The following is a 140327-nucleotide window of genomic DNA, read 5'->3' as shown; positions in this document are numbered from 1 at the left end:
GCAGGGCAGTGGTTGGCTTAATCCAGGTAAAGACTGATGGATAGGCCAGCATCATCTTGGTCCCACCTCCCAGTTGGGGACTCAAGGCCATATGCATGTGAGTGGATAAACAGCTGGGGTGTCTCAGGGAGGCGTTTCTGGGACTCCTTGACAGGAGAGCTCAATACACTGTGATTTCCACTGACAGATGAATGGATCAAGAGGAAGTGGTACATATCTACAATGGAGTATTACTCAGCCATAAAAAAGAATGAATTTGAGACAGTTTTAGTGAGGTGGATGAACCTAGAGTCTGTTATATAGAGTGAAGTAAATCAGAAAGAGGAAAACGAATATAGCATATTAACGCATATATATGGAATCTAGGACAACGGCTTTTAAAAAATTTCTGTGTAAAGTTTATTTATTTAAATTTATTTTTAATTGAAGGATAGTTGCTTTACAGTTTTGTGTTGGTTTCTGCTGAACATCAGCAGAAATGAGTCATAGATATACATGTGTCTCCTCCTTCTTGAACCTCCCTCCCACCTCTCACCCCATCCCACTGCTCTAGGTTGTCACAGAGCTCCAGTTTGAGTTCCCTAAGGCATACAACAAATTCCCACTGGCTCTCTATTTACATACGGTAGTGTACATGTTCCTAGGCTACTCTCTGCATTCGTCCCACACTCTCCTTCCCCACCCGCAGGATAATGTCTTTTAATAAACCAGTACATTTACACAGTACAAACAAATAACTGATTACACTATTTTTGCCAGGGTAGGGGGAGATGAAAGAAATAAACTCCAAATTTAGTTCAGCGTTTGTCTTTATACAGGTCGGTACTCAGCAGAGACACTTGCCGAACCAAGAGCTGACTTGCAGCTGCCAGTGCAAAAAATGAAAGTCCTCATTGCTAACATGTGTTGCTAGGGAATGAAGGTGTGAGTGCTGGGGGCAGGCAGGGCTGCTCCAAGGGTTATCACTCCAGGAACTGTGGGTTATCACTCCAGGCATTACCTGTGATACTGCCTAGGAGGAGTGCCTCTTGGAGGCAGAACAGAAGCCCTTTCTCTTCCTGAGACTGCTGCAGTTTCAACACCGACACCACCAAGAGTGGCCTGGCCAGGGCAAGAGCCAGTGTTTCAAAACTGTCATGGAGCTGGATCAGCAAACGGTAGCTTTTGCCCAGACGGAACTCTGGATATTTCTCAAAAACTCTCAGCACTCACAGCCTAGATGTCTCCTTATCAAAGTTGCTTGTCCACGTGTTCTTATCCATATAAGCCCCCGAGGGGCCCCTCAGAAGCTTGCTTATGAAAGACAATAGATGAGGTAGGGCCATCCTGACCCAAGGCACTTCATTCTTACATCAAAACAACTTTCTATTTTTTTAAAGTAATAAGTAAGAGTAAGACTTTATTTTTAAAACATTTTTATTGGAGTCTAGTGGCTTCACAACATTTTTTCTACTGGAGAGCAAAGTGAATCAGCTATATGTATACATTTATCCCCTGTTTTTTGGATTTCCTTCCCGTTTAAGTCACCACAGAGCATTGGGTAGAGTTCCCTGTGCAGTAGGTTCTCTTTAGTTATCTGTTTTACAGTCTGCCCTGGTGGCTCAGTGGTAAAGAAATTTCCCTGCTAATGCAGGAGACACAGTTTCGATTCCAGGGTTGGGAAGATCTTCTGGAGCAGGAAATGGCTATCCTCTCCAGTGTTCTTGCCTGGAGACTCCTATGGACAGAGGAGCCTGGAAGGTTACAGTCCATGGGGTCGCCAAAGAGTTGGACAGGACTTAGCGACTAATCAACAGCAACAAATAGTATCAATAATGTATATATGTTAAATCCCAATCTCCCAATTCATTGCCCCCCCAAGCAATTTTATTTCTAAAACAACCTTTTTATTAAAATCTTTACCCTGAACAAGTGGATTAAAACAGCTTCACTGACATAAATAAGCAGATCTGAAATCATATCAAACCAATACCCAATAGGATTTCCATCTGAAATGGAACCTGGGGAATAGAAAATGGAGACACACATGCATACTCAGGAGAAGGGAACTTAAAAACGAGAGACTAATTTCCATCAAATGCCTGACTTACGGAGACAAAGATTTATCTCCTGACCAATGAATGCCCCCAAGATTTTTTCCCCTTCCCAAGTCAATGAACCTACTGCTCGGACCCTGCCAATAAATCCAGCCCACCCCAAACCCTCAACCTGTAGCTTGCTGGAGATTGCATTTCCCAAATGGCGATTCTTTCACTGTTTCAGAATAAACTCAATTTCTGGTCATTGGAGCTTGCCTCAGTTTATCACCTTTGTTCAGATCAGCACTGACAAGGTCAAATGGCAGCCTGAAAAACTGAGTGGGCAGTGCCCTGGAAGGCCTTCTGTTCATACGATATGATGGTGAACTAGACCAATGGTCAATGACCAAAGGGAGCTGCAGGGATTGGCCAGTATCTTTGAACTCCTATTTTTCAGGCTACGTCTGTTACAAAGGGTATCACTTGGGAAGCGGTTTCTGACAACTGCCTCCTGCTGGGCCTTCAGACCTGGTGGTGTATGGCTCCCAACAGAATTATGGCTGTGCAATTATAAATCTTGATGATCAAATTCATAACAAGGCCCCTGATTAGAATTGACAAGATACAATGGCAGCGTGCATGCCCAATGTGCCATTCCCATTGGGTGCTGTGCACTAATACACATCACCCTTGTTTTGTGGATGGAAAGCTATTAAGCACAATAGGGAAGAACAATGAGTCCTGGATGGAATTAAAAGAGGGGGACATCATGTGGTGGACTTGAGTTCCTGGAGACTGGCCCTGCCCTGAGACGTGGGATACTGTGAGAGGCCCCCGGGGCACACTCAGACTAAACTACATCTAGGTGTGTGTACTCAGTCATGTCTGACTCTTTGCGACCCCATGGAGTGTGGCCCACCAGGCACGAATACTGGAGTAGGTTGCCATTTCCTTCTCCAGAGGGTCTTCCCAACCCAGGGATCAAACCCACCATCCCTTGCATCTCCTGCATTGGCAGGCAGGTTCTTTACCACTGAGCCACACTCACCTAACCCCTGTGTGGGGTACCCAATGTTTTTGGATGCAAAACATGTATCCTAACTGCATAGGGGTCATTAGTACCCAAAGGCAACAACATGTACAGTGGACTGGCCCAGAGGATGGGTAAAGGCCTTAGGGGACATAAGTGCTGGTCTAGGTGTCCTGGGACAAACTGGAGTTTGCTTTAATGAAGAATGACATTCAGAAGAAAAGATTTATTAATTACGCTAGGCAGAGCAAAGGTAGTTCTCAGGAGCAAAGCAAATGATATGAGTCAGCTTGGAAAAACAATGAGGCTTTAGCAAAGTGGGTCAGGCAAACTCAGCCAATAATGCTGCATAATGCTGGACCCAGCATTGGGAAAAGGCCTGTACCCTGGCTCAACAGACTGTCTTGACCATTTTTTTACAGATAGAGCTTGAAGTGGCCATGGGGCAGTGGCCCTCTATCTTAGCTGTTGAAGCCCAAAGGGCTCACCTGTGGGAATCATATGGCCCCACAAACTTATGGAAGTTCTTTAGGGGGTTGTCTCAACCCAGATTAAACCAAAATAAAACATATCCTATGGTGGTTCAGATAGTAAAGAGTCTACCTGGGTAGAGACCCCTGGGTTGGGAAGATCCCCTGGAGAAGAGAATGGCAACCCACTCTAGTATTCTTGCCTGGAGAATCCCATGGACAGGAGGAGTCTATAGTTCATGGGGTTGCAAAGAGTCAGACACAACTGACCGACTAAGCATGCATAGTATAGTTAGTATAGCTATTCCATAAACCTAAAAAAATCTGTCCTATAAATGCTATACTCAGTATAAATGCTCTGACAGATCTCATCAATTTGCTGTAAGGAGTCTGTTGGCCAGAATTCCTACTCAATATCATACAAGATATCATACGAGATAGCCAGTGTAATAGTGAAAGTCACTCAGTCATGTCTGACTCTTTGCGACCCCATGGACTATACAGTCCATGGAATTCTCCAGGCAAGAATACTGAAATGGGTAGCCTTTCCTTCTCCAGGGGATCTTCCAAACCCAGGGACTGAACCCAGGTCTCGCACATTGCAGGCAGATTCTTCACCAGCTGAGCCACAAGGGAAGCCCAGCCAGTGTAATAAGTGAAGAAAACAAATAAAAGGCATACAGATTAGAAAGAAAGAAAACTGTTTTTTTGAAGACAACATGACTGTTTATTAATCTACAAAAAACTTCCTAGAACTAAGAAGTGAGTTTAACAGGGTTGTAAGATACAAGGCCAATATACAAAAGTCAATCATATTTCCATATATCAGCAACACACAATTGACATTTGAAATTTTAAAAATACAATTTGTAGTAGCTTCCTCTCTCCATAAAGTACAGATCTTGCATACAAAACTTATGTGTAGGATCTGTATGCTGAAAACTACAAGCCACTGTTAAAAGAAATAAAAAAAGATGTAAATAAATGGAAAGATATGTTTATGGGTTGGAAAACTCAATATTGTAAAGATGTCAGTTCTCCCCAATTTGAATCATAGAGTAAATCATCTTCACTCAAAAATCACAGCAGGTTTTTTTTTCTTTTTTTTAAAAAGAAATTGGCAACTGGATTCTAAAATGTATGCGGAAAAGAAACTGAAAGGGACTAAAAAAAGAACAATAATTGGAGAAATTACATCACCCAATTTCAAGACTTAGGAAGCTACAGAAGTCAAGACTGTGATGGTAGCAAAAGGATAGGCACAGGCCGATGGGGCCAGCAAAGAGTCCAGAAATAAAGTGGCACAAATATTATCAACTGACCTGACAAAGAAACAAAGATAATTCAACTGAGAAAGAACAGTCTTTTTAACAAATGGTGCTGGAATAATTAGACATTTATATGCAAAGACCAAATACTTCAACACATACCTCATACTTACACACACACAAAAAGGCTCATAAGCATAAATTTAAAAAGTGAAACTGTAAAACATCTAGAAGAAATGTTTCCCTTTTATTTATTTATTCAGTTCAGTTCAGTCGATCAGTTGATCAGTCGTGTCCGACTCTACCACCCCATGGACTGCAGCACACCAGGCTTCCCTGTCCATCACCAACTCCCGGAGCTTGCTCACTCATGTCCATTGAGGCGGTGATGCCATCCAACCATCTCATCTTCTGTCGACCCCTTCTCCTCCTGCCTTCAATCTTTCCCAGCATCAGGGTCTTTTCCAATGAGTCAGTTTTTCACATCAGGTGGCCAAAGCATTGGAATTTCAGCTTCAGCATCAGTCCTTCCAATGATATTCAGGACTGATTTCCTTTAGGATTGACTGGTTGGATCTCCTTGCAGTCCAAGGGACTCTTAAGAGTCTTCTCCAACACCACAGTTCAAAAGCATCAGTTCTTCACTGCTCAGCTATCTTTATAGTTCAAGTCTCACATTCATGCATGGTTACTGGAAAAACTATAGCTTTGACTAGATGGACCTTTGTTGGCAAAATAATGTCTCTGCTTTTTAATATGCTGTCTAGGTTGGTCATAGCTTTTCTTCCAAGGAGCAAGTGTCTTATAATTTCATGGCTGCAGTCACCATCTGCAGTGATTTTGGAGCCCAAAACATAAAGTCTCTCACTATTTCCATTGTTTCCCCATATATTTGCCATGAAGAGAAGGGACCGGATTTATTCATTAAGTTTTTTTTTTAATTGGGTAACTTCTTTACAATGTTGTGTTGGCTTCTGTCATATAACAATGTGAATCAGCCATAAGTATATATATATATATATCCCCTCCCTCTTGAAACTTTCCTCCTCTCCTGGCACCATTTCTTAAAAAAAAGTTTCCTCCTTTTATTTTGTTAAAAAAAAAAATGTATAGTTTTTAAAAAATCTAAATACCCTGGAACAACGATTAAGGAATCATGCTGTCTGGCTCTAGGCTATGGCAAGAGCAGGAGGCTTTCATTCTCTGTCTAAAAATACAGCTCACATTATTTACTGCTCAAAAAAGGAAGTTGGATTTAATACTTTCAAGGTCAACCTTAAATAACCCATCCGCTGGGTTGGATCAGAAGACTCCTGGAGTGTGTGCCTTGGAGCTTCCCCACCTTGAAGGGCCCCAGCAACAGTCATAACATTAGACCCAGAGGGTGGCCTTTTATGGAAGGAGCAGTCAGCTGCAGCAGCTCCCCTCTCAATCTTTCCAGCTGAGACCGTTTCTACTGGGCAGCACGGTAGATAAATTCTGGGGCCCCAAACATTTACAAACAACAAGAGAGCCTGAGAAGATCTGGAGTTCTTTGGGGGAAGAAAAGAAAATACAAGCATATTTGGAGATGCTGTGGTTTGATACCAGACCACTGCAATAAAGCGAGTCACACGAATTTTAGGGGGTTTCTCGCTACATCTAAACGTTATGTGTACACTGTACTGCAGCCTATTAAGTGTGCAATAGCATTATGTCTAAAAACCAACGTACATGCCTTCATTTAAAAATACTTTATTGCTAAAAAATGCTAACCATCATCAATAACTCAGGGTTGTCACGATTTGTTTTAAAAAACCCACAATGTAGCGAGGTAAGCCTGCAAGACAAGAAGAAGTAAAGTAAAAGTCAGGATGCTTCTTCTGGTTGAAGGAGGCCGGCCTCCATCTCTTTATCAGCAGAATGTGAACTTGGCCTCTCAATTTATGTCTAAAGCATGGATCTTTCCCTTCACCCAACCTTGCCAAATACGGCCTTCTCTGGTGTTCCAGGGGCTATGACTCCATGCTTCCAATCAGGGTACAGGTTTGATCCCTGGTCGGGGAGGTTTGCTGTATGTCACACGGTGCGGCAAAACAGACAAAATAGAAAACCTTGCCAGACACTTTTGTACTTTGTTTTGAACCTGGGGGTTTGAGAGTCGGCTGAGGACTTCATGCCTGCGGGGTATAGAGGAGGTCTGATGATTTGAGAAAACCAGTCCATTTTATCTATTCAGAGAAATTCTCTTTTTTTACCCACCAGGACTCTAGAGCCAGTCTAACAGGGCCTATCCCAACCATGGGCAGCTAAACTGGGCAACTGACTTACCCTCTCTGGGCCTCAGTCTCCTCCTCATATGCTAAATGGGAATAGTCCTCATACCTGCCTCCTGAGGGTCTTGTGAGGGCTGCATAAGGTAGGGTTGCATGGCATTGAGAACACTGACTGCCACATTGTCAGAGATTGTTGGCCAATACTGTCTTCACCTGAATTCCATATACCAGCCTCTCGCACAAATATCTCGTGGGATTATAGCTGATAACATTTTATATTCCATAATTTTGACCTATGCCTTTGACATGGCCCCAATGAAATCGTGTTTCTCTATAAATCCCAAGGAAATCAATGGCCTAGGTCTCAATCTCCTCTTTATTTGTATGTGGGTACAGTTCATAAATATACTCACCAATTTTTTCCTCCCCATCCAAAACTCGCCCTTATACCTCGAACCCCACCCAAGCCCTTGGTTAGAGAGACTCGCTTTCCTGTCGAGGAGGGGAGGGTGGGTGGTCCTCCTTGTCACTCCGGCTTCTTGTTGGGTCTCTCTCCGTCCACTGAAGTGTGGGCCCTCAAAGGGCCTCTGAAGCTTGGGAATGTTGAGCACCATGACTCTGCCAGGGGGGTCCCAGTCTTTGAGTGACTGTGTGGCTGGCTCTGTTCCCTGCCAGGCCTGGGATTCAAATGCCTGGGGGCAGCGGTTAGGGTCACACGCACTGTCCATGCCTGAGGCCGAGCCGGTGCAGCCCCAGTGGGCAGGGAGTCTGCAGGGAAGTCCTGGGCCTGCTCAGGTGGCCTTGAGAGTCCTGCCGGGGCGCCGTTCCCAGCCAGCGCCGGCCCTGCTCTCAGAGAGGCAATGTCTGAGTCCTGGCCCCTCAGGGTCCAGCTCTTGGGGCCCTTCCCAGGCCCTCAGTCAGGCCTGTGCGGGGAGGGCTGCCTCCCTTCTCCTGGCTCCTCCAGACACCATCCAGCATGGCTGACGCTTTGGGTTCTTGGCCGTGTCAGAGGGCATAGCACCCCAGTGTCTCTGTCTCAGCCAGGTGCCAAGCCTTGCCATCCTCCTGGTAGGGCATGGAGAACCCAGGAGGGCGGGGGGCACCCTCTTCGGGGATGGGGTATGGAGGCTCTGGGGGAGCGGGGGGGTCTCCGGGGCCCCGGGCTCCCCCCAGGACCGGCCCGTTGTAGATGTAGATGTTGCCGGTGACCGTCATAGAGCCGCCGGTGACATGAATGCCGTTGGTGCCTGTGGGAAGGAAGGCAGAGTGAGGGGCCGAGGCGTCAAGGCTGAGGGGGGCCGCCGCGCGTTGCCAGCACGGGATTCCCCAGGGCCCCATCCACCATCTCCCCTTTCCTCCTTCTCCATGCTCTTTGGTTTCCTGAGCTGTGTTCATTCCGTTTTCTTGGTTTTCAGTCTCGTCCCTTCTCTGTAGTCAGGACACTGGCTGTTGCCATCTCCTCTTTTCTGCTCGGCTCACATGCTCTCCCCCTGCCCGCCCTCCCTCCCTGTCCCCCTTCTCACCGTGGGCCACCTGGCCTTGTTCTGGGGGTTCAACATCCAGGTCTCTGGCCTGGCTCAGGGGACTCTGCTGTTGGAGCACCTCTTCCTCCAAATTCGGGTTCGCTGGGACGCCGGCCGAGGCCAGGGTCAAGTCTCCAGGGGTGGGCAGAAGTGGCTTTACCAGGTCAGGAACATGTGTGTTGAACCTTGGGGGCTCCCAGTTTCCATCAGCAGGATTTGATTCCTCTCCCTGCAGGACAGAGGCCGAGAACCAGCCAAGGACGGGGGCCTCAGACTATCTTTCTTTAATTCCCATCCCCACCCTGTGCCTAGGCAGCTCCATACCCTCCTCAACAAGCTTCCTGCCTCAGGGCCTTTGCACTTGACATTCCTCTTCCTGGAGCACTTTCCCTGCTACATCCTGCTACAGTCGGGCCCTCTGTTTTCTTCAGCTCTCTGCTCAAATATCAGCTGATCACAGAGGCTCTCTCTGTCTACTCTAAGATAGTATACCCTCACTGCTTGCCACTGCCACTGTCCCCCCCGCCCCACCATGCTTTATTTAGCATTTAGGCTCAGTTGCTCAGTCGTGTCTGACTCTTTGCGACCCCATGGACTGTAGCCCGCCAGGTTCCTCTGTCCACGGGATTCTCCAAGCAAGAATACTGGAGTGGGTTGCCATTTCCTTCTCCATATTTAACAGTTGTCACCACCTAATACATAGTCGTCTAACTTTATCCTTGCTCCACTGGTATGAAACTCTGGGAGGGTAGAGACTTTGCTTTGCTCACTGCTATTTCCATAGTGCCTGGCACACCCCGGGCTCAATAAACTATTAGTTGAATGATTAAATGGATATCGAAGCTGCAGATTCTTTTCCTGCCTGCCCCCCACCCCTGTTCCTCTGTCTCCTGCCCCTCCTTGCTGCCTCCCTAGCCTCCCCATTACCTCTGGGTGCCTCTTGAGCAGGGATCCTGGAATAGAAAATGAAATGGTAGGCCTCAGACCCCCAGGCTTTCCCCTCCACACCCCACGCCACAGTATAGCACTGCCCACCCTGGGTTCCCAGAATGATCAGTCTGTCATTACCCTTATCTTCAGCCTCAGAGTGAAGGGGCTGGTTAGATGTGATGTCTGCGTTGGGGACAAGTGCTGGATGTCTTGAGGGTGTGAAGGGGCAGAAGTGTAGGCCCTGAAGGAGCTGAATATTCCCTCCAGCCCCCGGCCCCATCTGGATGCGCACAGACCCAGGCAGACATCCCTGCCGGCCTCTGAGTCTTTCCTACCCAGCTTTCTGCAGAGAGAGGGGTGGCTCTTCCAGGTGTAGATGAAGACGGTGGTGAGGAGCAGAAACAAGACCAGAGGCAGCACGATGGCCAGCATTAGCATCGTTCCTGGAGGACAGCAGACAGGACGAGGTGTGAGGACCCGAGGAGAGCAGTGGGTGGGTGGGGCAATTAGGGAGCAGCTCTCCAGTTCTCAGGCCACCCAGATGGAAAATGGGGAGCAGGCTTCCCCTCCTGCTACTGCCACTGCTCAGTCCTGTCTGACTCTTTTCAACCCAGGCTCCTCTGTCCATGGGATTTTCTAGGCAAGAATATTGGAGTGGGTTGCCATTCCCTACTCCAGGGGATCTTCCTGACCCAGGGATGGAGCCTCTTACGTCTCCTGCCTTGGCAGGCGGATTCTTTACCACTTGTGCCACCTGGGAAGTTCTTTCCCCTAGTAGACCCACTGCAGTTCCTAAAGGAGGAGTTGGAGAAACTTCCCTTGGGTTACAGAGACGGGGCACGGAGCCTGACCGGGGTGGGGGGTACACCCCTCACCGAGAACCAGGAGAATCAGGAGGCTCTGCCTCGGATGGAGATGTTTGGGGCGAGTGTGGTTGGCCACCGGCGCAGGGCAGCCCTGTGGGTGAGGACCGGCACTTGGGCTGGAAATGGGAGTGGGAGGCAGTAGGGGAGGGTGGGCTTGGGGTTGTGAGCAGACTCAGGCTGCAGGGTAAAGCCATGTTTCTGCAGATTTGACTGTCTGACAACAAGATATACAGCAGTAGGAGCTGAACCTGTCCTTCTGTAGCCATGGGAGTGTTTACAGGGGTGACAGAGTCGGTGTCCCAGCTGCTGAACTCTGCCTGTTTTGGCTGCCTGGATGAGGGGGGCTGCTGGATGTCCACTGGCTTGCTTGGGGCAGCTCCAAGGAGTGGGAGGGGAGGGGAGGCTGGGCTTCTCAGGCGTCCGTGTATAGCCATGGGCAACCGTTGTCTTCCTGTGGGCCTTGTGCTGCCATTGACAGCATGGGTCCACTGTGCCAGCCACTTTTTCTCTCACCTGCTCCTGCGGCAACGCAGGAGGACTTGGACACTGGGAGTTCACCCTTGGTGATCCATCTAATTCTGTGGCCTAAGTGAGTCCAGAATGGGAGGTGTGGGGAAGAATTAGACCGAGGGTCTTGGACACCTGGGTTCCTGCCCAGTTGTGTGTTTTTCATCTACAAAATGAGGAGATTAGCTTACGTACTCTCTGAAAGTCCAGCTCTAAATACCAATCTGAGAATTACAGAGCCAAGGACATGAAGACCTATTAGCATCAAAAGATGTGTGCTTCCAAAGAAGCATATATTCAGAAGTGTTGCATGGATATGCCAGCTGATGGGAAGGATGGGGGGAAGGGATAGTTCAGGACTTTGGAATGGACACGTACGCACGGTTATATTTAGAATGGATACCCACCAGGGACCTACTGTATAGCACAAGGAAATCTGCTCAATGTTCTGTGGCAGCCGGGATGGGAGGGGAGTTTAGGGGAGAATGGGTGTATATATATATGACTGAGTCCGTCTGCTGTGCTCCTGAAACTATCACAACATCACTAATCAGTTCTGGTGGTGGCGGTTTAGTCGCTCAGTCGTGTCTGACTCTTTAAGACCCCATGGACTGCAGCCCACTAGGCTCCTCTGTCCATGGGAATTCCTAGGCAAGAGTACTGGAATGGATTGCTATTTCATTCTCCAGGGAATCTTCCCAACCGAGGATTGAACCCAGGTCTCCTGCATTGCAGGCAGATTCTTTACCAATCCAGCCACCAGGGAAGCCCCGTTAATCAGCTATGGTGGTGGTTTAGTTGCTAAGTCATGTCCGACTTTTGCGACCCCATGGACTATAGCCTGTGAGTCTCCTCTGTCCATGGGCTTCTCCAGGCAAGAATATTGGAGTGGGTTGCCATTTCCTTCTCCAGGGGATCTTTCCAGCCCAGGGATTTAACCCAGGTCTCCTACATTGCAGGCAGATTCTTTGCCAACTAAGCTATGAGGGAAGCCCTAATCAGCAATACCCAATACAAAAGAAAAAAGAAAAAAAAAGCCAATCATTTTTGATACACAGTTAAAAATTAATAATAGAATGTAAAAAAGGTTATGATATAGTTGGATGAAAAATTAAGTTACAAACATTCAAATGACTCCACTTTTAGAAAAAATGTTTTTTTTTTCTATTGTGTGGAAAAATGTCAGGGAAGATATATTCAAAAGTGTTGCGTGGATATGCCAGCTGATGGTTCTGCAGGTGAGGTTTAGTTTTGTTTATCTGAATTTTCTAATCTTCTACAGTCTGCATGTATTATGGCATGGGTTTTGGAGTAAGAAAGACCTAGAACAGGTCTTCCTAATACCAACTACCACATGGGTGATCTTGGGCAAGTCACCTAACCTCTCTGGGCTTTGGTTTCCTCATCTGTCAGTAAGGATAACAATAGGACTATTTCACAGGATCGTTATGAGGTTTAAATGAGTTAGTGAAAGTCAAGTCCACAGAGTGTCTGACGCACTAGCTCTTATTAAATGGAAGCTATGATTATCAACGCTCAGCCATTTTTTAAAATTAGGGAAATAAACTTTCCCCTGATTGATAACAATGACAGTCATTAGAAACATCCTATAATTCTCTATAGGGCTTCCCCGGTAGTTCAACAGTAAAGAATCCGCCTGCAATGCAGGAGACGCAGGTTCTATCCCTTGGTTGGGAAGATCTCCTGGAGGAGGGCATGGCAACCGACTCCAGTACTCTTGCCTGAAGAATCCCATGGACAGAGAAGCCTGAGGGCTATGGTCCACTGGGACACAACGGTAGCGACTAAGCACGAGCATGCATAATCCTCTTTCAAGCAAGGAAAGCAATAATTCCACAGAAAAGACCAAGAAAGCATCAAATGTAGAATCTTCTCTCTAGTGATGGAAGGTGTAACCTACTATACTCAGTAACTGGGTTATGTGAGGGTGGCATGTCCAAAATGATGACAGTGATATCAGGTACAGTTATATCTATATCTATATATCTGTAGTTTATATCTATATCTATGTCTCTGTGTAAATGTAATATTGTATGTAACTTTTAAGTTATATGTAGAACATATAACTTTAAAAGTGCATGTATGTGTGTGTAAGTAACCTGGCCCAGGGATACGCCATTGTTTCTTTGAGGAGCTTCTTCTTGCAGCTCTGAGAGGAAAGGGTTCATCATTTCCCTGTTTTTTTTAGGTGGGTGGAATTAAGGCATGTTCCCAGATGCCCCTCCCCATGCCCCTGGGCCCTCACCTGGCACGTTGGGGGGCTCTTGTGGATTTCTGCAGCTGGTATCAGACTGGGCGGTGCCCGGGGCTTCCTCCACGAGGCCCTGGTCCTCACACCTGTGGAGGAAAGAGCCCAGCTCAGGGAGGCTCCCGGCTGGGAGTGGAGTTGGTCTGTGGAGCTGAGCATGAGGTGGACTGTCATCGGCTGGTGCTGGGAGGGCGGGAAGAATGCAAACCAGGCACGCTCACCTTGTGTGGGGCTGGCAGCGGGCGGTGGGAGAGGAGGCGTTCTGGAAGTGTCCAGCTTTACAGGGGACACAGTTGCTGTTAGCCTCCGTGACTTCATCTGGCAGGAGAGAAGCGCGGGGCAGCCAGGGTGAGTGGGCACAGGGGGCTTCTGTCCAGCCGTGGGCTTCTGTGACGCCTGCTGGACGGCCCCCTCCCCACCCACCCTCCCCAGTCTGTACTCCGCAGCATCTTTCCTTTTCTCCCCATTGCCCAGCTTCCTCTCAGTGCTGGGAGGACCTCGAACCCTGCACCATCCCAACTCCATTTCTCTGCAGGTTCCATCTGTGAGCCTTTCTCAGGGAGGGAGAAGCATTTTATTACACAGAGAACTAGCCATCTGGGGCGTCACCATGGACACAGCACCCTGCACCCATTCAAGAGCGCCCGCCCAGCCTCCTTCCCACCCTCTGCTGCCAGTGACCTCTGACCTTTGAGCTCGGCTTCGGTGCCAGGCGGGCAGTTGGAGAGTGGCTCGCAGTGCTCACACTCAGAGTTCCAAAAGACGCAGTACATCCCCGGCTGGCAGTGGCACTGGGTCTTGCGGTCGCTAGTGCAAGGCATGATCTCCACGAAGCCCAGCACTGCAGGGGTGATGAGGGGGGGTGCTCGGCCCAGTGGCTGCACTCCAGGACATCCCAGCCCCCCACCCCCACCCTGGAACACCCCACTCACTCTTGTCACAGGGGCGGCACAGCTGGCAGAAGGAGAGATGGTTCCAGTGCTCGTTGTACGAATTCTCGGGGCACGTGGCACAGATGGTGTTCTGGTGGCGGCTACATTCGGTGGAGACGTATGTGCCTAGGTTGTGAGCGGGGCAGGAGGACAGTCAGGGGACTGGGGTTCCCACGGTGCCCTCTGCTGCTCGCTACGTGACCCTGGGCCTGTCCCGGTGCCTACATAGGATGGCCGGCCAGTGTCTCTCGCTCTCTGTTTCTGCCAGCTGATTTCCCTGGGAGCTGGTGTCCGGTGTCTATCCGAGGCAGCCAGGCGGGCTGGAGCCCCCTGTACCCCGCCTCCCCATCCCAGACTTCCTCTGGCCCCGGCCTCTCACCTGGGGGGCAGCGGGAGCAGCAGAGGCGATGCTTGGACTCGTAGTATTCGTTTTCCTGGTCTCCGCAGCTTTGGTTCTCCGTGTGGTATGGGAGCCCCTTCAGGAGGAGATGGAATCAGGGGGGTGAATTATTCAGGGGTCAGCTGGGAGGAGCAGAGGGACATCAGAGAGGATGGCCCATACCCCCTCTCCCCTAGCCAAGCCCGCCCCCACCTACCTGCATGGGCGCCCCCCTCACCAGCTGGGGCTGGGATGCGGCCAGGAGACCCCAGACGCCCAGGATGAGTAGCCCCCAGGCCAGGCCGCGGTGGGAGGTGGCCCACGGCAGGCGCATGGCGGCCAGTCAGCCTGCCAGCCGAGCAGATGGATGGAGGCCTGGGAGGGAGGTGGAAGCCTGGACGTCCGGGCCAGTGGTGGCAGAGCCCGGAGGCTGGGACAGGACTTGACGGACGCACCCCGGGGGCCGGAGTGGCCGGGCCTGGCCTGGCCTCCAGGGCTCCAGCGCCAGCGCCGGGGCTCAGGAAGTGGGAGTGGAGGGCCGGCGCGGGGCGGGGACAGGGAGCCGCTGGAGCCCGGGCGGCCTCTGTCGCAATCGGGAAGAGGAACAGGCTTGGCTGGCCGACGATGCAGGGCGGGAGGGGCGGCCGGGAAAGCACGTGAGGGCAGCAGGGCCGGAACCGGGGCCTCCTCCCTTCTCCGCAGGCCTGACTGGAGAGGAGGACGCAGGCCAGGCTGGGCCGGCTGGTGGGAAAGGGGTGGCGGAACCAGCGGATGATCCTCGGATGGTCACTTGGGAGCCCGGCTGGGGCAGAGGGGACCCGGGAACAGATGGAGTTCCAGACAGAGCTGTGTCTGACCAGATCTGAAAAAATGGATGGGCTTGGGACTGTCAGACTTGGAGGGTGCAGAGACCCACAGGGAGCCACGGACAGCCAGCCAGACCAGCATCTGGGAACCAGAAGTCCCTCTTGGCAGACTTGCTGGACTCCTGGGTTCCCACCCTGTTGTATGAATTTTTAACATAAACTGCAAAAGAGTTGCCCCCCGCCCTTCCTCTGAGTCAACCCAACCCACAGAGCGGAGGGCACATGTCACCTAGGAGACACTCCAGAGGGTACAGCAGCCCCTGCCCTTCCCCCCGCTCCACCCCCATGTCCTCAGAGAACGCGGGGATGTGAAGACCGAGTTCCCATGGTCAGGGTGGCCAGGCCGGGGCTGGGCAACCACCCCCCTCAGCCCTGAGACCTCACCTTGGAGCCTTCGGATCCCTGAGCTGACAGCCTGCCTGTCCAGGCCTCTCACCTTAAGGATGAGGACCCTGAGGGCAGGATGCCATGTAAAAGAGACTAGGATTTCAGGAGGGCTTGGTCTGGCCCCTGCCCTGTTTCTTCCTACCATTTCCCTGCAATTCATTAAGGCATCCTCGCCCTCCCCCGCCCACGCCAGGGAGTCTGGTTTCCACGTTTCCGTGCTCCTGGCTAACTCCCACCTGTCACTGAGGCTCACCTGGGCTTGGGGAGGCACCCCACCCTGGGCTGCCCAGCCACTCTGCCCAGACCCCTCCCGTGGCCCGATGCTTATCATCCGCTGGCCACTGGCCTTTCGTGCTTGGCAACAGCCTGCCATGGAACTGCAAGTCTGGGTTCTGGGAGCTTTGCACGGAGTCCGGTATGGACCACGTGGCCAGGACATATTTATGGACTAATCTGATGATACCTTGCCCACGTCACATAGCCAGTCCATGGCAAAGTGAGCCTAGAGTCTGGGCTCCAGATGTCTGGGTCCTAGCTCAGTCCAGCAACTGCCTCCTCATGACTCAGGGGAGCCCCTTAAGGCATGAGTGGTTGACTCGCTGGGCACATATCCTTACCCTGGTTGGTCTGACTGGCTGGACAGGCTCCTTGTAGAGAAGCATGGGAGCCCTGGGCAGGGGTGCATCTATGGGGTCAGGGGAATCACAAAAGAGTGAACTGGCCTGCCTGAGTTCTAGATACCTCTCTTCTCTCCTGGTACAGGCCCAGGACTCGTATTCTTCCAGTGAATATTCTGGGCTGCCCCGGGGGGAAGAAGTGTCAGAACGGGCATGCACGGCTCAGGTCTAGGAAATGGAGACTGGGACTGGAGCAATTAAATGCAGAAAGATATGTGTGCATTTTGACTTTAGATACATTTTTCTGTTTTTTAAAGACATTTATAAAATTTGAAGTTTAGTTTATTTACAATATTGTATTAGTTTCAGGTGTTGTTTAGTTGCTAAGTCATTTTCAACTCTTTTGTGACTCCACAGACTGTAGCCTGTCAGGTTCCTCTGTCAGTAGGATTTCCCAGGTAGGAACACTGGAGTGGGTTGCCATATCCTTCTCCAGGGGATCTTCCCAACCCAGGGACTGAACCCAAGTCTCCTGCATTGGCAGGTGGATTTTTTGCTGCTGAGCCACCAAGGAAGCCCAGTTGCAGGTGTACCGCAAAGTTATTTTCCCAGATTCTTTCCCATTATAGGTTACTATAAGATAGTAATTATAATTCCCTGTGTTATACAGTAGGCCCTTGCTGTTTATCTATTTTATGTGTAGTAGTGGGTATCTGTTAATCCCATACCCCTAATTTATCACTCCCTGCTCTCTTTCCCTCTTGGCAACCATAAGTTTGTTTTCTATGCCTATGAGTTTGTTTCTATTTGTATATAGAATCATTTGTATTATTTTTTAGATTCCACATTAGTGATCTCAGATCATGAACTCCTTATTGCCAAGTTCAGACTTAAATTGAAGAAAGTAGGAAAATCACAAGACCATTCAGGTATGACCTAAGTCAAATCCCTTATGATTATACAGTGCAAGTGACGAATAGACTCAAGGGATTAGATCTGATAGAGAGAGTGCCTAAAGAACTATGGATGGAGGTTTGTGACATTGTACAGGAGGCAGGGATCAAGACCATCCCCAAGAAAAAGAAATGCAAAAAGGCAAAATGGTTGTCTAAGGAGGCCTTACAAATAGCTGTGAAAAGAAGAGAAGCAAAAGGCAAAGGAGAAAAGGAAAGATATACCGATTTGAATGCAGAGTTCCAAAGAAGAGCAAGGAGAGATAAGAAAGCCTTCCTCAGTGATCAATGCAAAGAAATAGAGGAAAACAACAGAATGGGAAAGACTAGAGATCTCTTCAAGAAAATTAGAGATACCAAGGGAACATTTCATGCAAAGAAGGGCACAATCAAGGATAGAAAATGGCATGGACCTAACAGAAGCAGAAGATATTAAGAAGAGGTGGCAAGAATACACAGAAGAACTATGCAAAAAAGGTCTTCATGACCCAGATAATCACGATGGTGTGATCACTCACCTGGAGCCAGACATCCTGGAGTGTGAAGTCAAGTGGGCCTTAGGAAGCATCACTACAAACAAAGCTAGTAGAGGTGATGCAATTCCAGTTGAGCTATTTCAAATCCTGAAAGATGATGCTGTGAAAGTGCTGCACTCAATATGCCAGCAAATTTGGGAAACTCAGCAGTGGCCACAGGACTGGAAAAGGTCAGTTTTCATTCCAATCCCTAAGAAAGGCATTGTCAAAGAATGTTCAGACTACCGCACAATTGTACTCATCTCACATGCTTGTAAAGTAATGCTCAAAATTCTCCAAGCCAGGCTTCAACAGTACATGAACTATGATCTTCCAGGTGTTCAAGCTGGATTTAGAAAAGGCAGAGGAACCAGAGGTCAAATTGCTAACATCTGTTGGATCATCAAAAAAGCAAGAGAGTTCCAGAAAAACATCTACTTCTGCTTTATTGACTATACCAAAGCCTTTGACTCTGTGGATCACAACAAACTGTGGAAAATTCTTAAAGAGATATGAATACCAGACCACCTGACCTGCCTCTTGAGAAACCTGTATGCAGGTCAGGAAACAACAGTTAGAACTGGACGTGGAACAACAGACTGGTTCCAAATCGGGAAAGGAGTACATCAAGGCTGTATATTGTCACCCTGCTTATTTAACTTCTATGCAGAGTACATCATGAGAAACGCTGGGCTGGATGAAGCACAAGCTGGAATCAAGATTGCCGGGAGAAATATCAATAACCTCAGATATGCAGATGACACCACCCTTATGGCAGAAAGTGAAGAACTAAAGACCCTCTTGATGAAAGTGAAAGAGGAGAGTGAAAAAGTTGGCTTAAAGCTCAACATTCAGAAAACTAAGATCATGGCATCCAATCCCATCAGTTCAGTTCAGTTCAGTTGCTCAGTTGTGTCCGACTCTTTGCGACCCATGAACTGCAGCACACCAGGCCTCCCTGTCTATCACCAACTCCCAGAGTTCACCCAAACCCATGTCCATCGAGTCGGTGATGCCATCCAACCATCTCATCCTCTGTCGTCCCCTTCTCCTCCTGCCCTCAAAATTTCCCAGCATCAGGGTCTTTTCAAATGAGTCAGCTCTTCGCATCAGGTGTCCAAAGTATCACTTCATGGCAAATAGATGGGGAGACAGTGGAAACAGTGACATACTTCATTTTTTTGGTCTCCAAAATCACTGCAGATGGTGAATGAAGCCATGAAATTAAAAGACGCTTGCTCCTTGGAAGAAGAGTTATGGCCAACCTAGACAGCGTATTTTAAAAGCAGAGACATTACTTTGCCAACAAAGGTCTGTCTAGTTAAAGCTATGGTTTTTCCAGTAGTCATGTATGGATATGAGAGTTGGACTATAAAGAAAACTGAGCAATGAAGAATTGATGCTTTTGAACTGTGGTGTTGGAGAAGACTCTTGAGAGTCCTTTGGACTGCAAGGAGATCCAACCAGTCCATCTTAAAGGATATCAGTCCTGAATATTCATTGGAAGGACTGATGCTGAAGCTGAAACTTCAATACTTTGGCCACCTGATGTGAAGAACGGACTGATTTGAAAAGACTCTGAATGCTGCAAAAGATTGAAGACAGGAGGACAAGAGGACGACAGAGGATGAAATGGTTGGATGGCATCACTGAATTGATGGACATGAGTTTGAGTAAACTCCGGGAGTTGGTGATGGACAGGGAGGCCTGGCGTGCTCCAATCCATGGGGTTGCAGAGTCAGACATGACTGAGTGATTGAACTGAACTGAACTGATATTATTTTCCTTTCTCTGTCTTATTTCACTTAGTATGATACCCTCTGTGTCCACCCAAGTTACTGCAAATGGCAGTATTCCATTCTTTTTTATGGCTGAGTAATATCCACATATGTATATATTTATATGTACACACACACACACGCGCGCGCGCGCGCACACACACACGCATACGCCGCATCTTATTAAACCAACTGTCTGTTGATGGGCACTTGGCTTGTTTCTGTGCCTTGCTTATTGTAAACAGAGCTGCTATGAACCCTGGGCTGCACGTATGTTTTCAAATTAGTTTTTGTCTTTACTGGATACATGCTCAGGAGTGGGATTGCTGGATCATATGGTATCTCTATTTTTAGGTTATTAAGGAACCTCCATCCTGGCTATATGCAGAGCCAGCTGGAAAGGACTTTGGCAACCACCTGGGCTGCCTTACACACTCCACCCTCCTGCTCTCTCCTTGAGGAGCCTGGGCCCCATAGTGGCAAAGTGTCATTTAAAAAGTAATTAATCAATTCATTTGGCTGCACTGGGTGTTCTGTACTTGGGATCTTTGACCTTCATTATGGCATTTGGGTTCTTTTTTCAGTTGCAGCATGTGAGATATTTAGTTGCGGCATGCAAACTCTTAGTTGTGGTGTGTGGGGTCGAACTTGGACCCTCTGCTTTGGGAGCTCAGAGTCAGGGAAGTCCTGAGTGTCATTTCTGAAGTCGCATAGTTTAAAAGTAAAAATGGAAATCATAGACTAATGCCTGTAACATGGTCCCATTTATGGAAAAGCTATATATTTTGTTTTTTAAAAATACATGGAAGTCTATAAAAACACCCAAAAGAGATACAGATGGACACAAATGACAGTGGCACCCAGAGTCGAGGGGTGGGAATGGAATGGGACTGAGAGGCTTTTATTGATCTGCAAACTTCTGTGTTATTGGAAAACTGTGTTGTGAGGAAAATGTGTTCAGGTTTTTTTTCCCCTGTGCCTTAAAGGATAATATTTAAAACGGAGCTATGACACAGGTGCAGGTCTCAGGTTGCCATTTTGTTTTCACCAGAACAAGCTTGCTCTGGCCCATTCCAGATCTGGAATGCTGCTGTCTCTAAGCTGCCACACCTCGGCAGGTGCTTCGGGGACACTGGGCTCGCTCCCCAGCTCAGCCCAGACTGGGCCTTGCGATCCTGCTCACTGAAGCTTTGAAGGTAAAACTATTTGTCTTGCAGCCTTGGGCCAGTGACTGGATTTCAGGCATCAACTGGCAAACGGACGTGGCAGGGATGTGTCTCTTTGAACCTCTGAGATGAGACAGGCAGGGTGCTGGCTACTCCTCCTGTTGGTAGGATGTCCTTTGGGAAGGCAGGGATAGTAGACAGAGCTTCTTAGGGAGCCTGGGAGACAGTCCAGGACCCAGATGGCTGGTGGGAGTATGTGAACCTGCCTGACTTTCAAAACCAGGTGCAGGGGAGCCCCAGTTCCCCACGAGACTGTGGCTGGTCTGTCTCGGGGTGTGTGGCAAAAGCCCTAAGCAGACAACCCCCCACTTGCCGAAGAAGAATTCTGCTTCTCTTCTTCATGCTACTGCTGTTTGGTTTTGCGTCCACAGAAAACTGGCCTGTCTTTGCAGAGGGTACTTTCCTCAGCTGGAAAATGAAGAAAAAGCCAGCCTTTCCCTTCTCCACAGAGGGGTCCCCTAAGGCATTGGGGAAGTGATGGGGTGGGTTTGGAAGCCTGATTGACAGCAGCTCTCGCTTTAAGAGGCCACGGGAGACCGGCCACAGATGGGAGCCTTCGTTTGTTTTGCAAGACCCAGCTGAGATGCCGCCTTCTCCGGGAAGTCTTCCTGAATTTCCTGGGTTAGTGCCTCTCCCTTCCGCCTCACCCCCAGGCTCCCTCAGCACTTGGCTCCGCTCTCTGTTACCAGGATCCTTGTCTTATGACTTCATGACCTCGAGGGCCTGTCTTCTCCTATCCAGCTGCATCCAGGCTCAGGCTGGGCCCGTCTGCATGTCCCAGCCCCGCTCCTCCCGGAGGCGAGAGGAGCCAGTGGCTACCTCCTTCGGGGTCACAGTGGCAGACCTCTGGCCTGGGCTGTGTGCTTGGGTCTCTGTGCCTCCTGGGCCCTTCTCTGATCCCTTCCCCCTTTTCTGCTTGGTCCCTCACTCAGAGATTTTGGAGGAAAACCATGGCCCCACGTTGAGTTTTTCCTTCCTTCCAGGATTGGTGCAGCCTTGGGCCAGGCTCAGCTTCTTCCTCCCTACTCTCTTCAGGGCCAATTCCCTCCTGCCTCCTCGGTGCCCGCTATCCCTGGGCTCCGAGGCTCTGCCCCAGTGCCCAGGCGGCCCCTCTTCTCTGAGCACACATTCCAGCAACCCCGTGACCACAGCTGGGGACACATTCCTGGCCCGGCAGCCAATGGTGTAAAAAGGAACAGAATGTCCCAGGGCCCCGCCCAGCCCCCAGCTGCACCTGGGCCCCTCCCTGGGCTGGGCAGGCTCGGGGTGGGGGTGAGGGGTCAGGAGGGCAGGACCAGCTGGGAGAGGCAGAGGGGTGCTCCTGGGCGGGGTCGGGAGGTGTTCACACCTTAGTGAGCAGGGAGGAAGCCTGCAGGCCTTGCCTCCTTCTTCTCCAAGGCCTGGGTGTGAGGCTGACCCAGGAGTGCCCTTGGAAGGATTCCCCAGGGAGGGGCCCTGGTTCTTGGAAGCCCACTGGGGGCAGTCCCTCCCCCTGCCTATCCTTCAGTGGTGGGGGAGGGGGACTCCTTTTGGGGCTGGCTCCCTCCTCCTCACCCCCCCTTCTCTGCCTGTCCTCCATCCATCCCTCCCTCCCGGTCCTTCCCCCTCTCCTCCGTCCACCCACCTCCACTATCTGGCCTTCCCTGTTCTCCTGGTCCCCACACCTTAGTCTCACTCATCCTGACTTGTCCTTTTTCCTTGCTTTGCCCTCCTGTCTTTGTGTTCAGCATCACCTCCAGGTTCAAGACCTCCATCCCTTGCCTGCCTTCTTGTCACCCGGTCTCCCTGACTGCTGGCTCCCCAGGACTCCCAACCCAGCCCTGACTTTTCTTCTCGCTTTTCCAGTCCGGGTGCTGCAGGTCACCTGCCCTCAGGAGCCCTCCTCCCTCGGGAGAGCTCTCAGTTCTGACTCCTCCTCGGCCCCTCCTCCTGCCCGGCTCACCTTTAATTGAGATGCTAATGAGGCTTCTGCTGCTTCCATCCCAGCCCGGCGGGCGGGCTCCCCAGTCTGGCCGCTGCACCTGTCAGGTGAGGGGGAGGAGAAGCCGGGCTGCCAGATTCAACTGGAAAGGAACCAGTCCCAGTCCAGCCACAACCTGGGAGTGGGAAGCAGAAGGCAGCCCAGACCTCTCAGAGCCCGGCCGTCCCTGGGACCGAGAGGGAGTCAGGTCACAGCCCGAGGTCAGGCCCGGGGGCCAGAGGAGAGAGTCCAGACCGCAGGGGAGAGAGGGCCGTGTGGGGAGGGAGAGGAAGAGGGACAAGATCACAGAGCTTGACACCCGGAGAGGAAACAGGCTAGAAAGAGAGCCGAGAGACCCGAAGAGAAGCGAAAGGCAGAGAGAGGGACAGAAAGAGAGAGACGGAGGCAGAGAGAATCTAAGACACAGATATTGGAGGGAGAAGACCAAAGACAGAGATTGACTGAACAGAGGAGACAGAGGATACAGACAAGGAGAGTCTAGGACAGAAACCAAAGGGAGCCTTATCAGGGAGGCAGAGAGGCCACTCAGGGGAGGCTTGGCTCCAGCTCTTCTGACCAGACTCTGGCAGGTCAGCAGGCTCCCGGGGACGGGGCCCGGGGAGGAGGGGGAGAAAGTGGGCAAGAGGTGGGAGGAGAGTGGGATGAGGGCACGGGCCCCAGGTGATGAGGATGGAGGAGGCACCCAGAGCCCAGAACTCAGCCCGGCCCCTTACCCTCCCCAACCCCCACAAGGGCACATGAAGGGAGACAAGCCTGAGGAGCCGGGGCAGGGCCCTGAGCCTTCGGGCCCCCCACCGCCCACGGAGGAGGAGGAGGCCCTGCTCGAGTTCCACCGCTCCTACCGGGAGCTCTTCGAGTTCTTCTGCAACAACACCACCATCCACGGTGCCATCCGCTTGGTGTGCTCACAGCACAACCGCATGAAAACAGTCTTCTGGGCCGTGCTCTGGCTCTGCACCTTCGGCATGATGTACTGGCAGTTCGGCCAGCTCTTCGGAGAGTACTTCAGCTATCCTGTCAGCCTCAACATCAACCTCAACTCGGACAAGCTCATCTTCCCCGCTGTCTCCATCTGCACCCTAAACCCCTACAGGTAACCCGAGTCAGACGTCCCTCTGGGCAGGAGAGGGGAGCCCTCGACGTGATGGGCTGGCCACTCTGCCCAGGGAAGACTTCCTAGTGCCTGGGCCTTCTCCAGCGCGGGCTTGTTGGACCGACAGTCTCCTCCTCCACCCCTTCATCCTCCTGAAAGTGGGAGGAAGCGCAGATGAGGTCGAGATGCTGATAAGTTCAGAAGGGCAGGGTAGGAATCAGCCCCTCCTCCTTATCAGGAGATGAATCTGATGGAGCTCAAGCAACGAGATGATTGCAGGTGTGGTGGGGGGGCGGTAGTGGTGGTGGTGGGAGCTGGCTGGGACTGGGCCCTGGCAGGGTGGTCTGGGTTGAGAAGGGCAGTTTGTGTTGGAGAAAGCAAAGTGTGGGAGTGGTGGTGGTGGAGGTTTCCATGAGCCTCAAGGCGGGGTTGGGGGGGTGAGTGGGGGTGTAGTTGCAGAGCCAAGACAACAGGACAGGATAGAAGCTGCTCTGGTCCGGCTGTTCCCCCAAAGGCCCAGGTGACCCTGCTGAGCTGTGCAGTCCACCGGTCCAGGTGCGGTGTTTGGGTGTGTCCTGAAGTTTTGGGTTTCACCAGCGTTCTTGGCCAATTTTCGGTTTGGAAGCCAGAGGGGGTGGAGGTAACCATGGAGAAGACAGGAGGGCAGGGTTGGGTGTTTACACACACCTTTTCTGTGTGTTCACTCGGTCCTGCCACACCTCACATCTTGGGACACCTGCGGCAGGCCAGACACGGCTCTAGGCACCCAGCGAATGGGTTCATCAATAATTCCTACAATCGTTGCTGAAGGCCAAGTACTTTGCTAGGTATTGAAAGATAAGATGGAAGAGATAGGCATATAAACAAATAACCTCAGCGCACTGTGACAGGTACCGTACACATTGTGAGCTAGAGTCAGAGTGTAAGGTTTATGAGCTAGTGTGTATGTGATCGCATGAATGTGCGTGAGCAAACAAACGAGGTGTGCGTGCAATTGCAAGTGAGTGGGATTGGTCACATATCAGGGGTGGTGTAGTCTGTCGTGTCCAGAGGTGTGTCATGAGCTGATCAGGGTTGGGACATCCTGTCCTGAAGAGAAAACACTGCTCTGTCACTTCACTGATATGAGGCCCTCCTCCTGCTGCATGAGGCCTAGGTTAAGAGGCCAGTTACTGAGAAGCTGCTTCATGCACCAAACCGCTGGACGCAGTTAAGAACTCCTCAGGCAGCTCCTTTAATTCTTTCAACAATCCTTCAAGGCAGATACTGTTATTATTCCTGGGTTACCCTTGAGGAAACTGAGGCAGAGAGAGCTAAGGCACAAGGTCACAGACTCCACTGTGACTTTCCCTGTTTGTGGGGGTTGTTGTTCAGTCACCAAGTCGTGTCTGACTCTTTGCAACCCCATGAACTGCAGCACCCCAGGCTTGCCTGTCCACGATCTCCCTGAGTTTGCTCAAACTCATGTCCATTGAGTCAGCGATGTCATCCAACCATCTCATACTCTGTTGCCCACTTCTCCTGCCTTCAATCTTTCCCAGCATCACCGGTCTTTTCCACCCTGTTTGCCTGATTGCAAACCCCTGCCTCTTCTTAATACCCAAAATACGGATGTGGAATAGTGGAGTTTCTGCTCAGATGTTACATCTCATTTCTTATTCGTTTGTCTGGGTTTTTTTGTTTGATTTTTGTTTGTTTTGTGCAGCATGTAGGATCTTAGTTCCCTGATCAGGGATCAAACCTGCATCCCCTGCATTGGAAGCGCACAGTCTTAACCACTGGACCACCAGGGAAGTCCCTACATCGCATTTCTGAGCTTGTCTTATTCCCTCTCTCAGCCTTCTTTCTCTTCCCCTGGTGTCTGCGGCTTTGCTTCTTTTCTTCCCAACCTCAGTGCTCCCAGCCCTCTTCCTTCCCCTACTTCCCCCACCCTCATCCCCTGGGGCAGTGGGGAGGGGAGGGCAGGCAGGCTTGAGGAACTAGCCAATAGTAGGCTCTCAATAAAGACTGTGGTTGGAAGATGTGGGTGAGAGATGGACAGTGCAAGGATAAATCTGTTGAGGCCTGCATATTTTCCAAGGTTCTGCAGGGTGCAAGGCCCTGGGCAGTAGAGGAAAATGCCCCAGGGAATGAAAACCAGAGCCCTGGCCTCTGGGGCTTGCAGGCTGGGAGGCAAGTGTTCTCAACGATTAAAACAATCCCTCCTGCAGGAGTTAGTGGGGAGACACCCAGCACGCTGGATAGGAGGGGAGTCAGAGAAGGCGCCTCAAAGCCGGGGAAGGATATGGAGTCCCTACTATGTGCTCGGTCCTGCACTGGGAGTTCTCTAAGCACTACCTCATTTAATCTTGACAGGTCCATGGAGACAGGCATTACTATTATTTCCATTTTGCAGATGAGGAAGTAGAGGTGAAGTGAGCAGGGTCAAACAGCAAGTAATAATAAAAAATAACAATGAGAACTTCTTTGGCAGTCCAGTGGTTAAGGCTCCGCACTTCCAATGCAGAGGATGCCCGTTCAATTCCTGGTCAGGGAACTAGGACCTTACATGCCATAGGGTGTGGCCAAAAAAAAGAAAGAAAGAAAGAAAGAAAAAACACCAATGATAATGGCTAACACACATAGTACTTAATATGTGCCAAACAAAAAAAATTTATATTAATCAAATGATTTAATTTTCACAACAGATCTCTTATGTAGATATCAGCATTACTCCCATTTATAGATGAGGAAACAGGCCCAAAGAGGTTAAGTAATTGCCTAAGTTCACACAGGGAACTAGTGATGAAACAGATTCAAAAATCTGTTGCCCCCCCCCCCGCCCCCCGCCATAGAAGCCAGTGAATCTAGGAGCAGTAGCTGAGTCGAAGACCAAGTATGTTTGCTTTCAAAGTTCTTTCTCCCACTGCAGTTTAAGGAAGGGCCAGGCAAAGGTATCCAGAGGTGGGGGCTAGTGGGAGCCTGTGGGGAGCAGCAGGAGTCCAGAGGCCGGGAGAGGGGAGAAGGGAAGGATCCGGGTTATTGGTTCCTGTTCCAGGAGAGAGGCAGGGGTGGGTGGACAGGTTGATGCAGCCTGGTGGGTGGGGACCTGCGTGTGACTCATGCTGCTAGCTGGCGTGGGTGCTGGAGGCAGAGGCAAGATAGGTGACTCGGACTGGGGAGCAGGGAGGGGGTGGAAGTCGTGGAAGAGATAGAGGAGCTTGTGAGATAACTGGAGGCAAAGTCAGCCCAAGTGCCCACCTGCAGGTGGCAGGAGTGTGGCCAGCAGAGGGGGAGGGGTATTCTGGGCTGTTCTATAACTGCCAGGAAAGGGGATAAGGCTGAAGACCCTCATACTAAGCAAGGAGGTGTTGAGAGTCCAATGTGAAAGGTCAGCCACAGCGATCCCCATCCCCTTTCTGGTTAACAAAGGGCTTTTTTCACCCAAGAGAGGGGGCCAGACAAAGCCACATCCTCGGCAAACAGAGCCCAAGAGCACATATTTTTCATTCAATCCTGGGAGGGACTGAGGCTGGTTTTAAGGAAGAGTGTGGCATTCTTGGACGGCAAAGAAGGTCATGGAATCTTTCTTCCCCCCAGAGAGCTGCACTGAGGGAGGGGAAGGCTCTGAGCCAGGCCATCCAACCTTGACCCTGGGGTGGACCCTGTACTGCCCCCCACTCCCCCCAGGATCTAGAAAGCAGGTTCTGCATTGGCAGGCCTGGCAGGGACAAAAAGCCCAGACTCTAGAGCTGGCACCCTGCCCCCCACCCAGCCACCCAGTGATGGACTCCTTTGTGTCAGGAATGTCATTTATCTCTGCTGATGGAAAGTTCTTCCTTAGGTAAAGCTGCAGCTTACCTCACCGTAACTTCTGCCCTCTGGCCCTGGTTCTGTCTTTGAAGCAGCTCTAAAGACATCTCCTCCTTCTTTGCCCAGTGGTCATCAGTTCAGGGGCTCCAAGGACAGCAGTACTAGGCTGTCATTTCGGCATCCATTATCATGATCTGATCTTCGTCACAGGCTTACTGAATAAGGAGAGAACTACCAGCCGAGAGTCAGAGGAGAACACAGAGAAACATACGTCTAAGAAACGTATAGGTTTTGCAAAGGTCACCCAACTGTTTAGGTGGACGAATCAGAATTGGCATCTGGTCTTCGGCTCCACTTTTCAAAAAATATTAATTAATTAATTTATTTTTGGCTACACTTGGTCATCGCTGCCATGTGCGGGCTTTCTCTAGTTGTGGCGAACAGGGGCGCAGGCTTCGAATTGCCGTGGCTTCTCTTGTGTAGCACCAGCTCCAGGCGCGTGAGCTTCTGTAGTTGCAGTGCACAGGCTAAGTTGCTCAGCCCCATGTGGGATTTTCCCCTCCCAGAGATCCAGCCCGTGTTCCCTGCATCGGCAGGTGGATTCTCAACCACTGGGCCATCAGGGCAGTCCCTCTACTTCCGTTAAGATCACAAAGTCACAGGGCTGTTGAGTGGCAGGCAGTGCTCTCCTGTCTCCTCAGCTTTCTCTTCTCCAACAATAGGTTACTATTATTTTACTATTGTTCTTATTGAAGAACAGTTGTGACCATAAAAACAATAGCTGCAGTTAGACAATACTCACTCTGCCAGCTCTTTTTCTTACTATGTTTCTCATATGTTAATTCACTTAATCCTTATCACCACGCAGGTAAGTGGTAAGGCTAGGAAATGAACCTGGGAAGCTGATTAGAACTCCATTCCTATAACTTTTACTGCTTTTTTTTTTTTTTAAACTTTTAATGTTATATTGGAGTATAGCTGATTAATAATGTTGTAATAGTTCCAGTTGCGATTTCTTAAAAAACTGGAAATAGAACTGCCATATGACCCAGCAATCCCACTTCTGGGCATACACACTGAGGAAACCAGATCTGAAAGAGACACGTGCACCCCAGTGTTCATCACAGCACTGTTTATAATAGCCAGGACATGGAAGCAACCTAGATGCCCATCAGCAGATGAATGGATAAGGAAGCTGTGGTACATATACACCATGGAATATTACTCAGCCATTAAAAAGAATTCATTTGAACCAGTCCTAATGAGATGGATGAAGCTGGAGCCCATTATACAGAGTGAAGTAAGCCAGAAAGATAAAGAACATTATAGCATACTAACACATATATATGGTATTTAGAAAGGTGATAACGATAACCCTATATGCAAAACAGAAAAAGAGACACAGAAATACAGAACAGACTTTTGAACTCTGTGGGAGAATGTGAGGGTGGGATATTTCAAAAGAACAGCATGTATACTATCTATGGTGAAACAGATCACCAGCCCAGGTGGGATGCATGAGACAAGTGCTCCGGCCTGGTGCACTGGGAAGACCCAGAGGAATCGGGTGGAGAGGGAGGTGGGAGGGGGGATCGGGATTGGGAATACATGTAAATCCATGGCTGATTCATATCAATGTATGACAAAACCCACTGGAAAAAAAAAAAATAATTAAAAAAAAAAAAAAATAGTTCCAGTTGCACAGCAGAGCAACTCAGCCATACATACACATGTATCCATTCTCCCCCAAACTCCTCTCCCATCCTGCCTGCCCCATAACACTGGGCAGAGTTCCCTGTGCTATACAGTAGTTTCTTGTTGGTTATCCATTTTAAATATAATTGCTGTTCTTTTAATGACTAATAACAAATCTCAGGATGTCAAACACACACCTTTGACCTGAGCTACATTTTTCTCCTATGAGAGGATGAGGGGCAGCCTGCTAGACTTTTATGAGGGAGATGGTGGCTGAGGACTGTGAGGTTTGGACTAGGTACATGAGGACCACCATGTGTGTGTGTGTTAGTTGCTCAGTCTTGTCTGACTCTTTGTGACCCCACGGACGCAAAGGCTCCTCTGTCCATGGGATTCTCCAGGCAAGAATACTTGACTGGGTAGCCATTCCCTTCTCCAGGGGCTCTTCCCAGCCCAGGGATCGAACTCAAGTCTCCTGCATTACAGGCAGACTCTACCATCTGAGCCACCAGGGACTGTCCTCCATATCGGTGGTACCATTTTAGACTCCCGCCAGCAGCAATTTCAGATGCTCCACATTCTCACCAACACTTGATGTCGTCAGTCTCTTCATTTGAGCCTAATGGATGTTAAATGGCACCTCATTATGGTTTTAATTTACATTTGAGGACTAATGATGTTGAGCGTCTTTTCATGTGTTTAGTGACCATTTGAATATTTGGGGGGTTCCTTTTTAAAACAATGACATTTTCTTCTCGATTTGTAAGAGGTTTTTATATTTCAGGATTTCTAATTTAGATATTTTTTATTCTAAGAAATTTTGCCTACCCCAAGGTTGTGAAGGTATCTTTGATATTTCCTTCTATAATCTTTATGGTTCTGATTTTTTTGTTTGTGTTGCTTGACTTAATTTTTGTATACAGACTAAGGTAGAGGTTGAGGTTCTTTCTTTCTTTCCCCCCTTTTTTCATACAATATCCAGCATCATCTTTTAAAAAAAAAATTATTTCCTCATTGAGCTGAACAGGTGCTTTGGTCAAAAATCAGGTTGACCATATATATATTTGAGTTTATTTCTGGACTCTATTCTGTCCCATTGATCTGTTTATCCTTACATAAGCACTACACTGTTTTTTGATTACCATGGCTTTACAGTCTTAAAGTGAGGTAGAGTAAGCACTCCAACTTTGCTCTTCTTTTCCAAACTTGTTTTGGCCATTCTAGATTTTTGCATTTCCAAAGCAATCTTAGAATTGACCCGTCAATTTCTTCAAAACTGTCTGCTGGAATTTTGATAGGGCTTGGCTTGAATCTGGGCTTTCTGGGTGGTTCAGTGGTAACAAACCCGCCTGCAATGCAGATGTAGGTTCAATCCCTGAGTCTGGAAGATCTCCTGGAGAAGAAAATGGCAACCCACTCCAGTATTCTTGCCTGGAAAATTCCATGACAGAGGAGCCTGGTGAGCTACAGTCCTGGGGTCAAAAGAGTCCCACACAACTTCTCCACTGAGCACACATGCACAGCTTGAATCTAGAGAGCAATCTGGAAGGTGGCATAGGAGTTCCTGATCTACTAACGTCTGCAACTCCTTTTATTTTGGTCTTTATTTCAGCAGGATTTTCAGTGTACAGGTCTTGTACGCCTTTCATCAGATTTACTCCCAGTATGTCATGTTGTTTATGCTATTTAATACGGTGCTGTGATTTCATTTTCCGTTTTTTTGATAGCTAGCATGCAGAAACATTTTTTGCATATTGGTTTTATATCCCGTAACCCTGTTTATTTATCGGTCCTAGGTGTTTGTTTTGTTTTGGTAGATTCTATCCCTAAGGCCCTGCTACTTTGCCAGGACTTTCATGATGGAGATGATATAGGCCCTGTATTGAGAAGGAATGTGAGGATTTATACTGGACAGTGTAAACACGATTTTTGAGCCCCACCTGAAACTCCTTAAAACTGAGTCTTTGGTGTAGGAGGGCGGGGAAAGGATAGTGTGTGGTATCTGTATTTTTAAAGTTCCTTGGAAGGTTCTAGAAGTGCAGTTGAGACTCCCTGATTTAGAAAGTGTCAAGTGGCAGACGGTCAAAGGCCACCCTCGCGAAGAGCGGGGCGGATGGCCCATGCACCATTTTGGTCCGTGGGAGTAAGTGTCTGGGCCTTGCCAGCCCACCCCTTCTTCTGCCCTGGGAAACAGCAGACAAGTTCCGGGTTCCCTTCCAGGCCAGGGCGAGTGCGAAGAGAGCACCTCCCACCTCTCCCTTACGATAAACATGCAGCAATAAATGCCGTCCCCGCCTGGGCTCACTGTCGCCTCCAATCACCCGGAGGCGGACACACCTGTCTGCACCTCCCTTCGCCTCCGAGATAGCCCAGGAGACCCCAGAGCTATTCCCCGCCGACTTCTCTGGGCTGAACTGATCTCACCCGTTACAGACGGGGAAACTGAGGCACGGGAGCTGGTGGGGGGCGGGGGGGGGGGGGCGAGGATATAAAACCAGGCCGCCACCTCCTAGTCCGACCGTTCACTATCGCCCCTTCCAGGTACAAGGAAATTCAAGAGGAGCTGGAGGAGCTGGACCGCATCACGGAGCAGACGCTCTTCGACCTGTACGAGTACAACTCCTCCAACACCCTTGTGGCCCACGCCCGCTCCCGCCGCGACCTGCGGAAGCCGCTGCCGCACCCCCTGCAGCGCTTGCCGGTCCCGGCTCCGCCCCACGAGGCTCGCAAAGTCCGCCGCGCCGGCTCCAGCGTGCGGGACAACAACCCCCAGGTGAACAGGAAGGACTGGAAGATCGGCTTCCAGCTGGTAAGGCCCCGCCCCGGCCCCGCCCACCGCCCGGAGGCCCCGCCCCCGCCCCCTGCCTCCACCCCAGGCCATTGGTTCCGCCTGCGCGCAGGAGTCGGCTCAGCTCCCGGTCCTGCGCGACCCGCCTTCGCTGCCAATGATGAGGCGGGAGTCGGCGCGCTGGCAAAATAAATAGGTTACATATATGAATAAATTTGAAAATTAAAATTAAATAACGACTCTCGGCGCCAGCTTGTGGAGGCTCCTCGATGGGGGCCTCTGTGGGAGTGTTTATGGGGATGGGAAGTCAGATCTACTGTGGAAATGCTCTTTCTGAATTCTGATCCCCAGTGTGGGACTCACTTGGGACCTTCCAGGGTGATGGGGCATTGGGGCTCCAGCAGGCGCAAGACAGAGAATTGTTACTGCTTAGTTGCTCAGTTGTGTCTGACTCTTGGCGACCTCTTAGACTGTAGCCCACCAGGCTCCTCTGTCTATGGGATTTCCCAGGCAAGAATAATGGAGTGGGTTGCCATTCCCTTCTCCAGGGAGCCAACCCAGGTCTCCTACATTGATAGGCAGATTTTTTACCACTTAGCCACCGGGGAAGCCCATATGTATATATATATATATATCCTCTCTCTTAAGCCTTCCTCCCATCTTTATTTATTTTTTTTAGTTTTCTTGCTGTCATCTCCCTATTCTCTGTCTTGGGCTTCCCCGGTGGCTCCCTGGTGGGTCAGATGATAAAGATTCTGCCTGCAATGCGGGAGACCTAGGTTCGATCCCTGGGTCAGGAAGATCCCCTGGAGGAGGGCATGGCAACCCACTCTAGTATTCTAGCCTGGAGAACCCCCATGGACAGAGGAGCCTAGCAGGCTACAGTTCATAGGGTCGCACAGAGTCTTACATGACTGATCGACTAAGTGCACACACACACATATATACATATATATATATATATATATATATATATATATTTATGGCTGATTTGTATTGTATGGCAGAAACCAACACTATATTGTAAAGAAATTATCCTCCAATTAAAATAAAAATAATAATAAAGATTTTAAAAAAAGGGAGCGAAGCAGGGAGACGGTACCCAGAGACCAGGGTTCCAGTCCCCTCCTTGATACTGGGACAAACTGCTTGATCCTTCAGTATTCCTATCTGTGAAATGGGGAGAAGAATCTTTGCTTCACCCTCCTCAGAGGCTGCATAAATGACCACAAGGTGTGTGCAGCTCCCAGTCTCCTCCATCAATCCCGTGCTCTCCAGGTCTGCTGTCTTCCAGGCTTCGGCTTCTCCCAGCCTGGCTCCCCGCCCCTTTCTATCAGTCATTAGGACCCCAGACCATTCATTGCTTGACCTTGCCCCACCCTGCTTACCCTTGCTGCTGGTCCTCTGATGCTCTGGTCTCTGTGTCCAGTGCAACCAGAACAAATCGGACTGCTTCTACCAGACGTACTCGTCAGGGGTGGATGCTGTGAGGGAGTGGTACCGCTTCCACTACATCAACATTCTGTCCAGACGGAGACAGGACACCTCTCCCTCGCTGGAGGAGGATGTGCTGGGCAAATTCATCTTCACCTGCCGCTTCAACCAGGACTCCTGCAATGAGGCGTGAGTCCTTCCCTGCCGCCAGGCTTCCTGCTCTGCGCCCCCCACCCCCCACCCCGGGTTTCCTTTGCTGGACCATCCTGAGACCCAGCATGGAAGGCACCTTGGAGTGCTGGTTGAATAACTGAATGCCTGCAGGTGGTGAGGAAGGGCAAGTATTGTCCGCAGGTCCAAACCTCTGCCTGGGGAATGGCCCTGCAGGACATGGGTGGCTCCCTGCTCCCTGGGTCTGCGGCAGTGTCAGATGGGAGCCTTGGGAAGGCCGGGCTTGAAGTTTGGCTTTGAGAAACCAAGGACTGAAGCATGGCTCCCTATTTTCCTGAGGCCTCTTTCTCACTGGTATCAAGCTCGAGAATGCCTGGAAGGTCATCTGGTTCCCTGCCCTGCTGGCTCAGCTAATGCAGGCAGCAGTGGGTGGCGGACATAGCATGGACTGAATCAGGGACTAACCCTCAGTTCCTGCTCCGGGTCTGTTTCTTCTGGACCAGGTGACTCTGGGCATTTCACTCCACTCTTCAGAGCCTGTGTTTTTGTTTGTGAAATGGAGGGAAATGAGATTCTTTCAGTGTTCATTGAATCAATATTTTTGACTATCTGGACTATGTGCCAGTCATTGTTCTGGGCATTTGGGATATATCAAAGAAGAAGGAAAAATCCTTGCCCTTCTGACACTTTTTCTCTCTTTGGCCACACTTGGTGGCATGCAGGAGGATCTTAGTTCCCTGACCCGTGCCCCCTGCAGTGGCATCTCAGAGTCTTAACCACTGAACCACCAGGGAATTCCCTTGGCACTTTTCCTTGAACGATGAAGATGATAACATCTATCTCCGAGTGCATGAGATAAGGAGTTTGAGGGCACTTCATATACTGCAATGAGTCGTGGGTCTCATGGCTCGTGGGAAGTGACAGTCACGCAGGTGAAGTGACTTGCCCTTGGACACCAGGCCAGCCAGAGCCAAGGGTCCCCCTCACACTACTGCACTGCCCACCTGGCGTTCTTTCAGTCACATCTCCTCTCATAATGTCCTTGCAAAGAGGTCATGGCTGCTGCCAGCTCTCTGAGGGCTTGGGGGGAGGGGGAGGCTAGGAGTAAGGGAGGTCCCCTTCTGAAGCCTCTGCTCGCCCCCACCTTCCCGTCCGTCCGTATTCCTCGAAGTTCAGGCACCATCTCTGTGCCTTTTCCCGGCCGCGGAAGGGCCGAGGCAGCATCTCCACCCCACAGGGACCCTGTCCCTTCCTTGTCACTGAAGACTGTCAGCAGGGCCAGGTGTCACCTGCTTCTGCCCCCTCCTCCCCTCACCTGGAGCACACTCTGCCCCGCGCACACCTGTGTTCCTGGCTCGGGTTTGTGTGTGTGTTTGAGCACAAGTGAGACGGTAGCAGCACCTGAGCCTGTGGCAGCCCACACCTGCCACCGAGTCACTCTGTCACCCTCTCACTTTGCCCGCCGCAGGCTCCCGCCTTCTCATCAATGGAAAGTCCATAGTTCATCTCAGTCTTGACACTTAGGTCACTTCCTCACTTCAGAGCCTCATCGTTTCTCACGGGGTTATCATAGCCCCCTAATCTGTCTCTCTGCCTCTCGAGCCTCCCTTTATTCTGCGACCGCAAGAAGCTTTATTCTTCAGCGTTCTGCCTGCACTTCACTGCACTTAACTATTCCAGACAGTCCTGTGTGAAATCCGTCCGTGTCTCTCTGGCCTTCGGGATCGAGTTGAGGTTCTTTATCATGGCTTTCTCAGCCCTTTCCTACTCTGGATTCAATTCTCTTGCCTCTCTCTCTATGATCTTTTCTTTAATAACAGTGTTATTGAGTTGTACTTTGCATACCACAAAATTTATCCTTTGAGTGGATACAATTCAGTAGTTTTTACTATATTTACAGAATTGTGCAACTATTAACACTGTCTAATTTTAGAATGTTTTCCTGTCTCCCTATGTCGTCCCCTCCTCCAAGCCTTGGGAACCACTAATCTACTAACCACTGTCTCTATGGATTGCCTACTGGGGACATTTCATATAAATGGAATCACGTAATATGTGGTCTTCTGTGACTGGCTTCTTTCACTTAGTAAGGTGTATCCATGTTGCAGCCTGTATCAGTAATTCCTGCTTTTTTTTTTTTTTTTGGCTGCGTCACAAGGCAAATCTTAGTTATCCAACCAAGGATCCAACCCTGGTTCCCCCTGCAGTGGAAGTGTGTAGCCCTAACCACTGGACCATCAGGGAAGTCCCCCAGTTCATGCCTGTTTTTCACTAAATAGTTTCCCATTGTATGCTTATGCCACATTTAGTTTATCTATGCTTTGGTGGATGAACATTTGTGTGTCTTTCGCCTTTGGCTGTTATGAATAATGCTGAATGCTGCTATCAGCATTCCTGTACACATGTGTGTATGGACGTATGTTTTCATTTCTCTTAGGTAGATACCTGGGAGAAGGCAATGGCAACCCACTCCAGTACTCTTGCCTGGGAAATCCCATGGACGGAGGAGCCTGGTAGGCTACAGTCCTTGGGGTCTCGAAGAGTTGGACACGACTGAGCGACTTCGCTTTCACTTTTCACTTTCATGCACTGGAGAAGGAAATGGCAACCCACTCCAGTACTCTTGCCTGGAGAATCCCAGGGATGGGAGCCTGGTGGTCTGCTGTCTATGGGGTCACACAGAGTCAGACATGACTGACGTGACTTAGCAGCAGCAGCAGCAGCAGCAGGTAGATACCTAGGAGTGGAACTGCTGGGTCATATAGTAATTCTATATTTAGCATTTAGAGGAATGTCTGACTGTTTTCCAGGTATCTGTACCATTTTACATTCCCACCACCAGTGTGTGAGGGTTGCAAATTCTTCACATCCTTGCCTTGTTATAGCTGTCATTTTGGCTTTAACTGTCTTAATGAATCCCTATACCCCCTTTTTTTTTTTTTTTTTTGGCTGCACCATGAGGCTTGTAGGATCCAGCCCCGACTAGGGATTGAACACAGGCCCACAGCCATGAAAGCTCTGAGGACCACTGGACCACCAGGGAAATCCCTGATTTCCTATACTCTTAATAGCAAATTTATATAGCCCTTATTCAGTGCTAAGCACTGTTCTAGGTGTCATTTAATCCTCCCAGAATCCCTATGAAGTCAGTACTAGTATCATCCCCATTTTACAGATGAGGAAACTGTGACACAAAGAGATCAAGTGCTTGGGCTGGTCTCCCAGCTGACAGTCGTTAGAGCTGGGGTTCAAGTCCAAGTAGCTTTGCCCTGGAGTCCGTACTCTTCACCATCATATTACACTCTTCTCATACACCCTAGTAATGCACTCAATGTGTTTCCGTTTGTATGTGTTTTTACCAAGTGTGTGTGTAATGTGGACATAAATGGTGTTGTATTATGTATCTCATGTTGCCTTTCACTTTTTAAACTAAGCTCTGTGAGTTTAAGATTCATCCATGGTCTGCTCTGTGGATTCCACCTGCGGCAGACAGCCCGTGGTGTCCCTGTCCCCTCCCCTCTGAGCAGGGCTCCCAGGCCTTGTAGGACTGGCCTCTTCCTCTTTCATCCCTCCCTGAGCACAGACTGTGCTCTGGAAATGCTGCCATCCTAGCTCTTCCCAGAATGTGCGCTAGTATTTCACACCCTGAGCCTTTGCTCTTTGAGGGGATGGACTATTCCAGATCATTGAGTTCCATCTCCTCGTTTTATAGACTGAAGACAGTGAGCTTAAGAAAAATGGCTTGCTTAAGGCTATGTTGTCAGCGCCCCCTTCCTCATGTCTGTCCAGCCTTCTTCCCTCCCCTACTTCTCTTCCTTCCTCCTCTACCTCCCCCAGCTCAAAGCCCCATCCCCCTCTTCTCCCTGACGCCCCCATGGCTCGGGAGTTAGAACAGATACCCCCTGTTGGCTGGGAAGTTCAGTTTAGTTCAGTTCAGTTGCTTAGTCATGTCTGACTCTTTGCGACCCCATGACTGCAGCATGCCAGGCTTCTCTGATTGCCTTCCTTGCCAGGTGACCTGCATCACCAATTCCCAGAGCTTGCTTAAACTCAAGTCCATCGAGTTGGTGATGCCATCCAACCATCTCAACCTTTGTCGTCCCCTTCTCCTCCTGCCTTCAATCTTTCCCAGCTTCAGGGTCTTTTCCAATGAGTCAGTTCTTTGCAAACTATTGGGGTTTAAGCTTCAGCATCCAGTGAAGCTGAAACTTCATCTTCAGTGAAGCTGAATATTCACCTTCCAGTGAATATTCAGGACTGATTTCCTTTAGGATTGACTTGTTCGATCTCCTTGCAGACCAAGGGACTCTGAAGAGTCTTCTCCAGCACCACAGTTCAAAAGCATCAATTCTTCAGTGCTCAGCTTTCTTTATAGTCCAACTCTCACATCCGTACATGACTACTGGGAAAACCATAGCTTTGAGTTAGATACCCCCTATTCTGGTGTGGGCTCTGGTTGCAGTCCACACAGCTTCCCCATTGGGGGGCATGTGATTTGCTGTCAAATCACGTTCATATTGTAGCAACAAAAATCTAAGACTCCTTTCTCTTTGTTCCCAAGCCTGTCCCAGCCCCGCTTTGGACCTCCCAGTGGGAGGCATGCTGTTGCAAGACTCGTTCCTGCCCTTGGACCTGACCTTCCTGGTCTCACTGTCTTGCCCCCTCCCCCCACCACTTCCTTTCTCTTCCATTCATTCATCAACTATTTGTTCTCGATCTCCGTTTCTCCTACATGCCAAGAACCATGCCATTAACCCAGAGACCATTCAGCCATGAAGGCAATGTGTTCCTGTCCTCAAGGAAATTATAATCTGAATGGGGAAGTAAGATGTAGACATGTGAGAAGCCAGGGATGCTGGAAGAATTAATAATGTACTGCAGCATCGAGATGGGAGAGGCCACAAGGCCAGTGACCTCGGGTGGCCTGGGGGAAGGAGCCTGGGCGAGAAGGTAGCTGACCTGGGTTTGAGTCCCGTCTCAAGCTCGCTGCTCACCTTGGGCAGCTACTTGCTCTCTCTGAGCCCGTGCTTCCTCTCTTGTGAAGTGGTGATGATGCCTAGTGAGAGGGCCTGGGTGAGGCTCCAGCACCGCGTCTGCACATAGTAGGTGATCAGGAAACAAAGGGCTCTGAAAGTCTTGCTCTCCCTGACCCCTGCACCTTCCCCTCTGACCCCCCTCTCTCTCTCCTGAATAGGAATTACTCTCACTTCCACCACCCGATGTATGGAAACTGCTACACTTTCAACGACAAGAACAGTTCCAACCTCTGGATGTCCTCCATGCCCGGGGTCAACAATGGTGCGCTGTCCCGACCCCAGCCCCAGCTCTTCTGCTGCCCTGTGTGCCCACATCTACCTGCCTTGAGCTCCTGTCCTAGAAGCGCTCCAGGCCTCACTGCAGCACGCTCATCTATATCCTGGAAAATCCTCTTTGCTTTTTCTCCTCTGTGGGTATCACGTATTCCATCCCAGGTGTGATAGGAATCCTATCCTGGCACCCCAAATCCAGCTCGTGCGTGTACGTGCTTGGTCACTAAGTCGTGTCTGACTCTTTGCGACATCATGGGCTGTAGCCCACCAGGCTCCTCTGTCCATGGAATTCCCAGGCCGGAATGCTGGAATGGGTTGCCATTTCCTTCTCCAGGGGATCTTCCTGACCCAGGGATCGAACGCATGTCTCCTGCATTGGCAGGTGGCTTTTTTTACCACTGAGCCACCAGGGAAAGCCCCCGAATTCAGCTCAGGGGTGGCCAAATCCATTTGTAGGTCTTCCTGAACTTGCTGCTTTGGGAGGCTTAGAGACTAGGCAGGGTGGGAGGATGGGTTTCCACACCCTGATGCTTCTCTCAACCAATGTGCCCTGCCCCCTGGCTCTGTCCCACCTCCTCCACCCACCCTTCTCCCCAGGTCTGTCCCTGACACTGCGCACAGAGCAAAATGACTTCATTCCACTGCTGTCCACGGTGACTGGGGCCCGGGTGATGGTGCATGAACGGGATGAGCCTGCCTTTATGGATGATTCTGGCTTTAATCTGCGGCCCGGCGTGGAGACCTCCATCAGCATGAGTAAGGCAAGGATGCTGCCCGGGAGACCTGGGGAAGACCCCAGATGAGGGGCAGAGAGAGGGCTTGCAGGGGTGACAGCCAGAGGACCAGAAGAGGTTGTGATGGGTGAGCTTCGAGCATGTAGTGGACTTCGGGAGCAGAAGTCTGGGGTGAGGGGCCGGGCTGAGTGGGCATTAGGAAATAGGTCTCTGAGGAGTGCGCGTGGGATGAGAGCACTGGGAAGGGGTTTGGAACATGCTGAGGGTTCCAGGGAATGCTCCAGGCTCCCTAACACCTTCTCGGAAGTAGCCCTGAGGTCATGTTGTGAAATGACCAGGAGGGTAGGAGAGATAGCCGAAGGACATACAGCCTGGGACTGAGGGAAGACAGAGGTCAGGAAGAGGCCTGGACCACTTGCTCTGACCTCTGACCTCTGACTGCTTGGTGTCTCTGGGTTCTTAGGAAGCCGTGGACAGACTCGGGGGCGACTATGGCGACTGCACCAAGAATGGCAGCGAGGTCCCGGTGGAGAACCTTTACAATACCAAGTACACGCAGCAGGTGAGGCCCAGCCTGTTTCCATGGCAACTGTGTCCAGCATAGGTCAGCCGTAGCCACCAGGTGTGCGTGATGGGCGATGGGGATGGTGGAGAGAGGGGTGGAGGCACACTGGGGGGGCTGGTTTGTCCTCCCCTCCCCTGCCATCCTGGGGTGGGCAGGCCTGACCCCATCCCCCTTCACGCTCCCCTCCTCCAGGTGTGCATTCATTCGTGCTTCCAGGAGAGCATGATCAAGGAGTGTGGCTGTGCCTACATCTTCTACCCACGGCCCGACGGTGTAGAGTTCTGTGATTACAGGAAGCATAATTCCTGGGGTGAGACTGCGGGAGGCCAGCCTCTGCTCCCACCCGAGCCCAGGACTTTCCCAGGAGCCCTGCACTCTCAGCGCCCCCACTGTAGCTTCCGGCTCCCACGTTCCCCAACCGGTTCCCCCACTGACTCCTGTTCACTGGTTCTTAGATGCCACCCTGTCCGTTTTCCTCTCACTCTGTCTCTCTTCTCTGTTCCTCCCTCTCAGTTTTTCTCTCTCTTTTGACTTCTGTGTGTTTATAATTGGATGTCCCCATTTAAAAGTAACTTATGGGACTTCCCTGGTGGTCCAGTGGTTAAGAATCCGGCTTGCAAAGAAGGGGACGCAGGTTTGATCCCTGGTCGGGGAACTAAGATCCCACATGCTCTGGAGCTACCGCGCCCACGAACAGTAACTAGAGAATCCGTGAGCCGAAAGGAAAGATCCTCATGACACAGTTAAGACCTGACCCAGCCAAATAAATAAATAAGCAAATAAATATTTTTTAAAAATAAAAATAACTTGCAGCAAAAGGAAAGAAGAACACACGAGGAAGATCTCCCTGGGTTCCTTGCCCTTCGGGTGGCATCCTGCTCACTTCCTAGGGTACCGGCAGGGCTGGTGCTGGGCACTGGTGAGACAGTGCTGGTTGCAGGAAGAAAAGACTAGAAATTGTGTGGATCTGCCTCATTCCCTAACACCTTCCGGTTTATGTATATTTTATCATGCACGTAATGTATCAGTTCAATAGGAGCAGGTGTATCATTTAGAAATGACTTGTGGAAGAATTAAAACATTAAAACTAGAGGAGAGCACAGTCAAAAGAATCTGGAAGACACTAGATTCTCCTCCTGGCCCTGGTCTAGGAGCAGATCAATCTCTTTTCCTTTTCTTTACAGCTGAGTTATTCAGCAGGGAAGCTGAGAGAGAAAGTCCCCAGCAAGAGAACACAGAACATAGAGGGCGAGCGTCCTTGGTCCACACCCCCTTATCTGGCACAGCCGGCCCCTCCGAGGGGAGAGGGCAGGGACATGGCAGATCCCAGAGTGGAGAGCAGCCTCCATCTGTGCATTTCTCTGCCTGCTTTCTTTCCTGGTGTTGCTCTCTTAGTCCTCCCCCGACCCGTGCCCTGCAGTCTTGGCCTCTGATTTCTGGCTTTCTAGCCTTGGAGAATCACAGCGCATCTGAGCTGGAGGGAAGCTCGGAGGCCATCTTGCCTCATGGGCCCCTTTCTCAGACGAGCAAGCTGAGGCCCAGAGGGAAGACAGGAAGTCCCAGGACATGCAGAGCAGGCACTCTGCCCACTGTTCCCCGGGCCCCCGAATGCTGATTGCTAAGCAGTTGTGAGTTTGAAAAGATCCTTGAGAGAAAAATGACCTTGCTGTTTGCTAGAAGCTGTGAGGATGAGGGAGAGAAACTTGGCCGAAGACACAGTCTGCTGAGTTTCCTAAGGACTGCTTGCTCCTCAGCCTAACTGCTTCCCAGTCTTCCTAATTAAAGATTAATTCTGTGATTAATTATATAAACCCTGGTATTCAGAGGGATTTGGGTCAGAAATGAAGAAGGACCCGGGTGACTGAAAGTATCAAGAGTAACAAAAAAACCCTACTTAGAACCTGGGAAATAGGGGTGGAGGGGAATCCATGGTCCTAGTGAAAGTGAAAGTGCTCACTCTTTGTGACCCCATGGACTGTATAGTCTGTGGAATTCTCCATGCCAGAATACTGGAGTGGGTAGCCTAGCTGTTCCCTTCTCCAGGGAATCTTCCCAACCCAGGGATCGAATCCAGGTCTTGCTGTATTGCAGGTGGATTCTTTACCAGCTGAGCCACAAAGGAAGCCCAAGAATACTGGAGTGGGTAGCCTATCCCTTCTCCAGCGGATCTTCCCAAACCAGGAATCAAACTGGGGTCTCCTGCATTGCAGGTGGATTCTTTACCAACTGAGCTATGAGGAAAGTCCTTAAAAGTGAAACCCTCTCAGTTGTGTCCAACTCTTTGTGACCCCATGGACTTCACAGTCTATGGAATTCTCCAGGCCAGAATACTGGAGTGGGTAGCTTTTTCCCTCTCCAGGGCATCTTCCCATCCCAGGGATCAAACCCAGGTCTCCCGCATTGCAGGTGGATTCTTTACCAGCTGTGTCACAAGGGAAGCCCACGGTCCCATTATTCATTTTTTGGTAACAGATGTATTGAGATAATTCGTTTCCTGGATAACTCACTCATTGAAAATGTACAGTGCAATTTTAGTATTGTGTGTGCCTAGTCACTCAGTTGTGTCCAACTCTCTGTGACTCCATGACCTGTAGCCCTTTAGGTTCCTCTGTCCATGGAGATTCTCCAGGCAGTATAGTTTTAGTTTTTTTGCATAGTCATGGAACTGTGTGACAATTGTTGCAATCAGTTTAGAACCTTCTCACCGCTGCAAAAAAAAAAAAAAAAAAATTTGTACCCATTAGTGGTCTCCAAGCTTGCCATTCCCTGTATCCACAGGCCCTCCCCCCGCCCCGCCCCCAGCCCCTCAGAACCACTCAACTACTTTCTCTCTACTATAGATTTGCCTCTCCTGGACATTTCATAGATCACAATATGTGATCCTTTGTGCTTGGCTTCTTGTACTTAGTGTTAATATTTTCAAGGTTCATCCACCTGGTATCAGGGTTTCCCTGATAGCTCAGCTGGTAAAGAATCTGCCTGCAATGTGGGAGACCTGGGTTCGATCCCTGGGTTGGGAGGATGCCCTGGAGAAGGGAAAGGCTACCCACTTCAGTATTCTGGCCTGGGAAATTCCATGGACTGTATAGTCCATGGGGTTGCAAAGAGTTGACTGAGTGATTTTCACTTTCACTTTCCACCTGGTAGCATATATCAGTACTCCATTCCCTTTTATGGCTGAATAATATTCATTGTATGGATAAATCTCATCTTGTTTATCCATTTATCAATTAATGGACATTTGGGTTGTTTCCCCTTTTTAGCTGTTAGGAACAATGCTGCTGTGAACATTTATGTACAAGTTTTTTTGTGGTCAATGTTTTCAGTTCTCCGGGGTGTGGAATTGCTGGGTCATTTGGTAGGTTTAGGGTTTCTCCAATGGGTCATTGCATAAAGAATCTGTGGGCAATGCAGGAGATGAAGGGCACATGGGTTTGATCCCCGGGTTGGGGAGATCTCCTGGAGAAGGGCATGACAACCCACTCCAGTATTCTTGCCTGGGAAATCCAATGGACAGAGAAGCCTGGTAGGCTAGAGTCAGACCCGACTGAGCAACTGAGCACACATGCATGTAGTATAGTTTTATATGTTTAACCTTTTGAGGAACTGCCAGACTGTTTTCCACAACAGTGGCACCAATTTATATTGCCAGCAGTGATGAGTTACAATTTCTTCATGTCCTCATTGACACTTGTCATTGTCCTTTTTCATTATAGCCATCTTGGTGGTGGTGGTTTAGTCACTAAGTCATGTCCAACTCTTCACGATCCCATGGACTATAGCCCTCCAAGCTCCTCTGTCCATGGAATTTCCCAGGCAAGAATACAGCAGTGGGTTGCCATTTCATCTCCAATATCTATCTTAGTGGGTGTGAAGTGGTATCTTATTGTGGTTTAACTTCATTATTCTTATACAAAAATTGTTCCCACTTTTCTTTTTCACTTTTCAACATTTGTCTGTGTCCAGAATTTGCCTGCAATGTGGGAGACCCATATTCAATCCCTGAGTTGGGAAGATTCCCTGGAGAATCCCATGGACAGGGAAGCCTGGGTGGCTATAGTCCATGGGGGTGGCAAAGAGTTGGACCCATGACTGAGTGACTAACACTTTCACTTTAACAAGGGTGTAGCCTGTTGTTTTTATTTTTTGCTGGACTTGACTTTATTTCTTAAACATGTTCTGGTGCTGTCACTCAGGGGCCCTTCCTGTTTTGCTCCATAATACTCTTGTGCAGTGGGTGCCAGAGGTCTTGGGAGACCTGGGGGGTGTGGGTGAAGAAGGTGGAGGGGGTCTAGAATATGAGCACGTCTCTGTACCCGCAGGTTACTGCTACTATAAGCTCCAGGATGCCTTCTCCTCAGACCGCCTGGGCTGTTTCACCAAGTGCCGGAAGCCATGCAGGTGAGCATCCCCTCCTGGAGCCCAGGCTGGTCGTCTGGGTACCACAGAGGATCCTTGGTCCAACTTTGAGTGGGAGAGCCCCACCGCTACCCCCTTCACTGAGCACCTTCTCCATCCCCAGTGTGACCATCTACAAGCTCTCTGCCAGTTACTCACAATGGCCCTCCGTGACATCCCAGGTAGTGTATGTGTGTGTAGCACTGCTGTCTTCTCTGGGCATATGTGTATGAGTGTGTTTGACCCCACCCCCAGCTCTGTAAGCCTGAAGAGTATGGGGGTGACCCCACTGACACTTCATCCCCTCCCAGGACTGGGTCTTCCAGATGCTATCCCGACAGAACAACTACACCATCAAGAACAAACGGTCAGTTCCACCCTGGTCCCAGACTTCCCTGCCCACTAATGTAGGAGTCTCAGGTTTGATCCCTGGGATGGGAAGATCCCCTGGAGAAGGAAATGGCAACCCCTTCCAGTATTCTTGCCTGGAGCATTCCTTGGAAAGAGGAGCCCGGCAGGCTCCAGTTCATGGAGTCCCAAAAGAGTCTGACATGGCTGAGTGACTAAACAGTGACAATAATTCCTTTCCCTGGGTCCCAGCCTGGGGAAAGGAATCTGTGGGAGGGAGAGCAGACCCAGGAAGAGGGATGGGTACAGCTGATTGGAGGAGAGTGTTTTTGAGCAGCAGAGAAATTAACCCTGGGCTGTCTCTTCCCCTACTCCAAAGGGATGGAGTTGCCAAACTCAACATCTTCTTCAAGGAGCTGAACTACAAATCTAATTCTGAGTCTCCCTCAGTCACGGTGCGTCCTGCCCCACTGAACCTGGGATTCTCTGGGGGCAGGGGGTCTTCGTCAGGGGCCTGTCCATGAACACAGGGGATTACCTCTGTGGGGCCTGAGGGTTTTGGCCTCGAAGGTGGGGGACCAAGGGGAGAGGGCGAGCTCTAGAAGGGTGGAAGGATGCTCGCTGGGGTGAAGTCTCAGGGCGGGGCAGTGATGGATGATGGGGAGAAGCCTCTCGAGACAGGCCTGGGTGTCTGCCATGCCCACGGTGGCCTCATTCTTTGTTTTCCTTGGAAGAAACCAGCCAGCAGTCCTGTGCTCCCAGAGGAGGGGAGCAGAGGCCAGGGGCCCTGGGGTCAGGAGAGGCCGAGTGGAGTGGAGGATGGGCTCCCTGCCAAGTGCTCAGCGTGCCTCTTGCCCTCACAGATGGTCACCCTCCTGTCCAACCTGGGCAGCCAGTGGAGCCTGTGGTTCGGCTCCTCTGTGCTGTCCGTGGTGGAGATGGCCGAGCTCATCTTTGACCTCCTGGTTATCACCTTCCTCATGCTGCTCCGGAGGTTCCGAAGTCGATACTGGTCCCCGGGCCGAGGGGGCAGGGGCACCCAGGAGGTGGCCTCCACTCCAGCCGCCTCTCTCCCCTCCAGTTTCTGCCCCCACCCGGCTTCCTCCTCCTCATCCCCGCCGGACCCTGCCATCTCCCCAGCCTTGTCAGCCCCTCCACCTGCCTACGCCACCCTGGGTCCCCACCCGGCTCCATCAGGCTTGGCAGAGGCCAGCGCCTCTGCCCACACTTCGGGGGAGCCCTGAGAGGGAAGGACGGTGTCCCCTCCCCAAGGCAGGCACTTCCCTCGGTGGGAGGGACCCGGCCTTGGCAAGATTCAAGAATGTTTGGCGGCTTCCTCTCAGAGCTGCCCAGCTGCCCCTGGTGTGTGCGTGGGTGGCGGGGGGGTGGGGGGTGAAGCAGGATGGATAGGGGGCTACGGAAATTGCCTGGAGACCCCTGGCCAGCATCACCCCGGTTCCTCCCTGGACCCGCTGGTCTTGCCTCGAGAACACTTTGCTCTCCCCCACCCCAGTGCAGCCAAGTCCTCTTTTCCCTTGGATCAGCCAAGCCAAACTTGGATCTCTGTCAAACAACTTTCCTAGGAAACAACGGATGACCAGAACAAAACAGACAAGGGCACACAAAGGCGTGTGTGGTTTCCTTCCTAAAGATGGCTGATTCGGCTCCAGAATGGCCCTCCACACTGCCTTCCAGTGACACAGGCGTTTGCTCCTCTTCTTGAACGGGGGTGGGGAACCCCACCCCAAAAGCCCCCTCGGTTAGTTGCTAGGCAATTCTGTTTGCCTGACTCCCAGGGCAGGGACTGGGGCAGCCCAGTGTAGTGAAGACCTGGATTCCCAGTCAGCCTCACCACCCCATCCCCCCCACGGAGCCTCGCCCAGTGCCTCTGCCCTGCGTCCTCGTCCTTTGTAACTCTGCGTATTTGCTCAAGCTACTTCCTTAGCCTGGAAGCCTAACCCCCCACATCTAACCCTCCAGCATCTGCTGGAGAACTCCTATGCATCCCTGAGAACCCTGCTCAGATACCATTACTTCTGTGAAGGCTTCTTCCCCACCCTGTCTTCCCCAGATCTTACCACTTCCCTCTTCTGTGGACTCCCATCACACACCATCACATCTGTGGAAGTGCTGACGCTGCATTTAATTTTCCTGTTCATTTGTGTCTGTGTCCCCAGCATGACCGAGCTCACAGTGGTTAGGGATTGAGTCTTGTTCATTCATGTATCCTCACGGTCTAGTCCAGTGTCCCACTTGGAGCAAGTAGGCAGGTACTTAATAAATGTTGTTGCATAAAGAATGTCTGGAGGGACTTCTGTGGGTCAGGGAACTAAGATTCCCCCATGCCGTAGGGCGTGGCCTAAAAGAAAATGTCTGGAGAGCTGGATGGCATCATGAGGGGGCCAGGGAGTGGGTGCAAGTCCTGGGTTGCTGCCCAAGCACAGTCCTGGGTTGGGGAGGGGGGCACAGGACAGTCTCCCATTCCCCTGGCTGCACGATGGGAATGACCATCCTTCAGGGGCCTTGGGAGAGACAAACCGTCTTGCTAGTTCTTCCACGGGCATTGCTGAGCATCTGCTCTGTGCCCATCACCATGTTCAGGTGGGAGGTGAAGACAGGTGCCCTCCGCCAGGAGACCTGTCAAGTAATGCTTGGGGTACACGTCCCTGTCCACTGCCTGGACCCCTTTCCTTCCCGACCTTGGTCACCACCATCTGTAATCCTCTCCTGCTGAGTACCACTCCCCACCCAGCTGCAGCACCCTCACCCGCCCACCTCTCCATCAGATGCCCAGTGCTGGTGGAAGATGATGGGACTCAGCCCAGCTTCCTGAGAATCCTCGAAGCCTGTGTATTCCCATCCTCACATCATCACGGAGAAAGCAGCAGCGGGCATCTTCCCAGCTTTTATTTTAACAAAGGAGATGCTGAGGGATGTCAAGTGGAACCGCGGTTTCCAGACCCCTGACTCCTTCCCCCATGCTGAGGGATGTCGGAGTGGAACCCAGGTCTCCAGACCCCTGGCCCCTCCCCCAACACCAACATCAGCCCTGGGAGTCAGGCGTCACCCTTCCTCACCCTCCTTAGGACCGAATCCTGATGCCTTGATCTGGCTCCCCTCACTGCCCCCCTGAACCCTTGTGATCTTGACCTGAGGAGCCACGTGAATCTTGGGAAAGAGGGGGAGATGGCAAAGGGAGGGGGAAGGTAAAGGTCGTGAGGAGGAAATGATGCGATGACTCTGGACTTCCCTTTCCTAGACTCACAGCGATGAGGGGAAAGTGCTGGTGTCACAACAGTTTCCTCTCTGAACCTTCAGGTTCAGCCTGCTCCTGTGTTCTTTGTTCCCAGCCCGCCCTGGCTCCCTTTGCCCTGACTGGGCGGGCGGGGCCTGTCGGACAAAGCTGGAGCTATTAAGGATGACAGAAGGCAGCCCCTACTCCCCATCCTTCCCCTGCCTCCCCCAGTCCTCGCTAGAGTTTCTCCTGCCAAAAAGCAGGTCCACCTTGAGGTCTCCCTTCCATCGGTGTGTTGCTGGTTTGTTTTTTTTTTTAGCTTTAAAAATAGTTTATTTCCTTCTTCACCGACATCCCCTCCCCACACACACATGCACATCCTGACCATTATTCAAAGCATCGCAAATTCAATAAAAACTGATGTTAATGTATTCATCTGACGCGATTCAAGATAAAGTGGATTTTAAAAGCGAACAGATGACAATTATGGGGGCTTCCCAGGTGGCGCTAGTGGTACAGAGCCCACCTGCCAATGCAGGAGACACAAGAGACTTGGGTTTGATTCCTGGATTGGGAAGATCTCCAGGAGGAGGAAATGGCAACCCACTCCCGTATTCTTGCCTGGAGAGTCCCATGGACAGAGAAGCTTGGTGGGCTACAGTCCACAGAGTTGAAAAGAATCTGACACGACTGAAGCCATTTAGCATGCAAATGTGGGAGGGGACTAGGGCAGGTACCCGTCACGTGTGGCGTGTATTTTTCTAGAATGTCTATTTTTTATTTTTTGGCTGCCCTGTGTGGCATGCGGGATCTTGGTTCCCCAACCAGGGATAGAACCCCATGCCTCCTGCGTTGGGAGCGCAGAGTCTTAACCACTGAACCACCAGGGAAGTCTCTCTAGTGTTCATTGAAATGGGTAGTGATCAACACATGTGCATCGTTAAGAAGGAGCGCATGCAGGAGCGGGGTGCTGTCTGTTTCCTCCTTCTCTGTCTCAGGTTGATCAGACGGGTAGAGAAGACAGAGTTCACGCTGTCTCATGTTCCTTATGGAGCTTATCAGGTGAAGTGACTTGCCCAAGTTCATGATTTGTACAGAACCAGCTGGGAAACCAGGTTTCCCTGTGACACATGAGGTTGGAATGACTGGGCTGGGGCTGGGACCCACGTCACCGCGACTGGGAGTCCAGTGTCCTTTCGATGACTCTGTGCTGCTGCGGGGTGTGTGACACGTGATGGAGAGAGGGGGCTCTGCTATCTGAAGCTCCTTTCCCTTCAGCCTTTGCTCCACAAGCCCTAATAGCCAATCCCAGTTTGCCCCCTCTTCTTCTTAAAAAAAAAAAAAATTATTTATGTAGTTTTGGTTGCGTGGGGTCTTAGTTGCAGCACACAGGCTCTCTAGTTGAGGTGTGAGGGCTCAGTAACTGCAGTACAAGGGCTTAGTTGTCCCGTGGCCTATGGGATCTTAGTTCCCCAACCAGGGGTCAAACCCATGTCCCCTGCATTGGAAGGCAGATTCTTAATCACTGGACCCCAGAGAAGTCCCCTGCCTCTCCTGGGTTTCTCTGTCTCTCCCTTACCGTGATTCCTTCTTCCCGGGAGGGCTTATGCCTGTGCTCTCACCTCTTCCACAAGACTACTTAGCTGTTCACAGTCCTAGGTCCACCCACCTCTCACAATCTTTTTTAAACAGAATTTTATTGAACAGTTGAATACCATGTTTCTCAAGGCTTTAAGCTTGCTGAGTAAATAGGCATTCATCCTAAACAATGAAAAAGGTTCTCCTTTTGTGCTGGGCTATGTGCAATGGCATTGGCAGTTGGAACAGACTATTAAAAATTTCTTGGAACGTTAAGAATAGGACACTGACACCTGAAACTAACACAACATTGCAAATCAACCGTATTTCAATAAAAATTTAAAAGAAGAAAAGAAAAAAAAAAAGCACAGGACATTGAAGTTGTTAGTGTTAATACAAAATATTAACATTATTACCATTGGGGAATTCCCAAGCTGTCCAGCTTTCAAAGCAGGAGTGTGGGTTCAACCCCTGGTCGGGGAACTAGGATCCTACATGCTGAAAGCCATAGCCAAATAAATAAATAAAACACATTGCTACCACTGACTGATCCTAAAGGAAATCAACTCTGAATATTCACTGGAAGAACTGATGCTGAAGCTGAAGCTCCAATACTTTGGATGCTGGGAGAGATTGAGAGCAGGAGGAGAAGGGGGTGACAGAGAATGTGATGGTTGGATGGCATCACCAACTCAATGGACATGAGTTTGAGCAAACTCCAGGAGATGGTGAAGGACAGGAAGCCTGGCGCACTGCAGCTCATGGGGTCACAGAGTAAGACATGACTAAGCAACTGAACGACAACAACCACCGATTGAATGCTTAGTATATGTCAAACCCTTGCTAAACACTTTACGTCATTTATCATCCATGCATGCAGTGTGAGGGGTACCAGCAAGCTTCCCATTTTTAACACGAGGAACCTGTGGCTCTCTTAGCATCTTCACACTGGAAACTGGGCAATTTGACTCTTGCACTGTATTTCAATGACTCGGCTTCTTTAAGAGCTCTGCTTTGGACCCACTCATGCTGCACTTGGAGCCTCCCTGGGTGATGGCAGAGGTGATCCTCACCCTCTGTGGGTCCAGCTTTAATCCTCTAGTATCTCAGAAGCTGGAGGATGGGGTAGAGTGAAGTCAGCCAGAAGTACGGGCATCGGGTTCCATTGACACCTACCTGGGATCACAGAGGGGAGGACAGGAAGGTCCAGAGAGGGTGGATTCCAGGGTTGAGGGTTAGCTGGTGGATCAAGAAATCAATGAGTGAGGAGCTCCGATGCCGAGTCACAAAACCCTAGGCCCTCCTTACTCCTGTCTGGTCTCTCTGTATTTCTAGCAGTCTCAGCAGCTGGAGAACCCGGGGCCTGGACTGGGTCTTGGGGATGCTCATCGCATCCAGAGAACATTTGGGTTAATGTACTCCGTTGTGGGATTCATCTGGGAGACGTCCTGCACAGATGGGCGTGGCATAAAACATCCTAAGCGCTGAGGGTGGGGTCTGACTGACTCAAAAGGATTGATAGAAAAGTGACGATTATCTGTTGCAATAAAACAGGGCCCTTGGTCTGAGGTCAGGAGTCTGCGGGCTGGGCTGGCCCAGCAGGGCACATGACCTGCACGTCTCTAGGCCTCAAAGCATGGAAACATACACACTGCCATATGTAAAATAGACCGCCAGTGGGAATTTGTTGTATGACTCAGGGAACTCAAACCAGGGCTCTGTAACAACCTAAAGGGGTGGGAGGTGGGAGGGAGGTTCAAGAGGGAGGGGACATATGCATATTTATGGCTGATGCATATTGATGTATGGCAGAAACCAACACAATATTTGAAAGCAACTGTCCTTCAATTAAAAGTCAATTTAAAAAACAGCAACAACAAGGAGGGGGTCCTGTAGTAGATTATCTTTGAGGGCAGTTTGGATCGATGTATTGGAATATTTGGGAAAAGGGCACTGGGAACGTTCTAGCAATACCTGATGGAGTGAGCTGTAATTCCATTAGGCCTCATGATGTCACCTTCCCCATGGAAACTGGGCCAGGCACTGTGGCTCTCATTTCATGGCCGAGGTCTTCTGGGAGGTTCAGCCAGAATCAGCAGTTGGGGGTCCCGCCCGGCACAGATCGGATGAGACCTGGTGGGGTGGGGAGTGGGGCAGGTCAGGACCTCCAGTCAGGGTTAAGCTTTACTCTGAGGTTTGGATTGCAGGTGTACATTCCCAAGAAAGTGAGACATTAGGATGTCATTGGAGAACCCTGGGAAGAGAGGAAGAGCCCTGAGGACTGGGATCACGTCTGGCTTCACTTACCTGACTGTGACAGCGTGAGAGAGGGTCTCTTCATTAGGCAGACCGGAACACAGCAGACCACCCAGCTAAAAAAGCAGAGAGTTCTGAGCTGGAACCCAGCGAATCTGACTCCAAAGCCCTGTCTTTCTCCTGTTCACTTGGGACAGGCTGGGCGTTGTGGGAGAGGAGGCGGAGGGCTGGGAGGGGTGCACCTGGGTGTTTGGCGGGGAGGGCGTGGTTAGACCCGGGCACGTGGCTTCTGGATCCCGGAGCCCTGCCTCTGACTACAAAGGGTTAAGGGACCTTGCCCCCCACCCCCACCCCCTTCCTCCCGCCTCCTCCCGCCTCCACCCCAGGCTCTTCCTGTCCTGAAGTTGCAATACCCCATCGGCCTCTCTCCCTTCCCCTCCCACCTCCTCTCAGCTCAAGTTTTCTCGGAGTTCTCCCGGCTCCGGGCCGCAGGGCTGGCCTTCCGGGTTTGAGGTCCTCCGGACTGGGCTGTGTCCCCGCCCAAGTCTCAACCCTCCACTCCCCGACCCGAGGCCCGGGCTCCGCTGGGGAGACGCAAGGACTGTGTCGCTGCCACTGTCCCGCGGGCCGCCACTGCCCCAGCCCTGATGGGGGATTGAGAGGCCACAGCTGGCCGGACATGGGCCTCCCCACCGTGCCTGGCCTGCTGCTGCCACTGGTGAGACGGGGAGGGGGCCCAGGGCGGGGTGGGCAGGCGGGAGAGGGGCGCCTGGGGCTGGAGAGAGCGGAGGGCCGGGCCCAGCCCCAGGCCTGCGTGGGCCTGCCGGCACACACTGCCCCATTCACCCGTGGCCCGAGCCGGGGACAAGTTTGAAAGTCCAGGAGGGAAAGCGGCCCCAGGCCTGGGCAGGCTGGGAATGTGGCGGCAGGTGCCCACAGGGTAAGGAGGGGCAGTTTGTTAGGAAATCGAAAGGAATGGAAGAAAGAAGGTGGGTCCTCTCAGAGTCCGGGTGGTTCTGCCCGGCACGTCGTTGTGTTGGGCCGCGGAGAGGCGAGGCTGTCTGGGCGCCGGTCTGAGAGTAGAAAGCAGGGGCTGGACGCCGCTCGTGAAGTGGGGAAACTGAGTCCGGGAGGTGGACTGGGATGTGGTGGGCTTGGGATGCTGTGTTGGGGGCATTTGGGAAGGGAGTGGGTGACCACATAGGGGCTGAGATCCCTCGGCCTCCCCAGGCCCAGGCCTCCCGGCCCCCTGGGGGGCACTCTTCACCCTTGGTCTGTGGCCTCTGTCTGTCAGATGGACCCTCGTAGGAGGAGGCCGTAGAGCCCAGGGCCTGTCCCCTGGCCCCCTCCCCCGACCCCAACAACAGATCGCTTGCTTTCTTCTTCCACAGCTCAGTTTGGGGAAGTTGGTAGACACTTGTTTTCGTCACTGGAAAATGTCCCTTTCTCTTGCCTCAGCCTTCTTTGAGTGTATCCTTGACCCCTCCGCAGTGGTCCGGGGGTGGAGACCCAGCCCCTCTACCTAGGTCAGGGGACTGCGTTGGCCGCTTTCTCCAGGTTCACCCTTCCTCTGCCCAGTGGCCACTCCCCACCTTGACTCCCCCAACCTCTCCTCCCTCCCACCCTCCTTCCCCCAGGGTCTCCTGCTGTGTGCCCTAATCATTCCTTCTTTTCTGTCAAGTCTCCCCACAAGTCCAGGCTTCTCAGAGTCTCCTTTTTGAACCTTTCTCTCCGGTTCCTCTCTCTTCTCTGCTCTAGTCCACCTTTCTAGACACTAGTTCCTCACGAAGCACCCCTCCTCCCTCTTGATCTCCTTCGTCCATTCTTCCACACCCCCAAGCCCACCTTTCCCTTCTCTCCAGGCTGTCCTCACAGGCTCCCCCCTTTTCCCTCTCCCTGACTCCTCTTCTCTCCTGGGGCAAACCACCCGATCCAGTCCTGTCTCCCTCAGGTACTAGCTGTCTGGACTTGAACGGGTTATGTAACCCTCCACGTCTTGCTTCTTTATTTCTAAGATGGACAGAATAGTCATCACCTCATAATGTCATTGTTTTAGTTTGTTTTGTATTTAATTTAATTTTATTATTGGGGTATAGTGGCTTTACAGTTTGTCTTAGTTTCTGCTGCATAGTGTCATTTCAAAGATGACATAGATGGATATATATCAGGTATTTCATTCCTTTGTGCCTGCTTGGTGCTGGGTAACTGTTTGAGGTGCTGGCAGTGAACACGGTCTTTGCCTTCATGGGATCTCTGATCTAGTGGAGGAACAGTGTATGGCAAACGGAAAGCACTCAGTATTAATGAGAGCTTTTCTACTGGTAGTAGTAGAAGTGTGTGTGTGTGTGTATTGCTTAGTCATATCCAGCTCTTTGTGACCCCATGGACTGTAGCCCGCCAGGCTTCTGTGTCCATGGAATTTCCCAGGCAAGAATCCTGGAGTGGGTAGCCATTGCCTTCTCCAGGGGATCTTTGTGATCCAGGGATGGAACCCGGGTCTCCTGCATTGCATGCAGATTCTTTACTGACTCACCAGGGAAGCCAGTAGTGGTGGTTATTGCTCAGTGGCTTCTGCATTTGGAAAACAGAGGTGCAAGGAGCTTGGATAGATAAAGAAAGGTGTCAGGTGCCTTGGGTTGCAGCTGATCCAGTCCAGATTGGGGTGTGACAGCTAAGGGAACAAGCTCAGCCTGGAACTGGAGGGGACACAGGGGGTGTGCGGTGCTGGGTAAGGCTGTCCCTGGGCCAGTCAATGAGCAGTGCAGGCAATACGGTGTGTGTAAGGGGGCAGAGGGTGGTGGAGGTGGGAAGAATGCAGGAGACACTGACAAAGCACACAAGATCTTGCTGCTCCCAAAGAGCTTACAGTCTTGTAGTCAAGACAGCTTACAGAAAAATAATGGTTTTAGAGATCTCGGGGAAAATGCCCACAAAAGCGTGATGCAGTGCCCTGGAACACCTGATGGGAGGCAGAACCAGGAGTGGGGTGAGTGCTGTCCTGTCTGTGGATCAGTGCCCAACTCCCTCCCCAGTTGCCCATCTCTGACCTAACTAAGAAATCTTTTGTGTCTGCATCTTATCTTCCCTAGCGGTCCTATGGGACCTGCACTTCAAACGTGCTCCTCCTTGGTTTGTTGAATGAATCAAGGATGGAATGAGGGAGGGAATGCCTCCTGGAAATGGGGTTTTAGAGCTGAGATTTGAAGTCACAGACAAGCAGGAGGCTGAAAAAAGGGATACTGGTCGGAGGGAGAGTTTGGGCTTCCCTGGTGACGCTAGTGGTAAAGAACCTGCCTGCCAGTGCAAGAGATGCAAGAGACACAGGCTCGTTCCCTAGGTTGGGAAGATCTCCTGGAGGAGGAGGAAACAGCAACCTGCTCCAGTATTCTTGCCTGGAAAATCCCATGGACAGAGGAGCCTGGCGGGCTACAGTCCACGGGGTCGCAAAGAGTCAGACACAACTGAAGCGACTTAGCAGGCACGGAGGGACAGAACAATGGGGTTGTATGTTGGAGGCTGGAGGTGGCAAGAAGCTCAGTGGCTTGACTGTAGGGGTAAGACTCTGTTGAGGAACAAAAAAAGTGAGAGGGGCTCCCCTGGTGGTCCAGCGGCTAAGACTCTTGAGCTCTCAATGCTGGGACCCTGAGTTTGATCCCTGGTTGGGGAACTATATCCCACATGCCACAACTAAGACCCTGTGCAGCCAAATAAATAAATAAAAATAAATATTAAAAAAGAAAAAGTGAGAAAGAGAAACTTGAAGGAAGTAGGGGAAGGGACAGAGAGAGAATCTTGACTGTGATCCTGAGTAGAGGAATTCCGTTCATTCATTCATTTCTTCATAAATGATTCTCTCATGTCCGCTGTGTCCAGGAATGAATCCAGAATAGTAGTAGGTACCTCTTCAAGTTCTCATTCAGGGAAGGAAGGAGTGACCTATGGAAATGATGTTCAGGGTCAGGCGAGAAAGATTCCTACACCTGTGGGTGCAAGTTGAAGCTTGAATGCAGATAAGCAAGGGTGTAGGCTGGACTGGAGCAGGGAATAGGCAAGGAGACAGTGGCAATGATAGGGAGTGAGGCAACCCATGGAGACGACTGAGAGATGACGGAGGAGGTCTGGCAAGATGGACTACAGACCTGGATTGCGGCATGGGAGGGATGGGGACCCGGAGGAGAGAAGGGTGGCCAAGACAAGTTGATGTTGTGATATCTGTCTAGATCAGGAGGTTGATGGGTTTTGTTTGGGGGCATGTAGAGGGTCTGGGAATTTGCCAAGTGAAGTGCTTATCTGACAGGCTCGAGCAGAGGTTCTCAGACTCTTATCTGCCTTGTGTTCAGGCAGGAATGTTCAGACTCTTATCTGTAAGCGCTGCCTTCACTCACCAGGGATGCTCAAAAGGAGAGGAAGCCTTGCCAGCATCTCCTGTGAGATTGTGCAAGTGGGTGTGCGAGTGTGTGGGAAGGAGAGAGGAGTTTTCCCCTGGAGATAAATTATTCCTACAGTCCAGCACTGACTCCCATCTTCCCACTATGGTTATCACTGGCTTTTACTGGAGTGGAAGAGAGATAGTCATAAAATCATTCAGTCAAACCACATTTATTTTGCCTCTACAGTTATGTGTGCGAGGGATTAGACAGTATCTCTGACCAAAACACTTTCAGATCTCTCATCGCATAGTTTATGGTCTACTTGGGGAGATTATTATCTAGTCACCCAAAGCTGTTATGTTATGGTAAGAGCCCAAAATAGATATAATAAATTCATGTTTTTAAAGTTCACGGGGTGGGGTTTGCATGGGATGAGCTGGAAGGGGGGAAGCCTCACTGATGGGGGGCTTCAGGGGAGGGAGGCCGGGCCTCAGGCTCCAAGCAGAGCCTTGGAGGAGAAGCTGTCTTAAGCTCCCCAAAGATTTTGACATCAAATGAACAAAACGCACTTTAATGAAGAAGTGAATGGGGGACGGGATAGGGATAGTGAGGCGGCCGGTCAGAGTGAGACCACAGGGGCTGCTGTCAGCTCTTCCACCCCCACGCTGCAGCCCCAGGGCAGGAAGTCGCACTTAAAAGCCTCCCCAGGCGGAAGTTGTGGGGGAGTTGGAGGGGTGCTGGGCCACCTCCTCAACTGTCTCTCCAAAGGCACCCCAGCTTCCTGCCTTTGCCCCAGGTTGACTGGGGTCTGGGCGCTCAAAACTCACCCTCTGTTTCTACTGTTTTACTGCAACCTGCCAATGCAGGAGACATAAGAAACGCGGGTTCGATCCTTGGGTCCGGACGATCCCCTGCAGGAGGGCGAGGCAACCCACTCCAGTATTCTTGCCTGGAGAATCCCACGGATAGAGGAGCTTGGCGAGCTGCCGTTCATAGGGTCTCAAAGAGTCAGATAGACTGAAGCAACTTAGCACAACACGCATTTCCTCCGTGCCGAGGGATGGCGCCCACTAGTGGGGGGACCTGAGGCCCTGGCCCTTAGGATCCAAGTGGGCTGGCCTGGGGCGCAGGTGGGGACTGCCCGCCCCCCCCCGCCCCGCCCCACCCCGGATATGGTGCTGGTTGCCTTCCATCCCTGTTTGCTTGCTCCCTTCCTCATGGAGCTGGGCGTTCAGAGCTCTGGAGTTTTTCCTGTGCAGCCTGTGGGCTTGCGGGAGGGGCTGAGGAACCTCAGAACTGGCCTTGTTTCCTAAGGATTATTTGAGGACCCCAGGGAGGGCCCCAAGCCCAACCCAGCTGGCCAGAACCAGCTGAGCTGTGGGAAAGCAGTGAACTCAACTGGGAGGGCAGCCTTGGTTCGCTCCCTTCTGGAGCCAGGGTGGGTCAGGGGGCCCTCGTCGTCGGGGGGACTGGCAGAGCTGGGAGGAGGAGGGGTCTGGGTGAGGCTGAGTCTAAAGGAAGGATGCTGAGGGATGGGAAGGAGCTGAGTGGCCCTCCGGGAGGGGGAGGGGCGGGTAGTGACCTGAGAGGGGGAAGCCCGAGGTCACCGGAGACTTCCCTTTGGATGGAATGGGATAGGGAGCCATTTCCCGAAAAAGTGGGCCAAGAGGGACAGAGACCCATGGCCTGGCTGTTTGGAGGAGGAGGAGGGGAAGAAGGGGGGTGCTGCGTGGGGATAGAGCCTGGCCCCAGGCGGAGGGAATCAGATGGGATCCAGATTGCGTGCGGGGTCCTGATCCCATCAGCCTTTCAGCTGACTCATGACCCTTGAGGAGCCGGGGAAGCGACGGGTCCCCTCGCCCTCCCCTGGATTCCCTCCCTCCCTCTGGCCTGAGTCACTGGGCGGAGCTGCTGGGAAAAGATTTCCCTTTCCCGGATCTGAGTTAACCCCCAAAGTGCTGGGGATTGCGGCAGGAGGCCTGTGGCCTGAGAAAGCCTCTCTGCCTCCTTCTTGGGAAGCTGATTCCTCACCAACCTGCAGTCCCTGGAAAGCTGCACCCCCCCCAACCCTGGCTCAGAACTGGACCCCCAGTCCGCCCCCATTCTTTTTCCTGACGCTGTCTCTGCAGGTTGGCTCTGCTTCCAGCCGCCTGGATGTAGTTCCAAAGTCCCCTGACCTTAGGTGCTCTGAGCCCTTCTTCGGGAAAGGAACTGCACGGACAGGATTGGGAAGCCCTTCCCATAAACATCCCCAAACTCTTCCTGTTGCCCTGGAAGCCCCAGGCCTGTTGTCAGGAGTTGTGGCACGGGGCTGGGGTGGCTAGGGAAGGGTGCTGCCTCTGGGTAGGGGAGGCGCCCTAGAGGGTTGCAGCTGGGTTTCTGAGTGTGGCTTCCTCTGGCTGGGGCTGGGGCTGAGGCTTCTGACTGCTGCAGCGACACCCAGAGGGGAACTTGGGGGTGACCTACTTACAGCTTACCTGCTCTGTGCTGCCAAGCCCTCCTGTCCTCGCTGGGGTCTCTGGGCTCTGATTTCCTGCCAGTGCAGTAGACATAGAAGACTTGGGTTCGATCCCTGGGTTGGGAAGATCCCCTGCAGGAGGAAATGGCAACCCACTCCAGTATTCTTGCCTGGAGAATCCCAAGGACAGAGGAGCCTGGTGGGCTACAGTCCATGGGGTTGCAAAGAGTCGGATACGACAATGTAATACAGGAAAGGGCATGACCCTAAAGATTCGCCTCTGTGAATGTTCACAAAGTGAATATACCGTGAGCACAGCACCCAGATGGAGAAACGCCATCTCAACCTTTAGGGCTGCTCATTGGAAGGAAAGAAAGGCCTGTTCTCAACCCTCCAACTGAACATCTGCCCTGGTCCAGTCCTGAGGGCTGGTTTGGGGAAACAAGGATAAAGTACAAGCCGCACCTGGGATCTTCCAGCCTTGAGTTGGAGGGAAAAGGATGGGAAAACAAGAGAACAGTGGTGATGGCACAGTGCCAACAGCCTAGGCAGAGTGTGGATGGGGGTGTCCCGGGGAGAAGACTTGAGAAGGCTGGGAAGGCTTTAGACTTGCTACCTCTACGATCCCCATCCTCCCTCTCCTGAAGGTCCTCCTCCATCTGACTCCTCCCCAGGTGCTTCCAGCTCTGTTGGCAGATGTGTACCCCACAAGGGTTCCCGGGCTGGTCCCTCACCCCGGGGACCTGGAGAAGAAAGAGAGTTCCTGTCCCCAAGGAAAATATAACCACCCTCAAAATAGCACCATTTGCTGCACCAAGTGCCACAAAGGTAGGAGAAAGAGATCCCCATGGAACTCCTCAGTCAGGAGGCCCTGCTTCTTCCTTTGCATTTTCCAGATGTTCTAGAACCTGGCTTGGTTGCCTCTCCTGGTCTGGGGCTTTCTCCCTCCTTTCCTCTCCTAGGGATTTTGGGGGGGTGTCCAGGCTATCCTCCCAGGCCTGGGGCTCCTCCCCTGAGCTCCTGGCTGCAGCCTCATTCCAACCCCCGAATCACAGGTACCTATCTGTACAATGACTGTCCGGGCCCGGGGCTAGACACGGACTGCAGGGTGTGTGCCTCTGGCACCTACACCGCCTTGGAGAACCACCTCAGACGATGCCTGAGCTGCTCCAGGTGCCGGGATGGTGAGTCTCAGGACGGTGCAGGGCTCTGAACAGACTGTTTCAGGTAGATGTTTGGAGGGGTGTGCAGTCTGTCTCTAGGGGAGGGGACAGGTGTGTGCTGCTGGGGGTGGGCAGGGACGCTCGTGCACAAGTGACTGAGTGCATGGCTGTGAGCGTGTGTTACACAGAGAGACACACCAGATGAGGAGCGTGGGGGCTCATACCCCATCTCCTCCCCTCACCAGAAATGTTCCAGGTGGAGATTTCCCCTTGTACAGTGGACCGGGACACCGTGTGTGGCTGCAGGAAGAACCAGTACCGGGAGTACTGGGGTGAAACTGGCTTCCGGTGTCTGAACTGCAGCCTCTGTCCCAACGGCACAGTGAACATCCCCTGTGAGCATGGCTCTCCCAACCCCGCTCCCCGCCCCATCTCCATCTCCAGAGAAGGGTCTCCGCCTTGCTGCACCCCTGCCCCTCCCGGCCCTCCCTCTTGCCCTCAGGGTGAGGGGCGTCCTCTTTCAGCTGTGCGGCTTGTCTCCCCGCAGGCCAGGAGAGACAGGACACCATCTGCCACTGCCATATGGGCTTCTTCCTAAAAGGCGCCAAGTGCATCTCCTGTCATGAGTGAGTCCTTCCGCCAGCTGCTGGGCACTGGATTGGGGTGGGAGGATGGAGAGGTTCTAGGGGGTGCTTTTGCTCCTACGGGATGCTTTTTCTTTTCTTTGTAAATTTTTATTTATTTATTGGTTACGAGAGGGCTTTCTCTCATTGAGGAGAGCAGGGGCTACCCTCTAGTTGGGGTGCACGGGCTTCTCATTGTGGTGGCTTCTCTTGTCGCAGAGCACAGGCTTTAGGGCACTCGAGCTTCTGTAGTTGTGGCACATGGGCTAAAGAGTTGCGGCTCTGAGAGCCGGGGCTCAGTCATTGTGGCGCATGGGCATAGCTGCCTTGAGGCATGTGGGATCTTCCCGACCCAGCGATCGAATCCATGTCCCCTGCATTGGCAGGCAGATTCTTAACCACTGGACCACAAGGGAAGCGTGATACTGGCTGTTTAGTATGGGAGACACTTCATGTCGAGATGCCAGCGAATTTTCCCTGCCCCCAACTTGTTCAGAAATCTTACGAAGTCTGAGGAATAGAGGCTCATACCCCCAAGGACTTGCAGTTCCTTTTAGACATTCAGATCTTTTTCTGAGGACATTCAGATTCTTGGGTGACAGACTCTGCTATTGATTCTAGGAATACACGTTTACATCTCTGAAATCAGACTGCATCTTACAAGAGTTGATGGCACAGGTGGCAGCTGTGTGTAGGATGTAAATAATGATGCCTTTGACTGTTAGGTTTGATGCAGCACCGTCTTCCCTTCCCAGTCCTTTTGATCATGCCTCCTCACTCCTTGCTCTGCACACTTGCTTCCAAAGAGGAAGCTCTGAGGGCTCTGCAGTTGAATTGCCCTGGGTTTAAACCTCAGGCTAGCCACATACTGGCTGTGCGAGCTTAAGCCAGTGACTTAACATCTCTGAGCCTTAGTTCTTCTTTACCTTTAAAGTAAAGATAATGACATCAGGTTGGCAAAGTTGTAAAAACCACAGAACATAACTACAAAGTGTCTGATGAGAAATTAGTTTCTTTTTCCCACTAGTCTCTTTTTCTTAAATCACTTTTACACCCTTTCCGCGTGAGCTTGTGAGTTGGGCAAAATCAGCTCTCTTTGTTTGCAGATTCCTGCGGAGAACTCACCTCCTCAAGTTCCTTCCAGAACCCCTGATGTAGTTCTCATCCTTCTGTGCTGCCTGGTGCCAGCTCCCAACATGGGAAGATGTGCTTGTTCTAGTCTCTGGCTTCCCCCAGCAAGATGTGTTTTTCAATGGTTCACATGCGTGCTAGACCCCCTCTCAAAGTCAGGTGCTGTCATCAGCAGTGTCATCTAGAGGAAAAGTTCTTTCATCTCTCTGCCACTGGATTCTCATCAGTAAAACAAGGATAAAATAATTCAAAGGACTTCCCTGGTGGTCCAGTGGCTAAGAGTCAGCATGTATCAAGTGTTTACTATATGTCAGGCATAATTATTTTACTTAATCCTTAGTCCAAGTAGGATCCCTGTTTTACTGATGAGAAAACTGAGGCTTACAGGTGAAGTGATGTGCCTATAGTCACACAACCAGTCTAGTGACTCTGACTCTGACTGGTGGCTCAGTGGTAAAGAATTCGCTGCCAATGCAGGAGACACAGGAGATGCTCATTCAATCCTGGGTCAGGAAGATCACCTAGAGAACGAAATGGCAACCCACTCTAGTATTCTTGCCTGGGAAATCCCATGGACAGAGGAGCCTAGCGGGCTACAGTCCACGAGGTCACAGAGTCAGATATGACTGAGCACGCACACACTGACTGCTTTTAACTCTTTCTCTACACAGTCTCTTCAAGATCAAATCCAGCTCTAACATGAAATGATTCTGGGATCAGCTAATTTTTTTTTTCCTTCCTCTGCATCAGTTGCCAAGATAGGATTAATTTCCATTCTATCGCAAGATAGCTAAATATTTGTAAAGGGCAGAATTTCCAACAATCTGTATGGGTCTTTCTATTTTTTTCCCCCTTTATTCCTCTTAATGCGGGGCCTCTACTCACCAGCACTGTCTCTTTTAGGTGTAAGAACAAGGAATGCGAGAAATTATGTCCAACCCGACCTTCAACTGGTAAAGACTCTCAGGACCCAGGTGAGGAGAACTATCCTAGTGCCCAACCAAGCCCAGGGGCCCTTTCCTGGTCTTGCCCCTGCCCCCATCCATCCCGTACTGCCCAGGCCTCTGACTGCGTTCTGCTCCGTCTCCAGGCACTACAGTACTATTACCCCTGGTGATTGTCTTCGGGCTTTGCCTGGCATCCTTCGCCTCTGTTGTTTTAGCATGTCGCTACCAGCGGTGGAAGCCCAAGCTCTACTCCATCAGTGAGTGGGGACTTTGGGAGGGCAAGGGAATAAGGGAGGGTGGGGTGCACAGGCACAAGGGAGATTAAGGGTGTCCTCTTAGTTCCCTGCTGAGGACCCCACTGGCCTGAGCTGGTCCGGGATGGCTGGTGAGAGCTCATACTGCATCAGTGATTCTCTCGTCCCTGGGGTCACATAGGCCCTGAAGCGTGTCACCACAAGGGCCCACCACCTGCGATGGGCGCTGGGGCTGAGAAAGGAAGTGAAATTTGTGACGCTCTGTTTCTTTTTTTCTCAGTTTGCGGGCAGTCGACTCTGGTAAAAGAGGTAAGATGAAACCGGGGAATGACCCCCAGTCTTCCCTGACTGTCCACTATTACCTTGTAACACCCAAAGCACCCAGAATCAACCCCTCGCCCTAGGTCTCCCCTGATTCCCTCTAGCCCGGCTCCCATCCATAATCCAGAAGAACTGGGGCTGTGGGGCTGTTTTTCCTCTTGTGCTAATGCTGTGCCGTCCCTTCCTCAGGGGGAGCCAGAACTCCTGGCCCCAGCCCCAGGCTTCAACCCCACCACCACCATCTGCTTCAACTCCACCCCAAGTTCCAGTCCTGTCTCCATTCCCCCTTACATCCCGTGTGACCGGTCCAGCTTCAGAGTCGTCACATCTCCCTCCAGCGAAATGGCCCCGCCCCATCTAAAGGCTGGCCCCATTCTCCCGGGGCCTCCGGCCTCCACCCACCTCTGCACCCCAGTTCAGAAGTGGGAAGCCAGCGCCCCCAGCGCCCCCGATCAGCTCGCGGATGGTGAGTTCCTCATTCATCCTCTCTGGGAACCCCGGCCGAGGAGGCGGGTGGGCGGGGCGCCCTGTGTCGCGAGCGCGGTGGGGGGCTGGGCCGGAGGGCTGCCGCTCCAGGCTCACCGCGCTGCCTCCCTGCAGCCGACCCCGCGACCCTGTACGCGGTGGTGGACGGCGTGCCCCCGTCGCGCTGGAAGGAGTTGGTGCGGCGGCTGGGACTGAGCGAGCACGAGATCGAGCGGCTGGAGATGGAGAACGGGCGCCACCTGCGCGAGGCGCAGTACAGCATGCTGGCGGCCTGGCGGCAGCGCACGCCGCGGCGCGAGGCCACGCTGGAGCTGCTGGGCCGCGTGCTCAGGGACATGGACCTGCTGGGCTGCCTGGAAAACATCGAGGAGGCGCTGGGCGGCCCCGCCCGCCTTGCGTCCGAGCCCCGCCTTCTCCGGTGAGGCCCCGCCCCTCCGACTGCGGGCCGCCCCGCCCTGTGGACGGCTGCTTCCTTCCTGCGCCAGGCAGCCCGGAAGGACCTGCGAGATGCCCTCTGGACCTCCTGGTTATTTTTCTGGAGAGGAAGAGTCTTGTAGGAGCAGGCACGATCTGGCAGCCACTGACCTGGTGCTACTCCCTCAGTGTACATAGCTTTTCTCGGCTGCCTGAGCACTGCTGGCGGGTCAGCTGTGTCTAGTATGTGTGTATCTCCGTGGAGTACGTGTCTGCGTGTAGCGTGTGTCTGCGTGCAGTACGTGTGTCTGTGTCTCTGTATGTGCGTCTGTGTGATGTGGAGTGTGTGTACTCGTGAGAGAGGCCGAGTGTGCCCGGAGCCCATGGCAGTGGTTGCGAAAATGAGGGGCGCCCTGCCTCATTGCCTGTTTTTTTGGACTTGGAGAACCCAGCAAGGCAACTTGAGGACCCTATGTTCGTCCCTGAGCCGGTTTCGCAGTAGATAAGCCATCTTTGTATCCACTCTGCACATCCATTCATCCATTCTGTACACTAATAGAAACTTTGTCCCCCTGCCTGGACCAGCTGAACTGTCCCTAGGCAGGGGGGGAGCACAGAACAATGGGGCCTCCCAAGGGAGCTGTGGACTTCTGTAAATACACTAAAATCCTCCAATTAAAGCTCTGCCCTGGAGGGAGTGGTTTTTCTGAGTGATGATGCTATTGTGGGAGGCGGGGGAGGAGGAGGCCAGAGCCCTGATCCTGGCGGGGCACAGGTGGAGTCACGTGTGCTCAGTCTGTTACAACCGCCCCTGGCCCCCACCCCAGGTTCTCTTTGCTCCGCCCTCATCTAGTGCTGCTTGGACGGTGGTTTTCACACACAACTTTATGTGGGGCTTCCGGGTATCTGTGATACATAAATGTACAGTTCTTGATCCCCAAAGTCCTCTGAGCAGGAGGGGCAGGATGCCTGGGGAAATGTCCTTGAGGTAGAGTCCCAGGGTAGAGGTGGTGACCAGCACCCATCGGAAGAGATTTCCTCCTGGAGAAATGCTAAGGGTCTTTCCTGATTCTCACGCCTCTCTGAAAGGGAAAGAAGCAGGTGTCAGGTAGACGTGGGTGAAGAGTGAGGCTAAAGGCTCCTCCCTGCCATGACACCACCACCCCCATTCCTGCTCTCCTTTATTTTTTGCCTTTGTGCAGTGGCTAAGTCATGTCTCTAAGTCATGTCCGACTCTTTGTGACCTCATGGACTATAGCCCACCAGGCTCCTCTGTCCATGGAATTTTCCAGGCAAGAATACTGGAGTGGGTTGCCATTTCCTTCCGTAGGGGATCTTCCTGACCCAGGGATCAAACTCATGTCTCCTGCATTGGCAGGTGGATTCTTTACTGCTGAGCCACCTGGGAAGCTCTCCTATGTTGACCCATCTCACCCTCCACCCCCCTCCACTACCGACCACTACCTCTTGCATCCCCGCTGGTTCCACACTGGCCTTTCCCTCCACTCCGACCCAAACTAGCTTCCTTTCTGCACTTACGATGTGGTCAGGGGTGTGTCCAGGTGTACGACATGAGACCCTCGCATCCTCTGCAGTTGGACCCGAGTCAGCTTCCGAGGCCTGCTGTCCCCAGGCTCAGGGATGCCCTCGATCCTTTGACTGGCCAGTTCCTCGCGGATCTCTCGGAGCATGTCCTCGGGCCGGAGGGGGTGAGGGGAGGGGGTGTAGTCAGGTCCCTGGGAGGGATACCCCTCTTCTTCTTCATCCCCTGAGGACTCCCAGGGGCTTTCCTCAGAAGAGTCAGCGTGGGTTGGGGAGGAGGACAGCTGCCCCCGAAGTTGGGCCCTCTGCAAGGTTCCCACCACCACATTCTCGCCCACTGAGGTCTGGTCTTCTTCCTCAGACGAGGTTGGTGGGTCTACCCTGGGAAGACTGCCTGCTTTCCGGACACCTTCCTCGGGCAGTACAGGGGCGCTTCGGCGTTGGGGAGCCTGGGGGTCAGAAGGCTGGGGACGCAGAGGGACATCTCGGAGTTCCAGGGTGGAGAAGGTGAGGCGAGGGTCCCGCCGAAGGGCCCTCAAGCGTAGACGGCTCAGCGGGGAGTGGGACTCTTTGGGAGAGCCTGGGATGAGAGTGCCATAGCCAGAGTCCGAGGTGTCATCTGGTACCGAGGGGGCATCTTCATCTGTGTCTTCTGTCACCACCAGGTGCGGGATGACAGTCGAGGACTCGCAAGTCCTAGAGTTAATAGCAAATGGTCAGAGTCAGATGCTGAGGGGTCAAGTTCAAATCCAGGGAATCTCCCTCGACCCCTCCATCCAGAAATGGCCCCTCCTTCAAACTTATTTTGGTCTTACTTTTTGCACTTCATTGACTGTTTTTCTCATCTCACTGGCTAGACCACAAGCTCCTTTAAGGCATTTTAGCCCCTACATTCAGGTCCAGAAACTTGTTATCAAGTATTGCTCTTTCCTGAGCTCTGCTGAGTTCCGCCCCGCCCCCACCCCCCATGGATGGAGTCTTTTTTTTCTCTGTAATAAACCATGATGCTCAGCAACTGTGTTATTTTGGATGAAGCTCTCACATTATCCATCCAGATTTGAACTAGCCGGGTTCCTATAGCCCTGACATTCTGCAAAACCCCTGGCCTGGGAAGCCTATTCCTCTCAGGGAGTTTGCACCTCTCCTGTCTGTTTCCTTTACTCTGTGCCCACCCAAGGCTGGCTAACCCAAAGACGGTCCTTTACAGGGCTGGTGCCAAACTATAGCCTGGGTTCCTCAATCAGGTCCCACCCACCCCCCACCAGCCAAAGTTGTCATTCCTAGCCTCATAGGTTCCCTTTCCTTTCCTCCCAGCCTGCAGCCCCCCTACCCTGGGAGAACTTGTGCTCCCTGTGGTTCTTACCTGCCCTCCGTGCTGCTTTGAGAGCCCTCCTGGGAAGGTGTGGAGGGCCTGGTGCTCGGGGACTCCCCATCTCGGTCCCGATAGAGGGCCAAGAGCTCCCTCTTCTGTTGGATATACTCCTCTGCCTTCAGCTTTTGCAGGGTGGCCTGGAGTGTGGAAACTTTCATTAAGAGCTCTCCTTTATTGAGCACCTGTTGTATGCCAGGTACTATGCTAAGTGCTTTACAATTTTATCTTACTTCATCTTTACCACCCTACGAAGCAGATTTTTTTGCTCCTACATTACTCCCAGGACTTCCCTGGTGGCTCACTGGTAAAGAACCCACCTGCCAGTGCAGGAGACTCGGGTTCAATCCCTGGGCTGGGAAGATCCCTTGTAGAAGGAAATGGCAGCCCATCCCAGTATTCTTGCCTGGAGAATCCCATGGACAGAGAGGCCTGGCGGGTTACAGTCCATGGGGTTGCAAAAGAGTTGAACATGACTTAGGGCTAACCTACAACAACTTTACTCCTGAGAAACAGAGACTCTGAGGTTAAGTAACTACCAAGGTCATGCCTTGGGAAAGTGGGATGGAGCCAAGATTTGAGTTCTTGAGCTGGTCCTGGGGGTAGGTGGGGGAACAGAAGTGCCCTTTCCCAAGCTGTACCATTCTTCCTGCCTCTCATGCCCCTTGGCAAGCCCTGTCTCTGGCTTGTTTTCTCTTTCAAGAAGCCCTTCCTGATTGGTGGTGATAGTGGCATAATTGCTCTGAATGATGCTGGATCCTCAGGTTACTTTTCCTCCTACCTGCAGGATGGGCAGGGCTATGCTTTGTTCTGGGCTGAGGACTCTGCTGTTCCTCAGAGATGAGAGCAACATCCTTTCAAGAGGAATGGAAAGAGGATATACCACATTTCGTCCTCCTTAGCATTTTCCTACGGGCACCATCAGAATAAAAGAGTGATGTCTGAGAAGTTGTTCATAAAGAAAGCCCTTCTACATGCATATGGATATTGGATATACATCACCACCTGGCAGGGTGGAAGCATGGATGTTAGCCCATTTTACAGATGAGAAACAAGACTTAGAAAGATGAGTGGACTTGAACCAGGCCGCACAGGTAGAGAGAAGCCTTTGTGAGTCCTAGTTCAATAACTGCACTATTTTTCAAGGGCAGCCTTAAAGGGTCAAGAACGATGCAAGGACAACTTTTCTCTTGGTGGCGGGGAAAGGCGGCAGCGGAACCCTTGGAGAGGCTGAAGGCAGAGGTTTGGCAAAAAGGCTGTGGTGGCGGCTGCTGCAGGCAGCGCTGGTACCGGCACAGACTGAAATGGCCGTATCACTGCAAATATCGAAGGACTTCTCATGCTGGTGAGCAAACGGTTCCTGCCTGAGCCTCACGCCTTCCTTCCCCAAGGTCCAGCAGCTGAGAGATAACATCTGGTACATCGGGGGCCGCTAAGACCACACCCCCAAGCTCTACTCTGATTGGTTGAGGCTCATTAAGGAATTTGAATATGCTCCGGCCCCACCCCACCCAGACTTTAAGTACATGAACCCGCAATTCTTAGGCACCAGGACCTTCCCAAAGCCTCTCTAGAAACACAGCGAGGTAAGGGGAAGCTGGGTCTGTACAAGAGACATGTTGGAGAAATGGATGAACAGAGACAGGAAAATGACCTCAGGCTCCTATTTCCAATTTTCCCACCCTGGCTTCCCAGTCACTGTTTCCTGCGAGGATTCTCAGCGGTCTCATAAGACTTGGTATGTTGGTCAGAGCCAGGGTGATGGTTCCTGGGGGCAGGAGACCACCACGCCAGGCCAAGTCCAATGACCTGAGTGTGATGAGGGAAACGAGGTGGGAGGAGCTGGTCTTGGGGTCGGGGCAGGGCTGGGGCAGCCTGCTTGATGTTTGGCACCCAGGGATCCAACCTACATCTCTTGCATCTCCTGCATTGGCAGGTGGATTCTCTACCACGGATTCACCTGGGAAGCTCCACCCTAGCCCTAACCCCAAATTACGAAATGATCCCCAAAGAGTCTAGTTAATAACCATCACCATATGTTGTCACAAACATTTTTTTCTTTGAGAAAAGGACTTTTTTTTTTTTTTAAGGATTTTCTCTCTTAGCAACTTTCATAGTTCATCCTTCTCTCTCACCTGAACTCCAGTCTGTTTCCACATTTCCACAAACCCCCCACAAGCCCTTAGATCTCTGGGCTTCGCAGGTGGCTCAGTGGTAAAGAATCCACCTGCCAATGCAGAAGATGCAAGAGATGTGGGTTCCATCTCTGGGTGGGGAAGATCCCCTAGAGAAGGAAATGGCAACCCATCCCAGTATTCTTGCCTGGAGAATCCCATGGACAGAGGAGCCTGGTGGGCTACAGTCCATGGGGTCGCAAAAAGAGTTGGACACAACTGAGCACACTTGCACTGCTAAGAGATCTCCACTTGGCTGTCTCCTATGACTTCATTTCCAAAGGCTTCTGTTTAAAACTAAACCTCACTACCCCAGCCCCACCCCTGCCAGGAAGCAGCAACTAAACAAACAGGTTTCCCTTTCTGATGATTTCAGTTGTCTTTGCCAAGGCAACTTTTCACACAGGAACCTTGCAAGCACGTCATCCTTTGTCCTTGTGGATCTGAGTTACCACAAGCTGGCACCACATTGCCTGCTTAATCTGAATGGTTTCTTTGAATCTTCCCTGTGAGACAAGGACTGTTATTATTTAAATCCATTTTTCAGGTGAAGAAATGGAAGATGAGCCTCATAACTCCCCCAAGGTCACCCAGTCAGTAAGAGGCAGAGTTGGGGTCTGAACTATGCATTCAATATAGGCTTCTCTTAGTCTCCGTAAGGCTCACCTGTCTCTTCTTTCTTCTTTAGGTCCTTTCTTCTTTTTCGCATCCTGTCCCTGAGGCCATGGCACTCAACCTCAATGTTTCATACCCACACTAGTATGGTAAATCTCCTGCCACCACTCTCCCTCTCCCAGCCCACCTGTCACATGGCCACCTAACAATTTAAGACCAGACACACAGATTTCACCGTGGCCTTCCCTTGCTCAAGAATCTATGGCAACTCTTGTGTCAACCTGCTAACTAAATTCAGACTTGTTCAGTCCACACTCTTCTGCAGGCCCTGGGGTCCCTGTAGAACTCGGCCTGTCATCACTGGCTCCACACAAAACCCTTCCCTCCAGACTCAGAAGGCATGCTTACTGTCCCCCCCTCCCCAAATAAATCCAGCCCAATTTCTCCCTTGAGTCTTCTACCTGGGGTCTTCCCATCCTTAAAGTCCAACTCAAATCTTCCCTCTTCTTTAAAAAAAAAAAAATAAAAGTTTATTTATTTATTTAGCTGGGTCAGGTCTTAGTTGCAGCATCAAGGATTTTTATTGTGTCATTCAAGATATTTCACTGTGGCACTGTGGCACCCTGCGGCATATGAGATCTTAATTCCCGGATCAGGGATTGAACCTACAACCCTAGCAATGCAAGGTGAATCCTCAACCACTGGACCACCAGGGAAGTCTGCTTCCCTCTTCTTCGGCCATTCTGCTCCCATAGTGGGTTGAATAGTGGGCCCAGACAGACAGGTCTAGGTCCTGACTCCCAGAACCTGTGAATGTGGGTGACTTTGTTTGGAAGAAGGGTCTCTGCAGATGTGCACAGATTCTAAGTGAAGGACCTCGAGATGAGGTCATCCTGGATTTGGGGCTAATGAGCAGTGTCTAAGAGACAAGAGAGGGATACTGGGACACAGAGACAAACAGAGAGCTGGACCATGTGAAGACAGAGGCAGAGAGTGGAGTAATGCTGCCATAGGTTAGGGATCACCTGGAGCCCCTTTGAGCTAGAGGAGGCATTGAAGGATGCCCCCTAGAGCCCTGGCAAGGACTCCTTGATTTTCAACTTCCAGCCTCCAGAACTGGGATGGAGTACACTTCTGTCATTTTAAGGCACCAAGTGGTAAGCAACACAGCTGCATTTGGGGAACTTCCTTGGTGGTCCAGTGGCTAAGATTCCATGCTCCCAATGCAGGGGGCATCCGGGTTCAATCCCTGGTCAGGGAACTAGAACTCACATGCTGCAACTAACTAAAGATTCCCCATGCCACAACTAAGAACTGGCACAACCAACCAACCAACCAACCAACTAAATAAATAAATATTTTCAAAACTATAGCTCCATTTGGGTCTCGCTGCTTTTGAACTCCTCTAGTTTTTGTTGCAGGAATCTGCCCAGGGTCACTCACCGGGTTAACATTTTCACGGGCTCTGTGTCATTTACAGGACAAAGTTCAAGTACCCTGAGCATGGCATCTGGAGACCATGTGATCTAGCAGGGCACTGCTGCCCATGTGCTGGATACCCTGGTAACGCCGCCCACTAGGCTGGTGATGGTCTTAACACACACGACTGCCTCCAATTTCCGACCTTCGCACACTCTGCTCTTCATCTGGAATGTTTTTCCCACCCACCTCATTCCCTCAATGTGCCCCAAGATATCCACCAACTGGGCTCAGACAGTAGCTCCTTTTGAAGCCTTCTCATCATCCCTACCCTCTGCACAGTCCCTGTCGCAACCAACCCCCAGACAGAGCGAACCACGCTCTGCTCCGTTCCTTCCACACATTTCTGTTACATGTATACTCATTTGTCTAGATGGGCTGTGGCGTGTATTCCGTGAGGGCAGAAATGGCATTTTATACTTTTCTGATTTCCCAGCCCCTTGCCTTTTGTATGCAGCAAGTGCCCCTCTGCTGACTGGAAGCCCAAGTTCAGCAGTTAATTCAGCCTCAAAACCTTCAGGGAAGTGTGTCTTGGTTGGCCTAGAGATAGGCACCCAAGCTGGCCAAAAGCTTTCTTCTAGGCTCTTTTTTCTTTTATACTTTTTTTTTTTCGGCTGTGTCCCATGGCTTGTGGGATTTTAGTTCCCAGACCAGGGACTAAGCCCATGCTCTTGGCAGTGAAAGCGCAGAGTCCTATCCACTGGACCACCAGGAAATTCCTTCTTCTGTGCTCTTAAGGATGGTCAAGGCTATGTCTTCCTCTGAGGGCACACCAGAGGGGCAGAAGGTCTGGTCTGAAGCTGAGTGCTTCTCCCCTAGCTTCTCTCTCCTCTCCTCCTTGATCCTCCCCTCCTGTGTCTGAGCTCCAGCGCCCTCCCCAGCCCGGCGCCCAGCATCACATACCTGGGCCTGCTGGGTCTTCTCCAGCCACCGGGCCCGGTCGGCAGCGCTGGGACAGTGGACAGTGAGGGCGCTGGAGACACACTGGAAGTCAGTGAGGTGGACCAGCAGGAAGCTGCCTGGGGGCAGGAAAAGGTCTGCTTCCAGGGCTGGGCCTCATCTGATCCCCAACCCCACCTCCGCTTCTGCGGCCGAGGGGGAGGGAGACAGAAGAGGGAGACTCACTGGGATCACGGAGTGGCCGGCACACAAGCTTCTCCAGCATGAGGGGTGGGCGGATAACCTTGGGTTTGTCCGCCTTGCGAGGGGGCTTGGTCACCAGGAGCACATCAGAGAACAGGAACAGGTATACATCCAGCTAAGGGCGCGCAAAGAGAGATTCAAGGGTCAGCTGGAGCAGGGCTGGAGGGACAGGGGTCAGGCATGGGTGTGCGGGCAACAGAGAGCAGCGGAACTGACAGCTGGGAGCCCCTCAGTGTGGGCACGTCTCTTTACAGGAAAGACAGTGGCTGACGTGGGTCACAGCAACCAGCAGAGCAAGGCCAGAACCATGTCCTCGTCCCAACACACACAGACACACACAGAGAGATGCACGGACACACACACAGATATAGGCACAGACACAGACACAGACACACACAGAGAAACATATGGACACACACACACAGACACACACACACATAGAATACAGACATAGACACACAGAGACACAGAGAGAGACATATGGACACACACAGACATAGACACACACACAGACACACAAAAAGATACACACAGACATATGGACACACACACATAGACACACACACACATAGAATACAGACATAGACACACACAGAGAAACATATGGACACACACACACATAGACACACACACACATAGAATACAGACATAGACACAGAGAGAGACATATGGACACACACACGTAGACACACACGCGCATAGAATACAGACATAGACACACACAGAGACACACAGACACAGACACAGACATAGAGACACACATAGAGACACATGGACACACACACAGACATAGACACACACACAGACACAGACAAATATACAGACACACACAAAGAGACACACACACAAAGACACACACAGACACAGAGACACAGAGAGAGAGACCTATGGACACACACAGACAAAAACACACACACAGACACACATAAAGATACACACAGAGACACATGGACACACATACAGACACAGACACACACACAGAGAATACAGACACAGACACACACAAAGATATACACAGACACACAGAGAGACGCATGGACACACACAGACACATGGACACTGGCAGAGATACACACACAGAGATACATACACACACACACACATAGGCACACACACGCACACACAGCCCCTCCTCCCATTCCCAGCCTCTGATCCAGCCTGGCTCCCAGGGCCTCGCCCTCCCGCCCCTCACCTTCCCTCCCATCCTCCCCGCCCCTCACCTTCCCTTCACGCCCCTCCTTCACGCGCGCGGGCCCCTCGAGCAGCAGCTGCCTGGTGTGCTCCGGAGCGACCCCCAGCATGGGGGTCATCAGGTCCAGGGTGGAGAACGGTCGCAGGTTCTGAGGGTGCAGTGGGCAGAGCGGGCACTGGGAACCCCGCCCCTTGGAGGAGTGCCTCCGGTTCACCCCCCCCCCCGCCCCGGGGACCCCCCCCCCCCCCAGAGGAAAGGTGGCCACACGCGTAGCCCTTGGCACCTCTGCCCCTCCCCCTCCAGCCCTGGGGGCCGTACTTTCCCGAAGCCCCCTTCCCGCTGTCTCTCTCACCTTCTCCACCTCCTCGCTGGACGGCTCCAGCACCTCGTAGGGCCCGACGCGCCGGGCCGCAGCCGCCAAGCTCTCCTGCTCTTCGCCCTGGCGCACCTGCTTGTTGATGTGCCGCAGGAACGATTCCATCGCTGCGATCTGGAAGAGCGGGAGTGGGAGGGTGCGGAGGAAGACGGCTCAGCTCCTCGCCGGTTCATCCCACCCACCGACGACATCAGCGCCACACGGGCACATACGCAGGCGGAAGGAGAGTTCAAGGGCTACAGGAGCTGCGCCCCCCACACACCAGCCCCCGACAGCCCCCCTCCCGCAGGGGTCAGCCCTCTACCATGGCGGTCAGGGCCTCCCGGGCCTGGGGCTTGGGGGTCCTCTTGAGCACAGCCTGGAGCAGCAGCGGGTACTTGGTGATGCGCTGGTGGGGCTTGATGAGCAGGTCTCCCAGCATCTGCCTCCCCGAGCGCTTGTGCTTCTCACACCACTGCCAGGGAAGTGGGGCAGGGGTCAGGGACTGCAGGCTACCCTCCTGCCTTGGACCAAGGTCCGCGGTGTCCCCCTTCCCCAGCAACTCTTCTCTCACCTGCACGAAGACGTGGAAGAGAGGGTTGTGGTCCTGCTGCTCCCGGGCATAGGCCATGGTCTGCCTCACTCGCAGGCAGTATAGGACGTAGGGCTGGAAGCGCTGGCTGCACTGGAGGGACAGGTGTGGGGGCGGGGAGCGGGCAGGGGAAGGCGGGATGAGATACCAGCTCCAGCCGCACACAACACGTGGAGCAGCCTGGCCTAGACCCTCCGTCCAGTGCCTGCCAATCCAGACGGTCCTCAACTTCCAGCCCGGCTCCCTGGACTCCAAGGAGGAGTTGAGGTCCTGAGGGGTCGACCCGCTGCTGCCCTCTGAGCTCCATCCTCAGCCCCCTCGGTGTCCCGCTGCTCTGGACTTCACCCACCATCAATAATTCAGCAGGATCGCTGTCAGGGAGCTGCAGATCCCATTTCAGCCCAGCTGTGGAGTGGCGACCTGAGGCTTGCCCAGAGCCCTGCCCTGGAGAAGAGGGCCACAGAAGGCCCCCAGGAGACTGTGCCCCCACCTCTCTACCCCAACCCAGCTGGGCAAGGCCATGCCCCCCTGGCTGGGGAACTGGGTGGAGGTTGGAGCCTGGGCCTCTTGCTTGCCAGTGCCCTGTACTCTTTCACATCCCCTCCCCCCGGGCTCCCAAGGGACAAGTCACTAAGGCCCCAGTCTTGTTCCCTGATGCTTGTCCCTGGATCTCTGTCCCGGACATCAGATTTCATGATGTGTGTAGCCCTTCCCTGAGACAGCTGCCCTCTGGGATGTTCAGAAGCCCAAAGAGCCCTGGGAACAGAAGTCATACTGGTGAAACGAAGGCAGGAGATGAACTGGTATTTGGGGCTAAGGGCCATGTCTTTGGACTCGCTTGAATCACATCAGGATTCTGGCGGCAAGGGCTTGCCCTGCGAACAGGACCCCTCGGGGCCCTCCCAGTTCCACCCCATCTGAAGTGGCCCTTGTCCCCTCCTCACCGTCAGGAAGCCGTCTTGCAGGCTGACTGGGTCCAGAGGCTGGCCTGAGGCTCGTGTCTCCTCTAGAGTGGGCCCCAGCACCTCTTCCCAGAAGCTCCGGTGGGCTCGAATCAGGCTGGGGACGTTTCCAAACAGAGTCTCAGCTGACACCTAGGGGAGGGAGGGGCACTGAGCCACATGCCTGGGCAGGTGACCCGTGGGCTGCACTGGCCACGGACAGGCAAGGCCAGCTGAGCCTGGGTGGTGGGGGCTGGGGTCTAGAGCAAGAAGCGGAGTGGGGAGGGCGGGAGGTGGAGGTCCTAGTAGATGGGGCAGTGGCATTTCAGTTCTCTGTGACCTTGCCCCCCTCAGACCCCGGGCTCAGTCCACCCACACCGATCTGTCCCCCCACCCCACACCAAGTGCCCACTCACTTCCGTCAGCAGACCCACGCGCTGCAAGTTCAGCAAACCCGCAGCTAGGAGCTAGATGCAGGGAGAGGGAGGGTCTTAGCACCTGGCCTCCTCCTCTCAGACCCCAGCCTCACCCTTCACAGCATCCCCACCCCCATCTTCAGTACCGCAAACCTCTCTCCCAAGACCCTGGGCAGAGGGCTCTAGGCATCCTGCCCCTCCCTCTCCAACAACCCTGTCCCATCCTGGTCTGGATGATGGGGGGTGATTCGAGGGCCAGGGCCGGGGTCGCTGGGCAGGTGGGTGGGGGCTCACATCCGTCATGATCTTGAGCTTCCGCACGTAGATGAGCTCCGTGGTCAGTAGTTCCCACAGGGCCTCCTGCTGGTGGCAGAGCTCCCGGCTCATCTCCTGGGTGGGGATGGGGCTGGTGAACGATTACAAGACCAGCTGCCGCCATCTGCTAAATGCTACTGGATCTGCGTCCTAGACAGCCTTTAACCTTCTCCCAGTCTTCCAGTGTGGAGGGGGTATTTGTCATCCTCATGTCATGAGGCGACCAAGGCATGCAGAGGCTTGTTGTCTTGTCCAAGGTCTCACTAGTATGTGGCGCGGTCTCACTAGTATGTGGGGGTCTCACTAGTACCTGGCGGGGCCTCACTAGTATGTGGGGTCTCACTAGTACCTGGCGGAGCCTCACTAGTACCTGGTGGGGTCTCACTAGTATGTGGGGTCTCACTAGTACCTGGTGGGGTCTCACTAGTACCTGGCGGGGCCTCACTAGTACCTGGCGGGGTCTCACTAGTATGTGGGGCCTCACTAGTACCTGGCGGGGCCTCAGTAGTACCTGGCGGGGTCTCACTAGTATGTGGGGCCTCACTAGTACCTGGCGGGGCCTCAGTAGTACCTGGCGGGGTCTCACTAGTACCTGGCGGGGTCTCACTAGTATGTGGGGCCTCACTAGTACCTGGCGGGGCCTCACTAGTACCTGGCGGGGTCTCACTAGTACCTTGTGGGGCCTCACTAGTACCTTGTGGGGCCTCAGTAGTACCTGGCGGGGTCTCACTAGTATGTGGGGCCTCACTAGTACCTGGCGGGGCCTCACTAGTACCTGGCGGGGTCTCACTAGTACCTGGCGGGGTCTCACTAGTATGTGGGGCCTCACTAGTACCTGGCGGGGCCTCACTAGTACCTGGCGGGGTCTCACTAGTACCTGGTGGGGTCTCACTAGTACCTGGCGGGGTCTCACTAGTATGTGGGGCCTCACTAGTACCTGGCGGGGCCTCACTAGTACCTGGTGGGGTCTCACTAGTATGTGGGGCCTCACTAGTACCTGGCGGGGCCTCACTAGTACCTGGTGGGGTCTCACTAGTATGTGGGGCCTCACTAGTACCTGGCGGGGCCTCACTAGTACCTGGCGGGGCCTCAGTAGTACCTGGCGGGGCCTCACTAGTACCTGGCGGGGCCTCACTAGTACCTGGCGGGGCCTCACTAGTACCTGGTGGGGTCTCACTAGTATGTGGGGTCTCACTAGTACCTGGTGGGGTCTCACTAGTACCGCCCGGGGCCTCACTAGTACCTGGCGGGGTCTCACTAGTACCTTGTGGGGCCTCACTAGTACCTGGCGGGGATCTCACTAGTACCTGGCGGGGTCTCACTAGTACCTTGTGGGGCCTCACTAGTACCTGGCGGGGGTCTCACTAGTACCTGGCGGGGTCTCACTAGTACCTGGCGGGGCCTCACTAGTACCTTGTGGGGCCTCACTAGTACCTGGCGGGGGTCTCACTAGTACCTGGCGGGGCCTCACTAGTACCTTGTGGGGCCTCACTAGTACCTGGCGGGGTCTCACTAGTACCTTGTGGGGCCTCACTAGTACCTGGCGGGGGTCTCACTAGTACCTGGCAGGGTCTCACTAGTACCTTGTGGGGCCTCACTAGTACCTTGTGGGGCCTCACTAGTACCTGGCGGGGGTCTCACTAGTACCTGGCGGGGGTCTCACTAGTACCTGGCGGGGTCTCACTAGTACCTTGTGGGGCCTCACTAGTACCTGGTGGGGGTCTCACTAGTACCTGGCGGGGTCTCACTAGTACCTTGTGGGGCCTCACTAGTACCTGGCGGGGCCTCACTAGTACCTGGCGGGGGCCTCACTAGTACCTGGCGGGGCCTCACTAGTACCTGGCGGGGTCTCACTAATACGTGGTGGGGCCCCGATCTGAAGCTTCAGTGACATGCCTCTAAGTACTGTCCCCGCGGACCCCACTTCCCATGGCCTTTCCCTCCTCCAGGCCAGAGGTGAGGGGGGTGTGTATGTGTGTGTCTCGGACCCCACGGGGACAGGCTCACCTTATGCCCAGGCACCAGCTCCTTCCAGGACTTCTCAATGGCCACACTGTTGTCGCTGCCCTCCCCGATCTCCCAGTGCTGCCGGTCCTCCCGGGGCAGGCGGGGCATCCCAAACATGCTGAAGGTATGCAGCCTCACCTGCAGCTCGTGGGCCTTGGTGACTTCCTGGGGGCACCGAGAGGGGATTAGTCCTGGCGCCTGGACCACCCGGCCGGGCAAGGGCTGCGTGTGTGCATGCGTGCGTGTATGTGGGAGAGCTCATCTTTAGGTGGGTTGATAAGGAGTCTGGGGCCCTTGAGGAGAAAGGGGTCTAGAGCACTCCAGAAGGAGAAAGGGGTCTGGGGCTCTCAAGGAGAAAGGACAAACTTTCTACATTGTTTTTTCTTAGTCAATATAACAGTGTATCTTGCTTGAGGGCATGTTTCCCCTTAACAAGAACCTTCTGACTAATCTTGTTATCTTAAGACATATTGTGGGAGTGAGTCTGGTAAGACCTTTCTATTGTTAGTTCTAATCTTAATATGTATGTTGTGGGAGTGGGTCTGGTAAAACTATATAGGGCCCTGATAAGACTAGGGAGGGGGACACTCTCTGTCCCCCTTCTCATGCCTGTGTCAGAAGCTCTCTCTGTCCCTTTTCACTTTAATAAAACTCTGCTACACAAAAGCTCTTGAGTGATCAAGCCTGGTCCCTGGTCCTGAAGCTAAATCTTCAGAGATCCTGAATCTGACATCGTTCACCATAAGTTATCATATGCGTGTGTCTCTGTGTGTGTGTGTGTGTGTGAATGGGAGGTGGCAAGCAGCCCTAAGCATGAGTGGGGACATGCAGGCCCGGCAGGGGGCGAGGATCAACCCTGGCTGGGGTTACAGCAGGGGTCGGCACAAGGCTGGAACCCGGATGGAGAGGCGCCTTGTTTGCAGGAAGGTCCCTGACTCCGGGCTCCCTAATCAGAAAGACAGTTTCCAGGTCTCTCCTGAGTCAGACCCCTTCAGAGGGACCTTCAGGTGGGGACCAGAAGGGGGCTTAGGGAACCAGCGGTCCCAGGAATATTTGGACACTTGCCCGTAAAGCGGACATTCTTATGAGACAGCCTGGCTGGGAGAAGCTCCCCTGAGAGGGTCTCTAGACAGAGCTGCACTTGGCTTCTTGGAGGGGCACTGGTGTTCTCAGCTCTGATCGAAGCTCAGGCTGGGAGCTCGGTGATGGGAGGAGAGGGATCCCTCACCTTGAGTTTGGGGGAGTGAGGTGTCCCGACCCCAAAGAGACCTCCTTGCGTCTTCTCGGGCACTGGTTCTCGAAGCCTCAGGGGAGACAGGCGTCGGGCTGGGCCAGAACCCGTGGTGAAGGGGACGTAGCCCTGGAGGAGTCGGCGGCTGGGATCCTGGAGGAAGAGCAGGGGGAGCTCTGGGCGTGCCCCCTTCCCACAGAGGTCCCAGAGAGGCAGAGTGGGGCCCGGCTTAGCTCTGGACAGCGTCCCCTACACCTGCCTGCAAGTTGGGCTGGCTCACCACTCCCCTAAAACCAGTTTAGTGTGAGCCGCTCCAGCCCTGAGTCACAGTGGCCGCTGCCAGGGAGGCTGCCTAGATGGGCAGGAGCCAGTCAGGCAGGGCAGAGGGGCCGGGGGTAGAAATGGCCTCGTGCAGAGCAGGCGCAGAGGCATGTACGCGACTGGGCTCTGCATGTGCCCCAGTGTCCCCAGCTCCCATGTACTCCCTACACTCTGGCCATGTGTGTGCACAGGGCCCGGTGCACACGCACTCTGCGACCTACACACGTAGGGGTGAGGGCACACACATGTGTGCCCTCGCATCCCGTTGGGAGTGGCTGCCCTTCTGTGGGAGAAGTTGGGGCTTGGGCCAGCAGTCCCTCCTGGGCAGGCCTGGTCACATTCCTTGACCTGCCTGTGGCCTCACTTACGCCATAGATTTCCTAGTCTCCCTTTTCGCCCTCAGTGGTGTCCCATGACCAAACCCTTCTCCAGTCAGACGAGGGATACCCCCGGCTGGAAGCAGAATTGACCTCAAGGTGGAGGGAGGCCAAGGGAAAGACCGCTTGGCCTCCACGCCCCTTTCCTTGGTCAGCTCTGGAGGCTGGCCAGTGGGGTGGAGCCAGGCTGGAGCCAAGGCAGGCCCCCACACCCCTCTCCACCTATAGAGTAGGGACACCTTGAACCTTTGCTCTTCCTCCAGGCCTGACTCAGAGGAAGGCAGGTCTCAGGGAGCCGCTCACAAGCTCTTCCCTAGTAGAGGTGGGAGTATGGAGGCCCTGAACCCTGGGTTTGGTGAACTACCACCCCCAGCTCCATGCCTCCAACAGCAACAAGGGCCTGGCCCCTCCTGGCTCTCTGCCTCACCTGCCCCGTCTGTCTGGGGTGGGTGTGGAGTCCCGGGACCCTGGGCCCACACAACCGTCCTCTCCCTCACAACCCAGGAGAGAAGACGGGTGTGGTCTGGGAAGAGTGCCGCCCAAGGCCTGGCAAGGGGACAGAGACTTAAAGCCCGGGTGTCCTCCCGCCTGCCCTGCCCAGGTCACCTTTGGGGCATGGCCTGGACTCACCAGCAAAAGGCCTCCTCGGGTATTGACATTGCCTGGAGGATTCACGACCGAGGCCCGATACCTGCCTCCATAGGTCTCAATGCGGGAGGCCACCAGCCCTTGGAGGGGACTCTTATCGGGAGGACCTAAGGCCTGCATCCCTTCTCTCCTGGGTCACCTGCAAAGGCTCATCACTCCAATGTGCAGGGGAAAGGGGCCCCCTGAGGCTGCAGAGAGAATATAAGGATGGAAGGGCCAGCCTTAGTTAGTGGAAGGTGCCAGGCTGGAGACAGAGGCGGGGAGGGGGGGCGGCGGGGAAGAAGCAGAAGGGAGGGGGAGAGCCCAGTTTGCTTGTTGGGGGAGTACAGTGGCCTCATCTAGGACTTGGTGAGGGTTGGGTACACTCCCACATGTTGGGCAGAAAGCCCCTTGGAACCATACCCCCTCATTCACATGTGCACACTTGGGGTACCAGTTCCTGCACTGGCTTCAAAGGATGCTGACATCCTAAAGAGTAGCTGGGAGCAAGGGTCACAGACAGGTTCCCTGCTTCCTGGGTGCCCCCAGGTGAGGGGGATGCCCCTTGCACCTAGCAACACCCTTCCCTCCCCAATACACAGGAGTGGGGGTGGGGGTGGGAAGTTGGGGGGGGGGGGGGGTTTGGGCAGGGGCAGTGAAAACAGCCAGATCTGCTACCTGTTTTTGCACAGTCCACAAGCTAAGAATGGCTGTTTTACATGTTTAAATAGTTGGAAAAGTCAAAAGAAGAATAAATTTTAAAAAGTAAATAAAATCATGAAAAAGAAGAATAGTTAACAACACAGGAAGATTATATTCAATTCAAATTTCCATGCCCCTAAAGAAAGCGCTATGGGATCACAGACACGTTCCCTCCTAGGCCAGTTGTAACTTTCTCCCTGCTAGCTATGACAGAGACCGCAGCGGCTTCAAAGTCTGAGATATTTACTCTCTGGCAACCCATTCCAGTATTCTTGCCTGGAGAATTCCATGGGCAGGCTACAGTCCATGGGGTCGCAAAGAATGGGACAAGACTGAGTGACTAACACACACACCCCCCGGAAAGGAAAGCCCCACCCCTTACCTGGACCCTCAGGCCATGGGCAGGTCTTAGACCTCTGGCCTTAGAGATGAGCAGAGAGGGAGCGGGCTCTGTTGGGTTTCTCCAGCCTCTGGGAGTTCCTCGGTGAGGCTGGGAGACCCGCGGGGGGCTCCCTCCCCTCCCCTAAACCTCGGTAGAGGCCTCCCCGCTCTCTGGGTGGGCGGGGCTTGGAGAGGAGAGACCGCCTAGGCCAGTGGGGGTGTCGCTCCAGGTGGGCCCCGGAACCCCGCTCCGCCCTCCCCTAAACTTTCCTCTGATTTATGAGCTGGGGAGAGCAGCGTTCCTTGTCTCCCAATAACCCTCCCTCCTTGGGCTCCGAGTCCTTCTCCCCGCAGCCCCGCGTCCCTTCTGAGCTTTGACCCGCTTCCCTTCCTCTGGGGCCCGCGGCCCCAGCCTCCCGTCCCGCCCCGTCCTCCCGCCGCTCACCTGTGCCCGCAGGTGACCCGGCGCCCGCTGCCCGCGCCGCCAGCCCCGCGGTCTCCGACGACGGCTTCCCCGGCGATGCCCGCCGCGCGGCCCGGCCGGGTCTGGGACCGAGCGGCCCGCGGGACCCGGGCTGCGCGGAGCCGGGCCGGGAGGGCGGGGGCGGGGCGGGGGCGGCGCGGCGGGCTGGCTCCTCCCTCTCCTGCGGGCATCCGACCCGCCGCGCGGCGGGCGCCCTCGGTCCCTGGGCCCCGGGCGGCTCTGCCTCGCTCCGCAGGGCCCCCTCCTCTCTTTCCCTCGCCCCTGAAGTCTCCACCCACCCAGTCCGGCCTGTCACCCTCGCGCGCTGCCCTCCGGGTCGGCGGTGGTAACTACTGAGTGACCCGCTTCAGGTGCCCACCTCGCTTTCCGCGTCGGTGAGTGGCCGGCTAGCCCCGTGCCCCGGCCTCGGCCTCCTCTTCCTCCTTTAACCAGGCAGGAGAGCAGGACCGGCAGCAGAAGGGACCTCGGGGATCAGGGACCCCGGGGGCACTGCCCCCTTCTGGCAGCAGAGTCCAAAGTGTGACCCTTATCTCTGCTTGTCGGCTCCAGCCATTTGGTGGAAGTTTGGACTTCACCTTTGCTCCAGGGATGGCGCCTCATGCCAGGCTGAGGCTGGCCCAACACTTCTCCCACTAACCAAGTCTGGGGGTGGGCGGACCCCACTCTTTATTGGCAAACAGCCACACTCCCGCCTTCAAGAGGGCGTCTGAACATCTACGGCCGCTAATAAAAGAGACACAGTTTAAGGAAGGGCACACTTCACATTCCCAATCAGGACACATAGTCTGACAGAAATACTGGATATCAGAAATCAGAAGTGTCCATAGATGTGTGGTCACTGTCATCTCACACTCAGGGAGCCAAAGACACATTGGAGGGTAGGAGGGAGGTGGGGGCAGGTCTGAATGCAATGGCTCCCGCCCTGCACCGTGTCCGTGGTCTTCCTCCTGAGTCGGCTATGTGGTGAGGTATACGGACACTTTCAAAAGCTCCCTCTCTCACTGTATTGCTGGCTTATTGAACCCACCAGTAATCTCAGGTGTTCCAGTCCTCGCTGACTGCGACGGCTGTGTTTGATGTGGAAGAGGGATCTTTATCCTTTGATGCTTTCTAGTTTCGTCCACCTTTCTCCTATTTGCCCTCCAAGTACTCTCTTGTTCTGAGCTTGCTGTGATGTGATTGCTCTTGTAGTTCAGAAGAGCAATTGGTACCTCCAGCTCTGTACATCCTTATCTCCTGTTTCCTGCTTTCCAGTTGATTCGGATCAGTTTTAGGGAGAGGAGTAGGATGGGGCAGGAACTGGGATGGAGAGAAACCTTTTTTCCATCCGTGTGTGTGTGTGTGAAAGACAGAGAAACCTAGAGATAACAAGACTAGCCATGAGGGAAAGACAGCCAGTAAACAGGAGGTGGTGATTACTGGCAGTATTAAATGACACCCCAGACATTGCTGGTGCCAAGGATGCCCTCCCAGTGTCTCTAGGAAGGAAGTGGAGGGAGTAAGAATAGAGTTGAAATTGAGAGACCAGAGGCAAGCCCGGACTTACAGGCTCTGGGGAGAGCTGGCTGGACTGGCCCAGTGGACATGAGGGCGTTAACCCTTTCACTTCCCTCTAGGCTGAGATCCAATCTCCACCTGCCCCTGCCCCAGGGCCTGTCTTCAGCCCCTCTGGGAGGCAAGGTTCCCAGGGGAAGCTGGAGTCTAGAAGCTGGGGGAGTGGCCGGCAGGAGTGTGTGGGCTAGGAGGCGGGGCTCCTGTGTTCTATGTGTTCTGCTCTGGCCTCCTTAGATGGTTCCCCTCACAGTCTCCCTTGTCCTTCGGTGCTGTGGAGAAAAGACCTGTGATAGGCTGAGAGGGGAACCAGCTCAGGGAGCTGAAAGCAGCCTAAGGACTTGAGAGGTTGGCGGGTTGGCCTCTACTGGGTGGAGCTGGGGTGGGGGTGGGGACGCCTGGATAGTGTCTTTCTTCCTGGCTGACCCCCACCTTCCCTCACACCCCTCCCTCTTTTTTCTGGCTGCACCACGCAGCTTTCAGCATCTCAGTTCCCCGACCAGGGATTGAACCTGCGCCCTCAGCAGTGAAAGCGGGGAGTCCTAACTGCTGGACTGCCAGAGAAGTTCCCTGGCTTGAGTCCCATTTCTCCTCTGAGCCTTGGTTTCTGCCCCAGTGCAGATGACCCCATCAAGTCCCTAGCTGGACCCCGCAGCTAACGAGGTGTCTGTCCAGGAGCGGAGCTCTGAGGACCAGAAGTGTCTGTCCAGTACGGCATGAGGGTAACTTCTGGGGCTGGCGTAGTAGGGAACCGCAAGTCCCTGCTGCCTTTCCCCACAGGTGGGAAGGTCAGGGAGATTCCCCTGATCCCTGAACTCTGCCCAGCCCACACCTCTCAGGGCGGGGCGGGGGCCATCTGGGTTAATGAGGTGCTGGCAGGCACTGGCAGCCAGGCAGCTGATCGGAGGTGTGTCCTTCTCTAGGCAGAGCTGGGAAGGGTGAGGTTGGGTGGAGGAGCTGAGGATTCCAGCTGAGAGGCACCAAGTCACGTGAGATAGATAAAACCAGCAGGCCAGGCCAAGGGGCACAGCTGACAGCGCCTTAGATGGGAACTGATGCCCTCCCTCCCTACACCGCTTACAGGCAGTATTCTCTGTGCCAAGGTGCGAGGGGTATATAGAATACGCATTCCTAATATGAGTGTCCGTATTGAATGGTACAGGCTTCCCTGTACTACCCTATAGTTCAGCTGGTAAAGAGTCTGCCTGCAATGCAGGAGACCCGGGTTCAATTCCTGGGTTGGGAAGATCCTCTGGAGAAGGAAATGGCAACCCACTCCAGTATTCTTGCCTGGAGAATCTCATGGACAGAGGAGCCTGGCGGGCTACAGTTCATGGGATTGCAAAGAGTTGGACACGACTTAGCAACTAAACCACCACCACCCACTCCAGTGTTCTTGGGCTTTCCCTGGTGGCTCAGGCAGTAAGAATCTGCCTGCCATGCGGGGGACCTGGGTCCAATCCCTGGGTTGGGGAGACCTGGGTTCAATCCCTGAGTTGGGAAGATCGCCTGGAGGAGGGCATGGCAACCCACTCCAGTATTCTGGCCTGGAGAATCCCCACGGACAGAGGAGCCTGGCGGGCTACAGTCCATGGGGTCACAGAGAGTTGGACACGACTGAGCGACTAAGCACAGCAGAGCAGCATTCCTAATACAGAGATAGTCCCTGACTTCCAGGAGGTTACAAAAGAATGGGGAGACAGACAGACTAGTGGGGAACAGCACATTGTATATATAAGTTACATGTAAGGAATGAACCAAGAGCTGTGGGAGGGACTAATAACTACATAGAGCAGCCAGGGAAGGCTTTGTAGAGGAGGTGAATGTTGTGCTGGGGCTTTGAAGATAGCTAGGAGTTTGCTAGGTAGAGTAGGAGGGAAGGGCATTTCTGGAGGAGGGAATGGCATAAACAGACATTGTTCAGAAAGGAAGGGGAAGGGACTTCCCTGGGGGTCCAGTGGCTAAGAATCCTCCTTCCAAGGGGAAGCTGATTCAGATTAGGGAACTGAGGTCCCACATGTCTCTGGGCAACTAAGCCCTTGCACCACAACCAGAGCGCCCTCGAGCTTTGAGGAAGACCCAGCACAGACAGAAAAAAAAAAGAGAGAGAGAGAGAGAAAGTGGGGAAGGGCAGGACTCCCAAAGGCCTCCTGAGAGTCTGCCCTGATGGCTTCCTGGGGAAATCGCTCCCTCACAGCTGCCGATTTCTGGGTGGTGGCTTGAGAGGACTAACTTCTTCCTGGTGTTCAAAGACCACAAATGTATGGTCCCAGTTATGCTTCCTGCCTTTCACTTGCTGCTCCCCTGCTTTGTCCCTGGACTGTCTCCATCCTCTGAATCTACATCAGCTTCCCTGGCTCCATGAACTTGTTCAAGCACATTCCCCTGGCCAGCATAGTTATCACTTCTGACCCCTTGTCCCCCATCTCCACTTCCACTTCTTTCAACATCCTGCATCCTTCAGTTCATTTTCCTGATAGTTCCTCAACCAGAGTAATCACTTTCTTTCCTGCTTTCAATGCCTTGGCCACCAAGCTCCTTTGAAAGGCACCACCTAATCTTGCTGCTGTGGGCATAGGTGCCCACAGCCCTCACTGGACTCCTAGCTCCTTGGGGGCTAGGACACCCTAGCACAGGGGCTGGTGCAGGCCTAGCATCACTGTCTGTGGAGTTGAATGGGCTTGACTTACTAAAGGACCCAGATAGAGTGAACTTGTAGGTAGAATGTCATCTCTCTGCTCCTGCCAAAGTAACCACCTTTGTTTTTTAAATAAATACTTGGAATGCTTCCCTAATTTCATTGGGGCATTCCTGGTTCGTTAGTGAAGCTTCAGCGTTTTCTCAGTGGCGCTCATCTAAAGGCTCCTGGCTCCTTAAGACAACCACCGCACGTAGGTTTGAACTTGCACACCAGTTCTGATGGATTAATAGTGGAGTCTTCTAGACTACTTTTCCAGGGCTTCCCCAGTGGCTCAGAGGTAAAGAATCCACCTGCTACTGCAGGAGACACGGGTTCAATCCCTGGGTAGGGAGGATCCCCTGGAGAAGGAAATGGCAAACCACTCCAGTATTCTTGCCTGGAAAATTCCATGGCCAGAGGAGGCTGGTGGGCTACAGTCCACGGGCTCACAAAGAGTTGGACACATCTGACCCACTAAGCACGCAGCACTCACCTCTCCCCAGAGGGCCCTGGTCTCCCCTAGTGGCGATCCTTGGAAGTGCAGTTAGATTTTACTTGTCTGCAGGTAAAGGCTAGGAGTGGCCAGGCCCCCAAGCCCTGGCCTTTCTCAGTGAGTTGGCAGCTGTGTGGTCTCACAACTCAGCACTCCTCGACATGCAGGACGGCTGCCTGATGTCCTTGGCAGATGGTCCTCGCTGCTGCCTGATGACCGCCAGCAAAGCTGCCGCCCAGATTGCCCCTTTGTTCCAGCAACTCTGATCAGTGACAACCCCTTCCTCCAAGCAGTCATTTGACTTCCTCCCTCAGGTCTGGACTGACAGTGGGTGTCCACCTGCTCAGCCCGAGTGACTCAGAAGCACACAGAATGAAGAATTTTAAGGCTCTGGGTCAGTCTTTGCAAAAGTTTTCAAGGTGAGAGTAGCTCATCACCCCCAACCTCAGTCAGCTTCTGTGAGCACTATGGCCCTTGTCACGAGTCCACGCTCACAGCCAGCCCTTGCTCATGAAATACATAAAATATATGTGTTTTTTGAGGTTCATTTGCCCAGAGAGATTGACTGTCGGCCCATCTCATTATGACGCATCTTGCCTAGCCTGGGAAGGTGGGCAGCTCTTTCACTCCTAAAGCAGACGCTAGCACAACAGTCCTAAATCATTATTTATAATTTGATTTGACAACCCTGAATTTCAGGAAGTTCTTTCTCATCTCTGACCCAAATACCTCCTGCTCAAGCTTAAAGTAATTTCCTCATGCTCAGGGGAATACCTGTCTCTGTAACATGGACCCCTTTTTGGATAATTGAACCACAATTTGGGTCACAGTTTGTGGCTTCCCAGGTGTCGCTAGTGTTAAAGAATCCACCTGCTAATGCAGGAGACTTAAAAGACACTGGTTTGATCCCTGGGTTGGGAAGATCCCCTGGAGAAGGAAATGGCAACCTACTCCAGTATTCTTGCCTGGAGAATTCCATGGACAGAAGAGCCTGGCGGGCTACAGTCCATAGAGTCACAAAGAGTTGGACACGACTGAAGCGACTTAGCAAGCACACTCGGGTCGTTTTAGCAGCATCCTGAAGCCTTGGATCCACTCCCCATCCTTCAGAGACTTAGATTCTCAGTTTGGGGTCATGCAGGCAGCCCCTAGGTCTCAAGAACCGTCCTCTGCGCCTGGCACTGTGTTCAGTGGGGACCAGTTAGCTCTCTTCCCTGCATAACCCAGTGAAGCAGGGCTGCCTGTATTAGCCCACTTGATAGATACAAAAACGAGATTCAGAGGTAAAGCCCCTTGGCCAAGGACACGAAGCCAGCATGTGAAACAGCACGTGGAACATCCGACAAGTCTTCAGGGCGGGCACTGGTCCAAGCATTAGCCTCACAGGAGATCTCTGTGAGCATTCTGCAAAGATGTCTTCTCTGACCTCGCCCCTGTTTCATCCCCATTCTATGCTCGTCCCACGTGGTAAAGAACCTGTCTGCCAGTGCAGGAGACTTAAGAGACGTGGGTTTAATCCCTGGGTCAGGACGATCCCCTGGAGGAGGAAATGGCAACTCACTCCAGTGTTCTTGCCTGGACAATCCCATGGACAGAAGAGACTTGCAGGCTGCAGTCCATGGGGTTGCAGAGAGCCGGACACGACTGGGCACACAAGCGTTATGCTTGTCTCCACCCTGATCCTGCACTGATCCTTTGCATCTGCCTAGATGACCTTCAGTCATGGCCCCATGCATTCCTTACAGTCATTGTTCAAAGGCAGGCCCTTCACAAGGGCTTTTGGGGCAGGTGAACTTGACTTTTCCAAGTCTCCATCCTTGTATGTAAAATGAGGATAATAATACTAATTTTTGGATCATTACGATAATAACAGGCTAAGTTTTTATTAAAGCAATTACTAGGTGCAGGCATAATTTAGCACGTGACATGTGTAATTTCATTTAATCCTCACCAAAACCCTTCGAGTTAGATATTAACCTCATTATAACAGATGAGGAAACAAGCTCAGAGAGGTTACATAACATGCTCATGAGGACAAAGTTAACAAGAGGAGAAGCCAGGATTTGAACTCAAGTTGTCTGGCCCCAAAGCCTGCACCTCTCACCTCTCGCCTGTAGAAAACAAATGGGTTACTGTGGGTAAGCCTGTCGTGAGATGGTGAAGGACAGGGAAGCCTGGCGTGCTGCAGTCCATGGGGTTGCAAAGAATCAGGCATGACTTAGCAACTGAACTGAACTGAACTGAACTGAAAGCCTGTCATGGGGCTAGGAAACCAGAGGAAACTGCCTGCCTTATTTCCATCTGAAAGGTTGTCTCAGCATCCAAAGAGACAGAACTCTCATTCCTGAAGCCTTGAGAAGTGATGCTGGCCTTTGCTCGGGGCTCTCCTGGGGCACAGGCTCCGCAGCTCGCCACCAGCACTGTTTCCTTTAAAAAAAAGCATCTTCACGGGATTTTGCTGTTGGGCTAGGGGTTAAGACTCCGCGCTTCCACTGCTGGGGAAATGGGTTCAATCCCTGGTTGGGGAACCAAGATGCCATGTGCTGAGCGGTACAGCCAAAAATCATCTTCATATATCACCCCATCCCCCAAATATCACTCCTCACATCTGTTCAGCCTCTCCACTCCGTCTGTCTCCTGGAAAGCCCTCTTCCTGACCATCTGTCCCGGAGCCGCATCCTCTTGCCGTTATAAAGTCACCTGCCCTGGTCTTCCGGCAGATTTTTCTGAGAAGCCACTGTGCTCAAAAGCAGGTAGTCAACTCCCATGAGGATGGAAGGTGCTTGTCTTGGTATCTGGACTCTGGGCGCGTCCGAGGCTGATAGGAAACCCTAACGGGCTGAGGGGCCAACTGAGAGGCGATTTAGAGAATTACTTTCCTCGTGGGCCTCTGTCTCTTCTCCCTTTTCCTTCCCCTCCTCCAGTCCCCGGGGGAGGGAGGAAAGGGGAGTTATTCGACCCTCCTGACTCATCCAGTACACATTCTGCACAACTCAGACTGATCCCCGCCCGCCCATCAGGCCCCTCCGGTCCCCGCGCCCCCTCCCACCTTTGGTTCCTGTTGCTTTCGCCACCCCCGCCTCTCGCCCTGCCTTCACTGTTACCAAACTTTCCATGGTGGGTGTTGCGTCTCCTTAACTAGGCTGTGTACTCCTTCAGAGAAGCAGCAACAGCACAGTTTCTAGCTCAGGTGTGGAGTCAGGCAGCCTTGGTTTGAATCCTGATTCTGACCCTTTGGCTAATGTGGCCTGGGCAAGTTATTTAATCTCTGTGTCTCTGAATCTTCACAGCGGAAGCATCTATCTCATATGATTGTGTGAGGACCAATTGAAAGTGTTGAAAAAGCTGAAGTGTAAGTCGCTCAGTCATGTCTGACTCTTTGCGACCCCATGGACTGAATGTAGCCCACCAGGCTCCTCTGTCCATGGGGATTCTCCAGGCGAGAATACTGGAGTGGGGTGCCATGCCCTCCCCCAGGGGGTCTTCCCAACCCGGGGATTGAACCCAGATCTCCTGCGTTGCAGGTGGATTCTTTACCATCTGAGTCACTAGGGACCAAGTGAGTTAATATTAAAAAGTACTTAGAATGTGACCTGACATTGTATGCTCAATACAAGTTTATAATATAAATAAAATGCAGCAATGGGCAAATAATTAATTACTGTTGGAATAATTAGGCTTCAGAGCAAATTAACAACAAGGAGAGAAGATACTACAATACTAGTAAGTGGCAGGCTTGCAAAATATGTATTTAATGATTGTTGTTAAATGCATTCTTTACGGGAGAATCACATCACAGTGCTGTTAAAAGTTAACCTAACAAGGACACAGTAGGAATAAACAAATGAGCTGAGAAATGACTGACGATTGACTGGCAGGAGATGATCCAGCAAGCAAGAGCCATGTATCCAAATTAAAAAAAGAAAAAGAATGATTTTCCATTATCTAATAATTTAGGGGCCAAAGTTAATGAAAAATTTTTCTATAAGTCATTAAATGTTTGCAAAAATATAAAGCACTGAAGTGCCTCTGATACATGTCCCTTTTATTTAAAGACCTCAAGTAATAGCTCAGTTGGTAAAGAATCCACCTGGGGGGAGGAGCCAAGATGGCGGAGGAGTAGGACCGGGAGACCACTTTCTCTCCTACAAATTCATCAAAAGAATAACCGAATGCAGAGCAAACTTCACAAAACAACTTCTGATCGCTAGCTGAGGTCATCAGGCGCCCAGAAAAGCAGACCATTGTCTTCGAAAGGAGGTAGGACAAAATATAAAAGATAAAAAGTGAGACAAAAGAGCTAAGGACGGAGACCCGTCCCGGGAAGGGAGTCTTAGGCGGCCTTGCTTGGGCTAGGGTCCGGGCCTGAGTGCCCTGAGGACAATCGGGGGGAGCTTCTGTGAGGTGCCAACTTGAACTGTGGGAGACCAAAGGAGAGAGAGAAAATTGACCGGCCGGAACACACTGCCGGCCGTTCGCAGAACAAAGGGACGGGGAAAGTCCCGAGAAGAGCTCGCAGGCTGCGGACCCGCCCAGCCCCGCCGGAGGCAGGAGGCAGGGGGGAGGGGAAGGTCGCGGCGAGACACAGGGCGCAGGCACCCGACCGGCGCGGGGCGGGGACTGGGGCTGGGGACGCGGAGGGCGGAAGGCGCGCGCACCCGCCTGGCGCCAGCGGAAACTGAGACTGGGTCCGCGGAAGGGAGTGGGTGCGCCACACCTGGGGATAGCGCGCCCACCAAGCCCCTGGCTGCCTGGACCGCTCTGACGGGGAAGGCACAGAGAGCAGGCGCAGCTTTTCCTTCCGCGCTTTTGTGTAACACCCGAGGGCTGGAACCTCGCGCAGCGCGGGGCGCGCTCCATATAGAACAGCCGGGAGCCTGAGCAGCGCAGACGGAGAAAGCAGCGTCAGCCCCTCCCGGCAGCGCCAGCCCGCCCCCGCAGGGCCAGCCCCTCCCCGCAGCGTCAGCCCCGCCCCCGCAGGGCCAGCCCCTCCCCGCAGCGTCAGCCCCGCCCCGCAGCGCCAGCCCCGCCCCGCAGCGTCAGCCCCTCCCAGCAGCGCAACGGAACTAGCTACCTGAATAAGAGTCCGCCTCCGGCTGCCTGTGTCAGGGCGGAAATGAGCCTCTGAAGAGACCGGCAAACAGAAGCCAAATAAACAAAGGGAACCGCTTCAGAAGGGACTGGTGCAACAGATTAAAATCCCTGAAGAAAACACCGACTTCACCGGAAGGGCCCTGTAGATATCGAGAAGTGCAAGCTGGAACGAGGAGCTATCTGAAACTAAGCCGAACCCACACTGACCGCAACAGCTCCAGAGAAATTCCTAGACATATTTTTACTTTTTTTTTTTATTTTTCTGTTTTTTCTAAGTAAGGAAAAAAAAAAAAAATTTTTTTTTCTTTTTATATTTTTCTTTTTTATTTTTTCTCTTTTATTTTCCTTTAAAATTCCCTATTACTCCCCCATTACTCCTTAACTTTCATTTTCATAGATTTTTACGATTTTTTTTAATTAGGGGAAAAAAAAAATTTTTTTTTTCTTTCTTTTTTTTTTTTTTTTTCTTTTTCTTTTTTTTTCTTCTCCTTTTTCTTCTTTTTTTTTCCTTTCCTTTTTCTCTTCTATTTTCTATTTTTCTTTTTCTCTTATTTCTTTTAAAGTCCTCTAGTACTCCTCTACTACTCTTCATTTTCATCTTCACTACACTATAACCTTACAAAAAAAAAAAAAAGAGAAGCCCTATCTTAAAACCGAAGATTATTCCCTCCCAATCTTGACTCTCTGTTTTCTACCTCAGAAAACCTCTATTTCCTCTTTTCCCCTTCTCTTCCCCATCCAATTCTGTGAATCCTTGTAGGTGTCTGAGATACGAGAACACTCTGGGAACAGACAGCTGCGTAGATCTGTCTCTCTCCTCTTGAGTCCCCCTTTTTCTCCTCCTACTCATCTCTATCTCCCTCCTCCCTTTTCTCCTGTTCATGTAACTCTGTGAACCTCTCTGGGTGTCCCTAACGGGGGAGAATCTTTTCGCCATTAACCTAGAAGTTTAATTATCAGAGCTGTATAGTTGGAGAAGTCCTGAGACTACAGGAAGAATAAAACTGAAATCCAGAGGCAGGAAACTTAAGCCCAAAACCTGAGAACACCAGAAAACTCCTGACTACATGGAACTTTAAGTGATAAGTGACCGTCCAAAAGCCTCCATACCTACACTGAAACCAACCACCACCCAAGAGCCAATAAGTTTTAGAGCAAGACATACCACGCAAATTCTCCAGCAACACAGGAACATAGCCCTGAATGTCAACATACAGGCTACCCAAGGTCACACCTAACACATAGACCCAACTCAAAACTCATTACTGGGCACTCCATTGCTCTCCAAAGAGAAGAAATCGAGTTCCACACACCAGTACACTGACGCAAGCTTCCCTAACCAGGAAACCTTGACAAGCCAAACGTCCAACCCCACCCACTGGGTAAATCCTCCACAATAAAAAGGAACCACAGACCTCCAGAATACAGAAAGTCCACTCCAGACACAGCAATCTAAACAAGATGAAAAGGCAAAGAAATACCCAACAGGTAAAGGAACAAGAAAAATGCCCACCAAGTCAAACAAAAGAGGAGGAGATAGGGAATCTACCTGAAAAAGAATTTAGAATAATGATAATAAAAATGATCCAAAATCTTGAAAACAAAATGGAGTTACAGATAAATAGCTTGGAAACAAAGATTGAAAAGATACAAGAATTGTTTAATAAAGACCTAGAAGAAATAAAAAAGAGTCAATTAAAAATGAATAATGCAATGAATGAGATCAAAAACACTTTGGAGGGAACCAAGAGTAGAATAACGGAGGCAGAAGATAGGATAAGTGAGATAGAAGATAAAATGGTGGAAATAAATGAAGCAGAGAGGAAAAAAGAAAAAAGGATCAAAAGAAATGAGGACAACCTCAGGGACCTCTGGGACAATGTGAAACGCCCCAACATTCGAATCATAGGAGTTCCAGAAGAAGAAGACAAAAAGAAAGGCCATGAGAAAATACTCGAGGAGATAATAGCTGAAAACTTCCCTAAAATGGGGAAGGAAATAGCCACCCAAGTCCAAGAAACCCAGAGAGTTCCAAACAGGATAAACCCAAGGCGAAACACCCCAAGACACATATTAATCAAATTAACAAAGATCAAACACAAAGAACAAATATTAAAAGCAGCAAGGGAAAAACAACAAATAACACACAAAGGGATTCCCATAAGGATAACAGCTGATCTATCAATAGAAACCCTCCAGGCCAGAAGGGAATGGCAGGACGTCCTGAAAGTAATGAAAGAGAATAACCTACAACCTAGATTACTGTATCCAGCAAGGATCTCATTCAGATATGAAGGAGAATTCAAAAGCTTTACAGATAAGCAAAAGCTGAGAGAATTCAGCACTACCAAACCAGCTCTTCAACAAATGCTAAAGGATCTTCTCTAGACAGGAAATGCAGAAAGGTTGTATAAACGTGAACCCAAAACAACAAAGTAAATGGCAACGGGACCACACCTATCAATAATTACCTTAAATGTAAATGGGTTGAATGCCCCAACCAAAAGACAAAGATTGGCTGAATGGATACAAAAACAAGACCCCTATATATGCTGTCTACAAGAGACCCACCTCAAAACAAGAGACACATACAGACTGAAAGTGAAGGGCTGGAAAAAAATATTTCATGCAAACGGAGACCAAAAGAAAGCAGGAGTCGCAATACTCATATCAGATAAAATAGACTTTCAAATAAAAGCTGTGAAAAGAGACAAAGAAGGACACTACATAATGATCAAAGGATCAATCCAAGAAGAAGATATAACAATTATAAATATATATGCACCCAACATAGGAGCACCGCAATATGTACGGCAAACACTAACGAGTATGAAAGAGGAAATTAATAGTAACACAATAATAGTGGGAGACTTTAATACCCCACTCACAACTATGGATAGATCAACTACACAGAAAATTAACAAGGAAACACAAACTTTAAATGACACAATGGACCAGCTAGACCTAATTGATATCTATAGGACATTTCACCCCAAAACAATCAACTTCACCTTTTTCTCAAGTGCACACGGAACCTTCTCCAGAATAGATCACATCCTGGGCCATAAATCTGGTCTTGGAAAATTCAAAAAAATTGAAATCATTCCAGTCATCTTTTCTGACCACAGTGCAGTAAGATTAGATCTCAATTACAGGAAAAAAATTGTTAAAAATTCAAACACATGGAGGCTAAATAACACACTTCTGAATAACCAACAAATCATAGAAGAAATCAAAAAAGAAATCAAAATATGTATAGAAATGAATGAAAATGAAAACACAACAACCCAAAACCTATGGGACACTGTAAAAGCAGTGCTAAGGGGAAAGTTCATAGCATTACAGGCTTACATCAAGAAACAAGAAAAAAGCCAAATAAATAACCTAACTCTACACCTAAAGCAATTAGAGAAGGAAGAAATGAAGAACCCCAGGGTTAGCAGAAGGAAAGAAATCTTAAAAATCAGGGCAGAAATAAATGCAAAAGAAACTAAAGAGACCATAGCAAAAATCAACAAAGCTAAAAGCTGGTTTTTTGAAAAAATAAACAAAATTGACAAACCATTAGCAAGACTCATTAAGAAGCAAAGAGAGAAGAACCAAATTAACAAAATTAGAAATGAAAATGGAGAGATCACAACAGACAACACTGAAATACAAAGGATCATAAGAGACTACTACCAGCAGCTCTATGCCAATAAAATGGACAACTTGGATGAAATGGACAAATTCTTAGAAAAGTATAACTTTCCAAAACTGAACCAGGAAGAAATAGAAGATCTTAACAGACCCATCACAGGCAAGGAAATCGAAAGTGTAATCAAAAATCTTCCAGCAAACAAAAGCCCAGGACCAGATGGCTTCACAGCTGAATTCTACCAAAAATTTAGAGAAGAGCTAACACCTACCTTACTCAAACTCTTCCAGAAAATTGCAGAAGAAGGTAAACTTCCAAACTCATTCTATGAGGCCACCATCACCCTAATTCCAAAACCAGACAAAGATGCCACAAAAAAAGAAAACTACAGGCCAATATCACTGATGAACATAGATGCAAAAATCCTTAACAAAATTCTAGCAAACAGAATCCAACAACATATTAAAAAAATCATACACCACGACCAAGTGGGCTTTATCCCAGGAATGCAAGGATTCTTCAATATCCGCAAATCAATCAACGTAATACACCACATTAACAAATTGAAAGATAAAAACCATATGATTATCTCAATAGATGCAGAGAAAGCCTTTGACAAAATTCAACACTCATTTATGATTAAAACTCTCCAAAAAGCAGGAATAGAAGGAACATACCTCAACATTATAAAAGCCATATATGACAAACCCACAGCAAGCATCACCCTCAATGGTGAAAAATTGAAAGCATTCCCCCTGAAATCAGGAACAAGACAAGGGTGCCCACTGTCACCACTACTGTTCAACATAGTGTTGGAAGTTTTGGCCACAGCAATCAGAGCAGAAAAAGAAGTAAAAGGAATCCAGATAGGAAAAGAAGAAGTGAAACTCTCACTGTTTGCAGATGACATGATCCTCTACATAGAAAACCCTAAAGACTCTACCAGAAAATTACTAGAACTAATCAATGAATATAGTAAAGTTGCAGGATATAAAATTAACACACAGAAATCCCTTGCATTCCTATATACTAACAATGAAAAAACAGAAAGAGAAATTAAGGAAACAATACCATTCACCATTGCAACAAAAAGAATAAAATACTTAGGAGTATATCTACCTAAAGAAACAAAAGACCTATACATAGAAAACTATAAAACACTGATGAAAGAAATCAAAGAGGACACAAACAGATGGAGAAACATACCGTGTTCATGGATTGGAAGAATCAATATTGTCAAAATGGCTATTCTACCCAAAGCAATCTATAGATTCAATGCAATCCCTATCAAGCTACCAACGGTATTTTTCACAGAACTAGACCAAAGAATTTCACAATTTGTATGGAAATACAAAAAACCTCGAATAGCCAAAGTAATCTTGAGAAAGAAGAATGGAACTGGAGGAATCAACCTGCCTGACTTCAGACTCTACTACAAAGCCACAGTCATCAAGACAGTATGGTACTGGCACAAAGACAGAAATATAGATCAATGGAACAGAATAGAAAGCCCAGAGATAAATCCACGAACCTATGGACACCTTATCTTTGACAAAGGAGGCAAGGATATACAATGGAAAAAAGACAACCTCTTTAACAAGTGGTGCTGGGAAAACTGGTCAACCACTTGTAAAAGAATGAAACTAGAACACTTTCTAACACCATACACAAAAATAAACTCAAAATGGATTAAAGATCTAAATGTAAGACCAGAAACTATAAAACTCCTAGAGGAGAACATAGGCAAAACACTCTCTGACATAAATCACAGCAAGATCCTCTATGACCCACCTCCCAGAATATTGGAAATAAAAGCAAAACTAAACAAATGGGATCTAATGAAACTTAAAAGCTTTTGCACTACAAAGGAAACTATAAGTAAGGTGAAAAGACAGCCCTCAGATTGGGAGAAAATAATAGCAAATGAAGAAACAGACAAAGGATTAATCTCAAAAATATACAAGCAACTCCTGCAGCTCAATTCCAGAAAAATAAATGACCCAATCAAAAAATGGGCCAAAGAACTAAACAGACATTTCTCCAAAGAAGACATACAGATGGCTAACAAACACATGAAAAGATGCTCAACATCACTCATTATTAGAGAAATGCAAATCAAAACCACAATGAGGTACCATTACACGCCAGTCAGGATGGCTGCTATCCAAAAGACTACAAGCAATAAATGCTGGAGAGGGTGTGGAGAAAAGGGAACCCTCTTACACTGTTGGTGGGAATGCAAACTAGTACAGCCACTATGGAAAACAGTGTGGAGATTTCTTAAAAAACTGGAAATAGAACTGCCATATGACCCAGCAATCCCACTTTTGGGCATACACACTGAGGAAACCAGATCTGAAAGAGACACGTGTGCCCCAATGTTCATCGCAGCACTGTTTATAATAGCCAGGACATGGAAGCAACCTAGATGCCCATCAGCAGATGAATGGATAAGGAAGCTGTGGTACATATACACCATGGAATATTACTCAGCTGTCAAAAAGAATTCATTTGAATCAGTCCTAATGAGATGGATGAAACTGGAGCCCATTATACAGAGTGAAGTAAGCCAGAAAGATAAAGACCATTACAGCATACTAACACATATATATGGAATTTAGAAAGATGGTAATGATAACCCTATATGCAAAACAGAAAAAGAGACACAGAAATACAGAACAGACTTTTGAACTCTGTGGGAGAATGTGAGGGTGGGATGTTTCAAAAGAACAGCATGTATAAAAAAAAAAGAAAAAAAAAAAAAAGAATCCACCTGCATTACAGGAGATCTTGGTCACGATTCCTGGGTCTCGAAGATCCTCTGGAGAAGGGATAAGCTATCCACTCCAGTATTCTTGGTCTTCCCTAGTGGCTCAGCTAGTAAAGAATCCACCTGCAGTGCAGGAGACCTTGGTTCAATTCCTGAGTTGGGAAGATCTGCTGGAGAAGGGAAAGGCTACCCATTCCAGTATTCTGGCCTGGAGAATTCCATGGACTGTACAGTCCACGGGATCGCAGAGTCAGACACGACTGAGTGACTTTCACTTTTACTTTCTTTCGCATTCAGCTGTTGAAAGTAAATGTGAAACTTTTCACTTCCTCCTCCTGGAAGTCGTGTAAATACACAGAGGAGAACAGACCCAGACAGCATGGCTGACGGTACCGACCAAGCTCTTCAAGGCTGAGAACAGCCAGGGTGCAGGTGCGCCTCAGAGCAGAGAGCGTCCTTTGCCCAGATGCTCTTTAGTGAAGTGAAAATCGCTCAGTCGTGTCCAACTCTTTGCGACCCCATGCACTGTAGCTGACAGGCTCCTCTGTCCATGGAATTCTCCAGGCCAGAATACTGGAGTGGGTACTCATTCTCTTCTCCAAGGGATCTTCCCAACCCAGGGATCGAACCCAGTTCTCCTGCATTGCAGGCAGATTCTTTACCAGCTGAGCTACCAGGGAAGCCAGATGCTCTTTAAGAATCATGAATATTTTTAAGATAGATGGATAAGGCATGGCGCTGCATCACCAGTTTGAAACCTGCATCATGTAAAGTACCATCGCTCGTAGAACTTTCCCTGCTTTCTGCTCAGGGATTTGCCCTCAGGAATCAGGCATTTTTGGACAATGTTGGGGTGGGGGAGGCAAATGGAAATGAATAGCGCCATGGGGCTTCCCCAGTGGTCCAGTGGTTAAGACCCTGTGCTTCCTCGGCAGGGGGTTTGGGTCCAGGGAAGTTCTGCCTGCCTCAAGGTGTGAGCCCTCCATGATATATCCAAGTCTAGAACACCCCAATGGGGCCCAAGTATGTTTTTATCATTTATTATTTACCATTGCTTTATGGACTCATTTTCTATTAAATCCTTAAAAAAAATTTTATTGTAATATGTGCTGTACTTAGTCACTCAGTCGTGTCTTTCTCTTTGCGACCCCATGGACTGTAGCCCACCAGGCTCCTCAGTCCATGGGATTCTCCAAGCAAGAATACTAGAGGGGGTTGCCATGCCCTCTTCCAGGGGATCTTCCTGACCCAGGGATCAGACCTGCATCTTTTTTGTCTCCTGCATTGGCAGGTGGATTCCTTACCACTAATAGCACCTGTGAAGCCCCAGTTTCAGGTGTATAGCAAATTAAATCAGCTATACATATACATATATCCTCTCTTTTTTAGATTTTTTTCCCATATAGATCATTACCGAGTATTGAGTAGACTTCCCCGTGCTATACGGCCGGTTCTTACTATCTATTTTATATATGGTAGTGTGTAATATCAATTCCAGTCTCTCAATTTCTCTCTCTTCACCCCCCTGCCCCTTACTGCCTGGTAACCATAAGTTTGTTTTCTGCATTTGTGACTCTATTTCTGTTTTGTAAATAAGTTCATTTGCACCTTTCTAGATTCCACATGTAAGCACTATCATGATGTATTTATCTTTCTCTAAGACAAATATTTATCATGCTATATTTATCTAAGTGAAGTGACTTATTTCACTCTGTGTGACAATCTCTAGGCCCATCCACAACTTACCTTCTTTTTTTTTTTTTATTTTTATTTTTTTATTTTTTTTTACCTTCTTTTTAATGTCACATTGGAGAAGGGTATGGCAACCCTCTCCAGTATTCTTGCCTGGAGAATTCCACGGACAGAGGAGCCTGGTGGGCCATAATCCATGGGGTCGCAAAGAATCAGACATGACTGAGAGACTAACACTTGTGCCCAAAACAAAAAGATACATGTGACAGAGAAGATGTGAAGCTGGGTCACAGGCCTGGGGCGATTCAATTAGAAGGGAAGTTGCTCAATCATGCTCGACTCTTTGCGACCCCATGGACAGTAGCCTGCACCAAGCTCCTCCGTCTATGGGATTTTCTAGGCAAGAATACTGGAGTGGGTTGCTGTTTCCTTCTCCAGGGAATCTTCCCGATCCAGGGACCGAACCCAGGTCTCCTGCATTGTAGACAGACACTTTGCCGTCTGAGCCACCAGGGAAGTCCATTCAATTAGAAGAGGACTCATCAAAACTGATATTTTAGTGTCATTTTGTTTGGGGCCACAAAGCTTTTGCATTCCAAGCATTAATATAATACTTAATAATAATTTAGTAACAAAAATCCAGGAGGGGTGAGAGACTGAGGCATACCTGAAGTGTCTCACATGGTGTGTATTACTTTTTACCTGCTCCCTCCCCTCCCTATTAGACAAAATTATTTTCAGCAATAATCATGAAAAGAAATGATGACATTTCATATTTGTCCTGACTCAATGAGAAACGTTTAACCTGTGATTTACCCTCTTTTTCGCTGTTTAAAAACAGAAAACACCTATTCGTCCTTTAGATCTCAGGCCCCTTAAAAGTTGGGGCCTTCTCTGACCCCTGGAAGTGTCCTCCGTACGTGTCAAAAACCCCATGAAAGATGGGTAAAAAGATGAGGGAAGAACATTTCACGGAGTAAGGACGTCAGGCAGGGAAGTCAAGTGCGCAGACTTCCCAGTGTGGGGAGTTTGAGGAGTGGAAATATGTTCAGGATGGGGGGCTCAGGGCCAAGTGGGTGTCGGGGGTTGTGAGCAGGAGCTCCAGAAGAACGGCCCATGGTTTATCTGTGTTTGCTGGCCTTGCCAAATGTCACCGTCTGCTGTTCCAGGAGGTTCCCGGAAACCAATCCACAAGTCCAGGGCCCTGCCCCCCCCCAGGGTTGTCTGGGCAACCTCTGTTGGTAAAGAATTCTGTTTATTACCTTCTGACTCATGCTTACCTGTGGTTTCTATGGCTGCCACCAACAATGAAGCATAAATCCATTCCTGGAGGGTGGGGTCTGCAGGGTGGGGCTGCCCTCTTCCTTTTTCTGTCTCAGAAATGGGCAGAATTTCTCAGACCACAGCACAGGTGATGGGAATTGGGGGAGAGTCTTTGTCTATGGAATTTCAGATGTGGGTGTCCTTGGGAGGGATTCGGGGAACCGGGGGCGGGAGCTGAGCAGGGTAGGGGCACAGGTCTCTGCATTCGGGCCTGGGGCTCATGCAGAAAGAACAGTGTGGCCCCAAGCTTATCAGAAGCCCTCTCTGTCTAAATAATTATGGAGAGAGAGTCTTGGGGTACAGAAGAGTTAGAGCAATGAGACTTCCCTGATGGTCCAGTGGTTAAGCCTGCCACCAATGCAGGGGGCTTGGGTTCAATCCCTAGGCGGGGAACTAAGATCCCACATGCTGCAGTGTGGTGGGAAAAAAAAAAAAGCGTTAGAGCAAGATTCAGGAGACCTGGGTACTTTCTTCACCAGAGACAAACAGCTTTGGGCCTGAGGATGGCAGTGGGGATGATAGACTGGATTTATAAACACAAAGCTGAGGGTGGGGTGTGGGAACTGGCTGATGATAGCTGGTGAGGACATACACAAAGGAACCAAAAGAAAGGCAGCCAAAGGGACAGAGAGTCTTTTAAAAGACCATCTCATACTGATTCACTTTGCTATACACCTGAAATTAACACAACATTGTAAATCAACTATACTCCAGTAAAAATTTAAAAAAGAAAAAAAACCCCCACAAAATACCATCTCATCACATATGTTTGCCATTCTTAGAGGTTACAAAGCACCTGTGTGTCCATTTTCTCATTTGCTTTCCACAGAGCCATGTGAGGAAGCCAGAGCAGGAAATACAATCTATCCTAGAACGGGGAGACTAAGGCTTATCGAAGTTGACTAACATAGTCAAGGTCAAAACCAAGACTAAGATCTAGACATCCCGGCTCCCACTCCAGTGCCCTTGAAAAACCAGTGTTCTTCAAGCTTCAGCATCTACAGACCATTTTAGTAGGTGTCTAGTACACACAAAGTACCAAAATTCTGGACACATTTAAAAAATGATCACAAACTTTAAAATAGTATAAAAAAAATTTAAAACGGTAACAAATCAATGAGAGCTATACATGAAACCTTCACTGAAGTATTTATATTGAGGTCGATGTCAGATAGTTTGAGTCATGTCTCAGGTTTGAGTCATATCCAGCCAGTTTTTTTTGTTGTTGTTCTGTTTCCACTCAATTAGGACAAGTTAAGGAATGAGGTTGAGTGCTTCATGAGACAGGCCTGGATAACAGATGAAACTTACATTCAGAACTGTGCAGAGCATTCTCATGGAAGATGGTTTGCTGAACAATTAGGACTGAAGTCTGCAAGTTGAAAGACTTGACTATTTTAACTGTGTGGGGGTTTAGTCCCTTAGTGTCCTGTTCAAACTCTTATGACCCCATAGACTGTAGCACGGACATCTCCTCTGTCCATGGGAATTTTCCAGGCAAGAATACCGGAGTGGGTTGCCATTTCTTTCCCTAGGGGATCTTCCCCACCCAGGGATTGAACCCAGGTCTCCTGCATTGCAGGCAGATTCTTTACCTTCTGAGCCATCAGGGAAGGTGGGGGCAATTGGGGATTCCTTATCCAATCCTTGACTTGGTTCAGCTTTGGAAAGTACTTCTTATTCCCTGATCACTCAGTTGGTAAAGAATCCGTCTGCAATGCAGGAGACCCTGGTTGGATTCCGGGTTGGCAAGATCCCCTGGAGAAGAGGAAGTCTACCCACTCCAGTATTCTGGCCTGGAGAATTGCATGGACTGTACAGTCCATGGGGTCCCAAAGAGTCAGGCACAACTGAACAACTCATTTCACTTTCTCATTCTGATGTAGAATTACAAGTTGTGTGTGTGTGTTAGTTTACCATTTTATCAAAGTAGTTTTAAAATTCTCCCAATTATATATTTTTTATTTCTTTTTCAAAGAAATCAAATATTGGGACATAGTAAAACTTTGATGAGGCAACTGTGCCAGAGTTCTAGCTTTAAGAAGTCCTGATGCTTTATGCCAATGTTACAACTGTGAAATTTTGGTCCTGGGTTCTGATATATAATTAAGACATATTACTTGAGCAGTTCGGTCAGTTCAGTTGCTCAGTCGTGTCCGACTCTTTGCGACCCCATGGATTGCAGCACGCTAGGCCTCCCTGTCCATCACCAACTCCCGGAGTCTACTCAAACTCATGTCCACTGAGTCGGTGATGCCATCCAGCCATCTCATCCTCTTCTCCCCTTCTCCTCCAGCCTTCAATCTTTCCCAGCATCAGGGTCTTTGCAAATGAGTCAGCTCTTCACATCAGCTGGCCAGCAGCTAGAGTTTCAGCTTCAACATCAGTCCTTCCAATGAACATTCAGGACTGATTTCCTTTAGGATGGATTGGTTGGATGTCCTTGCATTTCAATAGACTCTCAAGAGTCTTCTCCAACACCACAGTTCAAAAACATCAATTATTCAGTGCTCAGCTTTCTTTATATGCAATTGGAGAAATGCTCTTTATTGGTATTCTTATTTATTGTCATCCCACATTTCATGTTTTTTTGGTTGTGAGGCATGTGGAATCTTAGCTCTCTGACCAGGGATCAAACCCACGCCCCCTTGCATTGTAAGGCAAAGTCTTAATCACTGCACCAGGGAAGTCCCCACATTTCAAAAATTCATATAGTGAAAAAAAAATTCATATAGTGAAAAGGAAGGAGTAAAACTTTTTATTTTCAGATGATATGGTCTTATTTATTAAAAAAAAAAAATACCCTGAAGAGCTGATGAAAAAAAAAAAACCCCAAACAAAAAACAACCAATCCTGATTAGAGATAATAAGTAAGTTCAGCAAACCTGAGGGATGTAAGATCAATATAAAAATCAGTTTCATTTCTATTTGCCAGCAATGAGCAATCTGAAATTAAGAAAGCAATTCCATTTATAATAGCATCAAAAAGAATAAAATATTTAGGAATAATTTAACCAAACAAGTGCAAATCTTGTACACTCTGAAACATTGAAAGAAATTAAGGACATTTAGACAAATCTAAGAACATCCTTGTTCATTGTTTAGAATACTTAATACAGTTAAGATGGCAATGCTCACCAAATCGATCTACAGATTCAGTGAAATCTGTTAATACTGCTTTTCTTTTTTTTTTTTTTTCCAGAAATGGACTATTTAGGCTAATCTTAAATTGCATACAAAATTGCAAGGAACCAGAAATAACCAGTACAGTCTTGAAAACAGAAGGACAAGGTTGAAGGACTCACACTTAACCAATTTTAAAACTTGTGACAAAGCTACAGTAATCAAGTCAGTGTGGAATTAGCATAAGGACAGACATGGATGGGATAGAATTGAGAGTCCGGAAACAAACTCATACATTTATGATCAATAAAGGTGCCAAGATGATTAAATGGGGGAAATATTAGCTTTTTCAACAAAAGATGCTGGTAAAACTAGATATCCACATACAAAAGAATGAATTTGAGTGCTTCCTTCATACTATAAACAAAACTTAACTCAAGGGACTTCCCTGGTGGCCCAGTGATTAAGACTTACCTTCCAGTGCAGGGGGTGCAGGTTCCATCCCTTGTTGGGGAGCTAACAACCCACATATCTTGAGGCCAAAACACCAAAACATAAAACAGAAGCAGTATTGTATATAATACATTTAATAAAGACTTTAAATGGTCTACATAAAAAAAAAATCTTTAAAAAAGAACTGAACTCAGATCAAAGACCTAAATGTAAGAGCTAAAACTATAAAAATTTAGAAGAAAACATATATGAAAGTTCGTGTGACCTTTGATCAGACAATGGATTGTTAGAAATGAGAACAAAAGCACAAGCAATCGAGGAGGAAAAAATACAAATAAATTGGACCTCATAAAAAATAAAACTTTTGCGGTCAAAGAACAGTAACAAGAACATGAAAATGCAACTCACAGAATGGGAGAAAATATTTGCAAATCATATATAAGATAGGGAGCTAGGGTCCAGATTATGAAAAGAACTCTTACAACTCAATATTAAAAAGATCACCTAGTTAAAAAATTGAGCAAGGGTTTGACCAGATATTTCTCCAAAGAAGGTAAATAAATGGCCAAAAATCACATGGAAAGATGTTTTTAACATTATTAGTTACTAGGGAAATGTAAATCAAAATGATAATGAGATGGTACTTCACATCCACTAGGATAGTTATAATAATTAAAATATAATTATACTTTATAATATATAATTATAATATAACAGCATCGACAAGTGTTGGTGAGAATGTAGAGAAAGTGGAACCCCCATATATTGCTCCTGGGAGTGTAAAATATTTCAGCTGCTGTGGGAAGCAGTTTAGCAGTTCCTCAAAAGGTAAAATACAGAGTTACCGTCTGACTCAGCAATTTCATTCACATTTACCTGAGAAAATTGAAAACATTCATTCACACACATGCTCGTGCATGAATGTTCATAGCAGCGTTATTCAAAATAGCCCCAAACCAGAAACAATCCAGTGTCCATCTACCGATGGATAAATAAACAAAATGGGGTCTGTCCATACAGCAGAATATTATTCAGCTGTAAAGAGGAGTCAAGTACTATTATGTGCCACAACATGGATGAACTTTGAGAATATGGTGCTAAGTGAAGGAAATCAGACAGAAAAGACCACATCGTGTAAGATGCCACTTACACGGAAATATCCAGAACAGCAAAGCCAAGGAAGACAGGAAGTAGATTAGCAGTTGCCAGTGGTTGGGGGAAGAAGAGAATTTAGACTAACAGCTAATAGGTATGGGATTTCTTTTTAGGGTGATAGGAATATTCTGGAAATTAGATAGCATTGATGGTTGTACAACAGAGTGAATATACTAAAAATATACACTTTAAAATGGTGAATTTTGGGACTTACCTGGTGGTCCAGTGGTCAGGACTCCACACTTCTATTGCAGGGGCATGAGTTTGATCTCTGGTCAGGGAACTAAGATCACAGCAGTGTGGCCAAAAAAACCCCCACTAAATTTAAAAAAAAAAAAGTGAATTTTATGCTATGTGAATTGTATCTCAATAAAAATGCTAAAACAAAACAGAATTCATGTGAACTTCTCTGCCCTCCAGCATCTATGTACTTCCCAGGGCTTGGCAGAAGGAAGCAGGTTCCTGTACTTCTATTTCTATGACCACATTGAAAAGAATGTATCCTTCGTGACTGCAGTTTGACTCATGATGAAAATGTTTTCTGTTTCCTCCAACACTGAATTGGGTTCAGGACACATATTGAGGACTGTCAGTGGTTCTCTGAATTAAGCAGAGTTCAAACCAGCATTCATGTAATGATAATAATAACTCATCTTTATTGAGTACTTCCTTATTTTTTTAATTGCTGGATCTTCGTGGCAGCATGCGGGATCTTTAGTTGTGACCTGCAAACTCTTAGTTGCAGCATGTGGGATCTAGTTCCTTAAACAGGGATTGAACCCAGGCCCCCTGCACTGGGAGCCCAGAGTCTTAGCTACTGCACCACCAGAGAAGTCCCCATTGAGTGCTTTTGATAAGCCAGACATTGCTTTATGTTTAGTTCTTCACTCATCTGAACCACCTCTGTAGGAAACAGACATTATTATCACTGTTAACAGCATCATTCCCACTTTTCAGAGGGAGAAACACAGAATCGGAAAATCTCATTTGTTAGAATTTCAACCTCCTGCCTTCTTGCTCCCAAAGCCAGTGTTTCATCTGTCCTGATTCCAAGGTATCCTTTTCATTTACCAAATAACCTCTAATAAAACAAAATGTTTTCCTCTGGCAGTAGAGAATTTTAGAGACAAGGGGAACCAAAATTCAGTGACTACTTGGCTATCGTCTACCTTTTCCCCTTTCTAAAAGCTATTGCACAGTCTGGAGATGAAACTTTTCACCAGGAGACTTGAACGTTGGCATCTGTACCTGATGGTGATTGCTCACTGAACTTGGTGTACCGTTGTTCTATGACATCCAGCAGTGGCATTTCATCAAACTGCTTTCTTGCCAAGTATTTATATCACTAACTCCACAACTGGTTTGTCTGTCTTTTCTGTTCTGTTACTCTGAAGAGTGAGGGCAACTAGGAGTCATGTGCTCTATTTTGGGGACCTTTTTCTATCTCTATCACAAAATTAAATTTTTATTCTGGGAAATGCTATATTGGACTTATTCTGGAAAAAAAAAAATCAGTAGGCTTTACCTGTGACCAGCACACAGGTTTTGATGACTTTGAGCCTTGATTTGACATTTTAGAGTTGATAATGTACTGGGGACGGGGTGAATCATCAACAAAACCCAGTTTCTGGGACTTCCCTGGTGGTCCAGTGGTTAAGACTCCATGCTTCCATTCCAGGCTTCCACTGGTTTGGTTCCTGGTCAGGGAACCAAGATCCCACATGCCACATAGTGTGGCAAAAACAAAAAACAAAAAACAAACTTCCAAACCTTCCAGTTCCCCAGATAATGTTTATGGTAGTTCCTTCCTATTTGCAGTTTCTCTTTTTCTTATTGTGCGAAATAATCGCTCATATTTTCCTTCATCCCAGCCCCTCTGGACATATTATACCCCAATGAATGCTGTTCACACTTTACGGATGGCATTGTTCTGAGTTGTCAGATCCCTATTACTACCTTCATCCCCGCTTTTATGAGTCAAGGAAGCACTTTTGAGACATTGATGATTTTTTTCTAATTCGGGGCTGTAACAGCAGGGCAGTAGGGACATATAAGGCATATTTTACAAGGTAAACAAAAATGTGCATACAAAAGAAAAATGATTTGCCAGTGTCAACTGCTCCCATTGACGAAATATTTAAGAACACGAAATATTTAGAATTGTAATAACTATTAATATAATGAGAGGCAGTGATAGCTGTGATCAAAGCCACATTTCAAATTTGTGAAAAGTGGCGAACTAGGGTGCTTATTGGGCTTCCCAGGTGGTGCTAGCGGTAAAGAATCCGCCTGCCAATGAGGGAGACCTGAGACACAGGTTCAGTCTCTGGGTTGGGGAGATCCCTTGGAGGAGGGCACAGCAACCCACTTCAGTATTCTTGCCTGGAGAATCCCATGGACAGAGGAGCCTGGAGGACTACAGTCCATGGGGTCGCAAAGAGTCGGGACGACTGAAGTGACTTAGCACACACGCAGGACGCTGATTACTTCTTCCCCTAAAAATACCCTCAGTCTGTCTGTGGGCTCAGTGATACAACTTGCCTTGGAGACATTTCAAAGCGACAAGAGATTTTAAATTCCTCAGAGACAGGCTGTGGGGAAGGAAGATGACAGAAGAAAGTGGACAAAGGCCACCCGAGGTGCTGAGAGATCCTGGTAGCTGTGAAAGTGAAGTCGCTCAGTCGTGTCGGACTTTTTGCAACCTCATGACCCATGGACTGTAGCCTACCAGGCTCCTCCCTCCATGGGATTCTCCAGGTAAGAGTACTGGAGCGGGCTGCCATTTCCTTCTCCAGGGGATCTTCCAAACTCAGGGAGAGAGCCTGGGTCTCCCGCATTCCAGGCGGACGCTTTAACCTCTGAGCCACCAGGGAAGCCCGGGTAGCCGGCCTGGGAATCCTATGCAACAGTTCTATGTCACCACCAGAGGGCGCTGTAAAACTAGAGATGGTAGCCTTGAACCTGCTGAGTCGCTTTAGTTATTCCCCAGGCATTATTCGGAGAAAGCAATGGCAGCCCCCTCCAGTCCTCTTGCCTGGAAAATCCCATGGACGGAGGAGCCTGGTAGGCTGCAGTCCAAGGGGTCGCGAAGAGTCGGACACGACTGAGCGACTTCACTGTCACTTTTTACTTTCATGCATTGGAGAAGGAAATGGCAACCCACTCCAGTGTTCTTGCCTGGAGAATCCCAGGGACGAGGGAGCCTGGTGGGCTGCCGTCTATGGGGTCGCACAGAGTCGGACACGACTGAAGTGACTTAGCAGCAGCAGCAGCTGGCATTATTGATTTTTTTAAAAAATCTTTCTTTTTTTAAGACATAATCTTCCATGAAACGGTCTAGATGTTCATTTTGCTCTTTTCTTTCACAGTTCGTCACACAGCCAGCTTAAATCCCTTGAATATCCAAAGATGAGTTTAGTTTCGTCTTCGTTTTACTTTTTTTTAAAAAATGACTTTATTTATTTATTTATGGCTGTACTGGGTCTTCATTACTGGAAGGGCTTTTCTCTAGTTGCTGCAAGCTGAGACTACTCTCTAGTTGCATTGCGTGGACTTCTCATTGGAGTGGCTTCTCTTGTTGCAGAGCACCGGCTCTAGAGCACAGGTTCAGTAGTTGTGGTGCACAGGCTACCACATGCTCCGAGGCATGTGGCATCCTCTGGAATCAGGGATCAAACCCATGTCCCTTGCATTGGCAGGTGGATTCTTTAGCCCTGAGCCACCAGGGAAGCCTCTGACCCAGGCGTTCTTGACAGCTAACTTCTAGTTTTGTTTTTCTCCCTTATACTCAGGGCTCTTAACCTGGTGACTCTGGACAGTCTTCTAATCATCAGTGACCATCCAATATTTATGTGTAAAATATGTGTGCCTGTGTTTAGCTTCATTATTTTTTTCTGGGGGGGGTGGGGTTTAAAAAGCTGTTCTGGGTCTTAGTTGCCACTCTTGGGATCTAATTCCCCGACTAGATGGAACCCAGGCCCCACTGTGTTGGCACAGAAAGTCTTATTACTCACTGGACCATCATGGAGGTACCTAGAGGTAGGTTTTATAGTTTTAAATCAAACTCTCAAAGGGATTTGCAACCTTCCCATCCCCGCAAAGCAATAGCATCTCCTTGAGAGTGTAGAATGCAATGATGTTAGGTACTGTTGACATCTATTAGTAGTAAGCACTTGTTATATGTAATGTCACAGAGGCTGAGTACATGTTCAGTCGTGTCTGTCTCTCTGCGGTCCCATGAACTGTAGCCCAACAGGCTCCTCTGTCCATGGGGTTTTCTAGACAAGAATAGTGGAGCAGGCTGCCATATCCTCCTTCAGGGTATCTTCCCAACCCAGGGACTGAACCCGCATCTCCCACATTGCAGGTGGATTCTTTACTGCTGAGCTATTGGGGAAACCCAGTATAACATAACAATCTCTAAAATTTCCTTGCAAGATATCCCTATTTTGCAGAAAACCAAAAAAAAAAAAAAAAAAAGAAAGAAAGAAAAAAAAAGAAAAAAAAACCTTACAAAAACCCCTGAAGTTCAAAGAGAATGAAAGTACTTTGCCTCATGTCACATAGTTAATAAATGGCGAGGCTGAATTTAATTCTAGGAATGGTTGCCTTGAACTGCGCTGTTGCTACGTTGAGAAATAAAAGAAGCCAGAGATTCGCTCATTCATCAGTGAAGACTGTGTGTCCAGCATCCTGAGCTGGGTGCTGGGATAGAGGGGGAACTGGACAGCCCTGCTTCCAACCTTCTTGGAGCTTAGCACCTGGAGGTAATGGTGGCGATGGTGGTCATGTCAGCAGGAAACAGGCAGTAAACAAATAAGCCTGTAATTGCAAATTGAGAAAGGTATTCTGAAGGAAACAAAGGGAACAGTGACATAGAAAAATGGGGAAATTTACAGATAGTTGGAGCTGAAGCGGCAATACTTTAGCCATCTGATGTGAAGAGCAGACTCATTGGAAAAGACCCTGATGCTGGGAAGGATTGAAGGCAGGAGGAGAAGTGGGCAACAGAGGATGAGATGGTTGGATGACATCACTGACTCAATGGACATGAGTTTGAGCAAACTCTGGGAGATGGTGAAGGACAGGGAAGCCTGGTGTGCTGCAGGCCACGAGGTTGCAAAGGGTCGGACACAACTCAGCAACTGAACAACAACAACAGATAATTGGGCCAGGGAAAACCTGAGCATGCTAACTCAGAGTAAAGGGTGGAGGTTGCTGTGAGAAGAGGTAGAGACAGAGTCTCTCAGGGAGGGACAAGCCTGGTCTGGGTACACATATGAGAAGCGTCCGACATGGCTGAGCAGGGGACCCAGAGCAGATGGGAGGGTGACAGAAAAGCAGAAGTCATCGGGGCTTTCTAGACCAGATAAGGATTCTATTCTTAGAGAACTAGGAAGCCATTCTAGGGAAGAAACACCAGCTAATTTGTTTTTTCTTATTTTATTTTTATTTTACATACATACATATTTTAATTAGAGGATAATTACTTTATAATATTGTGATGGTTTTTGCCATACATCAACAGGAATCAGCACTAGAAAAGTGAAAGTGAAGTCACTCAGTTGTGTCTGACTCTTTGCAACCATGGACTGTAGCCTACTAGGCTCCTCTGTCCATGGAATTTTCCAGGCTACAGTACTGGAGTTGGTTGCCGTTTCCTTCTCCAGAGGATCTTCCTGAGGGAGGAATCGAACCCGGGTCTCCCGAATTGCAGGCAGACGCTTTACCATCTGAGCCAGCAGGGAAGCCCTGAGTCAGCGTTAGGTATACATGTGTCTCCTCCCTCTTGAGCCCCTCTCCCACCTCCCTCAGCACCCCACCCCTCCAGGTTGTCACAGAGCACTGGCTTTGGGTTCCCTGCATCATACATCGAACTCCCATTGGCCATCTATTTTACATATAGTAATGTATATGTTTCAATGCTATTCTTGCAAATCATCTCACCCTCTCCTTCTCCCAGTGTCCAAAATGTCTGTGTCTCCTTTACTGCCTTGCAAGTTGGATCGTCAGTACCATCTTTCTAGATTTCGTATATATGCATTAATATATGATATTTGTCTTTCTCTTTCTGACTAATTTCACTCTGTATAATAGGTTCCAGTTTCATCCAACTCAGTAGAACTGACTCGAATGTGTTCCTTTTCATAGCTGAGTAATATCCCATTGTGTATATGTACTACAACTCCTTTATCCATTTATCTGCTGACGGACATCTGGGTTGTTCCATGTTCTAGCTATTGTAAATAGTGCTGCAGTGAACATTGGGATACATATGTCTTTTTCAATTTTGGTTTCCTCAGAGTATATGCCCAGTGGTAGGATTGCTGGGTCATGTGGTAGCTTTATTTCTAGTCTTTTAAAGAATCTCCATGTCATTCTCCACAGTGGCTGTATCAATTTGCATTCCCACCAACAGTAAGAGGGTTCCCTTTTCTCCACACCCTCTCCAGCATTTATTGTTTGTAGACTTTGATGATGGACATTCTGATTGGTGTGAGATGATACCCCATTGTAATTTTCATCTGCATTTCGCTAATAATCAGAGATGTTTTTAAGCATAAAAAACTCCCACACAATGCCAAATTTACCATCTTAACCATCTTTTTAGGTTTACAGCTCAACAGCAGTGCAATCAATTTCCAAAACTCTTTTCATTTTGTAAAACAAAAATTCTGTACCCATCAAACAACCTCCCATGTCCCCCCGCCCCCACCTCCTGCAGCCCTTGGCAACCAGCCTTCCATCTCCTTCTGTCTCTGTGGATTTGACCACTGTAGGGACCTCATGTAAGTGGAACCATACAGTACATGTGGTGACTGACTTATTTCTGGTAACATTATGTCCTCAAGGTTCATCTGTGTTGTAGCCTAAATCAGAATTTTCATCACCGGGGAGGAAGAGGACCCGGATCAGAGGCCACGGTGATGGGCGGGTCTTTCGGGTGGATGCTGCTGGGTAGAGTGAGCAGTTTCCCGGACGAGCTAGCCTGGAGCCAGGAACCCGGTCTTCAGGGAAGGAGGGGGAGTGGCCAAGAGGCCAGAGGAGGTAAGCATTTACCTTTCCTGAGACTTTTTCTGTTAGCTGACCTGTAAGGGTGGGGGTGGGGGGTGATAATCTCTCATTCCCCAATTGCTGAGGAATTAACGTGTTGCTTAAATAAGTGGTCTACAAATTGTCATTACACAATGACCTAAGTCTTCCTTTCCTTCTCTGAGTTTGGGTGCATAAAGGCACCTTTCTCCCCCAGGGTGGCTGTGAGTGTGAAATAAACGCATAAACTAAGCACAGAGTCCCTCAGCTGTGTCTGGCTCTTTATGACCCCATGGACTATACAGTCCATGGAATTCTCCAGGCCAGAATACTGGAGTGGGTAGCCTTTCCCTTCTCCAGGGGATCTTCCCAACCCAGGGATCGAACCCAGGTCTCCTGCATTGCAGGTGGATTCTTTACCAGCTGAGCCACCAGAAAACTGAGATCATGGCATCTGGTCCCATCACTTTATGGCAAGTAGATGGGGAAACAATGGAAACAGTGATAGACTTTATTTTGGGAGGCTCCAAAATCACTGTAGATGGTGACCACAGCCATGAAATTAAAAGACCCTTGCTCCTTGGAAGAAAAGTTATGACCAACCTAGACAGCATATTAAAAAGCAGAAACATTACTTTGCCAACAAAGGTCCAACTAGTCAAAGCTATGGTTTTTCCAGTAGTCATGTATGGACTGAGAGTTGGACTATAAAGAAAGCTGAGCACAGAACTGATGTGAACTGTGGTGTTGAAGAAGACTCTTGAGAGTCCCTTGGACTGCAAGGAGATCCAACCAGTCAATCCTAAAGGAAATCAGTCCCCAGTATTCACTGGAAGGACTGACGCTGAAGCTGAAACTCCAATACTTTGGCCACCTGATGCGAAGAACTGACTCATTTGAAAAGACCCTGATGCTGGGAAAGATTGAGGGCAGGAGGAGAAGGGGCGACAGAAGATGAGATGGCTGGATGGCATCACCGACTCAATGGATTTGAATTTGAGTAAACTCTGGGAGTTGGTGATGGAGGCCTGGTGTGTTGCAGTCCATGGGGTCGCAAAGAGTGGACACGACTGAGTGACTGAACTGAACGGAACTGAGGTCTAGAGGGCTTCTGGTGGAGCCGGGGAGGGTGAGGAGGGGCGGGGCAGGGGCTGGGAGTGGGCGGGGCGCAGAGCGTGGGGCGGGGAGCAGGGCCAGCAGGGCGTCCGGGTGGCCACGAGGGGGCGCCGCGGGGGCGGAGGGAGCGGGTCTCCGGGCGAGCGGGTGACTCACGGCGGCGGGAGGGAGTGAGGGAGGGAAGATGAGTCAGCCGTCCTCCGGCTTCCCGCGCCCGCCGCGCCCCGGCAGCCGCCCGGAGCTGACCCTAGGGAGGGGCCCCATGGTCGCCGGCAGGGCCCGGGATTCCCCGAAGCGGGGGCGCGCTGGGCCTAGCTCTCGGCGTCTTCTCCCTCTGGGCCGGGGCTTCGGGAGGAGACTCCGCGATCGACCGGGGCTGATGATCCAGGGCGGCGGGTGCCAGCTTGGGAGCCGCAGAGGCGCTGGCCCGCGGGCTCGGGGTGGGCGGTGGTCCTGCCTGCGGGGCGGGGGGGAAGGAGTGCTTCCCTGGGGGGTCCGCTAGGATGCTCCGGGTGCGGTGGGCTGCGGGCGGCGGCGCAGAAAACCGGGTCGCCCCGCCCTGCCGCCAAAGCCGCACCCAGAAAACCTGCCCTGTTCCTTGGCGCGCAGGCTGTTTTCACGTCTCCGATACCCGGTGCCCGGAGAGGGTCTGACTCAGACCTTGGGGGTCAGAGCTGACCGAGACCTCGCGGAGCCTGGGCCCCGGCCTCGCGTGGGCGATCCAGCACAGGCAGGGAGGTGACTTGTCCAAAAGCCCCAGAGGGGAGACCGAGCTCCTGACTTTCACCAGCCCGTGAAAGTCCATGGACTCATGGGATTTTCCAGGCAAGAATACTGGAATGGGTTGCCATTTCCGTTTCCTTCTCCAGGAGATCTTCCCGACCCAGGGATTGAACCCCGGTCTCCCGCATTGTAGGTAGATGCTTTACCGTCTGAGCCACCAAGGAAGTCAATTCGAGCCCGTGAAAAGTGCTTGAAATAGTTCCTGGCACCTAGTCAGCCGTTATGTATAATAAATAATATATATGCCTAATAGCTCATCTTTGTGGGGTACTTACTGTGTGCCTCTATGTGTTCTTCATGGATTGCTTGATTCTCACAACTGCACTAAGACATAAACAGTATTCTTATCCTCATATGCGGGCTCGGGAAACATGCTCAGAGAAGTTAGGTAACTTGCCCAAGATCACACAGCTAGGAAGTAAGTGTGTGGGAATTAGATTCAGACCCCCTGAATTCAGAGGCTGTGTGCATGAGACAGACTTCAAATACTGGTGAGGTGCAGGTGTTAACACAAAAATTAACTGGTTGATCTAAGAAAGAAATGGGAGATTTTTATTGGTGCCAAACTGTGGGGTTATAACCTGAGAACAGCCTCTCAGAAAGCTTTGAGAACTGTTTGCCCTGTTAGGGGCTTCCCTGGTGGCTCAGACGGTAAAGCGTCTGCCTGTAATGTGGGAGACCTGGGTTCGATTTCTGGGTCGGGAAGATACCCTGGAGAAGGAAATGGCAACCCACTCCAGTACTCTTGCCTGGAAAATCCCATGGACCTGGTAGGCTCCAGTCCATGGGTTGCAAAGAGTGAGACCTGGTAGCCTCCGGTCCATGGGGTTGCAAAGAGTCGGACACGACTGAGCGACTTCACTTCACTTGGCCTGTTAGAGGTTACATGGTTGTGTAACAAGGTTTGAGAGAGGGGGCTGTACATTAAATGACAGGTTATTGACAGTTTACACGATCCAGATCCACAGGCGCAAAGCACAGTCATGGATTATCATCTTACAAGATTAAGAAAGAAGTTTATCTCTTAAGGAATTGCGACCCTTATGAGATTAAGAAAGATCATGATCGAAGAGGAGGTTGGATTAATGCAGAGACATCACACATGTACGTACACACACCTATGCAAAAAGGGGAGGAAGGAACCCAAAAGGACAAAGAAAAAATTAATGTTTAAATTATGTCTTGCCTTAGAATTTGGATTTTATTTCATTGCAGGACTATGCTGCAGGTGGTTTGCTTCTCAGGGTGTCTGAAGAGCAATGGTGTTAAACTGAGAGCTGGCCAGATGCTAGGGGTGGGGGTCTGGTGAGCTCTGTCCCTCCAACCAGTGCCCAAGTTCTGCAGTTTCCCAGGTGCCACAGGACAGAAGAGAAGCACTGGGTGTCATCTTGTCTGGTCATTGGCTAGCCCTCTGCTCCCTGGTCTCTGCGCCCCCTCTTCTGGCTCCTTTGGTGGCCCACACTCACTGCTTGGGGGAACATTGCCTTTAGCAGAGTTTCCCAAATACCTGCCAACAGAGAGAGACCGACTTGAGGATGTTAAATACACAGACCCAGCCCGTGGCAGAGGGTTGATTCTCAGCCTTGATCTTACATTGGTGCTCAGTGGACTTTATGCCTAGGTCCTGCCCCCTGCAGATTCTAATTAGATAGATTCGGGGGTCTCCCTGGACCTTGGGGTGATCCTTGAGTGCAGCTGAGATTGAGCACAGCCGCTCCAGTGGTAGAGTCCGGAGGGTGAAGGTGGCCTTAGGAATCTCTACTTTTAAGAAGCTGCTCATGTGGTTTTCAGGTTGCTCCCCTGTTTGCCAACCTCTGGTGTAGAACACACTTTCTTCTAATTGTCTTTGAAGACTGCCCCAGATTCTTACAACTGAACTATTTGCCTTCTGCGTGTGAACTGCCTCGCAGGTTGTCTTGGAAACTGCATCAATTCTCCCATGCAAGAAAGGGTGCAGGGTCCCTGCTTAGCTTCTCCTAAGCCCCTACCTTAGTTTATAGGCGTTCTCTCCTTACCAGAGACCAGCATTCTCACCCATCCTGTCAGCTTCATTGCTCAAAAGTTCTGGGCAGGGTGGTCAGCTCCTCTGAGCTGGTGGTCACCTGGAGGCGGAACTCTTGCACCCTGAGGGCTCAGCCATGTTGACCGCCCAAGGACCTCAGGGAACCCTCACGCCCATCCTCTTTCCCCAGGTCTCAGTAGATGGTGTTGTCATGACAAGTGAGCTGGCTGGAGGGACTGCTCCCCCCTTCCTCTGGGACGGGTTTTTAGCCCTCTTTTTTCATGTTGTCTTCTGCCCTGAGGGCTTCCCAGCTGGCTCAGTGGTAAAGTATCCTCTTGCCAATGCAGGAGACTCGAGTTGGATCCCTGGGTCTGGAAGATCCCCTGAAAAAGGAAATGGCAACCCACTCCATTATTCTTGTCTGGGAAATCCCATGGACAGAGGAGCCTGGTGGGCTATAGTCCATGGGGTCATAAAGAGTCTGAAAAGACTTAGCAACTAAGCAACAACAACAATAAAATAACATCTTCTGCCCTGGAGTAAAGTTAATCTGTCATCTCCCAGCTTGATAGCCAACCCATGAATCTGGCTATTGTGAGTTCTTCTGGTTTCTTGGTGCTCATGTTAGGTGTGAGGCTAGGAGTTTAGGGACCAGAGTTCTGGACTGTGTGCTCCATGACCCCCTGTGATCTTCTCCCCATCACTCCAGGTCCTCTGGCACCCCTGTGCCACTTCACTCAGATCACCCGCTTCCCGATCTCTGTCCCTGCCCGAGTGCTCCACCCTCCACCCAGAGCTGCCATCCATTGTTCTCCTTGGGAGCGGATGCATCATGGGAAATCACTGGGGCCAAGGAGGAAGGAAGGAGGGACGGGAATGGAACGGGTGGGTGATGGAAAAAGTGACTGCCAGCCATTGCCTGGATGTGAGCCTGGAAGGCAGGGCAGGGCGGTTGCTATGGTGATGGTCAGAAAAGCACGCTGCCACTGGTTTCCTGTCCTTGGCACTGAAGGCTACTTGTGTGTCTTTCCTGTCCTGCTCTGATACCTTTAGGTTGCCTCCTGGGACGGGGTCCAGACCCCCAGATTTAACTCTCGCACCTCAGGTTCCCAGCCTGACCAAAGGAAGGTAAAGAGCACATGCTGAGTATTCCATCTGCCCCTGCAGACCTTCCAACCTTCTCCACGTGCCCTGTGCCCCAGCCGGCTCACCTTTGTGGGCCCCTCCTCCTGGGCTCTCTTGCTCTCTGACTTTGGGTCAGAAGCCCAGGGAGCCTCACCATCCCTAGCTGGTCTCCCTCAACCCCCACCTGCCCCTCCGTGATTAGCCCCTCCCTGGGCACCCCTTCCTCTCTATTTGCTGCTGGAGGGATCCTTTTAACAAGGAGGGAGGGATGAAGGAGGGCAGGCACTTCAGGACTCCTTTCTCTGATCAGGCTCTGGCAGGCTGGCCGCGTGGGCGGGGTAGCCTTGAAGGTGTAACCTGAGCTGTACCCAGAAGGCTGCCCTGCCCAGAAATAGCTTGGCTGAAATCCTGAAGTCCAAGGGTCACTCTCTGGGTTAAAGAATTTCTCTGTATTTCTGTATTGCATATAGGGTTATTGTTACTATCTTTCTAAATTCCATATATATATGCGTTAGTATGCTGTATTGGTGTTTTTCTTTCTGGCTTACTTCACTCTGTAAAATAGGCTCCAGTTTCATCCACCTCATTAGAACTGATTCAAATGTATTCTTTTTAATGGCTGAGTAATATTCCATTGTGTATATGTACCACAGCTTTCTTATCCATTCGTCTGTTGATGGACATCTAGGTTGCTTCCATGTCCTGGCTATTATAAACAGTGCTGCGATGAACATTGGGGTACGTGTGTCTCTTTCAGTTCTGGTTTCCTCGGTGTGTATGCCCAGCAGTGGGATTGCTGGGTCATATGGCAGTTCTATTTCCAGTTTTTAAAGGAATCTCCACACTGTTCTCCATAGTGGCTGTACTAGTTTGCATTCCCACCAACAGATGTATAGAATAGTCTTTTGGACTCTGTGGGAAAAGGTGAGGGTGGGATGATCTGAGAGAATAGCATTGAAAGATGTATATTATCATACGTGAAACAGATCACCAGTCCAGGTTCGATGCATGAGACAGGTGCTCAGGGCTGGTGCACTGGGATGACCCAGAGGGATGGGATGGGGAGGGAGGTGGGAGGGGGCTTCAGGATGGGGAGCACATGTAAACCCATGGCTGATTCATATCAATGTATGGCAAAAACAACTAAAATATTGTAAAGTAATTAGCCTCCAACTAAAATCAATAAATTAAAAAAAAAAAGTTTCTCTGTAAAGATCCCACATTCCCTGGGAAGGTGAGTACATTACTTTCATTCATTTCTCAATGTACTTTATAATAGTTTCAGCAGATAAGAAGCTTGACCGTAAGCTTCAAGATGCGAAGACTATCTTCCTTGTGTAGACATGACATGGGGTCTGGTGAAGAGTAGGCTTAAAAAAAATCTGCTGAATAGATTCATCCCCCATTCAATAAATGTTTCCTGGGCACCTACTGTGTTCCAGGTGTTCTAGATGCTTGGGACACATTAATGAACAAACATAAAGAGCCCCTTCAGGCAGAGAGATGAACAGTATATTTTATATACACACACATATATATATATATATGTGGTGCTTCCCTGGTGGCTCAGAGGTAAAGAATCTGCCTGCAGTGCAGGAGCTATGGGAGATGCACATTTGATCTTTGGGTCAGGAAGATCCGCTGGAGGAGGTCATGGCAACTCACTCCAGTATTCTTGCCTGGAGAATGCCATGGACAGAGGAGCCTGATGGGCTACAATCCATAGCATCACAAAGAGTTGGACACGACTGAAGTGACTTAGCATGCATACATGTAGATGTGTATGTGTCCAAAGCCTGCTACCTTCTCTGAAGAACCTCACTGAACCCCACAGGCTCATCCAGACTTCCTCTGTCCCCTTTGCTACAAGCAGACTGTGCCAAGTTGCTCTTTGTGACCCCATGGACTATAGCTGCCAGGCTCCTCTGTCCATGGCATTCTCCAGGCAAGAATACTGGAGTGAGTTGCCATTTGTTTCTCCAAGGGATCTTCCTGGCCCAGGGATTGAACCCAAGTCTCTTATGTCTCCTGCTTTGGTGGGTGGGTTCTTTACCACTAGCACCACCTGGGCTAAGCAGACCAGTCTCTTCAAGTTTCCTTGGTGTATCTTATTTCAGAGACAGTTGACAAGGAAAGCAGAGGCTCCTAACAAAGGAGATACTTGTGGCTACTAGGGAGTTTTTACGGTGGATGTTGTATAATAAACCCCACACTGGTGAAACTTAATGGCGTGTAAATGACTGTGTTAAAAGCAATCAAGTACTGCTTGATCCAAGAAGGTGATGTAGGAGGTTTCTGAACTCACCTTCTCCTATGAGCACAGCAAATCTATAGCAACATGTGCAAAAATTCCATAAAAAATTGCAGAAATCAGCTGAGTGAATTCTATACATTGGATGAATGGGAAAATATCCACATCAAAATGAGTAGAAAGACTGAGACATAAACCCCATCCTACACAGTGCTATGCAGTCAGGAGGGGACTCAACTCCCAGTGTCCCCCTCGGGAGTCAATTCTTTGGACCTAATATCTTGTGCTCTAGCTTTTAGGACTTCCACTTTTGGGGATGGGCCTAAGACAGGAGATAGATGGGCCCTAGGTTGAACAGTGTCTCCCCTCTGGACAGAAACTCCATGATAGCAGATACTCTATAAGTGCAGGATGATGGAGGAGGCTGGGCCCTGCCCAGATAAGAGATAAAAGGCCATATATTCCTCATTCTTGAAGTTAAGGAGACCTCTTCAACTATATATGCCCAGAAAGGCTCCTTGGAAGTTTAAAAGGGAGGGAGTGCCACCTCATAGTAAGTGATATCAACTACCCATAGGCCTCTTCACTAGAATCCATCTTGGCTAAGAGATGAGCATGGACACATGGGAGGACCCTGAGATGTACCAAATATTGACTTGGAACCAGGCAAATCAAAATGATTGGCCAAAGGAAACCTGGAAGAAATGTCCCATATACATGATTCAAACTTCCATGAGGGTGCGACTCAGCAACTCTCTCTCTGAGCCTGCCCATGTGTCTATCCACACATACTGTACTCTTTTCCTCCTAATAAGTTCTTTACTCGCTTCACTACTTTCTGTCTTTGTGGTAATTCTTTTCTGCAAAGCTGAGGAGCCAGGGTCTTGTCAATGACCACTTGTCCAGTGTTTACGATGTGGTGCTCTCACCACTGTGACCTGGCTTCGATATCTGGCTGGGAACTGAAGCCCTGTTTCAAGCCACTGCAGGCTGAGGCCACCTGAGATCAGCCCGCCAAAACACCTAGCTCTGAAAGTCAATGGGACTTGCATCCATAGGGTCCACAAGACTATAGCAAACGAAAAAATAGTTCTTAATGAGCTATGCACCTCCAGGCTTAGTGGAGAGGGAGTAGACAGAAATGTCCTTTTCTCAGTCTTTCCCTGAAGGAGTCCTATTTGCATAACTTAAAAACTGTTGCTTCAGAGTCTGGCTTCCAATCAACCTGAATCTAGATTGACATCAGACAGAGATCTTTGACTTTGGGACACTGACAGGTCTCAGCATATCCTCAACTACTGGGAGCCATGGAGAACAAAGAATGCAGTTTGAACAATCACAGAGGCTTGAAAGATAATCAAGAACCAGCCTGTCAGGAGCTGAGCTGAGCTGAATGATAAAGTTCATCTGCTACTTGAGACCAGCCTGTCAAGATTGGGCCAGGTGGCTGTTTTATCTATTGCACAGAAAACAACATGGGAAGTAAAGGAAAAAGAAGAAACAGAAGAACATGCTTCAAAAAAGAAAGATAACAAGATAAAGAAACAGACATAAATTACTTACTCGATAAAGAGTTCAAAATAATGGTCATAAAGAGACTCACTGAAGTCAGGAGGACAACGCATGAACAAAGTGAGGGTTTCAACAGAATTAGAAAAATATAAGGAAGTACCAAACAGAAATCACAGAGCTGAAGAATTCAGTTACTGAACTGAAAAATTCAATAAAGGGGATCAATAGCAAACTAGATCAAGTAGGAGAAAGGATTAGTGAACTTGAAGACATGATATTGGCATTCATCCAATTAGAGGAGCAAAAAAAACAAAAGAAAAAAAAGGGGTAAAGATAGCTTGTGAAAGTGAAAGTTGCTCAGTTGTGTCTGACTCTTTGTGATCCCACAGGACCCAGTGGGCTATAGCCCATGGAATTCTCCAGGCCAGAATACTTGAGTGGGTAGTCATTCCCTTCTCCAGGGGATCTTCCCAATCCAGGGATAGAATCCAGGTCTCCCACATTGCAGGTGGATTCTTTACCTGTTGCACCACCAGGGAAACCCAAGAATACTGGAGTGGGTAGCCTATCCCTTCTCAAGTGGATCTTCCAGATCCAGGAATCAAACTGGGGTCTTCTGCATTGCAGGTGGATTCTTTACCAGCTGAGCTACCAGGGAAACCCTAAAGATACCTTGTGAGATGCCATTAGTGGACCAATATTCACTTTATAGGAATTCCATGAGGAGAAGAGAGGGAGAAAAGGACAGAAAGTTTATTCAAAAAAGTAATGGCTGGTACTTCTCTGGTGGTTCAGTGGTTAAGAATCCATCTGCCAATGCAGAGGACATGGATTTGAACCCTGGTGAGGGAACTAAGATCCCACATGTCTCAGAGTAACTAATTCCACGTGCTGCAACTACTGAGCCTGTGTTCTCTGGTGAGCCCACGTGCCACAACTAAGACCCAACATAGCCAAAAAAAAAAAAAAAAAAAAGACTCTGAGTTTCCAAGGTAGGGGTCATGGATTCAATCCCTAGTTGAGGAAGTCCTGTATACTATGCCGGCCTCCTCCACCAAAAAACCCTAATATGTCATTATGAAAATTAGTATGAAGTTTACTCAAAACATTAAAAATAGAACTACCATATAATCCAACAGCCCCACTTCTGGGTATTTATCCAAAGGAAAGGAAAACAAGATCTCAGAGAAATAATATATGCAGCCCCATGTTCATTGCAGCATACTCACAACAGCACGATACAGATACAACCTAAATGTCCCTCAATGGATGAATAGATAAAGAAGATATATACACAATGAAATACTATTCAGTCATGAGAAAGATGGAAATCCTATGGTTTGTGATGACATGGACAAAACTTGAGGGCTATAAGCTAAGTGAAATAAGCCAGACAGACAAAGACAAATATTCCATGTTATCTCTTATAGGTAGAATTTTAGAAAGTTAAACTCATAGGGACAGAATGTAGAAAATTAATTGTCAGGGCCTGGGTGTGTGTGGTGGGTAGGGGAAATAGGGAGAGGTTGGTAAAAGCTTGCAAATTTTCAGATGAATAAGATCTGAGGATCTAATGTAAACATGGTTACTTTCAGTTCAGTTCAGTTCAGTTGCTCAGTCATGTCCGACTCTTTGCGACCTCATGGACTGCAGAGTGCCAGGCCTCCCTGTCCATTACCAACACCCAGAGTTTATTCAAACTCATGTCCACTGAGTCAGTGATGCCATCCAACCTTCTCATCCTCTGATGTCCCCTTCTCCTCCTGCCTTCAATCTTTCCAAGCATTGGGGTCTTTTCAAATGAGTCAGGTTTTCGCATCAAGTGGCCAAAGTATTGGAGTTTCAGCTTCAGCATCAGTCTTTCCAATGAATATTCAGGGCTGATTTCCTTTAGGATGGACTGGTTGGATCTCCTTGCAGTCCAAGGGACTCTCGAGAGTCTTTTCCAACACTGCTGTTCAAAAGCATCAATTCTTCAGTGCTCAGCTTTCTTTATAGTCCAACTCTCACATCCATACATGACTACTGGAAAAACCATAGCTTTGACTAGATGGACCTTTGTTGGCAAAGTAATGTCTCTGCTTTTTAATAAGCTGTGACTTAATGGTGACTTTAGGTGATAACAATGCATTATAAGGCTTGCTTGGTGGCTCAGATGGTAAAGAATCCACCTGCAATGCAGGAGACCTGGGTTCAATCCCTGGGTCAGGAAGATCTCTTGGAGAAGGGAATGGCAACCCACTCCAGTATTCTTGCCTGGAGAATTCCATGAACAGTGGAGCCTGGCGGGCTATAGTCCATGGGGTCGCAGAGAATCGGACATGACTAAGCAACTAACACTTCACTTCAGTGTACTGTAAAATTGCAATTGTCAAGGTAGTAGAACTTAAATGTTCTTGCAAAAAAAGCCCCTAAAACAAAAGATAAATATATGAGGTGATGGATATGTTAATAAACTGGATGGGGTAATCCTTTCATAATGCATATGTCTATCAAATAACCACAATATACACCTTAAATATCTTACAATTTTGTATGTCAATTATACCTCATTAAATCTGAAATACAATAAATCAGGTCGCTTCTGTGAGTGTGTGTATCAGTGTTTGTAGCTGCAAAATATAAAACTCCTGGTCAGAAAAATAATTTATTTTAGGATATTTGATGCCCAGGAAACTTCCAAGAAGAGCCAAGAGACCAGCTTGCAAGCCACACAGACCTATTACTAGGCCAGCGAAGGTGCGCCCCCATCCCTAGTCATGGGCAGGGCATCTCATACGGCCAACATGGGTCCCCTAGACACAGGAACCTCATGTCCTCAAGCCCCAGAGGTCCATGCCTCCATCTCCTCCGTTGCCAGGAAACGTAGCCCTACTAGTACCTGCCTCCTCACTCTCTTTCTTCACTCAAAATTTTAAACCTCAGTTGGTTGCCTTGGGTGGAGCTTAGGTCACATGCCTATTCCCTGGATTAAAATGAGGCTGGGAAAGCAACTTTTCTGGCTTCTACCAGGCTCTGTCAGTGCGTGTTCTTGGTTTTAGCCAACAGAAACTGACTCTGGTTGACTTAAGTGGAGGGAATTTCCTGCAGGAAAGGTAGGAGGAGAGTGGAGGGGCGGGGCCAGTCTTTTGCGAGGCATCTACTACATGTTTTGTTACTCACATTCTTTCTTTTAATCCTCATGTCAACCTTGTGAATTAGGTATTGTTACTCCCACTTCACAGATGAAGAAACTGAGGCTCAGTGACTTTAAAGGGCTTGCCTAAGATTGTATAGCTGGTAAGTGGCAGATACAGAAATAAAATCTAGAACGTTTCGACTGAAAATTCCATGCTGCTTCTGGAGTTTATTTTTCTCTTTTTATGTGCATGGATTGCCCAAAAGCTCCAAATATTTTCACCACTGCTGGAGTCCTGGCAACATCAGCCAGTGGGGTGGCTGCCAGGGGCTGTGGCCGCAGAGGAGACTGGGAGGCGGGGTACGCCTGTGTGGGTCCTTTGTGTCAGGTATTTATAAACCTGGATCTTCTCCCTCACAACAAATATCAGAGGTATTTCTTCTGGCTCTCAGATTCAAGCAAGGTCTCCTCCCTTCTGTTCACAAGAACACTTCCCAGGAGAGGCAGTACCCAGAGGTCAGGTGAGGCCAGGATAGCTGGGGGAGAACTATGGCTCCCAGATTACAGGTACCCTGGAGACTTGGGGTCTGCCATAGAGTCCCTTGGACAGCAAAGAGATCAAACCAATTAATCTTAAAGGAAATCAACCCAGAATATTCACTGGAAGGACCAATGTTGACGCTAAAGCTCCAATCCTTTGGCTACCTGATGTGAAGAGCCAATTCATTGGAAAAGGCCCTGATGCTGGGAAAGATTGAAGGCAGGAGGAGAAGCGGGCTACAGAGGATGAGATGGTTGGATGACATCACTGACTCGAGGGACATGAGTTTGCGTAAACTCTGGAAGATGGTGAAGGACAGGGAAGCCTGGCCTGCTGCAGTTCATGGGATCGCAAAGATTTGGACACAACTGAGCCACTGAACAACAACAACATGGGACCGAAGGCCCGAAGCCTCTTCTGCAGGATTTTGTCCTAAACCACGTGGCCTTGCCTCCTTTGGCCACGAATGGTTGGTTCAGCCTCAGCACCACAGGCTGACCAGGGCCCATGATGGGCTTTGGTGTCAGGGCTGTGGCCACATCAGAGCGCTGGGGATGGGCTAGGCCTTATGTTCGAGGGGCAGAAGCAGGAAGAGGCCCAGAAAGAGCAGAAAAAGAGGCGGCCCACCCGAGAGGTGATTGCACCCTGGATCCTGGGCACTGTCCCCTTCCTGTTACATGGCCTCCTGAGGGTGGTTGTTCCTGGGGTCCCTAGAATCCTTCAGAGCCTTCTTGCTGTGAATTCCTTACAGTTATATTTTTAGACCTAACAGAGTGAGAGAGATTGTGGTGACCCAATGAGACCAATGAGGAAAGACCCGGATCACAGACCTGACGTGGTCTGCCCGCCACATCCTCATTGGCCGTCCTTGGGGAGCTGTCGTCACCCACACTTGGGTTCCTGGTTCCTGCAGTTCAGAGTCACAGGAATGCCTGAGGGCCAGAGCCTGACGAGGGGGTAAGATGTGGACTAGAAGCCCAGGGGAAGATAGAGGAAGGGCCAGAGGGACCAGGGGCGCACCGTGGGCTTCCACTCACGACATCATCATGGAGCTCGGCCACAGGGTGTGCTGTAAATAGGGTTTTCCTCACAGGGGTCAAAGCACGGGTTTCTATTTTAATGTGTGTATGACTCATTTAGCTGTTTCAAAATTCAGAAGGCACAGAAGAGAGTGCACCGGAAATCTCCCTCCTTCCCAGCCAGCAGCTCCCCTCCCCAGGCAACCACTGGAGAGTTTGCTCACCCTTCTGGAAATGTTCCACGCACATAGAAGCAGGCTCACTCACACGGCGCCCTGATGATGCAGATGTTAGCCCATGATTCCCATCGTCTGTCCTGCGCCTGGTTTTCTTCATTGTGAATAAGTGACTAATGTTCTCCTGGGTGAGGGGAGATTAGAGGTCATCCTGGAACAGGTAATAAGGCTGCAGTCTGCCGGGAAGGTGGACATAGTGGGCGGCAGCCTGTTCTGGCCAGGCCCTCAGGGAAGGTGTGTGCGTGTGACTGTGTATGTGTGTGTGAGAGTTTTGGTGAGAGTGTGTGAGGGTGTATGAGAGTGTATGTGCATGAGAATATATGAGTGTATATGTGTATGAGTGTGTGTGCAGATGTGTGAATGTATGTGACTGTGTATGTGTGTGAGGGTGTGTGTGTGTGTGAGGGTGTGTGTGTGAGGGTGTGTGAGTATATGTTTTTGTATGTGTGTGAGTGTGTGTGTATGTGTGTGAGAGTGTATATGTGTGTCAGGGTATGTGAGTGTGTATGTGAGGATGTGTTTGTGTATGTGTGTGTGTGTGAGTGTGTATGTGTGTGAGGGTGTGTGAGTGTGTATGTTTTTGTATGTGTGTGAGGGTGTGTGAGTATGTGTGTGTATGTGTGTGAGTGTATGTGTGGGAGGGTGTGTGAGTGTATATGTGTGTGGGTGTGTGTGAGCGTCTGTATGTGTGTGTGAGTGTGTATGCATGTGAGGGTGTGTGAGTATGTATGTTTTTGTATGTGTGCGAGGATGTGTGAGTATGTGTGTGTGTATATGTGTGTATGTGTGTGAGGGTGTGTGAGTATGTTTTTGTATGTGTATGTGTGTGTGTGTGTGTGAGTGTGTATTTGAGGATGTGTGTGTGTATGTGTGTGTGAGTGTGTGTGTGTGAGAGTGTGTATGCGTGTCAGGGTATGTGAGCATGTGTGTGTGTGTGTGTGAGTGTGTATGAGCGTCTGTATGTGTGTGAGGGTGTGTGAGTGTGTGTGTGTGTGTGTGTGTGTGAGTGTATATGTGTGTGAGTGTGTGTGTGTGAGCGTCTGTATGTGTGTGTGTATGCGTGTGAGGGTGTGAGTGTGTATGTTTTTGTATGTGTGTGAGGGTGTGTGAGTATGTGTGTATATGTGTGTGTATGTGTGTGAGCATCTGTATGTGTGTGAGTGTGTGTGTGCACGTGTCTCCAAGAAGCCTTAGGAAAGCCCTAGTGCACAGTCCCACATTGCACCTGGTTCTAAGTCTGCTGTCTTAACCTTCAGACTGGGTTTCCTTCTCACATGGGGGAGTGACAAGAATATCCCTTGGGGCTGTTGGGAGGGTGGGACAAGGATGTGCTGGGAAACCATCCTGCCAGGTGAGGGGTTATTCTCAGCTGGTCAGACTGGAAGAGGTTCTCCATTTCCCCGCAAGGGCATCTTGACCCTTCTCTGCTGGCCTCCCGCCCACTGCCTCGTTCTCCGGAACGACATCATCTCACCCTGGGGAGTCAACAGAAGCCTTTGCCCCAGGCTCCCACCCCCACCTTCCTGCCCACAGACCGGCTTCAGCCTCACCTCACCTCTCTCCCGCCCTTTCTTGGAACCTGAAACTTTCTACCTCCGCCCTCTACCCCCAAGTCTTCCACCTTCCCCTCATTCCTGACTCCCTTCAGCCTGTATTCCAACATGCTCAGATTTTTCCATCTGGCATAGTAAACCTGGGCTCCCTTGGGGCTCAGACAGTTAAGAATCTGCCTGCAATGCAGGAGACCTGCGTTCGATCCCTGGGTCGGGAAGATCCCCTGGAGAAGGGAATGGCAACCCACTCCAGTATTCTTGCCTGGAAAATGCCATGGACAGAGGAGCCTGGCAGGCTATAGTCCATGGGGTTACAAAGAGTTGGATACGACTGAGCGACTAACATTCACTCACTCATAGCAAACCCTCCCCTGACCCCACATCACCCTCAACTGCTGTTTTTCTCCCCCACTGCAAAGTCAAATTCCTTGAAAGATGAGCCTCAAACCATGACCCCTACTCTTTCCTTCACTTCTTAGCCAGTTTCACGATTTTTAAAAAATTTTTGGCCATGCTTCATAGCATGTGGGATCTTAGTTCCCTCACCAGGGATTGAACCCACGCCCTGTGTAGAGGAAGTGTGGACTCCTAAACACTGAACTGAATTCCCCTGTCATATTTTTTAACAGAATGTTTATGGAACTCTACCTGTCAGGTGCTTTTCTAAGCACTTGTGTGTAAGTGACCCACTGAATACCCAGAACAACAATTCAAAGAGGTAAGCACTGTTACTAGCCCATTTGACAGATGAGGAAACCAAGGGAGAGAGATTGAGTGTGGTCACGCTGAGTACAATCCACACCCAGGGAGTGAGTGGTTGCAAAACCAGGCAGTCTGTCTAGTTCCCACGTGCAGGGATCCAGGAAGCAGATTCATGCCAGGTCAGCAACCAGCTCTTTGTCCAAACAATGGCGGCTGTCGGTGAGTTTTGATTCCCCCATCCTGCCTTGGCTTGGAACACTGGTTTCTTAAATCTTGGTGTTCCTCTTTCTCTTCCCCTTTCTTCTCCCTTTCCTTGGGTGAATCCACCCATTCCAGGGGTTGCTGGATCTCCTAAGCTATAGTCCGCCAGGCCGCTCTGTCCATGGGATTTCCCAGCAAGAATACTAGAGTGGGTTGCCATTTCTTCCTCCAGGGGATCTTCCCAACCCAGGGATTGAACTCGTGTCTCCTGCATTAGCAGGCAGATTCTGTACCACTTAGCCCCCAGGGAAGCCCCTTGATCCCATTAGGGGTTTACAAAGACTCCAGTCTGCACTGTTTGTCGCAGTCAGTTAACCACCTGGGATCTCAGCTTACAGGTCACTTTCTCAGGAAGCTTCCAAAGACCGTCTCTCTGTATGCTTTTCACATCCACATCTGGCAGTGTCAGATTGCTTCTTATTCTGGACTGTAATTGTCCATTTCCTGGTTTAAGGGCCCTGTCCCCCACCACGTCTGGGGAGTGTGTTTCCTTTTAGATCTGATGGCTTCATGCCTTGCCTGTTGAGAGCACTCCATAAATGTGTGCTGAGTGACATTTCAATGATGTGGATCTGGCTGGAACTGTGGGAGGGAAAGGAATTGCAAAGTGGTGGTTTGGTTCAAGAGAAATCAAAGAGAGGGCGGTTCAAGAGGGAGGGGACATATGTTTATCTATGGCTGATTCATGTTGATGTATGGCAGAAACCAACGCAGAATTGTTAATAGTAAGTTAGGGACTTTGGGAAGGTCATGTCCACACAGCTATGTTTAAAATGGATAACCAACAAAGACCTATTGTATAGCACAAAGAACTCTGCTCAATGTCAAGTGCCATCCTGAATGGGATGAGGGTTTGGGGGAGAATGGATCCATGTATATGTATGTATCCATACATACATATGATACATACATATCATATCCATGTATATGTATATGAAACTATTACAACAGTGCTAATCGGCTATACCCTGATAGAAAATAAAAAGTTGTAAAAATAATGTAGAGCAATTATCCTTCAATTAAAAACAAATTTAAATGTTAAAAAAAGATAAAGAGAGGAGGAATAAAGTAGGAGTTTGGAATGAATGTATACACATGCTATACTTAAAATAGAAAACCCAAAGGACCTGCTGAATAGCACAGGAAACTCTGCTCAGTATTCTATAATAACCTGAATGGGGAAAGAATTTGAAAAAGAATATATATATATGTATATATATATATATATATATATAACTGAATCTCTGTGCTATACTCCTGAAACTAACACATTGTAAATCCACTATCCTTCAATTAGAATAAAATAAAATGAATGCGAAAAAAAGATAAGAAATATCTAAATAGACACTGTCCATAGAAATTCATTGAACTGTAGGAAAAAAAAGTATGACTAAAAATATGTGTGCCAATTTGGCAAGATTGAAAAAAAAAAGAGAAGAATCAAAAAGAGAAGCACAGAAGCATAGAAATGCACATAGCCGGGCAGGCTTGTCTGGGTCCCGCTTCTCTCACCTTCCCCTCCAAGAGCCGTGGGAAGAGCCTAGGTTCAAGTGGGGAGGATCTGTGTTCATGTCCTGCCCCACCACCAGCTGCAGTGTGATCTAGAGAAAGTTCCTCAACCGGTTTGTTTGTTTCTCATTGACAAAAGCCACCTGAAACCGCAGGGCAGTGGGCCAGGGCTCTGCTCTTTCTCTGTCCCCAGGTGTCCTTGTGCAAATGGCCCCCATCCTCACACCACTGTTGTCCAACTTAGAGTTGAGCTCCTCGGCCAGACCCTTTCCAAGGGCATTCCCATGTTCAAACTCCCTTACCTCCGTGTATACTTAGATTTTACCTCTGAAAGTTCAACCCAGCAACGAACCTCTCTCCCAGAGGAAGGAGGTGATGACTTTTCACCTGGCTGTCCTACACCCACAAGATGGCACAACCCTGCCCACCTGGAGGAGCAATTATAGAAGCTGTTTATGCAGATGGAACAGCCCGCACCATAGGGCTGCTTGGGAATTACGTTGACTCTGGGTGCCTAGACAGGAAGAGCTGATAGGACCCACAGCTGATAAAAAAAAAAAAAAAAACAACAAACCACAATTTTCATGCAAAGCTTATCTCTTTCAGCTTCACAACAGCTCTGGGTTGGGGGTGGGGGGGATGGTCTTGAGTAGAGGGTGGGCTGCCAACCTGGAGCCACAGGAAGAGCTGATGCTGTGGATCAAGTTCAGAGGTTGCCTGCTGCAGAATGCCTTCTTGCTCAGAGAAGGGCAATCTTGCCTTCCACTCAGGTCTTCAACTGATTGAATGAGGGCCGTGTCCCCGCCATATTATGGAGGGCAGTCTGTTTCACTCAAGTCCATAGATTTAAGTGTAAATCTCATCCAAAAACAGCCCTATAGAAACACCCAGAATAATGTTTGTCTGCATGTCTGGGCACCAGGGTCTAAACACAGTGACATATCACATTAACCATCACAGGGGCTTTCTGTTTAATCCCTACAACCTGGGAGGTAGGTCTTGGGGTCTCCACTGATGGTAAGGTAAGGGAGGCTCAGAGCAGTGATGAGGTTGACTCAGGGCTGTAGTGCATGCCATCACCAATGGGCATCTTCCACAACTACACAGAGAGTGCTCCCTGGGTATTACTCAAAAACCAGCACCCAAGGGCCCAAAGCAGGGACTTATGAGGTTATGCTCAGAACTCGATAGAAACAGATAGCCATTTCAGTTTTTATTCATAGCTCTGTTACTTCTAGGATTCACAAGGGTCTGGGCTTGGGAATCATGAAGCATCTAGACAACATATTGATAAAGATAATCTCTCCACCTTACTTTGCTTTGATGCTTTATAGTGTTATAACTTCATAGCGCATTAAAGCTGAGCATCCTCAGTGAAGAGGGGAAAAGAGCGTTTTGTGTTGCAGGCTCCCCTGGTGGCTGAGTGGTAAAGAATCCACCTGTCAATGCGGGAGTCACAGGAGATGTGGGTTTGATCCCTGGGTCGGGAAGATTCCCCTGGGAAGGAGATGGCAACCCATTTTGGTATTCCTGACTGGAGAATCCCATGAACGGAGGAGCCTGGCGGGCTATAGTCTGTGGGGTCGCAAAGAGCAGAACATGGCTGAGCACACAGGGTTCGTGTTATCCTTCATCGGAAGGACTCTGCATATCAGAAAGCTAAGCACATCAAGACCACTTACACAGCTGGAAATATTCCTAGTGGAAATAACAATGAATCCTGCTTATTTATGTGTCAAGTTTTTCCAGGCTTCATTGGCTTGTGGGTACTAGAGACAGTCACAATTAAGTTAGTCACTAAAGAAAAAAAAAAAAAGAACAGAAGGGAGACGCTGGGCAGCTGGGAGGGCACAACTCTCACCATTTAGCTAAGATTGCCTCATTTCTTCATACTTCACTGTGGAAAGTCTAACATCTTCCTCCCCGTGCTTCTCTTGGTCAACTGGCCCTGACTTCCTGCTTCGGGCCAACAGCAATCTTATCACCACTCTCCGCGACGATCCTGTTTGCCAACCTAGCAAGCTTCTCCTTTACTTCAAAATCAACCTCCTCTCCCCCCACCGAGAGGCATCCGTGCTTGTGGCCGGCTTTCCAGGTGCCTGGCGGGGGTGATGGAGGGAATGCACAATGAGGGCTCCAGGCTGGACAGGTGCCCACCTGTTCTTTCCAAATGAACTTCTTGAGGTCTTTCTGCAGCCTGGTTCCAGCTCCCGGTTGCTTGTCCCTCCCTATTTCCTCACCTTCCTTCCTCTGCCTTCTCATCACTATCTTCTTTCTCTCAGAAAAGAACGTTAAGTTCCTCCCGGTTTCCTTGGTGGGGAAATTCCATCTTTTGTCACCCAGAGCATTTGTCTTGGCTCTGGGCCTCGCCCTGGCTGTCCTGGGAGTGGGCAGAGGCCTTCTGAGAATTCTTCATGAGAGAAGTGGGCCTCCTCCCTCCCCAGTCTGACTCCTGCCGCCGGCCAGTTGAGACCGACACAGATCCCCATCGATCCCAGCTGGAGGACCCCCAGCTCTGACCTACACGGCTTTGTGATTCATCCACCCCTGTGGCTTGTCCACAGTGATTGGGCACCCTGAGCTGATGGCAGAAGGGTCTGGTCTGGAAATCGCCCTTGACTTTCTGGTGTCTGGAAAACTCTGTGCTCAGGTGGACACCCGGCATGGTGTTCACAGGATCCACATCCCCCCACCTCTGCCCGCCTCATTGCAAATACTCCGGGCTCTGGTTTTCAGGGACCCTCCTCTGCCTCGCAGGAATCTACATACCCTGTTCTCTACTGTGGGTGTCGAAGGCTGGACATCCAGCTCCAGGGAGTTCTGATGCCCAGGCTCTGGAGTCCTCTGCAATCCTGAGATGTTCTATGTTGCTGAAGCAGTTCCCTGTTGCTCAGTTGAACCCTGGGGGTCCTGAAAGCTCATTCATGCAAATCAAGATGCTCTGTTTCCCTGAATAATGCCTCCAGATGACCCAACCTTGGGCTCACAGGGACACCCACTACTGTTCTCAGAGACTTCCTTTCTGTGTGACCTGGTAAATTGCATGCTGAGGTGGACAGCCTTTGTTTAAGTGAATTCTTGTGGTCTCTTAGCCAGAACTTGGACAGGAAAGGACTGAAAAAGGAAAAAAAAAGGTCAAGCTCAGTGTATTTTCACAATAATTTTTCGTGATCCCTTCTGTGTGTGAGGCAGTGTTACCTTTAGAACGGAGCTGGGTCCCCATTTTCCCACCCCTCGCTCAGTGGATCTCTGATCCTGTACCCTTTGCCTGAAGTTGACCCCAGGAGCTCTGGGCCCTGTGGCCTGGCCTCAGTTCCAGGAGTCAGCTTGTACTGCCGCCTGGTGTGGGATCACGGGAGACTGAGCTGTGGGAGTGACACTGACATGATGATTTAATGTGTCTGCAATCGTCCACCTAGACAGGAGACCAGAAAAAGAATATCTGGGCAGAGGCTTGGCCACCCTGGAGGTGGCCCTGGTGGCAGGACAATTGAACAATGTTTGGCCACCTGATGCGAAGGGCCAACTCAGTGGGAAAGACCCTGATGCTGGGAAAGGTTGAAGGTAGGAGAAGGGGATGACAGAGGATGAGACGGTTGGATGGCATCACTGACTCAATGGACATGAGTTTGAGCAAGCTCCGGGAGTTGGTGATGGGCAGGGAAAGCTGGCATGCTGCAGTCCATGGGGTTGCAAAGGGTCGGACACGACTCAGCAACTGAACAACAACAACTGCCCTCCAGGAGCCTGTGTTCTCCTTGGGGGAGACAAATTGGGGTGATCTGGCTGGGAAAGAAGGCAAGCAGGTGAAGGGGGTAGACAGCAATGAGGAGGCCAGTTGGGGAGTCCTCACTGATAGGATGGCACCTTAAGAGCAGTAAGAAACATATCTGGGTGTATATGGGGGAGGGTTTCTCAGACAGGAGAACAGGAAGGTGGCTGCCTGCTTGGCCTCGGCCACAAGGAAAACCATGAGGACAGAGAGTTCATTGAGACCAGATCGGGCGGAGAGCTTGCAAGCCCTTGTAAAGACTGGCTTTCAGGGACTTCTCTGGTGGTCCCGTGGTTAAGAATCTGCTTGGCAATGCAGGAGACACGGGTTCGATCCCTGGTCCAGGAAGATTCCACATGCCTCAGAGCAACTAAGCCTCTGTGGCACAACTACTGAAGCCTGCGTGCTTTAGAGCCTGGGCACCGCATCTAGAGAGCTGCCCTGGCTCACCGCAACTAAAGCCTGCACGTAGCAGTGAAGATCCGGCACAGCCATAAATACATAAAAAATTTAAAAAGTAACATTAAAAAAAAAAAAGACTGGTTTTCCATCCAAGGAAGATACAAAGCCCTTGAGGGGGTTGAGCAGAGGAGTACATGATCTGACTTACCCTTTTACAAGGATGAAAGTGAAGGTGTTAGTTACTCAGTTGTGTCCAACTCTTGGCAGCCCCATGGACTATAGCCCATCAGGCTCCTCTGTCCATGGGATTCTCCAGGCAGGAACACTGAGTGGATTGCCATTTCCCAACCCGGGGATCCAATCTGGGTCTCCTGCATTGCAAGCAGATTCTTTACCATCTGAGCCACCAGGGAAGCCCTTTTAAAAACATGACTCAGACCTATATGTGTTCAGTGCTATATAGTACTTCATCGTGTGTGTGGGGGGGGGGTGGGGAGGGGAATAAACAAAAATTTACTTGTCCACTCTCCTTCCATAAGCTCCTGGCATGCTGTTTGCAATAATAAGCTGTTATGAACAGCTGTTACAAACACAGTTTTCACATCTCCTAGTGTTCTTAGATAAGCATTTCCATTGGGTGGGGGTTTCCATTTCCATACCTACGAGATGAATCACTGGGATGAACATCATCTTAAACTTCTGACCACGTATTGGATTTCCACCTTCACTTGGATTTCTGACTGATGGATGTAAAATCTGACTTCTGATTTCCTCACTAGCAAAGTCTCTTCCTAAAGTCTCCACATATCAGTAAAAGGCAACTCCATACTTTCTGCTGCTCAGGCCAACAGCTTTGTTGACTCTGAACTGTCACCGAATCCTATTAGACTGACCTGACCCTTCCTAATTAGATCCTCCTTGCCTACTACCCCGGTCTAAAGCACCGTCATCTCTCACCAGGAATAATCCAATAGTCTCTTTTAAAAAGTTTTTATTTATTTATTTTTGGCTGCCCTGGGTCTTTGCTGTGCGAGGCCTTTCTCTAGTTGCAGAGAGCGGGGGCTACTCTTCAGTCACTGTGCTTGATCTTCTCGTTTTGGTGGCTTCTCTTGTTTTGGAGCACAGGTTCCAGAGCTGTGGCATGCAGGTTTCACTGCCCTGAAGCATGTGGAATCTTCCCGGAGCAGGGATTGAACCTGTGTCCCTTGCATGGGCAGGTAGGACTCCTACCACAGGACCACCAGGGAAGACTTAAACTGCATCCTCTTCCTTGGTTTCCCTACAGAGGGAGCTTTTGGAGACCCAAGTCAGGTCAGGACACTTCCTCTCCCCACACCCTGCAATGGCAGCACCTCCTTCAGAGGAAAACCCTTGGAACGTCCTTGGAATGGCCTATGAGACCGTCATCTGTCTCTTGTTTCCTGTCTGACTCCCTCTCTGTGACTCTCTTGCTCTCACTGGCTTCTGCTCTGTCCCTGGGACCTGCCGACACCCTGCTGCCTCAGGCCTTTGCACTGGTTGCTATACTAAAATAGCTTCAGTGTTCGGCTTTATTCAGTGTTTATTGTCTGTTGCCCTTAATAAAAAGCGCTTCACAAGCAGGGCATTTGTATCTTCAGCACCTAGAATGGTGCTTGGCACAGTATGGGTCCTGGGTGGCTGTTTATTGGATGAATCAATGAGCGGATGAGCGTTCTGAGCTGTGTAACCTAAGCCAGACAAAGAGGAGGTGATGTCAGGAGGGGTGAGAAGCAGGGAGCAGATGGCGGGGTCAAGGGACAGAAGTCCCTGGGTAAGGTGGGAAGGTGGTTGGGTTTGGGGTTCTAGAGGAAGGAGAGACAGGAGGGGATGAGAGGGTGCATACCTGGGTCAAGTGATGCAGAGGCTTTCTGTTCTCCTGCCTCATTGGCTGCTTCTTCTCAGGCACCTTTGCTGGTTCCTCCTCTCTAGAACTGGAGTCATGAAGACTTGTAAAATTAAGTTAGTGAAAGTGTTATTTTCTCAGTCGTGTTTGACTCTTTGCGACCACACAGACTGCAGTCTGCCAGGCTCCTCTGTCCTTGGAATTCTCCAGGCAAGAGTACTGGAGTGGATAGCCATTCCTTTCTCCAGGGGATCTTCCCAACCAGGAGTTGGACCTGGGCCTCCCGCATTGCAGGCAGATTCTTTACCATCTGAGCCGCCAGGGAAGGTCCCAAACTAAGTTAGTACATCTATAAAAATGAAGTAGAACAGAATAGGAAATAGCAGAGTTCAACGTGTGTAGGAAGGGTAAGTGTCACGATAAAGCTTTATTTCATTGAAGGTTGTATACATGGTGCATGTGTGTCCTGAGTCATATACATGGTTGGGTCAAAGATAAACAAATTTAAAGCCACTGGTTCTGACTGTGGGTGAGGAGGTGGAAGAGCTCAGGGGCCAGGTGACTAGAAGGATTTTGTTGTGAATCTTGAAATCATCAATGCTTCCTAGGGGGGTAGTGCTGGAGAGAAGGATAGTTAACCCAGGTCAAAACTCTTCAAGAAATGCCCATGAGTCTGAAAGTGGTCTTTCCTCCTTGCCCAAGACTTCTTGTTCTAAATTTTTCAGTGGTCCTCCAGCCCAGAGCAGCTCGTGGCTCCTTGCCCACCAGTGATTCCAACCTGCCTCGGTATCCTAGCAACCTGCCTCCGATGCTGGGTCATGGTCCTGGGCTGGGTTTCCTCACTCATACTTCTCACTCTTTCCAAGTGTGCTTATCAGGAAAACAGCAGCACAATGTTGAAACGGAGCAGGATCCTACGGCTCTTACCAACCCCCCCACCCCATATCCTCTGCCTGCCTTTTGTCTATGGAAAAACTTTAGCCAAACAATAAGTTTAATCGGAGAAGTGAGAAGATGCAAACACAGGAAAACAATCAAAGGAGACCAAATAACAATAATTTAGTCATTGAGCGTAGTCAAAGGATCTTAGTTCCTCCTCCCGGTTTAAAGATAATATTCTGAGCCATATCCTGTGAGCTGTCTTGTAGACACTGAAATCCCCACGGGGTGGGATAATTTAACTACATGATGACCAGACTGTTGCCATGGACCTAAGCTGCCACAATTCTGAGAACTGGCCTCAAGGAAATGAAAACAAACTGACTATGGAACTGAAGATTGACTGTACTTAAAACAATCTAGATGACGCGGGTTGGACCACTGATGACCAATTTCAAGATGACGGTCAGAGCTGACTATGCTGTTTCTGCATGGAGTCCCCTCCCTCTGTCTATAAAAGCTCTAGCCCCTTGACTGTCAGAGTGGGGAGTCACCTTTACACAGGAGTCTGCTCTCCCCCAACTGCCTCAGGTTGCTGGCATCCAAAATAAAGCAAACTTCCCTTTTGCTTTTGAGTGGTGAGCGGGCCCCACCTTTGGTTACAGTGTCAGGGTCAGTCACCATCCTGGAGCCCTTCTATGTGCCCTTCTTGCAACCCCACAAGGCACACATTACCTCTTGTTTTATAGAGGAGAGGTAGGAGTCCAGAGGTTGAGAGCCTTGTCCAAGGTCACTTAGCATCAGAGGCAGGGTTTATACTCAGGTCCTTCTCACTCCCAGGTGTAGCCATTGCCAAGCACCTTCCAACCTCCCCTACCAGCTGACTGATGCACTCTCATGGACCATCCCCACAGCATGAGGTTCAGATTTCATGCTTCAGTACAACTACGAAGCACTCATTTCAGGGATGTTGTGTTCTATAGCTCTGACACCAGTTCTCCAGCAGCAGCTGGGTGTCCTACAGTTTAACTCTGTTCTGACACCACCTACTCAGAGATAGGGCCATATTTCACAGGTTGGTGGCTCAATCCCACGAGACGGCCCACCCCACTTCAGATGTCAGTGCATGTCCAGTGCTCTGACCAACTATACATGAGAGGTTCCCACGACCCCATCGTGGGTCCCATTAACTTGCTAGAGTGGCTCAGATAACTCAGGGAACCAGTTTACTTACTAGATTATGGGTTTATTACAAAGGGCATGAAAGGATATGAGTCAACGGCCAGATGAAGAGATACATGGAGTGAGGCCTCCAAGGCAGGAGCTTCTGCTCCTGGGGAGTCTTGAGGCCAGCACAGTACCCATGGATGTGTTATTCTGGTTCACCAGGCTGGAAGCCCTCCAAACCCCACCCTTTTTGGGTTTTTATGGAGGCTTCATTATGTAAACATAGTTGATTAAAACATTGGCTATTGGTAGATTCAACCTCTAAACCATTTCCTCTTCTCAGAGGTGAAGGGGTGGGGCTTAACTGTCCAAACTTCCAGTCATCTGGTTGGTTGCCCTGACAACCAGCCCCATCCTTAGGTACTTTCCAAAAGTCACTTCATTTTAACCTCAAGTGTGGCTGAAAGAAATAGGCTAAGATAGTGGCGCCTTTATTGTTCTTATCACTGAGGAAATTCCAAGGGTTTTCAGAGCTCTGTGCCAGAAACAGGATGAAAATCAAGTACATTTCTTATTATAATTCACAATATAATTCACAATATCACCAGTTCTCCCACAGTGCTGAGGCATAAACTTTAAAATTCTTGAATGACTGGTCATCCCTGGTGGTCCAGTGGCTAGGACTCCATGCTCCCAATGCAGGGGGGCCAGGTTCAAAATAACAGTTACACTTAGTGTGTGTCTACTGTGGGGCTGGCGCCTTAGGTTTGCACCTAGTAGGTGAACCAGGCCTGTGGGTGGCAGTGTCAAAGCTGTCTCAGGAAGGGGGACCCCTTCCAGGACCTGAAAGCAGACTCTCGTCTTAGCACTCAGAAATGAATTGTCCCAGGAGACACACATGCTGACCAAGCATGAT

The 140327-nt window shown here is 50.1% G+C and overlaps 4 protein-coding genes and 1 long non-coding RNA gene across 13 annotated transcripts; 2 read left to right on the top strand and 3 right to left on the bottom strand.

The window, feature by feature from the left end:
- Window positions 1-7398: 7398 nt before the first annotated feature.
- LTBR (lymphotoxin beta receptor) lies at window positions 7399-15016 on the bottom strand. Its single transcript, XM_043880781.1, has 10 exons — window positions 14665-15016; window positions 14448-14544; window positions 14069-14194; window positions 13825-13977; window positions 13358-13454; window positions 13134-13225; window positions 9830-9937; window positions 9492-9517; window positions 8565-8793; window positions 7399-8288 (listed from the first exon to the last, which is right to left on the bottom strand). Exons 1-10 carry the CDS (start codon window positions 14779-14781, stop codon window positions 8047-8049), a joined length of 1287 nt encoding a protein of 428 aa, XP_043736716.1. The 5' UTR covers window positions 14782-15016; the 3' UTR covers window positions 7399-8046.
- Window positions 15017-20530: 5514 nt separating this feature from the next.
- Window positions 20531-47393, top strand: SCNN1A (sodium channel epithelial 1 subunit alpha). Of its 7 annotated transcripts, XM_043880778.1 has the most exons (15): window positions 20531-20759; window positions 21161-21410; window positions 22635-22817; window positions 23503-23863; window positions 31892-32159; window positions 33568-33761; window positions 38938-39041; window positions 39650-39813; window positions 40250-40348; window positions 40544-40661; window positions 44674-44752; window positions 44874-44931; window positions 45061-45116; window positions 45477-45552; window positions 45961-47393. In XM_043880778.1, the coding sequence occupies exons 4-15, from the start codon at window positions 23508-23510 to the stop codon at window positions 46339-46341; spliced, it is 1953 nt and encodes a 650-aa protein (XP_043736713.1). In that variant the 5' UTR covers window positions 20531-20759; window positions 21161-21410; window positions 22635-22817; window positions 23503-23507; the 3' UTR covers window positions 46342-47393. The 7 variants fall into 7 exon arrangements, with proteins under 7 accessions (XP_043736713.1, XP_043736712.1, XP_043736710.1 ...); XM_043880777.1 differs by lacking the exons at window positions 20531-20759; window positions 21161-21410 and adding an exon at window positions 22062-22195; XM_043880775.1 differs by lacking the exons at window positions 20531-20759; window positions 21161-21410 and having other exon boundaries at window positions 22146-22817.
- Window positions 47394-49473: 2080 nt separating this feature from the next.
- Window positions 49474-52413, bottom strand: LOC122679920. Its single transcript, XR_006336579.1, has 3 exons — window positions 52218-52413; window positions 51885-52043; window positions 49474-51149 (listed from the first exon to the last, which is right to left on the bottom strand). It is a non-coding gene; the product is annotated as an uncharacterized LOC122679920 (long non-coding RNA).
- A 26-nt stretch (window positions 52414-52439) lies between these two features.
- TNFRSF1A (TNF receptor superfamily member 1A) lies at window positions 52440-65017 on the top strand. Of its 2 annotated transcripts, XM_043880772.1 has the most exons (10): window positions 52440-52884; window positions 59669-59822; window positions 60050-60178; window positions 60403-60552; window positions 60705-60783; window positions 62815-62885; window positions 63002-63115; window positions 63393-63421; window positions 63623-63899; window positions 64034-65017. In XM_043880772.1, the coding sequence occupies exons 1-10, from the start codon at window positions 52846-52848 to the stop codon at window positions 64339-64341; spliced, it is 1350 nt and encodes a 449-aa protein (XP_043736707.1). In that variant the 5' UTR covers window positions 52440-52845; the 3' UTR covers window positions 64342-65017. The 2 variants fall into 2 exon arrangements, with proteins under 2 accessions (XP_043736707.1, XP_043736708.1); XM_043880773.1 differs by lacking the exon at window positions 63002-63115 and having other exon boundaries at window positions 52604-52884.
- A 184-nt stretch (window positions 65018-65201) lies between these two features.
- PLEKHG6 (pleckstrin homology and RhoGEF domain containing G6) lies at window positions 65202-83124 on the bottom strand. Of its 2 annotated transcripts, none has more exons than XM_043880770.1 (16): window positions 82558-82696; window positions 81033-81238; window positions 79702-79857; window positions 78474-78638; window positions 76446-76541; window positions 76152-76202; window positions 75739-75888; window positions 74777-74887; window positions 74528-74677; window positions 74200-74337; window positions 73876-73995; window positions 72638-72770; window positions 72416-72531; window positions 67239-67384; window positions 65873-66571; window positions 65202-65415 (listed from the first exon to the last, which is right to left on the bottom strand). In XM_043880770.1, the coding sequence occupies exons 2-16, from the start codon at window positions 81168-81170 to the stop codon at window positions 65406-65408; spliced, it is 2379 nt and encodes a 792-aa protein (XP_043736705.1). In that variant the 5' UTR covers window positions 81171-81238; window positions 82558-82696; the 3' UTR covers window positions 65202-65405. The 2 variants fall into 2 exon arrangements, with proteins under 2 accessions (XP_043736705.1, XP_043736706.1); XM_043880771.1 differs by lacking the exon at window positions 82558-82696 and adding an exon at window positions 82955-83124 and having other exon boundaries at window positions 65230-65415.
- Between the last annotated feature and the right edge of the window lie 57203 nt (window positions 83125-140327).

Source organism: Cervus elaphus, chromosome 22, assembly GCF_910594005.1.
Source record: "Cervus elaphus chromosome 22, mCerEla1.1, whole genome shotgun sequence".
In the NCBI taxonomy this organism is placed as follows: domain Eukaryota; kingdom Metazoa; phylum Chordata; class Mammalia; order Artiodactyla; family Cervidae; genus Cervus; species Cervus elaphus.
This window is presented reverse-complemented; position numbering and strand designations above follow the sequence as displayed.

What these genes read in the sequence shown, in the direction of transcription:
- LTBR (XM_043880781.1), bottom strand. Translation starts at nt 14,781, where the DNA reads ATGCGCCTGCCGTGGGCCACCTCCCACCGCGGCCTGGCCTGGGGGCTA. An exon ending in CACCGAAGCCGAGCTCAAAG is followed by an intron (nt 13,455 to 13,824) that starts GTCAGAGGTCAC and finishes CTCTCCTGCCAG; the next exon opens with ATGAAGTCACGGAGGCTAAC. An exon ending in TGCTCAAGAGGCACCCAGAG is followed by an intron (nt 8,794 to 9,491) that starts GTAATGGGGAGG and finishes TCTGTCCTGCAG; the next exon opens with GGAGAGGAATCAAATCCTGC.
- SCNN1A (XM_043880774.1), top strand. Translation starts at nt 23,412, where the DNA reads ATGAGGGCACGGGCCCCAGGTGATGAGGATGGAGGAGGCACCCAGAGC. An exon ending in CAGGACTCCTGCAATGAGGC is followed by an intron (nt 33,762 to 38,937) that starts GTGAGTCCTTCC and finishes TCTCCTGAATAG; the next exon opens with GAATTACTCTCACTTCCACC. An exon ending in ATACCAAGTACACGCAGCAG is followed by an intron (nt 40,349 to 40,543) that starts GTGAGGCCCAGC and finishes CCCCTCCTCCAG; the next exon opens with GTGTGCATTCATTCGTGCTT.
- TNFRSF1A (XM_043880772.1), top strand. Translation starts at nt 52,846, where the DNA reads ATGGGCCTCCCCACCGTGCCTGGCCTGCTGCTGCCACTG. An exon ending in CTGGCCTGCTGCTGCCACTG is followed by an intron (nt 52,885 to 59,668) that starts GTGAGACGGGGA and finishes ACTCCTCCCCAG; the next exon opens with GTGCTTCCAGCTCTGTTGGC. An exon ending in CTGCACCAAGTGCCACAAAG is followed by an intron (nt 59,823 to 60,049) that starts GTAGGAGAAAGA and finishes CCCGAATCACAG; the next exon opens with GTACCTATCTGTACAATGAC.
- PLEKHG6 (XM_043880771.1), bottom strand. Translation starts at nt 81,170, where the DNA reads ATGCAGGCCTTAGGTCCTCCCGATAAGAGTCCCCTCCAAGGGCTGGTG. An exon ending in TGCAAGACGGCTTCCTGACG is followed by an intron (nt 74,888 to 75,738) that starts GTGAGGAGGGGA and finishes CTGTCCCTCCAG; the next exon opens with TGCAGCCAGCGCTTCCAGCC. An exon ending in AGAAGACCCAGCAGGCCCAG is followed by an intron (nt 67,385 to 72,415) that starts GTATGTGATGCT and finishes TCCACACTCCAG; the next exon opens with GCCACCCTGCAAAAGCTGAA.